We start from the raw sequence: 113434 nt of genomic DNA, 5'->3' as shown, positions 1-113434 counted from the left end.
CACCCACACCTTTTAGTTTGGTGGTCCTTTGCCCAGTTTGATTCCTTCAGTTAATCTGTTTAGTTCATGCAACTCATTATGTCATTGATCATTAGCATCCTGTTTGTTATCTTTGTTTAATCATGCACTGGGCTGTATACCTACAAAGTAATCAAATTCTTATTTGAAAAGTGGTCTATTATTTAATATATTACTATCTGTAATACAAAAAATTCTCTGTAACATTTAACTTTCTAGAAAATAAATGTTTGCAAGTCTAGAATTTACTTTTCTACTGACACATTAATGCAGAAGACAACAATTAAACATCTAAAACAAAATTTTTATACAAAATCTAGAGTACATAAGACTTGTGTTGTATATAGTGACATATACATACTTTGATAATAAATTTACTTTGAACTTTGAAGGAGTTTGAGGAGATATGGTATGTTCCCAAGGACTCTTGCAAACTTCTACAGATGTATGGTGGGAGCTTTCTGACTGGTTGCATCACAGCCTGGTATAGAGTTTCCAATGTGCAGGACGGCAAGATGCTGCAGAGGGTTTTAGACTCAGCTGGTTCCATCATGGATATATCTAAAAGGTGGTGCCTCAAGAATGTGGCATCCATCACTGAGGACAGTCATCATCCAGGATAAGTTCTCTTCTCACTAGTACCATAAGACAAGAGGTACAGGAGCCTGAAGATGCACACTCAATATTTTTGTTCCCTCCATGAACACTACCTCTACTTTTCTGCTCCTGTATCCATCATCTATCTATTTATTTGAACATTGTAATTTTTCTGTCTTTCATGTTTTTGTAAAACAACTTTCATGTCAATGATAATAAACCTGATACTGATTGTTTTTCTTCAGGTGATGTTTATTGGAGTTTAGCAGACCAACACAAGGTGCATTACTGCCACCTAATGAGCTGGAGTGTGGCGCAAAGACAGGAAGTCCACCCACCTTAATTCTCTCCCCCACCGAAAATAGCTCAAATAATATCAAAAAATCAAATACGTACTTATATACATTAGGATGACAGTGATATCATAACAAACTTTCCATGTTAAACTGTCCCTGTCCCAAAGATCTCAATTTAGCAATTAGATGTTTCCTTTGCATCTCATAGGGTCCGCATTCAAACAATACTGTATATGCTTCACTGTTTCTTAACAAGTGCACTCTTTACAAATATCATATCATAGATATTAGTTCTGTACAAAGAATTACTGTCCATACATAAACATGCAAGTATAACCTCTTCCCTCCTGTTATACACATCTCCCAGTTGAACTCCCACCATCCTCTGATTTTATATAAATGCCAAACTTTCCTTTCCTTATCCCAATTTTGTTGCCACAGAGACTGAATAGAACTTTTAACTAATGCTTTCACCTCCTCTTTATGCAAAGGCACCACGATATTTGCATATTTAGTGATTGCTTGGCTAGAAGGTCTACTACTTTGCTTCCTTCAACCCCAACCTAGCCGGGGACCCAAAAGGAAAGGATACATAAGCCTGGACACTGTGGCCTTAACCAATGTTGCACACTCTCTAGGTGAATGTCTGGCGTACAATTTGATATACCTGTTTTAATAGATGGCAAAATGAAGAATGAATGACAGCAGATAAGTACATAATCAGACATACTTCTTCAACACATACCAAGACTAAAATGATAGCAACCGTCTCAGATGTGAATACTGATTGTTTGCCTGATAGTCTTTTCTTAATAGTCACCTGAAACTTTGGAACATAAATACACGAATGAGCTGTCACTGGATTTTTTGAACCATCTATATAGATATGTAAGAAACTATAATATCTGCCTTGCAGAAATTGCTGACCTACCTGTATCACTGATGCACGATCAGTCTTCATCTTGATCTCCAGGACTAGGTGGATATACAGCGGAATTTTATAAGACCTTTACTGAAATGCTTACATCACATCTTTGTCAAACTTTCACTGATTCTATATCCTCTGGGAATATTCCAAAAATGTTTTTTGAGGCATCAATTTCATTGATTCCTAAAAAAGGAAAAGATCTATCTGAATGTGCCTCCTATAGACCAATTTCCTTACTGAATGAGGATTTTAAAATTCTCTTGAAGGTTCTGGCTAATAGGGTTGAGAATATTTTGCCTACTGTTATTTCAAATGATCAAACTGGATTTATTAAAAATAGGTATTCACATTATAATATTCAAAGATTGTTAAATATTATTTATTCTCCCTCGGTTAAAGAATCTGAATGTATTGTTTCTCTCGACGCAGAGAAAGCTTTTGATAAGGTGGAATGGCCTTATTTATTTCAGGTTTTGGAGAGATATAATTTTGGTCCGGGATTTATTTCCTGGATCAAACTGATCCATCAAGCCCTGATGGCTGTGGCTATAACTAACAATCAAAAATCTCCATATTTTAGACTATATAGAGGAACCTGTCAGGGATGTCTTCTTACTCCTTTATTATTTAATTTGGTTTTAGAACCACTTGCTATCGCTCTTAGGGATTCCAACTCTGTTCAGGGTATTAAGAGAGGGGATAAAGTGCATAAGGTTTCGTTATACGAAAATGATTTATTAGTTTACATTTCAGACCCTAGGAAATCTATTACCTCCATGTTATCCATATTCACTGAATTTAGTACTTTCTCTGGATATAAGTTAAATTTACATAAAAGTGAATTATTTCCTATGAATAATTATTCTGATTATTATGATCAAATACCTTTCAATATTGCTAAAAAATTATTTTACCTATCTTGGTACTAAAATTACAAAAAATTTTAAAGATCTATATAAATATAATTTTCTTCCTTTAATTGAATATACACAACAAATGTTTTCCAAATGGTCGCCTATGATGATGTCGTAAATTGGTCGAATAAATGCTATAAAAATGACAAATTTACCATAATTTTTATATGTTTCAAGCTTTTCCATCCTTTGTCCTGAAAACATTTTTTTGATAGAATAGATTCTATGATTCTGTCATGTATCTGGAATAATAAGAGTTCTAGAGTGAGTGAACCTTTATTGCAAAAATTAAAAAAAGATTGAGGCTTGGCTTTACCAAACTTTAGATTTTATTACTGGGCAATTAATATTCATTATATTACTTTTTGGATTTATGGTATAGATAATCAGGACTGTCCTTCGAGGAGAGCTCGGTAAGGGGGTTTTCTTTGGCTTCCTTACTGGGAGCTCCTCTTCCCTTTTTGTTTTCTAGGATTGGTGGACAAGATCTTAGTCCCATTGTTAGACATACATTAAAAATTTGGTTTCAGTTTCGCAGATTTTTTGACTCAAATAACTTTGTTCTTTCTAGTAATATTCATCTTAACTATTTTTTTAAACCATCAATTTTAGATAAGGCCTTTTTAACATGGAGAATTAAGGGAATAAAAACTTTTCTAGATTTGTTCTTAGAGGATTGTTTAATGTCTTTTTCACAGCCAGTGGACAAATATGATATAGCTAATGCACAATTTTTTAGATATTTATAAGTCAGGAATTTTTTACATGATTTGTTACCGAATTACCAATTACAAATTTGCTCATTTACTAAATATGATAGATGTTTTTTTTGGCTTAAACCATTTCAAAAAGGATTAGTAGCCAATATATATAAACAGCTATTGAATTATGAATGATGTCTAATGATAGGGTTAAACGTGCTTGGGAATTGGAACTTCAAGAGTCACTTTCAGATAATCAATGGAATGAAATTTGTCATTTAGTTAACAATTCATCTATCTGAGCCTGTCACTCCTTGATTCAGTTCAAGGTAGTGCACAGGGCGCATACATCAAAAGATAAACTAGCGTATATTTTTTCTAGTATAAATCCCACCTGTGACAAATGCAACACTGAGGTGGCTACCTTAACTCATATGCTTTGGTCCTGCATAAAGTTAAATAATTTTTGGAGAGATGTCTTTAGAATGTTATCAGAAGTCATAGGTTTGGATCTACAACCTAATTCATTTACGGCATTGTTCCAAAGGAAGCAGGAAATGTTTCTGCTTCCGTTCAATGCATGATAGCTTTCTCAACTTTATTGGCGAGGAGAGCTATTCTATTGTATTGGAAGGATCCTAATCCACCCACTGTTTTTTCCTGGCTCTCCTCCATTATGTGGTGTTTAAGTTTGGGGAAAATTGGGAGTCGGACATTCGATACATCTTTTAAATTTGAGCAAACCTGGAGACGTTTTATTCAATATTTTCATATGATCTAGTTCTTTTTACTTTTTCAGTTAATCTTTTTTTTCTTCTCCGCGAAGTTTTAGATTTGAGCAGAAGGATTTTTCCTTTTTTGTTAATTGCATCCTCAAAGTGGACTGCCCAGTCCCCTTTTTTTGTTGTTTTAGGTTAGTTTAGTGGGGGTTTTTTCTCAATAAAAGAAATTTCTGAGTCTTTCTTTCTATGAATTGTTAAGAGGAGATGTGGTTCTCTTTTTTCTCTTTACATTAGCTTAATACTATATATGATTTTGACAGTGTATATTCCTTTCTTTGTTTGTACTATTATTTTAATATGTATTTGAGATAACCTCCTCTTTCTTGTATCTATCCTTATTCTTTTAAATCAAAAAAAGATTGAAAATGAAAATGAATCTTCATCTTGATCTTTTCTTGAAGGCTTAAGTCAACCTCAGGCAAAGGGAAAAACCTTGGGAGCAGCAGAAAGGGGTACACTGGGACTATATTCCACGTTAAACAACCCAAGAATTTGTGCCCATTCATTTCCCATCTACCCAAACCTGAAGTCTTTACGAATAAAGTGCTCCCAACACTCTAGTAATGTTGCCAATATTGGATGATGAACTTTATGCTCTCTTATGTTAATCCAATGAACCACTGCTAACTGAAACCTAAATAGATATAAAGGTACTTCACCCATTTCTACCAGTAATGCCAAAATTAGGCTTGAACTTGGACTTAATATAGGGTCTTTAAGACTACCTGTGAGACTGACCCATAAGCAACATATCCATAATCAAAGACAGATCTGATTACAGCAATATACATTTGTTTAAGTGACCTCCTATTTGTATCCCAATCACACCCAACTAAGCATCTCAAGATCAAGATTTAAGATTCAAGCTTGTTTAATGTCATTTCCTGTACAGAAATGTAAAGGAAAACAAAATAATTTTTACTCCAAGTCAGATGCAGCACAAAAAACAGTAAGTTAAAGTACACAATAATAATAAAAAACACAATTTGTATGTCCATAAGGTGATGCTAGGCACAGGAGTCTGTACATAAGGTGACTCTGACAGAATATGCTGAAGTAGTACTGGTTGGGGGCATGGAGAAGTGGGTTAGTGGATGAAAGTGTTAATCAGTCTTTCTGCTTGGGGGAAGTAACTGTTTTTGAGCCTGGTGTCCCTGGGTTTGGATGCTATGTAGCTACCTCCCCAAAAGGAGTGGGACAAACAGTCCATGAACAAGGTGTGGGATCCTTCATGCTGTTACTGGCCCTATTCTAGCACCTTTCTTGATAGTGCGTAGGCTGGTGGCGATGATGTGTTGGGTAGTTTTGACTACCCACTGTAGATCCTTGATGTCTACCGCAGTGCATTATCTGTAACTTGCAGTGATGCACTTTGTTACGATGCTCTACTGTGCACCTGTAGAATTACATTGAGTATAGATGCGCATAGTCCAGCTTTCTTCAGCCTCCTTGGAAAGTAGAGGCATTGATGAGATTTCCTGATTGAATGGAATGGGTTCTGGGACCATATAACCATATAACAATTACAGCACAGAGACAGGCCATCTCGGCCCTTCTAGTCCATGCTGAATGCTTACTCTCACCTAGTCCCACCGACCTGCACTCAGCCCATAACCCTCCATTCCTTTCCTGTCCATATACCTATCCAATTTTACTTTAAATGTCAATATCCAACCTGCCTCTACCATGAAAGGTTGTGACCCTGAATGGTTGTGTGAAATGTGCACTCCCAGGAGTTTGAAACTGCTCAGTTTCCACTATTCTGACACTGATGTTCAAAACTTCAAGTAAATTTATTATCAAAGTCACCATATACAACCCTGAGATTCATTGTCTTGCAGGCATACTGTGGTGAACTACATATACCTGTCTGGACACGCCCCTCTGCTGACTGCTCCTGTGGCTCCTCCCACAGACCCCTGTATAAAGGTGATCGGAGGCACTGCTCCCCCCTCAGTCTCCAGAATGTTGTGTGGTGGTCTCTTGCAGCTAATAAAAGCCTATCGTTTGCCTCCTGTCTCTGAGAGTTATTGATGGTGCATCACATACTCAATAAATCTATGCAATAATAACTGTAACAGAATCAATGAAAGACTGCACCAACCTGGGCATTCAACCAGTATGCGAAAGACAACTAACTGTGCAAACACAAAAAGAAACAAATAATAATGATAAATGAATATCAAGAACATGAGATGAAGACCCTAAAAGTGAGTCCATTAGTTGAGAGAACAGTTCAGAGACAGCGAGCGAAGTTATCCACTTTGGTTCAAGGGCTTGGTGTCTGAGGAGTAATAACTGTTCCTGAACCTGATGGTGTGGGTCCTGAGGCTCCTGCACCTTCTCCCTAATGATTTGGGTGGTGGGGGTCCCTGATGATAGATACTGCTTTCCTGTGACATCACATCATGTAGATGTGCTCAGTGGTGGGGAGAGCTTTACCGGTGATGGACTATGCCATATTATCTACTCTTTGTGCGATTCTCCATTCAAGGGCACTGGTGTTTCCGTACCAGGCTGTGGTGCAGCCAGTCAATATACTGTCCACTACCACTTATAGATGTTTATATAAGCTTTAGGTGTCATGTTGAATCTTCGCAAACTCCAAAGTAGAACCACTGCTGTGCCTTCTTCATGATTGCACTTATGTGCTAGGCCCAGGACAGGTCCTCCAAAATAATAACACTGAGGGATTTAAAGTTTCTGACCACTCCACCTCTAATTCTCCCATGAAGGCTGGCTCACTAACCTCTGGTTTCCTTCTCCTGAACTCCTCGGTCTTGTGACATTGACTTAGACTGTGTTCTTACGGCATCACTTAGCCAGAGTTTCAGTCTCCTTCCTATATGTTGATTCATCACCAACTTTGATTCACCCTATGACAGTGATGTCATCAGTAAACTTGAATATGGTATTGGAACTGTGTTTAGCCACACAGTTGTGAGTGTAAAGCAGATAGAGCAGGGGGCTAAGCTCACAATCTAGTGGTGCTCCTGTAGCTATGGGGATAGCGGAGGAAATGTTTTTTTCCAATCCAAACTGACTGGAGTCTGCAGTTGTGGAAATCAATAATCCAATTAAGGAGGCATTGAAGCCAAGGTCTAGGAACTTATTGATTAGTTTTGAGGGGATGGTGGTATTGAATGTTGAGCTGTAGTCTGAGTCAACATTTAAGGAAATATCGTTAATCAGAATATTGAAAAGTAGTGGGGTACACACCCCCCTGCGGAGTTCCATTCCCCATCTCACACTCCCTACAAAATGTTCCCACCGTACGTTGTAACTTCCTGTCACATAAAAATTATTCAATCCATTTGAAAATTCTACCCACCTATTCCCTTTTTATAACATATCATAAGCTTTTTCTACATTAAAGAAAACTACTACACTGATTTTTAATTAATCTGCTTTACAATGACCAAACTTCACGCCACCTGATTCTGAACTTGGCTTTAACTTCGCCCAGCGCCCCGCCCCCCCACCACGCGACAGCTCTGACGTCAGACGCGCGGACGCCTCGACATGGATCGTTGCTGCACCGCGTCACCGCACCGATCCGATATCCGCATCCGCCAGCCCAGAGAAAACATAGTTCCATCATCCCTTTTCATTTTGTGGCAAAGCCTGTGGAAAATTGAACCGGCACCTCCCCGGGTCTCAGTGGCCACAAGACGGAGGATGTAGCTGGGCAGCCCGAGCCCCCCGGTTACGTCCCGTTGGCGACGGCATCGGTCCTTACGCTGATGGATACAAAAGAAGGCCCAGGGAGTGAGGCGGCATGGGAGGCGAGATGGCGTCTTTCAAGATTGCCGTGTTATTTGTGTAGGTTTGTGGGCAGCTCGGGCGTGGTGGCGCCGCTCCTGTACTTAGTTAATTTCACGTCCTCCTCGGCGACGGGGCCAAGGTGAGGGTGGGGCGGCCGCTCGGGCGGCGGGTGGCGGTGGGAGCGCGGGAGGCGAGGCCGAGGCGGCCTGACGGAGCGGGGCCTGAGGGCCCAGGCTCACGTCCCCCCCTCCATAGGAGCTCGGCTCAATGCCTGCGCGGAATTGCAGCCGGGCGGCTCAGGCAGTGCGGAGGGCAGCATCACGGGGGCCAGGTCTGGGGAGGGGGAGGGGGAGGGGGAGGGGGTGGATGAATGCCCATCGAGGGGGGGAGGGTGATAAATGAGAGGTACACATGGGAGTGGGAAATGTGTAGAGGGGGGTTGAAAAAGGACAGGGATCAGCTGGACACAGGGGAAGGGAACAGCACGTCGATATAAATTAGTTGCGAGGCCTGGTTTTGAGCTCAATGATTGCAAACTGAAATGTCTAAAGTGTATTTGGGGGGGGGGGGGGCTGAGTTTTGTGTAGAATAGCAGGCAGGCTGGAGGTTACTAGGGATGTGCAATCCATATTGTAGGCTTCTTCAAATGTATACATTAGCACAAGAGTTTCTGTAGATGCTGGAAATCTTGAGCCACAACCACCCAAAATGCTGGAAGAACTCATCTGGCCAGGCAGATCTATGCAGAGAAATAAGCAATCAACCTTCTGGGCTGGAGTACTAAGGCAGAAGGTGTCTGGGGCAGATGAGTGAGGAGCTGGGAGAGTTCAAGAGGGTGACGGTGGTGGGGTGGAGAGGGAGCAGGGGAATGAAAATGGGGAGAATAATGGTAAGAAGGAAATGAGGGCAAGTGGACACAGGAGGAAGAAAGGCAAGGGAGGGGGACTGATTGCAGCTTTTATCTGCAGAAGGCAGTATGATGTTGGTGGGGTTCCCTTGCTGAAATGAGCAGTTGGGTTATGGGGGGGGTAGTAAATACTGGATGTTGGGCCGCTGTACCCAAATAGGGAGAGATTCTGTCCTGTTGGTCGTTGGACTGACTAGATGTGGGGAAGTGGGAGCACCTGGATGGCTGACGAAGAAAGGTACACAACATGGATTGTGGTGTTGGTGTGTGGATTGGTGGCATTGTGGTGGTGGCAGCCACATTGCCATCCTAGATAGAGCAGTGTTGATTAATGTGGCCAATAGGGTGCTGAATGGCAAGTTGTAATGGTGGGACAGTTGATGGTGATCAGCAGTGTGGGGATTGACTACTATGTGATGGTCAAACTGGGGAGGAAAAACCAAATCACTCTCTAGGTATATTCGCATTGCAGAAATCTAGTTGCAAAAGAAAATTGCCGAAGTGGTTATATTTTCACAGTCTATTCATTTTTGTTTCTTGCAAATAAAATGATCAGCATTTTTCACCATCTTGAACTAAGCAACTGAAGTTGCATAATTGTTCTTTATTTAAATTGTGTTAACTGAACAAATGAACTGAAGTCTTAACTTTGCCATTTGGCAAAATTAAAGCAGAATTCCTGGCTGCAGCTTTATAGAACAGAACAAATTAAGTATTATGTGGATGGAAAATGGCTGGAAATATTCTCAAAGTAGGGGTGCAGCAATCTGGCCTTGCTATTGCACAAGCTGGAGCAACAGTTCAGTCACTTTCTGTTCCGTTGTTCAGAAATCCTGATAGATTGGGGTTTGGCTCACTAGGACCATGTTTCCTCACTACTTTTAAACTTGTCAGGTTCAGTGGAAAGATGTTCATGTAAAAATGTTTTAAAAACTGATTTAGAAGTGTATTCAAACATTAATGTGAATAATATCCAATTACCTGGAAAATCTGCAAAAGGCAACGTGTAGAGTGATAGTGAAGAGTCTGTGGCATTTTTGAATGTTTTGCCTAATGTAATGGTCTTTTACGGTAAAAATTGTGTTGGTTGTACCGTTGTGTATCAGCACAGCAGAGGTCAATTTCCCTATACAGTCGGCCCTGCTTATCTGCAGGGGATTGGTTCCGGGACCCCTTGCGGATGTTCAACCTTTCTCAATGTGGTGGACATTAGGACCCGGCGATAGAGATCTGAATCCGCAGTGTTTCTGTTTGCGACATAAATCACAAACACGATTGAAAATAAAGTGGAAATAATAAAGCGATCGGAAAGAGGTGAAATGCCATCGGTCATTGGAAAAGCGTTAGGCTACATCGGTCAACGATCAGAACAATTTTAAAGGATAAAGTGAGAAAGACTCTGCCCCGATGAAAGCTACAATTATTATTAAGCAACATAGTGGTTTACTTATCGGGTTTTGGGTTTTTGATCCTCCACATTAACCCGGCATGGTGGAGAGCGTGCTCGAAAGCGGTCTGTCACTTGATTGAACTCCAGAACTTCCCAAGGTCAGCACTGAAACATACGTTCATAAGTGTTTTATGTTCATAGAAAGGTAAAATATATACTATATACTAAGACAAACGTTTGACTAACTGGTGCTAAATAATACCACAAGTACCTGTTCCGACTTATTTAGTAAGAGAACTTCCAATTTTTTTTTCAATCCAGATCCACGATAACCCACGCACATCCTCCCGTATACTTTAACTCATCTCTAGATTACTTATAATACCTAATACAATGTAAATGCTATGTAAAATAGTTGTTATACTGTATTGTTTAGGGAATAATGACAAGAAAAAAAAGTCTGCTCGTGCTCGAACAACAAGTGCTGGAAGAGCACTTCCGGGTTTTGGTGATTTGCAGTTGGTTGAATTCACATATGCGGAATTCGCGGATAAGGAGGGCCGACTGTAGTTTCAGCGGTAGCACTGGTGGCTTTGAAGGAGTGTGACAAGATTGTGTTGTACAGTAGTGCAGGCATAAATGAAGCCATCATACAGAGTCTCCATACCGTCCGCATTGGCATTGTACCAGCATTGGTGATGTGTATAGAAACCCCACTTCACTTCTAGAATAGGTACTGTGCTCTGTGGTAAGATTTTATATATTGTTCCTGATGACCAGTTGGAGTAGATGAGTACGATTGCCTCATTCATTCCTTGTGGATAAACATGTTTACTGTGAACAGGACAGTCGAGGGCAGAATTAGTTTTATATTAATTCATATCTCAAGCTGGGGGCTTCACTGAAAAGTCAGCTCATACGACCCAACTCTAATCTTGGAGAAATGTTGGTGAGCAGCCAGCTGCCTTGAGCTGTAATACTCTGGATGTGCCTCCTGGGGTGGGAAATCCAGAGATGAGATGGACTGCGGATGTGTTTTCAAGTTGGGATGTTTAATTGCCTGGAGTGGTGTTCCCACACACCTACTGCTCCTGGTCTTGGTGGTGGAGGTAACAGTACAGGATTCAAGCTTTGACCTTCTGTTAATTTTGTGATATGTTGCTGATAGAGTTGGTGACACCCTAGGCCAGAGTATTGATTGAAAGCTCATAGATGATTTCATGAAATGGTTGGACTTTCCGTGTAGGTAGCACTTGAGTGACATAAATATTGCTTGTCACTTTTCAGTCCCATAGCTGACAGCTGTCTCAGCATTGCTACACGTGGGTTTGGGTGGCTTCATTTGCTGAGGAGTTCCGAGTGGCATTTCTGACCTTCTGAAAGGAAAATTGCTGATGAAGCAGCTGATGGTGGTGGGATCCGGGGCACTTTGGGGAGGAACTCGTGCAGTCATGTCATCAGACTGGAATGGCTGACATCCCAGAGCCACATCCTATTGTGCATTGTTTTTCCCTTAATACCCACTTACTCAGTGTAAACAGTTGAAACAGCAGGGGTATGGTAGCATAGCACTTACCATAACCCGGCTAACAGCACCAGCATTCAGTAGATCAGGGTTCAGTTCCTTTGCTGTTTGTGAGGAGTCTGTGCTTTCACCCCGTGGCCGGGTGGGTTTTCCTCGCTGTTCTGATTTTCTCCCACACTGCAAAGGTGTACTGGTTAGGGTTAGTCAGTTGTGGATGTACTATTCTGACAATGCTTGTAGGCTGCCGAGTGCAATCCTCACTGATTTGATGCAAAACGTGGCGTTTCACTATATGTTTTGATGTATGAGTGAAAAATAAAGCTAAACCTTAATCTCTGGTGGGAACGGATTCACTCGTCTTTTTGCTTCATAGTTTGAGGTCAAGAGCTGCATCAAACTGCTGAGTAGTTGGAGTTTAGAGACTTCATGTGGATGACACCTTCTGTCACTTTGCTATTGGTCTGAATAGACTGGTTAGGTGGCAACTTACCTTTAATGTGAACAGAATTACCTTCATTGTTCCCAGTGATATAACTATTGACTGGATGGGCAGCTGGTTCTGCACTGCCGGTCTTCAGTACTGTGGTCTGGATGCTGACAGGTTCCGTAGCCTTTACTCTCTCTGCTCCCTGTCTATCAAAATATTTTTTTAAATGGCTTTTGTGTATCAATTGTGATTTTTTTTAAATTAAAACCAGATTTAACATCAGCCATTACTGTCTCCTTTCACAATGTATTAAAGCTACAGCAAACTTTCAGGACAGTGGAAAGGGTCATTGCCTTCAGCCTGCCATCACTGCAGGACTTGTATGTGTCTGGGGCAAAGAAGCATCGGGTAAAATCATTGCAGACTGTCTGTTCCAAAAGCTCCCTTCTGGAATGCACTATAGGAATATTAAAACAAAGATGTTGCACCTTCGTGAACATTTCCCCCTTCAGGCAGTTATTCTGATCAACCATTCTAATTAGTCCCCACCCCACCCCCTCTATCTATAACCCAGACACTGAACTTCACTGTAAACAGTAAACTGCTTTTTATAGTGCTGTTTGCATTGTAAATACATGCTGATATTTATGCATACTGTATTTTATTCCATGTCTGTACCTAAAGCACTAAGCTTACTTTTTAATATATCTGTTTTTTGTAAGTGTTGTATTTATTTCTGTTGCATGCCATGCCAATGCACCACAGCAAATTCCTAATTAAATGTATAAGACGAATAAAGTTGATCTTTGATCATTGTGAAGGTGGGGTGTTCAGGAATAAGCCAAAATGGATTATCTATTCTCCACTTCCCTTTAGCACTCCCCACCTTGTGGTGGGCAGCATACACCATTCATGCCTTCATAGGTGGTAGCATTGAATTCATAGACTTCAAATGTTATTTTGCAGGTTTACCAGTCACTGGTTAAATCACACTTGAAGTGGTGGTTGAAGTTGTGGTCACCACATTAGAACAAAAATTTGATTGTGCTGGAAAAGGTTTTAAAGGTGGACACAGTTGGTACAGCGGAAATGGGCTTGGAAAAGAATGAGGGAGAAAGGGAGAAAAATATTTATACGCCCTAAAGCAGCTTGTACTGTTTTAATTTTTTGTGTCAATGACCTGCAAATATGGAAAACCAGTGACAATAGAGGTAGCTGAATTTGTCCCTGTCCATCCACCAACTTGGTAGTTGAACAGTAAGAGAAAAGCTTTACTTCAGATGTTGTCTTTTTATTTCTGTGAAAGAGTGATGTTTCTTTATAAAATAGCCTGTTTCTCTTCTTTCTTACAGACGTCAGTAGAAGGGGAGGACAATGGAGCTGGAGGAGAATGCAGTGCAGAGCAGCAGTGACGCTGCCCCCTTGGGCCAGGAGGAGCCCTCTGAGAGCGGCATGGTAGTGGACACATCTGAGGCTGTATCTGCAGACAGCAGTGATACCGTAACCACCCATGGCATGGGGTCTGAGGCAGACAACAGTTCGGCCATTGATTCGGGCGTGGGTCAGAGCTCAGAAGAATCCATGGTATGGCATCCTTACGGGAAACATGAACAAGAGCAATGAACAAAATCACTCAATATCTAAAGTCAGAAGATTTTCAAACTGAACTTGTTCTTTTGCCACTATATTCCATGTAATCAGCTTGGGATGGGAAAGACCATTTAACTGCTCTGAAATTTTTTTTGGATGGTTTAAAACACTTTATTCAGTCATTTATTAAATTTGTTAAATCCCAGGTTTCTTTCTTTGGGTTGAATCCAATTAACCATCTTTCCTTTATGATTCATACTAATTCCCAGTATTTTGTATTGATTTTAATAGCATCTAGTGAAAGAATATTTCAGGTGCAGGCCATGCATGTACTAGATCATCACTTAATTCATTTTGCTCGGGAAAATTGTTCTGGATTTGAAACAATCATGTAATGATATAACAACTGATTTTATTTATAACTACCACTTTAAAGCTGAGACTGATGCTTGTTTTACCACTTTATGTATTTGCTATGTTTATTGAATTAACCCACCTGGATTTAACTCGTATAACAGCTTGTATTTAAGTAATATTGATTACACTTGCAAGAAGCATCCTTGAAGGAAAAAGTGACCAAAACTGGTCAAAGGAAGGATGTTCCTGGCAGAACAATACTTGGATGGGGGAGAAATTTCAGAACTTGGCAAAGGATGAGAAGGCGGCTCACAGCATATTGGAATCAAGTCTCTCATGTCATTAACTCTCAAAATGATAAAGGGATAAGTTTTAGCAATAGGATTGAGATTGAAACTATGTTAGTAGTTTTTTTGTTTGTGCTGAGAATAATAACTCTGCAATAGGATTTGGGTTGTTTGGAGTTTAATGACATACCTGACCCAAAATGCTGATCAGGAAGTGGGGAAATTGTGGGTAATATTTTTAATGGGGGGGGGGGGGTGAAGACTTTTCAGCAAAGGCCAGGTGTTGGAAAAATGTCTCTCAACTTTAAATTATACTGTTAACTCAAATTGTAAAATGTGTCAGAATTTTACCCATGTGCAAGCTTAAAAGTTCAAATTGTATTTTACCTTTTGGAATGCAAAAGGTAGTTTGTTGGCAGTGATGTGTGCTAGACCTTGTGTAGATGATTGAGGGTAGGCAGTCTGATCTGCTTATGATGAAGAAGGATCCTGCTTAGAGCTTTGAATTATCTCAGATGTGATGAACATATGAATGATGAGAATCTTAACGCTTTTCCTTTTGCTGTGCTATTTCAGGAGGTGGTTCCTGAAACAAGTTCCAGCACAGATGTCATCACCGTTGCTCACCTTCCAGATTCCTCCTCTATTGCTCAATCCACCATAGTATCCAGTGTCTCCACGGTGACACAGTCCATCATGGTGTCTGAGTCTGGCCAAGTTCTGGTCCATTCCAGTGTTGCACCCGATGGAACCATGATCGTATCTGATTCCACTGCTTCTACATCCTCTGATCTTGGCTCAGCTATCGATAAAGTTATTGGACCTGAGGCCATGCAAAGTGAGTGGCTTACCAAGGTAGCTAAGGGGCATTTTACTGGTGGTTAGTTATCTTAGAAATATAATGACTCATTGTAGCACAGCAATTGTGATACTGGGCTATTCATCCAGATATGCAAGTTCCAATCCTACTGGGGAATTTAAGTTCAATAAAAAATAGAATGACAACCATAATTTTTAAAACCCCTACTCATCCATTAATGCCCTTCAGGGAAGGAATCCTCTCATCCTTGATAAGCCCAGCATTTATGATTGCAGACCCATCACTATGTTACCTCTCTGTTCCCTCCTCATTTGGGACAGTTAGGGTGAATGATAAGTGCTCACATTTTGAATGAATAAGTTAAAATAAATCCTAATTAAATTGACACCACAGTGGGACCACAGTGTATTTAAAGCTTGTTAGTTGGTATTGTGATTTTTAAATGATTTAAATTAATAACAAAAATCATCTATCTTGTAATATGTTCTGTATAAATCTTCAAGAAGTAACAATTTTGAAATCCCTTGAGTCGTAAGGTTACATCCAAGCCTCAGTTTAGCTTGCTCACTGGGATGTGTATTTTAGATCTGACTGTTCAATCAGATTTCTAAGGTGTGTTCAGTTGAAAAGTCATTGCCTTATGGATGACAGTGATGGTATCTACTTGCTAGGTTGTATCGCTGTAACGAGTGCGGGAGATGAAGGAGCTGAAGCCACTCAGTATCTTGTACTGCCAGGCCCCGACGATGGTGAGAACATAACCTCTCTTGAAATGAAGCCAGAGGTGTACATTTAATTGAAAACATAATTTCTTTGAATTTTCTGTAATGTGATTTATGCTTGATATATGGCTACTCATTGAACTTGCGTATAGTATGCTGCAGGCTTACAAGCCGTTAAATGGCATTATGATTTGTTGTGCAGCATTTAAGGTTTTCTGTTGTGTATAAACTCAGCAATACTGAACCTGCTGCTCACTGTTTGTGGCGTATGGGGGTGATCTGTAGGCTGCACTATTAGTCATAGAATACTACAGAACAGAAACAGGCCCTTCAGCCCACCTAGTCCGCACTGAACTACTAATCTACTTAGTCCCATTGATCTGCTACAGACCATAGTCTTCTATCCCCCTCCCATTCAAGTACCTAACCAAATTTCTCTTAAATATTGAAATTAAACTCACTTCCACCTCTTCTGTGTGCAGCTCATTCCATATTGGGATATGCCAGATAGTTTGCTGTTCACATGTAACTGATGCCTATTTACCCTTGACTTTGGTGTGTGTATTTTATTCCTCCAGGTGGTCCCATTGATTCCCAAATGTCTACCTCTGAAATGTCCAGCTGCAGGCTTTCCAACCTTTCAGGGGACGGGTTGGCGGAGGGGCCAACATCTACCTGTGCAGACCATCTAGAGCAGCACGACCTGTCCAACTTGGAGGACATGATGGAAGTGGTGGTGGTGCAGCAGTTCAAATGCAAAATGTGCCCGTACAAAAGCATTTCAAAGGATAACCTCATCAATCACATGAAGGAGCGGCACCTCAACATTGGTAGGTGTCAGAATTTGTGAAGGAGTTTCTGTTCCAGCCAGGATGCAACTCCTGCCTGGACTTCTCGTACATTGGCTCTGTGTTCCTGTGTTACTGATGGCGGCTTCACGTTAATGCCTTTGAGTGTCAGTCCAGACATTCAGACCAGACTGGGACATCAATCTATTTCCAGATCACTGGCCTGCATTTCCACAGTCAGAATTGGGTTTATTATTACTGACATGTCATGAAATTTGTTGTTTTGTAGCAGCATTAGAGAAATACTTGAAAAATACTATGCTACAGTGAGAAATAGTGCAAAAACAGAGCAAAGTAGTGAGATAGTGTTCACGGACTACTCAGAAATCTGACGGAGGAGGGGAATAAATGGTTCCTAAAACGTTGAGTGTTTGTCTTCAGACTCCTGTACTACCTCCCTGATGGTAGTAATCTGAAGAGGGCATGTACAGGGTGGACATGATTTTCTTTACTTTTTGAAGAGGACACGCCTCTTACTTCAGTATGGCCATTTTCAGACTGTGCTGTAGGATCAGGGAACCTTTTAAAAGGATGTCAAAGTTGTGAACATCTTTAGGCAGTGGTCACTCAATGAGATGTGAACAGTGTTTGAAGTAGTTCCTCTATATACAGTACTTGAAAATTTGTTCTAATCTAGTTCTGGATGTCTGAGCAAAGTGGCCAAAAATAATGCTGATGGTGTCAGAAAAGTGTATGATAAAACTGACTGCACACAGAACCGGACATTTTGCTTACTGATGAAGTTGCCAAGGTCGGCCAGTAGTCAATAAATGGCAGCCAATCTGTACAGATTCTTCACTTATTCTACAGGTAATTGTCCAATGGAAAAAGAAGGCAGTAGGCAGTGCAGTTAATTCTCTCATTGCATCAGGATAGACATAGAACAAGGTGATGCAGTCCCTCCCAGCAGGACAAGGGGAGACCTTTCAGTATAGTACAGTAAGGTAATTGACGCAGGCACAATCGTTCTCTGACCTCCGGGAGCAATTGCTTCTGTACAGTATTGTGATGTTTCAAAGCTTTTTCTGCCCCATTTCTATATTACATACACATGCTGTTTGCCAATCAGCAGCTTCATTGTAGGGTGCATGCGAGTGCAGATGTGGGTCCCACCACTCCAGCATGTTTAGGAGTATTGGTGAAGTTGCTCTTGGTTTAACTAGACATTAATCTGCAACTTCTGTAGTAAGCTGGCTCTTGGAATATAGTTGCAATAAGCAACAAATCTCTTGTGTTTTTTTTTCTATTTTAATGTTCATAATCTTTCTCCTTAATACCCTTCCAAAAGGAGAGAGTCCATTGTTACATTTTCTCACTCTTGGGTCTACTGAATACAGATTTTAAGTTTTTGAAAGTTGTTATAGAGCATTTTGCAGAGCAATAGTTGGTACTTTGTAAATTTTATCTTGACTTCCGTACTGAGTTTTTTAAATCTTTAGGAGGCTTCCTGTGTAAAAAGAGAGGACGGGGACGGCCAAGAAAGCAGAATGCCTCACCAAGACCAGAGGAAGTAAAAGGCCAAGAGGACAAGGAACAAGAGCAAGAAGATGAGGAGGATGATATTGTGGATGCTGGTGCTATTGATGACCGAGAAGGTAATGCACCACTGGAACTTGTCCAGCCCTCAGCCCTGTTCTTTAATTTCACCTGGCTCAAAAGAAAAGGACAGGAGATGCAGCAAATGTTGGCCACCGTTACAGTTAAATGGAAGCTAGCATTCTGGAAGTGGTAAATCAAAGATTTCAGATTTCCTTTTGACACCTTTTTGTTTTCTCTCCAAACCTTGGCTGTAAGATCAGAGTTCATGCACAGCCAATTTTGGAATCAAGCCTTACTCTTGACTAAGGTCAGCTTAGCTATACAGATTTTTTTTATATATATAGGGAGTAATGTCATAAAGCTGTATCTTGATTAGATGGGGAAACTTTTATCAAAATCAAATCTAAAATAAAAACTGGTGATGATGGGGGGTACACAAACACGAGGAAATCTGCAGATGCTGGTAATTCAAGTAACACACACAAAATGCTGGTGGAACACAGCAGGCCAGGCAGCATATATAGGAAGAAGTACAGTCGACATTTCGGGCCGAGACCCTTCGTCAGGACTAACTGAAAGAAAAGATGGTAAGAGATTTAAAAAAAGTACTATCTTTTCTATCAGTTAGTCCTGATGAAGGGATTCAGCCCGAAACATTGACTGTATTTCTTCCTATAGATTCTGCCTGGCCTGCTGCGTTCCACCAGCATTTTGTGTGTGATAATGGGGAGTACAGTGCCTATAAAAAGTATTCAACCCTCTCCCCTGGAGGCTTTCCTGTTTTATTGTTTTGCAACATTGAATCATAGTGGATTTAAGTTGGCTTTTTTTTTCAAAACGATCAACAGAAAAGACTTGTGTCAAAAGTGAAAACAAATTTTTACAAATTGGTCCAAATTTATTACTTTTGTTAAACACAAAATAATTGATTGCATAATTACTTGTGGCATTCAAGTCAGTATTTAGTAGATGCATCTTTGGCAGCAATTACAGCCTTGTATCTTTGTGGATAGGTCTGTATCAGCTTTGCAAATCAGGACTCTGCAATTTTTCCCTATTATTAACAAAACTGCTCAAGCTCTGTTAGATTGCATGGGGATCATGAATGAACTGCCGTTTTCAAGTCCAGCCACAAATTCTCAATTAGATTGAGGTCTGGACTCTGACTTGGCCATTCCAGGACATTAACCTTGTTGTTTTTAAGCCATCCCTGTGTAGGTTTGACTTTTTGCTTGGGGTCATTGTCTTTCTGGAAAATAAATCTTCTCTCAAGTTGTAATTCTTTTGCAGACTGCTCATTCATTTTATCCTCTACCTTCACAAGCCTTCTCAGGGCCTGCTGCAGGGTAGCATCCCCACAGCATGATGCAGCCACCGCCGTGCTTCATGGTAGGGATGGTGTGGTTTTGATGATGTGTGGTGTTTGGCTCATGCCAAACAGCATTTAGTCTGATGGCCAAAAAGCTCAATTTTGGTTTCATCAAATCATAGAACCTTCTTCCAACTGACTTCAGTCTCCCACATCATGCCTTCTGGCAAACTCAAGCTGAGATTTCATGTGAGTTTTTTCAACAGCTGGCTTTCTCTTTGCCACTCTCCAATAAAGCACCTGGGCAACAGTTATTGTTTGCGCAGTCTCTCCCATTTCAGCCACTGAAGCTTTAACTCCTCCAGAGCTGTCATTGGTGGCCTCCCTCACTAGTCCCCTTCTTGCAAAAGCACTCACTTTATGAAGACAGGCTGCTCTAGGCAGATTTACATTTGTCCCATATTCTTTCCATTTCTTAATGATTGACTTAATTGTACTTTATTCAGTGACTTGGAAATTTTCTAGTATCCACCTCCTGTCTTGTGCTTTTCAAAAACCTTTCTGTGGAGTTGCTTTGGAGTGTTCTTTTGTCTTTATAGCGTAGTTTCCATGCAATCAATTATTTTTTTTGTTTTATATTTGTAATTAAATTAAACCACTTTGAACAGATCTGTTTTCACTTTGACATGAAAGACTTTTTTTTTCTGTTGATCAGTGTCAAAAAAGGCCAAGTTAAATCCTCTGTGATTTAATGTAAAATAATGCCCAAGGGGGGTGGAGGGGTGAATACTTTTTATAAGCAAATTAAACCATGTCTGTGGTAGATAAACAATTAGCAGTTTAGGGTGAGGACACTTTGTCAGAACTGGGAAGGAGAGAAAAACTCATTAAGCTCCAAGAACTGTGGAGGATGGTGTATGTCTCAGAGTAACACTGGGATGACCTTGGGAATAAGTTGTGGTGAGTTTATCTAGTCAGTCAGTGAATTAGAGCATAGACAAAAGAATGTAAGAGTTACAAAATGGCACAATAGGAAGCCGTGCTCAGCAGGTCAGGCTGGAAGTGTACGGCACCTTCCAAAGGGAAAGAAGGGAAAATAAACATAGTAACACACACAAACTCAGCAGGCCAGGAAGCATCGATGGAAAAGAGCAAATTGTTGACGTTTCGGGCCAAGACCCTTCGTCAGGATGGGCCCTGATAGTGAAATAAGATTATCTTGTTTGTCAGCTAGTAACATATTTGGATTACTGATAGAGAGAAAAATAAAGTTTGCTGAATTTGTTGAATTTCCTTTCAAGTCCTGAAGGCTGGAAAGTACTCAGATTCAACCTAAGGTGTTCACTCTGTTTCTCTTAACCAAAATGCAGTCTGACCTGCCCAGTATTTCTGGTATCATTTGTTTTTATTTAATATTTGCATTAGCTAATGTTTGTCAGGCAACAGTCATTCTGCCGGTTTCACTAACAATTGCTCCTTCAGGTAGAGAAATTGCTTCCTCCTGTGTAGTTTTTTATTCTACAAACTAACCCCTCTCCCATTAGCCGACAGCGATTATAACCCAGCGGAAGACGAGACACGTGGAAGGCAGCTGAACTACAGCCGCAGTGTCACCACTTCAACCAGTGATCGGCCTCGCAGGCGGCCGGGGAGGCCTCGCAAGGTTTTGCACACAGAAGCGACATCTGCAATTGACGGTAAAATATGTTGCTGCACAGTCCTTGTGACTTGTGGGTTAAAATCTGGCTTCTCCTGTAATATATATGGTGTTTCTCAGCTTTTATATATGGTGTGCTTGCTTTTGAAGATCACTGACAGCACTAATTTTGCCACTTTATCCTTATTCTGAGAGAAAAGTTTTTGTTTCGTTAAAACAGTTGTTAAGTAGTGTTGCATAGTTTGAGATGATCAATAATATAATCATGAATGGATTGAGATTTAAAGGTAGAGTAGCAAATCTTACTCAAGTCAATGACCATTAAGTGGAACACTATACCGTGATAAGTATTGGAGGCATTGCTTATAACTCAAGACTGTCTTGGGTGGAATTAAACCACTCCCATTCTTTTTGATTGTTCTTGATTTGACTAGCCATGGAATGGTATTGTTACAACCAAACTGTTCTGGTCTGTTACTGGAGTCTCTGAAACCATTGCTGTGGTATTCCATTTACTAGGCATTGCCTCAGATAAGGTCTCTACCTCTTTTTATCATCTGGTCCTTATCTTGATTTTCATATCAGCCTAAAGTCCTTTACTCTCGTGCTTGTCACGTGATCTGATGTTTTAAATTTAGTCATTTCCTATTTCTTGCTACATGCTCTCAGTTGATCAATATAGGAGGTACTTCCACATAAGATTTCACTTTGCTTCATTGCGAGCCCTGTCTCTCTGACTGCAACAGTCTAACCCATCGCAACGAGGTGCAATGAATGTAAAAATCAAATTGTTTCACAGTGCTTCACCAGAATGTAAGCAAACAGAAGAGGCAGATGTCCAGAAGACATAAAGCTCAGTTATGGCCAGAAGAATTGAGCAATGTCTTTGAAGGTGTTTGAAATTAAAGGTTTAGAAAAGATTACACATCTTGGGCAGCTGTGGTGGTGTCAGAGTCCTGTAGGAGCATTAGAGTTGAAGTTCATTTGTATGAACAAAATTTGGAATTGATCTTGAATATATTAAAGTTACTGGTAAATGGAAGAAGGGAAATTAAAGAGGGCTTAGAAATACGGACGAAGGCACTGCAGATGGGCTGAGACAATGCAACAAGATGAGAAAATAAGATCTGGGGAATGAAAACTTCCCCTAGCATCAAATGACTTTGTGACTGCAAACATTAGTTTTCAATTTGTCCTCGACTAGGTGTTGTTGGCAGGATGGCCACAGTCAAACAACATGGTAGTGACGTATACGTGAGTGTCTCGATCAAATGTAGAGTTTGATGTGATAATTGGATCAAGTTTCAGCAACTGGAGAGGCAACAATAAAATTGTGAGTAGTTTCTACTCAGCTTCCCTTTATATTAATATATAGGGAATAGTCAACCATGTCAAAACCAAGCAAAAGGTGGAGGAGCAAAAAAAGGCTAAGTAACAGGATCTGGTTTGTGATCCACCAGAGACATCTAAATCATAGTGGTGATAGGGATAGAAAGCAAAGTTGAAGGTCAATAGAAAGCAAGTTTGGAAAAGAAGGACATTAGATATGGGAAGTACCAATTCGTCCATTAATTTTGATGAAGAATCTTGAAGATAGGATGCTAACTGTCTTAAAGGCATCAAATTGTGTCAAACCAGAAATTTGGCAATTCAACACTGATAAATTCAAAGCCATACTGATATATAAATCCAATGCACAAATCCACTCATCAGCACAATTTTACAATCCTCTTTTAGGTGTGAAATCTATTTGTTTGGCCCTGAATCGAACCTTAATTATTATGTGTAATTCACCAAGGTCATTTTTGTCTTCATTCCTAACGTGTCTCCATTCTTATTCATTATTCTCTTCTGAAACCCTCATTTACAGCTTTTGAATACCTCAAAGGAAACAATTTATGACTTGTATTTTTGTCGCACCACTCACAAATTTAGGATTCTTTAACTTCTGTGAGATACTTTTTGATATGTCTTCCATTTTGGAATGCTAGAAAACATGACAGCCTGTTTAGAAGCAGTAAGGCTCTGAAAATAACATTGAAGCCAATAACAATTTTAAACTGTTGTCGGATTTGTTTGAGAGATGAAAATTGGCTTTGTATGTTAGTGTTGGGATGAAATCCTTCCAGGAGGGAAAGATCAGCAAGTTAAATCTTTGAACAGAAAACGTAGTACTTAGAAATCTTTGCTTCTGTGCAATCCCTCTTTGACTTTGAAATTTGGAGCTTTGGTACAGCATTGCTGAATCTGTATAAATTATGTGCGAAGTGAGTTTTTACCCATGATCTCCGATGTAGATGTCAGATGGCAGTGTAGTGGCATCCACACCGGACTTCAAAGCGAATGCTCCCGGGGTCCGAATCTGGCCAGCTCCTTGCACACTTTCCATTTGTGCTGGATTGAGCATCAAGCTAGCAACTTTATCTCAAAAAAGACAAAAATGCTAAAGGAATAATAAGGTTGCCACCCAATGTGCAGAAAGGAACAACAATCTGATGTGGTTGCAAGTGCTATCATATAACCATATAACAATTACAGCATGGAAACAGGCCATCTCGGCCCTTCTAGTCAGTGCTGACGCTTACCCTTACCTAGTCCTACTGGCCCGCACTCAGCCCATAACCCTCCATTCCTTTCCTATCCATATACCTATCCAATTTTACTTTAAATGACAATACCGAACCTGCCTCTACCACTTCTACTGGAAGCTCATTCCACACAGCTACCACTCTCCGAATAAAGAAATTCCCTCTCGTGTTACCCTTAAACTTTTCCCCCTTAACTCTCAAATCTTGTCCTCTTGTTTGAATCTCCCCTACTCTCAATGGAAAAAGCCTATCCACGTCAACTCGATCTATCGCCCCTCATTATTTTAAATACCTCTATCAAGTCCCCCCCAGCCTTCTACGCTCCAAAGAATAAAGACCTAACTTGTTCAACCTTTCCCTGTAACTTAGGTGCTGAAACCCAGGTAACATTCTAGTAAATCTTCTCTGTACTCTCTATTTTGTTGATATCTTTTCTATAATTTGGTGACCAGAACTTTACACAATACTCCAAATTCAGCCTTACCAATGCCTTGTACAATTTTAACATTACATCCCAACTCCTGTACTCAATGCTCTGATTTATAAAGGCCAGCATACCAAAAGCTTTCTTTACCACCCTATCCACATGAGATTATACCTTCAGGGAACTATGCACCATTATTCCTAGATCACTCTGTTCCACTGCATTTTTCAATGCCCTACCATTTACCATGTATGTCCTATTTGGATTATTCCTACCAAAATGTAGCACCTCACACTTATCAGCATTAAACTCCATCTGCCATTGTTCAACCCACTCTTCTAACTGGCCTAAATCTCTCTGCAAGCTTTGAAAACTTACTTTATTATCCACAATGCCTCCTACCTTAGTATCATCTGCATACTTACTAATCCAATTTACCACCCCATCATCCAGATCATTAATGTATATGACAAACAACATTGGACGCAATACAGATACCTGAGGCACACCACTAGTCACCGGCCTCCAACCTGACAAACAGTTATCCACCACTACTCTCTGGCATCTCCCATCTAGCCACTGTTGAATCCATTTTACTACTTCAATATTAATACCTAATGATTGAACCTTCCTAACTAACCTTCCATGTGGAACCTTGTCAGAGGCCTTACTGAAGTCCATATAGCCAACATCCACTGCTTTACCCTCGTCAACTTTCCTTGTAACCTCTTCAAAAAATTCAATAAGATTTGTCAAACATGACCTTCCACGCACAAATCCATGCTGACTATTCCTAATCAGACCCTGTCTATCCAGATAAATATATATACCATCTCTAAGAATACTTTCCATTAATTTACCCACCATTGACTTCAAACTGACAGGCCTATAATTGCTAGGTTTACTCTAGAACCCTTTTTAAACAATGGAACCACATGAGCAATACGCCAATCCTCTGGCACCATCCCCGTTTCTAATGACATTTGAAATATTTCAGTCAGAGCCCCTGCTATTTCTACACTAACTTCCCTCAAGGTCCTAGGGAATATCCTGTCAGGACCCAGAGATTTATCCACTTTTATATTCCTTATAAGTGCCAGTACTTCCTCCTTTTTAATTGTCATAGTTTCCATAACTTCCCTACTTGTTTCCCTTACCTTACACAATTCAATATCCTTCTCCTTAGTGAATACCGAAGAAAAGAAATTGTTCAAAATCTCTTCCATCTCCTTCGGTTCCACACATAGCTGACCACTCAGATTTTCTAAGGGGCTAGTTTTATCCCTCACTATCCTTTTGCTATTAATATAACTGTAGAAACCCTTTGAATTTATTTTCACCTTACTTGACCAAGCAACCTCGTATCTTCTTTTAGCTTCTCTAATTTCTTTCTTAACATTCTTTTTACTTTCTTTATATTCCTCGAGCTCCTCATTTACTCCATGCTGCCTATATTTATTGTAGATCTCCCTCTTTTTCCAAAACAGGTTTCCAATATCCCTTGAAAACCATGACTCTCTCAAACTTTAACCTTTCCTTTCAACCTAACAGGAACATAAAGATTCTGTACCCTCAAAATTTCACCTTTAAATGATCTCCATTTCTCTATTACATCCTTCCCATAAAACAAATTGTCCCAATCCATTCCTTCTAAATCCTTTCACATCTCCTCAAAGTTAGCCTTTCTCCAATCAAAAATCTCAGCCCTGAGTCCAGTCCTATCCTTCTCCTTATTTATATTGAAACTAATGGTATTATGATCACTGGACCCGACGTGCTCCCCAACACATATATCCGTCACCTGACCTATCTCATTCCCTAACAGGAGATCCAACTGCCCCTTCTCTAGTCGGTACCTCTATGTATTGCTGCAAAAAACTATGCTGCACACATTTTACAGACTCCAAACCATCCAGCCCTTTTACAGAATGGGCTTCCCAGTCTATGTGTGGAAAATTAAAATCTCACACAATCACAACTTTGATCACAATCATGGAACCTCAGTTCACACTGGTTTAATGGTATTCATGTTGGCCTTCTCTAATTCCTGTTTTTTTTTTAAAAAAGCTTCAACTTGTGCAGTACTTTGCGGCATTCTAAATTGGTAATGTTCCAGTTGCCTATTCTCTCCTCCTTTTGTCAGCTTATTTACCTCTGTTGGCCTGCTAAATGTTAATTTGCAAAGTCCTCAACCCTGGTACAACATCAGAATCTTTCTGGCTCTCATCTATACTATGTTTTCATTGCTGCAGATGCACTATTAGCGACAGGGTCTGTACAACCACCTGTTCTATCCTGGAATTTCCTTTTGTAAATCCTTCCATCTTGTGTCATCTCTTCCTACCTTTTTAAAATCACCTTCTCAAATCAACATCTTGGACTCTCAGTCCTCCATTCTGGCTCCACTGAGTATCGGAATTCCACCTCAATTGTTTTTTTTTCTTTTGAATAGGAGCAGAAGTTGAGGCTCTTGTTACTTCTCAGTCCAACCCAATGGATCTGCAGACCTCTGAAGCAGCCAGTTCCACTGCACAAGAGAATGGGGATGTTCCAACACCCAGTGAGGTTGCAGAATCCGGGATCAGCCAGTCTGATTCTGAGAACAAAGATCCATCATCGAACACCAGCGAGCCATCTTACAAACACATGAGAAGGCGAGGCCGCCCACCTAAAAGGTTCGGCAGGAGGAAATACAGAGGGTACCTGGGCCGCAGGTAAGCCATCTGCTGCTTGAAATTGTTGATGCAGCGTTAAGAGGCCTGAAAATGCAGCATTCCTACACTCAAACTTCATCCTAGCAATAGGAGGGGGATATTTTGAAGTCGTTCAAATGGAAAAGTTTTTGAAGCACAGGACATCTTTGTATTTATACTTTAGTTCAACATCCATCAGGCTGTGAATGTGAATGCAGTTAGTTTAGAGAACCTAATGTTTCTACAAGAATTGCAGCTATCATGACTGAGTTCAAAGACACAGGTTCTCCAAAAAGTCCAATTGATAAACCCACTGAGATGTTTAATACATTTGGTGTTTGCCAGATCACTTATTCATGAAACTAATCTGCCAGATCCAGCATATCTGCTTCACATTGATTATTTGTCTTGCTTAAAATATATTTGATTAGATATCTTTTCAGTGAGATCATGTACTCAAAATAGTAACTTTTGGGCATCATTTGACATCTCTTCCCCCTTTGTCAGTAAATCCAGTTTTAGAAGCCATTAAGATGATTAAAGATACTCAGAAGTGTGTTGGCACTAATCCTGGGATTTTTCAATACCTTTACCACTGGTAATGCTAATTAAGTTATTTTTGAATGGAAGGTTAGTGAAACATATTTGTTTTCGCCTCCTCCACCTCCCGTATACAGGTTGAGCTCTCCTTTTCCGAAAACCTCCCAAATCCGAAATTTTTTGAGAGCTAAAATGATGTCACAAATGGAAAATTCCACAAGGTGCAGAGAAGGTTCCCAGCAGTGCACAGATTTCTGTGCACCACAGACAATTCACGTACCCTGTGTGGGGCCCTGTTGCTGACAGTTTGTTTTCAGCAATCATAGAGAAGTGACCTCATACCCTGAGTGGGACCCTGTTGCCAATTTTCTGCTGTCATCATAGCCGGATCTTCATGCATTACTTGCAATAATTACCATGTGTTTTGTGATTATTCTATGTTCTATGCTGTGAAGGTATTATTGGAAATGTCAGAAAAGGTACACAGTTATCCCTATGAGTAGTGAAAAGAAAAATAGGAAGCATTTGTTTATCTATAACACAAAGTCAAGTTGTTGGAAAAACTTCACAGCAGTGTAAATGTGAAGCTTCTGACAGATTATGCAGTGTTAGAATGACCACTGTCTACAACCTGAAGAATTAGACTGACAAACTGTTCTGTGTTGAAAGTAATGAACAGAAGTTAGTGAAAAATAGAAAAATACCACATAAAGCGAAAAATGAAGATCTTGGTTGTGTATTGAAAGAATGGATTTGTCAGCTTCATGTGCTGCTTAACGGTATGCTGATCATGAAACAAGCAAAGATTTATCACGCCAAACTGAGAGTTGAAGGTAATTGTGAATATTCAGCAGGCTGGCTGCAGGAATTTAAGAAAAGACACAGCATTAAATTTTTAAAGATTTGTGGTGATAAGGACTCTGCTGATTACAAAGCAGTAGAGAAATGCATTGAATTTGCCGATCGTCACTGATAAAAATCTAGCATGCTGGATGGCTGCACATGTGATGAACAATTGCAAGACGACGACTGCTTCAGAGTCAGGAATGACAGCGATGCCAAACAGCCACTGAATATCCACCTGGCCGGCCGACGTTGTGATAGCTTACCTATCTGATGGTTCAATGTGTACATTATTGTTTCATGCACAAAGTTATTAATTATGTAAAGCTACCTTAAGGGTATATGTATAAGCTATATATGTAATGTAAATTGACGTTCTATTTAGATTTGGGGTCCCATCCCCAAGCTATCTCGTTATATAAATGCAAATATTCCAAGATCCAAATCACTTCGGCCCAAGCAGTCTGTATAGGGGTACTCGACCTTCATAAACACATTAAAACTATAAAATGTATTCCATCAATAACCTCTTAATTCTACAATAATCACAAATCCCTGGTCTTGAAAATGGAGCTACGAGTTCTGAGGACAGTCGTATTGAAGTCTTTCTTGCAATCTATATTATTTGTAAAGTTTAGGAATAATAGCACAAAATGAGTGTGTGTGTGTACATGGAAAAAAATTAGAAACTTATTAAATTTTGAATACAAACTTCTTTTTTGTATGGGCACAAAGATACAATTACTATAGGTCAAGCAAGCCCCTGATGAGACCCCACCACTGCCGGATCTGTGGATCCCGCTTCCTAACACAAGAAGACTTGAGATTTCACATTGACTCTCATGAAGGGAATGATCCAGAACGTTTCAAGTGCTTGCAGTGCAGCTATCGTTGTAAGCGATGGTCATCACTCAAGGTGAGTGATAAGTTAAATGAACTTCTGGAGGTTTTGGAAACAACACTAAGTAGTGCTTCTCATCAGTTCAACTACACTTGCCTGTGTTAAATCCACTTCTTCACAGTTTTTTTTTTGTTTGTGATTTTTGTCAGCCAGCTTTTGTTAAGATGTGCTGTCAATTATTGCTGCAAAGGAGACAACTATTTACGCCAACACATTAATTGTGTAGTTACTCCCACTGCACTCATCATAACACCATACTTCTGTTTCCAGTATATACAACTCCTGCTTTGACAGTTGTTGTATTTTTCCTTTTAAATGATGCATTTTGGTATATAACATTTAATTCCTGAAAAACAAAAACTCTTCTCCAATCTAGTTTCTTTGCCCATATAACCCTTTCTTTGTGTCCTCTGATTTCTAGCTGTCCTAAGACTGGAAAATAGTTTCTATTACAACACGAGTGAATCTGCAGATGCTGGAAATAAATAAAAAAAACAAAATACTGGCAGGCGTTTCGACCCGAAACGTCATTATTACCTCCTCCCATAGATGCTGTCTGGCCTGCTGAGTTCTGCCAGCATTTTGTGTTTTTTATTAATAGTTTCTATTAGTTCACTCTCGTTAAGGTCACTCAATTTTGCAGTTATTTTTTCATAAGTCTCTTGGACTACACTGCTCTGAAGAGAACAGTCAAGTTTCTCCAATAAGTGAAATTCATTCTAGTACAATTCTCCACACACTGTCCAAGCTCTTACTAAAATTGTATTCCAGGAATTGTCCTTGGGAGCAGTGTTGGCCCTTTTGGCTCATTGACTCTACTCTGCCATTCTTTGGTCATGGCTGATTTTGTTATCCATCTCAAACCCATTCTCCTGCCTTCTCCCTGTAGCCTTTGATGTCCTTATTAATCAAGAACTAATCAAACTCCACTTTAAATATATGCAAATGACTTGTCCTCCACAGCTGTCCATGGCAATGAATTCCACACATTCACCACCGGCTGGCTAAAGGAATTTTTCCTTGCCTCTGTTCTGAAGGGACATCCTCCTATTCTGAAGCTGTGTGCTCTGGTCCTAGACACTACCACTATTGGAACCGTCTTCTCCACCTGCACTCTATCAGTATCTGTTAGATTTCAATGAGATGCCCCTCATTCTTATGAACTGTGGGCAGAGGAGGTGGGGTGGCCCTGAGGAATGAGATTCAGTCCTTTGCAAGGGGGGGACATAGGATCAGGAGAAGTGGAGTCTGTGTGGATAGAATTGAGGAACAGTAAGGGCAAAAGGACCCTAATGGGTGTTGTCTATTGGCCACCAAACAGTAGCATGGATATTCGGTGCAAGTTGAATAGGGGGTTAACATTGGCATGTGGCAAAGGTAATGTCGCAGTAGTTATGGGGGATTTCAACATGCAGGTGAACTGGGAGAATCAGGTTGGTGCTGGACCCCAGGATGGGGAGTTTGTAGAGTGCCTAAGGGATGCATTCTTGGAACAGCTTGTACGAGAGCTGACCAGGGACAAGGCTATTCTGAATTTAATGTTATATAATGAACAGGATTTGATAAGCGATCTTGAAGTAAAGGAGCCATTAGGGGGTAGTGATCATAATATGATAAGTTTTTATCTGCAATTTGAGAAGGATAAGGGCAGCTCGGAGGCGTCAGTATTGCAGTTGAACAAAGGAGACTATGGAGCCATGAGGGAGGAGCTGGCCAAAGTTAACTGGATGGATATCCTAGCAGAAAAGACAGTGGAACAGCAATGGCAGGTATTCTTGGGAATAATGCACAAGGTGCAAAATCAGTTTATCCCCCGGAGAAGGAAGGATTCAAAGGGAGGAAAGGGGCCACAGTGGATGACAAAAGAAGTCAGAGATTGCATAGCATTTTAAAAAAAAAGGAAGTATGACAGAGCTAAGGTGGGTGGGAAGGCAGATGATTGGGAAATTTTTAAGAAACAAACAGAACTTAACTAAAAAGGCAATACGGGGAGGAAAAAATGAGGTACGAACGCAAGCTAGCCAGGAATATAAAGGAGGATAGCAAAAGCTTTTTTGGGTATGTGAAGAGAAAGAAGATAGTTAAGAACAGTGTTGGGCTCTTGAAGAATGAATTGGGTGAAATTGTTATGGGAAACAGAGAAATGGCAGAAGAATTTAATAAGTACTTTAGATCTGTCTTCACTAAGGAAGACACAAGCAATCTCCCAGATGTATGGATGGGCCAAGGACAGGGTGACAGAGGAAATGAAACAGATTGACATTAGGAAGGAAACAGTGATGAGTAGACTGATGGGACTGAAGGCTGACAAATCCCCAGGTCCAGATGGTCTGCATCCTAGGGTACTAAAGGAGGTGGCCCCGGAAATTGAGGATGCATTGGTTATCATTTTCCAATGTTCCTTAGATTCAGGATCAGTTCCTGAGGATTGGAGAATGGCTAATGTTATCCCACTTTTTAAGAAAGGAGGGAGGGAGAAAACAGAGAACTATCAACCTGTCAGCCTAACATCAGTAGTGGGGAAGATGCTAGAGTCCATTATTAAAGATGAAATAGTGGCATATCTAGATAGCAGTGATAGGATTAGGCCGAGCCAGCATGGATTTACCAAGGGTAAATCATGCTTGACTAATCTATTGGAGTTTTTTGAGGATGTAACCAGGAAGTTAGACAAGGGAAATCCAGTGAATGTAGTGTACCTCAATTTTCAGAAGGCATTTGATAAGGTCCCACATAGGAGATTGGTGGGTAAAATCAAAGCTCATGGCATTGGGGGGAAGACATTGACATGGATAGAAAACTGGTTGGCAGATAGAAAGCAAAGGGTAGTGGTGAATGGGTGTTTCTCGGAATGGCAGGTGGTGACTAGTGGGGTGCCACAGGGCTCGGTATTGGGACCGCAGCTGTTTACGATTTACGTCAACGATTTAGATGAGGGCATTGAGAATAACATCAGCAAGTTTGCTGCTGATACTAAGCTGGGTGGCAGTGTGATGTGATGAGGATGTTAGGAGAATTCAGGGTGACTTGGATAGACTGAGTGAGTGGGCAGATACGTGGCAGATGACGTTTAATGTGAATAAGTGTGAGGTTATCCACTTTGGGAGTAAAAACAGGAAGGCAGATTATCTGAATGGTGTAAAGTTAGGTAAGGGAGAAATACAAAGAGATCTAGGAGTCCTTGTTCATCAGTCACTGAAGGTGAATGAGCAAGTGTAGCAGGCAGTGAAGAAGTCTAATGGAATGTTGGCCTTTATTACAAAGGGAATTGAGCAAGGAAACCTCTTGCATTTGTACAGGGCCCTGGTGAGACCACACCTGGAGTATTGTGTACAGTTTTGGTCTCCAGGCTTAAGGAAGGACATCCTGGCTGTAGAGGAAGTGCAGCATAGATTCACAAGGTTAATTCCTGGGATGTCAGTACTGTCTTACGCAGAGAGGTTAGAGAGACTGGGCTTGTACACGCTGGAATTAAGGAGATTGAGAGGGGATCTGATTGCAACATATAAGATTATTAAGGGATTGGACAAGATAGAGGCAGGAAATATGTTTCAGATGCTGGGAGAGTCCAGCATGGTTTGAGAATAAGGGGTAGGACATTTAGGACGGAGTTAAGGAAAAACTTCTCCCAGAGAGTTGTGGGGGTCTGGAATGCACTGCCTCGGAAGGCAGTGGAGGCCAATTCTCTGGATGCTTTCAAGAAGGAGCTGAGTAGGTATCTTATGGATAGGGGAATCAAGGGATATGGGGACAAGGCAGGAACCGGGTATTGATAGTAGATGATCAGCCATGATCTCAAAATGATGGTGCAGACTCGAAGGGCCAAATGGTCTACTTCTGCACCTATTAGCTATTGAACTGCTGTGGGTACAGTCCCAGAACCATCAAATGCTTCCCATACATTAATATTTTCATTCCCAGGGTCATTCTGAACCCTCTCCTATGTCGGCACATCCTTTCTTAGATAAGGGGCCCAGAGCTGCTCACGATACTCTAATGTGGTCTAAACAATGCCTTATGAAATAAATCTCTATGAACTGTCTGAAGATTATATTTTTTCTTCCTCTTCCATCTCAACCCCACCCCACATTCTAACCAACGCCACAATTGTGCAATGTTGCTGTGATCACTCATGAACTGTCGCTGATAGAGCAGGACACTGTGTTGGAGGGTTGGGCTCAGATGATAGGTCAGGATCCAAGCCCAACCCACTCCAGTGAAAATCCTCTGGTTACAAGGATCCTGTGTAGAAGACTCTGTTGCCCTATAGCGAATGCAGGTCTTTTGTGCAGAGTTTCCTGTTATCTGACTAATTGGCCATGTTATTTAGGACTAAAGATGACAGGAATAGGAAATGGGGGCATGTTGTTTCTAGAGGTGTGGGTGATTTAAACAATTCGAGATAGGGGTCTTCAGTTCTGGATAGATCAGAGGAGCTGGAATTTTTCTGAATAGATTGAGGGTACCCAAAATTGTCAAGGTAGAGGCATGTTAAAAAGGAACTAGATAAGTGCCTGAAAAGAGGGATTGTAAGACTTTGGAGAGATGGACTGGCTGGATTGCTCTCGCAGAGAGCCAGTATGGATCCAGAGAACCAAGTAGTCTCCTTCCATGCCATATCAACAGGGCTGCTGTGATACTCTGAGCTATAAGATGTAAAGTTGGTCATTTGTGGTTTGAACTAAATATGGTTAAAGAAGTGATATACACCCAGAGTTTGTCTGGATTGCTACCTAGTATTCACATCATGGCAAGAGAGTGGTTGCAAGTATTGAGGAAAGGGAAATTTTGAGTGATATAATTCAAGTTATGTTGAATTAAGTCTTATCTCACAAATGAGCCCAATGAAGACTTGGTGTCGGTTTGTGCTTTGCCTCTGCTAAGTAGTTCTAGTTCATTCAAGAGCAGCAGGAGAGATAATTACATATATTCACAGTTTGACTGCATGTTATGCAACCATTGGAAATGGATTAAAAGAGAATGAAAATACATTTAAAATGACGGACTTCTTCAATACATATCCTTCTGTTTTATTATGACTGTCCGACAGGAGCACATGTTTAATCATGTTGGAACAAAGCCATACAAATGTGAGGAATGTGATTATACGAGTGTTTACAAGAAGGATGTTCTCAGGCACTCTTCAATTCACACAAAGGAGCGGTGAGCTAAAGCACAAACTTGTCTCTTGCAAACTGTGGTTCCGCATTGGTTTGAGCTTTCCTATTCTTAATTCTAAATATAAGAGATTAAGGGAAGGGACTGTTTGGATTAAGGATAAAGTGTATGGGAGTTCTATCTCTAAATCCAAAGATTAATTCTACTCATTTTCTGACCATTTTCCAACATTATTATAAGTGTTACACTTGCTAAAATAACTAGCATTACTACAACACAAATTGGGCTAAAGGTGAAATTAAAACCAGAAACTGCTAGGGATATGGAGCACATTAGGCTGAATCTGTAGAAATACTAACAGAATGAATGCTGCAGCGGAATGACTTTGCATCAGAAAGGGCTTATCTCCAGACTGGTTTTAATGTTATAGATATATTTTGTATTTTCAAGCTCTGACCGGGCATTGTCAATCATGCAAGTGTTTGTGGAGATCCATTTGAGAAAACCACCTAATAAAAGATGTACAAGTGCCATCATGCTTTTAAGGCAGGAAGCCCTACAAGCAGACCGGATATGCTTGCTTTCTTTTTCCCAGAGAATATTTAATTTTGTCTGACCTTTTGTTTTCTTTTTCTTCCTTCCTAGAAAGAAGAAAGCTGATTTGGTAAGTGTTCATTAAGCATTAGCAAGGTCTAGGTAGAGCTTGGGTAATTTAACATTTGTTTTCATATTTTTTATATTCCCCTTTTTACTACTAGCATTCGAATGGCATTGTAATAGGAAAAACTGAGCATTTGGATGTGACTTCAGTTCATTGTTTGCTAATTGCTACCTCTATTAATTGGAACAAATTTGACGGGGATGGGAATCAGTGATGCGTCAGAGGATGGGGCTGTTGGTGTACAGGTAGATTCAATGTTTAGAGAGGCGGTGAGGAAGGATAGACAGTGGAAAGGGAAAAATTGCAGTTAGTGGAATGGATTGAAGTGCGCCTAGTATAATGCATAAAAACATCAAGAGCAAGGGTGATGAACTTTGAACATGGGTCAGTACATGAAACTACAATGTTGTAGACATAACAGAGACTTGGCTGTCACAAGGGCAACAGTGGCTGCTGGATTTTCTGTGGCTTGGATGTTTTAAAATGGACAGGGAGGAATGTAAGAGGGTCGAGGAAAGGCATTAATAATCAAGAATAATATCACAGCTGCAGAAAGGGAGGACACCACGGAGGGATTGTCCACTGAGTTGGTGTGTACGTGGAGGTCAGAAATAGAAAGGGAGCAATCAGACTTGAGAATGGCGACATGGGAGGGAAGGATTAGATTGAACTTAAAGTAGGTTAAAAGATCAGCATAACATTATGGGCCTGTACTGTGCTATGTTAAATTGATTCAAACAGTAGTGAGAGCGAGGGGGAGAAATGGATTCTGGCTTGTATCTGAAAACCTGATGCCGTGGAAATGATCTCTTAATGGCCGCATGTTGTGTTTATGCTTCATGTTAGACTTCTGTTCCAATTGAAGCTACAATGGGGAGAATTTCCCTTATTTACTGATCTTTAAGAAGGATCTCTATTTTTCTTGCCCTGTTTTACTGATGTAATCACATCCCAAACTTATATGCAAAAATTCTTTTCATGATCTCTTCTGAAGTGATTGATTATATCAAATCTGCACAAAGAATACCCAATAGATTACAATAATTCAAGAAGAATAAACCATTACCTCCATTTTGGGCTGGTAAATGCAAACTTTTTTTTAAAAAAAGTTGGAAAAACCCTCTCCAACCACAATGGGTCTTGGAAGAATATTTAGTGTTCTAAAAATCTAAGATGAAATCTTGCATGTTTGTTTGAGAATGTTAGTAGTGATAGTAGTTTCAGGTAATGAAATAAAAATGGCGCAAGAAGTCTACTTCGCCTTCTGTTTTGTTAATGTGATGTATGTTGAAGTGTAACTAAATGTATTTTGAAAGCCTGTGAAGGATAAAGGAAGAGCTTTATTCAGGGCAATACTAAATTAAGGTAGGCAACAACAGGCCACAATCAATCATGGAATTGGAGCCAGGTTCAAACTGTTATTACTTTACAAAAAAAATCTCACACTTCCTGTAAGTGTTAAGAAGTAACAATTACTTCTGTCATATTGAGTTGTGTTTAATCATGATTACATTAATTGTAATTGGGTCCAGATTTCTTTTAACTACCCTAATTAGCAATTTGGGACATGTGACTAAATCTGTGTTAGTCTTGAGAGAAGGCACAGCTCCAATTCAAGCATAAATTTGGAGAAATTGTACTTAGTAAATTTTGCAAAATGAAGTTTGGACTTTCTCCCACTGGCAGTGGACTTGCTCTTTCTTCAGTTCCTGTACTTGTCTTCTTCACAGAATGACAGCTCATGAAAGGCCATTTGATTCATTGAAGGTTTATTCTCTTTATGTTTCAGAATCTGTTTAGTCCCTAAACCTAATAATGCAATGCCATTTCTCTTCCTCCTGTTAAGATTGAAAAGGATTTTTTTTTTACTCAAACAACTTGGTATTGTGAGTGTGGAATGCTCTTCTGGGTAAGGCTGTAGAAAATAATCACCTAATTTTTGTGATTCCTTATCCCTTTTTTTAAAAACTGGTCATGCCTGGAAAAACTAATCTGGATATTCTGACTGAGCTGTACAGTTTGGGTTTTAATTGAAGGACTGTATCTTAATATGATTTAATGCAGTTAAATCTCCACTGCATAGTTTCCACTGTGTAGCAAATTCTGTGTTTTTAAAAAAAATCCTTGTTTAGTATAAGTTCATCCTTTATGTTTGAATTGTCCCTGCAGGTGCCCAAGGTGAATTCCTACCCTTGTCCTGTTTGCTATCGGGTCTATCCCATGCAGAAGAGACTAACACAGCACTTGAAAACACACAGTGCTGAGAAGCCCCATATGTGTGATAAGGTTTGAGCATGTCTTCTATTGTTCTAACTGCTCAAAAAATTCTTGTAAATTGCTCACACTTTTTTGTTGTTAGATTAAAGTCCACCTTGATATACTTTGTGTGTGATTATATACTTTTAAATTGATCATTACCTTGCTAAAGCACTTTTGGGGGGATAATAAAACTAAGATGTACATAGCAAGTGACGAGACCCCAAGGAATACGAAGTGACCAATTTGTCCAGTGATTCCTGAAAGTAGCAGCACTAGTAGTTAAAAGGTGAGTGAGAACATGTAGGATGCCTGCTATTATTAGCTTGGAGGTAGATTAGAGATTGGAGATTAAAGTTCAACTTAAGTATCTGGTAGAGTAGAGGGTACACTTCTGGTTGCCCACGAAGGAGAATATGATTACACTTTGAAGGATACAGAAGAAATTCAGCAGGATGTTGCCCAGACTAGATCCCATCACTTTTGAGGAAAGATTGGATACACACCATTCTTTTGTGTTGGAGTGGAGGAAGTCAGGGACCTGATTGAGATGTACAGTATTAGATAGGATAGATGCAGTAACTTTCCCACAGCAGAAGTGCCCAAAACCAGAAGGCAAATGTTTCAGTTAAGAGGTGTGATATTTGGAGGATAGCTGAGGAAGAACATGTGTTTAGAATCAGCTCTGAGGGGGTGGTCGATATACAGTAGGTGTTTAAGATACTTTCGGTATCAGGACTGTGCTGAGTGCTGGAATGTAAGATTGGTATGGATTCATTAGTTGAAAAGAATATGGTGGGCTAAAGTGGTTGCTTCTATACTGCACACTCATGATTCTGACATTCAGTGGAATGCAGGTTTAGACCGTGTGACCTGTTTTACACTCAAACCTTTTTATTACAGTGTGGAAAATCATTCAAAAAGAGATACACCTTCAAGATGCATCTACTAACCCACATTCAATCTGTTGGGAACAGCAGGTAAGCCTGATGTCCAGAGCTACATTGCAACACAGGATACCACTGAGCTGGACCATACTGCTGGTTAAATGTGCTAATGGATTATGAAGATGTTCTATACAATGGTAAAACCTAAGACCCCCCCCCCCCTTTCCGAAGTTCTAGGAGTAGCAAGGTGAAATATTTTATTCATATATAAAGGATAATAAACTTTAGGAATAGGTTACTTTAGGAATCGCTTCAATGCAGCAACAAAGTTGTGTATGCCTGAAGTATTCTCAGCAATTTTAGTGACATGTCTTTGGATGAAAGTATTAGCTTTAGAGAGAATGAAGCATGTAATTACCTGAATTCTAAGAGTTGCATTACACAGTAATAAACACAAGAGATTCTGCAGATGCTTGAAACCTAAACCAGTCTTTATTTTAGGTTTCCGGCATCTGAAGTCTTTTTTTTATTTTCTGTAGCATTCTGAATGATTACATCTTCCAGTCATTCACATGTTTGTGGTAGGCAGCATCAATAGAAATGAATAAACAGTTGATGTTTTGGTCTGAGACCCTTCTTCAGGGCTGTAAAGGAAGGGGGAAGAAGCTAGAGTAAAAAGGAGGGTGAAGGGGAAGGAGCACTAGCTAGAACACAATGATGCTATATAAATAAGGGTAGGATTCTCTGGAACTTGGAAGTTGCTAGATATTTAATTGACAGTTTCAAGTATTAGGTAGATGTTTCAGTTTTCAATTTTTATTGCTTTTAATTATTTTGATTGCTTTAAAGCTTTGATGGGTAAAATTTGAGACATGTAAAAACTGAAAGATTAGATTAGCTTTATTTGTCACATGTACATTGAAACATAAAGTGAAATACACTGTTTATGTCATTGACCTGCACAGACCAGGGATGTGCTGAGGGCAGCCTGCAAATGTCACTGTGCTTCCAGAGCCGCCATAGCAGCTCCCAGCTTACTACCTGTACGTCTTTGAAATAAACGTTGGAGTAAACAGGAGCACCCAGAGGATGTGTGATGAGAGAAATATGAGGCATTGAAGGGTAATTCAAATGTAAAAAGAAGTTTGTATAGAAAGACAGTGGAACACCAGTACTAGGAAATGAATCGAAAACTTAAAAAAAACATTTTTGCCATAACAATTAACCTGAGTTTACTTCAAATGATTTTGTATGATTATATATCTGGCAGCAGAAGGTGTCGATGCACTTGGTAAATATTGTTTTCTGTCTTATGGTTGTGCATTTACTTTAACTTTTGGGAACCTTGTGTCTCATGAGTTCTCAGTATTGTTTGTATAGTTGGTAGGGAAATGTGCTGCTGAACTTTAGCCAAGATAATCTGATAATCCAGTCAAAATTAGCAGTGGGTGAGGGGGTGGGGGCTTCACTGCCATTTTCCCCCAGACAGTAACTGGCTGCACAGATAGCCCAGTCAGTGGTAGATCATAGAGGTTGGGCATAGTTAGACTGGAAGGCTGAGGTTAGCAGTCAAAGAATAATAGAACTGACAGTGCTACTTTGAAAAATAATTAGTTTATAAAAGATAAATGTCAGGAGCTATAACGTAGTTGTGAAATTGATGAATTGCTATCCAGTGACATAGATAGCATGTGTTCAAACCCTGCCAGGACAGCTTGGAAATTTAAAACTGGTTGATTAAGTCAGTCTTGCATTTAAGACCATAAGACTTAGGAGCAGGATAAGGCCATTCAGCCAATCAATTGTGGCTGATTTATTATCCCTCTCAATTCCATTTTCTTACTTTCTCTCCTAACCTTTGATACCTTTACTAATCAAGAATCTTATCCACCTCCACTTTAAATTTACCCAATGACTTGGCTTCCAGCAGTGTGTGGCAATGAATTCCACAGATTCACCACCTTCCAGCTAAAGAAATTCCTCCTCGTCTCTGTTCTAACAGATGTCCTTCTATTCTTAGACTGTGCCCTTTGGTCCTAAACTCCCCCACTATAGGAAACATCTTCCCCACATATACTCTATCTAGGCTTTTAAGTATTCAGTAAGTTTCAATGAGATTTCCACCCTCCCCCATTCTTCTAAACTCCAGTGAGTACAGGGTAAAGGGTAGTATTGGAAATAGTTCCCCTAAAACTGCCAGACTGCTATGAAAGTCCATCTGATTCCCCAATGTTCTTTGGAGAGGGATCCTGCCATCCTTTACATGATCTGGTCCTCATATGACCATAGTCCCAAAGCAATGTGTATTGAGTCTGAAATAGGTGATTAAGACATTCAAGATCAATAAAGATGGTAATAAATGTTGATATTGCCAATGGTGAACAGAGAGTCTAATTATTTTTTTGTAAATTGAGACAGTGAGCAGCATTCATTTTAATACATTTAATCTTTGTTCTGCTTTATAGATTTAAGTGTGAGTTCTGTGATTACATCTGTGAAAATAAGAAGCTTCTTCTCAATCATCAGCTTTCACATACCACAGATAAACCATTTAAATGTGATTTCTGCAAGTATTCCACTATCAAAGAAGACTTCCTGGTTTCTCACGTTGCCATCAAACATACAGGTGCGTTTATGGGTGGGGATTTCTTACTGCAATTTCAGTACTTTTCCTCCTGCCAAGAAGTTCCAGGAAGCAGGAAGGTGCTTTAAATGAAAATTCTCTGGTCTGCCTTTGTTCTTCCTCACAAAGCAGTGGCAAAGTCTCAGGACTATTTAGAATTTAGAAAGATAATGCAAGGCAAATCTTTATTTTAGTTTTCATTTTTCAATATATTTGAGCAATTATGAGAATTTAGCTATCTTCTCAAACTGTAAAAAAAAAACAAGATTACGATGTATGACATCACTTCAATAGGTTTGAGCAATTCCATATTTTTTTTCTTGTAGCATGAAGAGGGTAATTGAAATTTTAACAAGTTGTAAACTTTCATCTGTCAAAATGAAAATACAGGAAATACTCAGCAGGTGAAGAAGAAGCATTTTGACTTTTCAATCTTAATGCCTCCAAAAGAACACTGAGTCACCCTAAAATCCTTTGTGAAAGTTGGATAAAGGTCCATCTTCAGCTGCAGAGTTCACAGGAGAGTATTGAGAGTTTCCCTTCAACACCAAGTTCTATCAGTTAGAAGAGGCATATTCTATTCATCTGTTCCAGGTTCTCATAGCTGCCATCATTTACCCTTGTAAGTTGGGTCTCTGCAGCCAGCTCTTAAAGGGGGATATCACAAGATGAGCAATATTCTCCCATTTGTAAGGGAATGCTGCTATTGAATGACTGTTCCACTGATTTGAGGGGATGGGGTGTTAGGGAATATTGGGGATCCAAGGGCTTTAGTTAGACTAGTGTCTAGAGGGTAGTGGAGGCAAAGATGCTGAGACCAGTTAAGGATTACCTAGACAAGTACATGAATTGCCAAGCATAAAAGGTTGCAACCAAGTGCTAGTAAATTGGATCAGTATATGCTGGTATTTGCAAATGTTACTCCATTCTTTAAAAAGGGAGTGAGGCAAAAGACAGGAAGTTATAGGAAAGAGCCTCATTTCAGTAGTTAGGAAGATGCTGGATTCCATTACTTTGAGGCCTTCCTAGGACGGGTTTGACCATGGATGTTGCACCCCAGCTGTCTAGGTGCACAAGCCTGGGCAGTTTGATATGGAGAGCAAGCTGTTGCCCATGTAGCAAGCTCCCCCTCCCCACATATCTGATGAATGCAAAGGAACGGCAGAGATTGATACAGCTTGACCCTAACGGTGTTGCGTGTTGAACTCAACATCGGACTATCTTAGGTATTCCAGCTGTGTATTTTTCCCTCCGGGTTTACTCCCAAAGCCTTCCTCATGAGTGGGTATAGCTGCAAGACAGCAGAGGTTTGAAATCAGTTTTCCTTCTCCTATGAGTTGCCAACCATGGCTGATGAACCCCATCTGCCCAAAGCAACTGGATTTAAGGCACCAGTAACCTGACTTTGCCCTTTCTCCTGTCAGTAGAAACTGTTCCATTGGGCTTAGTAGCTTGTAGAGATCAGGAGCTGAACTTGGTTGTCAGAAGCTACTTCAGGTGCACGCCATTGGGAGCATTTAATAGGTAATGGGAGCTTATCCTCATTCCAACCCTGGCTATAAGAACCAGATTTCATTATTCAGGATGAGGTTTTGTGGTACTCAGAGGCACATGATAAAATAGGTCAAAGTTGGCATGGTTTCCTTAAGGGGAAATCTTGCCTGACAAGTATGTTGGAATTCTCTGAGGAAGTAACAGGCAGGGTAGATAAAGGAGAGTCGATGGATGTTGTTAACTTGGGTTTTCAGAAAGCTTTTGACGAGGTGCCGCACATGAGGCTACTTAACATAAGAGCCTGTGGTATTATAGGAAAGGTACTAGCGTGGATAGAAGATTGGCTGACTAGCGGAAATAAAGAGGGAATTTTTTGGTTGGCTGCTGGTGACTCATGGTGTTCTGACACAGTCAGTTTTGGGACAGCTTCTTTTCGAGTTTTATGTCAATGAATTGGATGATGGCTTTCTAGCCAAGTTTGCAGATGATACAAAGATAGTTGGAGTGGCAGGTAGTGTTGAAGCTGACAGTTTGATTAGGACTTAGACAATTAGGTGAATGGGCAAAGTGGCTGAAGGAATATAGTGTAGGGAAATGTATGATCATGCACTTTGGTGGAGGGGGCCAAGGCATGGATTATTTTCTAAATGGAGAATGTTCAGACATCAGAGATGGAAAGGGACTTGGGAGTCATGCAGGATTTCCTAAAGGTTAACTTGCAGGTTGAGTTGGTAAGGAAGGCAAGTGCAATTTTAGCATTCATTTTAAGAGAATTGGAATATAAGAGCAAGGATATAATGCTGAGACTTTATAAGGCTTTGGTTAGACCACACTTGGAGCATTGTCAGCAGTTTTGGGCTCTTAAAGATGTGCTAGCACTGGAAAAGGTTCAAAGGATTTTCACGAGAATGATTCTCAGAAGGAAAGAGTTAACATGGGAGTGTTTGAAGGCTCTGGTCCAAGAAAAATAGTGGGGGGAGGGGGGGAGAGAGGGGGAAGAACCTTATTGAAACCCAGATAGTGGATGTGAAGATGATGTTTCCTATAGTATGTGAGTCTAGAACCATAGGTAAGACAGACTCAAAATAGGTCATCCCTTTAAAACAGAAATGAGTAGTAATCTCTTTAGCCAGAGGATGGTGAATATATTGAATTCATTTCTTCTTTGGAGGCTAAGTCATTGGGTGTATTTAAAATGGAGGTTGATAGCTTTGTGATTAGCAAGGGCATCAAAGGTTATGGCGAGAAGGTAGGATTATGGGGTTGAGAGGGGTAATAACTTTGGTCCAATGTTCTATAGATGACCTGTTCCTGAGCTCAATGACTGCATACTGAAAATGCTTATAAAGTGAATATTCTTGGTGATAGAGGGCTATGGAGATTGTGCAGAATGACAGGAAGTTGCTTAGGATATGCAGTCCATAGATGCCTGCATTTTTTTTTTTTTGAAGAGGCCTACAAATAGAGGCTAGTGCTGTCTCTGCACCACCTTTCTTGTGGGCTAAAATACATGAAGGCCCTACTTTATAATGGAGCTTAGTTAACTTCTCCAATGCAACTTTGAGCAGAAGGGTGAGATGCTGCAGAAATCAACAACTACGCATGATCCTGAGGCTAAGGCTGAGATTGACCTTGAACTCCATAGCCAAGGGTGGCACAATCGTATTGCAGTTAGCAGAATTACATTACAGCACCAGCAATCACCAACTGAGTTTCTATTCCCACCACTGTCTGTAAGAACTTGATATGTTTCCCCATGACTGTGTGTTTTTCCTGTGGTGATTTGGTTTCTTCCCACATTCCAAAGACGCCCACAACTTAATAATCCCAAGTGTATGTGCTGCATTCCTGCTGGAAACCTGGCAGCTCTTGCAGGCTGCTCCAGCACAATCCTCAGACTGTGGTCGTTAACACAAAATGTTCATGTGACCGATAAAGCTTATCTTTAACAGAACCCAACATTTCACTAAGGAGAAAGAATTAAGATTGCATACAGGCCTTTTTTAAATATGTTTCCCTCAAAACCACGTGTAATAAAATTTGATTGTATTTGAATTAAATAGGCACTTGTCTTTTCAAACTGGGGAGATTCAAAGTTAATCATAGTGAAGTGTTTTGGCCATTTCACTCTAGTATATTTTATTTAGTGGAGTTTTAGCCCGTGAGAAAAGGATCAAGAGGAGATGCAAACATGCAAAGTAATGTTCTATATTGCACGCCATGTTGTGTGGCTTTGTAACTGCAAAGCAATTTCTAGGCTATTCATCTGAAACAACTGCCTCTCATCAGGACAGCTGTTAAGTAATTACTTTCGAATATTAAGACAGACACAGTCTCTATTTGGTCTCTGTGGCACATAAGGTTTGCCCCATGATTTAATAAAATCATGGCTGAAATTCTGCAAACACATTTTCCTACCCAATCCTTATATTCTTTGATTTCTCCATTGTCCAAAAGTTTTCAGCACATAGAGAAACAATGCTGCATGCTCTCTGAATGAAGACATTTTTGCTCAACACATTCACAAAAACCAGATCACTTGAGTTTGACCCCTCAGTTTTAGCTCCCAATAATCTCTTGGCACCATCCTGTTGAACCTTGAAAGAATTGTTTCAATAAGATCATGTTTCGTTATTCAATACACCAGAGAATATAGACTTGACCTCTGAGACAGACCCCATTTCCCATGAATTAATCACTCTTCTGCTCCTTCTAAAGTAAGCATGTACCTCCTAAAGGACACCAAAACTGTACAGCACTTCCAAGTATGATTTTGCTGTAAATTACAACAACCTTGCTGATTCAATCCAATCTGGCAATAAAAGTTAAATGTGCCAGTTATCTCTCTCATTTCCAGCTACACCTGTACAATAATTTTGAGATTTGTGTACAAGACCTTGCAACTTTTTACAACTCATACTGAAATGGGTAATTTCATGTTACCTGTCTCCTTCTTGCCTAGTCACGCCTCTGTTTCTATGAACCTATATTCCTTTCTGACTTTGCCATGTGCTTTCCCACTTGCAATTTATTTAAAACCCTTTAGGATTTGTAAGCAAAATCAAAAGGAAGAGTTCATTCAGCTTGTGTGGTGAAATTGAAGAGATTGAGCATTGTCAGTTCAATGATGGGCTTAATGATACACTGAGAGATAGTTTAGTTTGTGGAATCTTACAAGAAAGAATGCAAAAACAACTCCTAACTGAAGCACAACTTACAATTAAAAGAGCAGCTGAAATTGCTGTATCAATGTAAACCCAGCCAGAAACACAATTGAGTTGCAGGCAGGAATGAAAGTGAGCATGAGCAAAATTGCAACATCAAACAGAAACCTGCTTGGCTGAATAAATTGTGTCACCACTGTGGCAGGGGCTCACATATACCAGACCAATGCAGTTTTAAAGGCAAAACTTTTAGAAAATACAAAGTAGGACACATACAAAGAGCATGTCAGGCAGACAAAAATAAATGGACTTCACAGGGAAGATTTAAAAAGTCAAATTGCAGTTCCAAAGAATGCACTAATCAGTAAGCTGTTGATGGAAAATCTGATAATGATGAGAGTGTCACAGGTCTGGATAGCCTTGAGATTTATAATGTGAAAACTAATAAGAAACAAGCAGTACAGCTTCCACCAGATGTGAATGGCAAATTAATTAAAATGGAATTGGACATTGGCTCGGCTGTTTCAGTCATTCCACAAAATGAGTTTGAACAGCATTTCAAGGATACTGAACTGAAGCCTGCAGATATCCAAATAGGAACTTGTACTGGTGAAAAGATAACTGCTGTGGGAATAACATTTGTGATAGCAAAATACAGCAACCAACAAATCACATTGTGCTTGTATGTGGTAAAAACAAGAGGGCCAGCATTGTGGGGCCATGATTAACTGAGACATCTTTCTTTTTCTATTATTATTATTATTATTATTAATAATAATAATAATATCAACAAGATTAATGCATAGTGGGATTACAAACTTACAAATTTAAACTGAATATAAAAGGATACACAAGCAATAGTTACAATATAGCTAAGTCTTCCCAAATCATGAATGATACCGATATCATATAAACAAAGCAAAACTACATATATCATATGTAAAAAAAAAGAGAAAAAGAAAAAAAAATTTAACCCTAAGAAAAACTGATCTAACAACCTAATAACTAATAAAGAGAAAAAGAAGAAAAAAAAGAAAAAAAATAACGAATAATGGGCTGTTTATAGTATCTATTAAAAAAGTACAAAATCATCAGTGTCGCCAACTCCAATCCTCTCAACATATGTATAATCAAAACCGGAAAAACGAATAAGTTTGGAACAGGGTCAAATTGTATCATATGAAAATATTGAATAAATGGTCTCCATGTCTTTTCAAATTTAATAGAAGGGTCAAATACAACACTTACAATTTTCTCCAAATTTAGACATAACATAGTTTGAGAAAGCCAATGAAATACGGTTTCTTTCCAATTCAACAAAATAGATCTTCTAGCCATTAATGTAAGAAATGCAATCATTCGACAAGCAGAAGAAGATAAATGGAGTGAGTCCATCATTGGTAAACCAAAAATTGCAGTAATAGGATGAGGTTGTAAATCAATGTTCAATACCGTGGAAATAATATCAAAAATGTCTTTCCAATATTTTTTCAAAAGCGGACATGAGCAAAATATATGAGTTAATGACGCTATCTCAGAATGACATATGTCACATATAGGATTTATATAGGAATAAAAATGAGTCAATTTATCCTTGGACATATGAGCCCTGTGCACAACTTTAAACTGTATTAATGAATATTTAGCACATATAGATGATAAATTCACTAATTGAAGAATTTTATCCCAATTCTCAATAGGGATAGTAAGGTTAAGTTCTCTTTCCCAATCATTTTTAATCTTATAGAAGGGCTCTGAATGTATTTTCATAATTATATTGTAGAGTTTTGATATTACACCTTTCTGAGAAGGATTTAGTTCTAACAAATTCTCCGAAGACTCAAGATTTGGAAAGGTAGGAAGTACAGCGTTTAAGAAATTCCTAATCTGTAAATATCTAAAAAAAAATGAAATCTAGGCAAATTATATTTATTAGATAACTGTTCAAAAGACATAAAACAATTATCCAAGAATAAACTGGAAAATTGTAGTAATCCTTTAGTCTTCCAAGCTGAATAGGCTTGGTCTATAATAGAAGGATGAAAAAAGAAATTGGATACAATAGGAATAGTTAAAACAAATTGATTCAACCCAAAAAATTTCTGAAATTGAAACCATATACGTAAAGTATGTTTAACTATTAGATTGTCAATTCGTTTCTGCAATTTAGAAAGAGCAAAGGGAAGAGAAGACCCTAAAATAGAACCCAATGAAAATCCTTGTACAGATTTAGTTTCCAGGTTTACCCAATGAGGGCTAAAAGATAAATCCCAATCCTTTAACCAACATATCAAATATCGGATATTAATTGCCCAATAATAAAATCTAAAATTAGGCAATGCCAATCCACCTTCCTTCCTTGCCTTCTGTAAATATTTTTTACCTGATCTAGGATTTTTATTCTGCCATATATATGAGGAAATTTTTGAATCAACATTAGCAAAAAAGATTTCGGAATAAAAATTAGTACTGCTTGAAATATATATAAAAACTTGGGTAAAATAATCATCTTAATAGCATTAATCCGACCTATCAGAGAATTGGTCTATAGGATGCACAGTCAGTAGGGTCTTTATCTTTTTTCAATATTAAAGAAATGGAAGCTCTATAAAAAGATTGTGGCAGTTTACCCAATCTAATTGCTTCTTCAAAAACCCTGCATAACCAAGGAGAAAGAGTAGAGGAAAAACACTTTAAAAATTCCACTGTATACCCATCTGGACCTGGTGCTTTCCCAGAATTCATAGAGGAAAAACCCCTTTAATTTCTGCAATCGTAATAGGAGTTTCTAATATTGAAAGATCATCTGATGATAATTTTGGAAAATTCAATTTCCCAAGAAAATCATGCATGGTATTATGATCATGAGGGAATTCAGAATGATACAGGGACGTATAAAAATCTTGCAAAGGTTTGTTTATCTCATCATGGTTAACTGTCAATTCACCATTCTGTTGACGAATCTTAATAATTTGACGTTTAACCAAAGCATTCTTCGATTGATTAGCTAACAGTTTACCAGATTTATCACTATGTATATAAAAATCAGATCTGGTTTTCATTAATTGATTTTCAATCAAAGATTTAAGTAATAAACTGTGTTCCATTTGAAGTTCAACCCTTTGTTTGTAAAGCTCCTTACTAGGAGCAGTCGAATTTTTCTTGTCAATTTCTTTAATTTTATCAACCAATAAAAGAGTTTCCTTCTTAATATGTTTTCTCAAACCAATGGAATAGGAGATAATCTGTCCACGTATATATGCTTTAAAAATGTCCCAAAGTGTTACGCAAGAAATGTCATCCATGGAATTAGTTGAAAAGAAGAAATCAATCTGTTCCTTCATAAATTTAATGAAATCTGGATCTTGCAGTAAGGTAGAATCAAATCACCATTTCCTAATACTAGAAGCTGTATCCATTAATTTAATAGAAAGTTTCAATGGAGCATGATCAGAGATGGCTATAGTGTCATAATTACAACCAATTACAGATGGAATAAAACAAGAGTCAATGAAAAAAGTCAATTCTTGAGTAAGAATGATAAACATGTGAGGAAAATTAAAACTCTTTGTCCTTAGAATGCCGAAATCTCCAAATATCAAAAATTCCATTATCAGTCAAAAAAGAATTAATGTAAGTGGCCGACTTATTAGGTAAAGTCTGAGTGGATATAGATCTGTCCAGCAAAGGATTTAAACAACAATTAAAGTCACCACCTATTATTAACATATATTCATTTAGATTAGGTAGAGAAATAAATAAGGACTTGAAAAAATTGGGATAATCCACATTTGGAGCATAAACATTAACCATAGCAACCTTTTTGTTAAAAAGTAACCCAGTAATTAACAAAAATCTGCCATTTGGATCCGAAATAATATTGTGTTGGACAAATGTAATAGAGGGGTCAATAAAAATTAAAACTCCTTTTACTTTGGCATTCGAATTCGAATGGTACTGTTGACCCCCCCCCCCCCCCCCCAAACCTAAAAAAAGTTGTTTGTCCTCTTTCTTCACATGAGTTTCTTGTACAAAAATAATATGTGCATTCAATCTTTGGAATAGTTTGAAAATCTTTTTCTGTTTAATCAGATGGTTTAAGCCATTAGTATTCCAAAAGACAAAATTAATGGTCTGAGCCATATTTCTAAAATCAACCCTTTGGTATATAAAGAGTTAACCAAATTATGAACTCATGCACCCGGAAGAGGAACAAAAATAAGGGGTGGACCCGGAAGTGAGGACACTGCGGATATTTTAGTAGTTTAAAATCAGCGCAAATGAAAATACTAAAAAAAAACTAGTAAAAAGAGCAATAGAGTTAGAAAGGAATCCCCCACCCCCCACCCATGGAGAAAAAAGCCCTTCCTGAGCCTGGAGGAGGCCAGGGAAAAAGGAATGATACTAAATCTACCCCCATATCACCAGAAGGCAACTTCAAATATATAAAGGAGGGAAAAAAGAGATCCACCAAACTCCAAAAAAGTAATTAACACTATACTAAAACAAACTTATTAATATAATTGCTAATTTAAAAAATATATAAACACTAGTAACTTATAAATCGGGTTAAAACCCAAACAAAAAAAGTTAAAATGTGATAAGAAATGCATTATAGGAAGAAGATGAGAGAAAAAAAATGGCAAAATCAAAAAGAAGCAAGAAATATTTTAGAGAAGAAACCACCATTTTAGTCACACACAAAATGAAAAGGATATATATCAAACCATTAAAAAAAATTCACCTTCAAAGGATTAATAATAATGACCAAAATTAAAGTACAATGGTTAAAGTAAGTAAATTAAAAAGATCAGTACGTTGAAAAAAAACTTTAAATGAAATATAAAATGTAGAATAAACCTACACCAATAGCCAGAAACCAAATCTGGTTTTGGAAACAAAAACTATCTTGTAACGATCAAAATCACTCATTTATTAGAAACGGGAGTCCAAAGCAGTAGGATAATTCTCATTCAGAAAGCTTCGAGCTTCAGATGTGGAGAGAAAAACACGTCGTGGTGCATTCGGAGGCAAGATTCTAAGTTTTGCAGGGTATAAAAGCGCTGGTTTTAGATTTTTCTCATAACATTCGGACATCAGAGGTTTAAAAAGGAGCCTTGTCTTTGTTACTTCTGGGCTAAAATCCTCCACTAATCGGAATTGGAAATCTTTAAATTTAACCATCCCTAAATGACGAGCCACACGAATAAGTTGCTCTTTTTCATGCACATAATGAAATCGAACAATTACAACAGGTGGTTTAGATGAAGAACTTGGTGATCAGCGCATAATTCTGTGCGCGCGATCAAGTAACGGAGGACTGTCTGGGAATGCAGAAGGAAACGCATCCTTTAAAAGTTGAGCAAAATACTTTGAGGGGTCCCCTTGTTCGATACCTTCCAGGAGACCAAGTATGCGTATGTTCTGTCTTCTGGACCGATTTTCAAAGCCGACATTCTTGGCTTTAAGTGTTTCCACCTGTTTAATCGTCGAAGATAATTTTTGCTCCAGTTTTTCGATTATCAAGTGTCGCTTCCGAGCGTCCTCTTGCAAAGTTGCGATTAGAGTTTGCTGCTGTTTAACTACTAAATCAGTCTTATCCATAGAATCCTGGAAAGCCTTTAGATCTTGTTCGAAAGTTTGTCATCGTTCTTCAAATTTTTCATTTAAGAGCTCCAATAACATATCATAAGTCAATTCAGTACGCTTAGGATCGGTCTGTTTTTTTTTCTTTCCATTGCCGTTAGGATCTTTCCCAGGGTCTCACCTTTAGATCTTAAAGCCATTTCTGTACTCATTTTTTTAAAATTCACAGTATACTCTTAACGATAAGTCCAAAAAAATAGCAAGAATCTTTTGGTGTAGGTAAAAGTAAGTTAAATAAGGGTGATCATAGGTTAAAAAAAGTAAAGGTTATGGAGCGAATCTGAAACAGTGCTCACTCCATGAGCGTCTCCTGGTAGCTCCGACTGAGACATCTCCAACTTGATTGAAGATCCATCCACCATTTTCATGCCACATCCCCTGAATAGAGTTAGATAGACAGACATACTTTATTGATCCCGATGGAAATTGGGTTTTATTACAGCCACGCCAACCAAGAATAGTGAAGAAATATAGCAATATAAAACCATAAATAATTAAATAATAGTAAGTTAATCATGCGAAGTGGAAATAAGTCCAGGACCAGCCTATTGGCTCAGGGTGTCTGACACTCTGAGGGAGGAGTTGTAAAGTTTGATGGCCACAGGTAGGAATGGCTTCCTATGACGCTCAGTGTTACATCTCAGTGGAACGAGTCTCTGGCTGAATGTACTTCTGTGCCCAACTATTACATTATGTGGATGGGAGTCATTGTCCAAGATGGCATGCAACTTGGACAGCATCCTCTTTTCAGACACCACCGTCAGAGAGTCCAGTTCCACCCCCACAACATCACTGGCCTTATGAATGAGTTTATTGATTCTGTTGGTGTCTGCTACCCTCAGGCTGCTGCCCCAGCACACAACAGCAAACATGATAGCACTGGCCACCACAGCCTCATGGAACATCCTCAACATCGTCCGGCAGATGTTAAAGGACCTCATTCTCCTCAGGAAATAGAGACAGCTCTGACCTTTCTTGTAGACAGCCTTGTAGCTGAAAGCGAATTAAGAAAGCTACTTGATGCCACAGCAGTGTTCAATGATGGTACTGGAAAACTCAAGGACATGCTACACCCAAGTTTTACAAAGCCCATCCAGTTCATTATCCCATCTGTGATAAAGTGATAAAGTAGCCAGTGAGCTAGATCACTCACATGGAGGCTGAGGAATTCTTTCCAAGGCTGAGTGGAGCCTATAGGCAAAATCAGTAGTACCAGCTGCCAAGAAGAATGGGTCCGTTGGGGATCTGTGATGACCTACACAATAGCAGAAAGCTTTGGACCGAGTGTTGCAAGGGTGCCCAGGCACTGTCACCTGGATGGCATCTTTATTACCAGTAAGGGCAAAATCTCAAGGTTGTGTTAAAAAGATTAAAAGATTATGAACTCGGAGCATGATACAACAGGTGTGAATTCTTTAAACCAAGCTTCGCTTACTGTGGTCACACCATTGATCAACAAGGGTGCTGAGAACATTTAAACAGTGGTGAATGTCCCAAGGCCAAAGGACATGTCACAGTTGTGGTCATTTTTAGGATATGTCAATTACTATAAAAGGTTCCTGACAAGCCTGGCTACTGAGTTCCACAGATCAGGAAGAAATGGCAATGGACAAAGCAGTGTCAGGTGGCGTTCTAAAAGGTAAAGGGAATGGTGACATTGGATACTGTATTCTCACATTATGATCAACACAATGAAGTTTGCCTGTAATGCCTTGCCTTATGGGATAGTTGTAGTCATGTCCACATGTACTTGTATGGGAGAGAGTTTACCCTTCATTATTGATCACCAACCACTAGTGTCCATTTTCAGTCCACTGAAGGCTGTTCCTCTAACAGCAGCAGCACAAATGCAGAGATGGGCTTTGTTTCTTGGAGGACACAATTACAAGATCGAATTCAAGAGTAATCATAGAAATACTGATGACTCATCCCATTTACTCTTGAGAAAGGAAATACCTGAAATTTACAAAGGAGGACCCTCCTCTTGACATTCTCCCTAACACAATTGAAGAAAACCCCAAAAACACCAAACATTGTTTCAGGTCTGCATGGAAATCCGAAATGGCTGGAACGTGCAGCTGATATTCCAAGTCCCTATTTGCCCCAGTGCTGGGATGCACATGCACTTCCTGGAGGTTGTGTCATGTGGGAATTGGGAGTTGTACCATCCAAGCTGAAAGCCGAAGCATTGGAGGAGCTATATTCCTCTGATTTAGGTGTGGTTAAAATGAAAGTATTGGCTGGAAACTTTGTCTGGTGGCCTGGGATAGATCAGCAGATTGAGCAGCTTGCTATTGCACTGTTCAGGATGCCACCACGTCCAGAAGAAAAGTGTCCAAAGCTGTCAGAACCACTTCCTGTAGCTCCAGGGTCAGCTCCCACAACAACTGTTCTGATCTGAAGACAGAAATGGGTGAATTTATTATGGGGAACAAGGAAATGACAGATGAGTTGAACAGGTACTTTGGATCTGTCTTCACTAGGGAAGACACAATCAATCTCCCAGATGTAATAGTGGCCAAAGGAACTAGGGTAAAGGATGAACTGAAGGAAATTTATATTAGGCAAGAAACGGTGTTGGATAGACTGTTGTGTCTGAAGGCTAATAAGTCCCGGGACCTGATGGTCTGCATCCCAGGGTACTTAGAAGTGGCTCTAGAAATCATGGATGCATTGGTAATCATTTTCCAATGTTCTATAGATTCAGGAACAGTTCCTGCTGATTGGAGGGTGGCTAATATTGTCCCACTTTTCAAGAAAGGAGGGAGAGAGAAAACAGGGAATTATAGACCGGTTAACCTGACGTCAGTGGTGGGAAAGATGCTGGAGTCAATTATAAAAGAGGAAATTACGACACATTTGGATAGCAGTAGAAGGATCAGTCCAAGTCAGCATAGATTTATGAAGGGAAAATCATGCTTGACTAATCTTCTGGAGTTTTTTTTGAGGATGTGACTATGAAAATGGACAAGGGAGAGCCAGTGGATGTACTGTACCTGGACTTCCAGAAAGCTTTTGATAAAGTCCCACATAGGAAATTAGTGGACAAAATTAGGACACATGGTATTGGGGGCAGAGTACTGACATGGATTGAAAATTGGCTGGCTGACAGGAAACAGAGTAACGATTAACGGGTCCCTTTCGGAATGGCAGGCTGTGACCAGTGGGGTACCACAAGGTTCGGTGCTGGGACCGCAGCTGTTTACAATATACATTAATGATTTAGATGAAGGGATTAAAAGTAACATTAGCAAATTTGCTGATGACACAAAGCTGGGTGGCAGTGTGAAATGTCAGGAGGATGTTATGAGAATGCAGGGTGAGTTGGACAGGTTGGGTGAGTGGGCAAATGTATGGCAGATGCAGTTTAATGTGGATGAATGTGAGGTTATCCACTTTGGTGGCAAGAACAGGAAGGCAGATTACTATCTAAATGAAGTCAAGTTAGGAAAAGGGGAAGTACAACGAGATCTAGGTGTTCTTGTACATCAGTCAATGAAAGCAAGCATGCAGGTACAGCAGGCAGTGAAGAAAGCTAATGGCATGCTGGCTTTTATAACAAGAGGAATTGAGTATAGGAGTAAAGAGGTCCTTCTGCAGCTGTATAGGGCCCTGGTGAGACCCCACCTGGAGTATTGTGTGCAGTTTTGGTCTCCAAGTTTGAGGAAGGACATTCTTGCTGTTGAGGGAGTGAAGCGTAGCTTCACAAGGTTAATTCCCAGAATGGCGGGACTGTCATATGTTGAAAGATTGGAGTGACTGGGCTTGTATACACTGGAATTTAGAAGGATGAGAGGGGATCTGATTGAAACATATAAGATTGTTAAGGGATTGGACACACTGGAGGCAGGAAGCATGTTCCCGCTGATGGGTGAGTCCAGAACTAGAGGCCACAGTTTAAGAATAAGGGGTAGGCGATTTAGAACAGAGATGCGGAAAAACTTTTTCACCCAGAGAGTGGTGGATGTGTGGAATGCTCTGCCCCAGAAGGCAGTGGAGGCCAAGTCTCTGGATGCATTCAAGAGAGAGTTAGATAGAGCTCTTATAGATAGCGGGGTCAAGGGATATGGGGAGAGGGCAGGAACGGGGTACTGATTGTGTATGATCAGCCATGATCACAGTGAATGGCGGTGCTGGCTAGAAGGACCGAATGGCCTACTCCTGCACCTATTGTCTATTGACTGCTGTGTTTGTTTTATAGCCAAGCAAAATGACTTTCTCCACCCACTCCCATAGGAAAGACATTATCCCACAAGAGTAAGAAATTTTCCACACCAATTTAAATCTTTAGACCTGAATGAGACAATTTAAAATTTACTATGTGTGGGTGTCAGTGTATAGTAGTTGAATTATGTATATACGAAAGTTTGTTTTCACTTTTGTGAGGTGCATGCATATGATATGGTCGTGTAATGACACATACCATTAACATAGTTTTACGTACAACTTGTAATGATTTGTGTAAGTAACAAAGAATGCTTAATAAAACATTAAATTTACAATATTATTGAAATATTACTGAAATATTAAATACAAAAGTGTTGATTTAGAGATTTTCTGTGAATTGAATCAATTATATATTTTGGCTAAACAATATAAAACTACAAATAAATCCTGCATCAATGTTTTAAACCAGGATATCTGAAGTGAAAATACTTCTCTAGCCCTATGTTTCATAAATACAGTCGGCCCTCTTTATCCGCAGGGCATTGATTTCAGGACCCCCCGTGGATACCAAAAAACGCGGATGCTCCAGTCCTTTATATAAAATGGCGTAGTGTTTACATATAACCTGCGCACATCCTCCTGTATACTTTAAATCATCTTTAGATTACTTATAATACCTAATACACTTAACTGCTTTCTCGGAGCCATTTTTTCAGAAACAAAGTAGCAACCAAACAAGACGCAAGGCAAACAATGCTCAAACGATGAGTGTTGGAGAGAGAACTTCCAGGTTTTCCCGATCCGCGGTTGGTTGAATCTGCGCATGCGGAACTCACGGATAAGGAGGGCCGACTGTGATAAATTAGAGTTTGCAGTTTAGTAAGAGTTAAGTTCCTGTTTATAAGCGAAGCGAACTGTAGACTATTTTAATTATTTGTTGGAATGCTACAAAAGCTGGTCTGGTGAGGAATACATTTTAACTGTTTTGCTAGGTGAAAAGCCGTTTTCCTGTGACCTATGCCATTTCAATACCAAACACAAGAAGAACCTGCGACTTCACGTTCAGTGTCGGCACCCAGAATACTATGAAGACTGGTCAAAAATCCATCCTGAAGAGCCTCCACGCAGACGCCGGCCATTCTTCACTCTGCAGCAAATTGAAGAGCTGAAACAACAGCACGAGCAGATGCAGTCTACACAGGAGAGCATCCGGGACACCATTGTAAGTGCACTTCTCTGGACGTCAGTGTGGAATTGTTCATGCGTTTCTATACATGCCTGTCGGAGTGGTGACTGCTGTATGCATACGAATGGGGTTAGCGTTCCACTTCCATATTATTCTTTTATTTCACATTATAGTTGGCTGGAAAATTTATAGAAAACTTTGGATTAACTGTTCTGCACTTCACAATTTTTCCTGATACACTATTCAAGAAATGTAGCAAATTAAAAATTGGATGTAAATTACTACACCAGTTTCTCATCCTAGGTTATCATAATCCCTTTAAAAAGAACAAAAAAAAATCATACAGCGGATTTTGGTTAATTAGCCATCTGTTAATCGGAGCAGGTTCTTATTTGGGACAACTCTTAAAGAACAAAAACTAATCGAGAGAATAGCCGGGATTTCCCTTTGTTTATATGGGACACTATGTGCTTAATTGGGACAGGAGGCTGTTGTCGATTAGTTTCTAACGTTAGACAGTACACCATACTTAGAGCAAAATGTTTCTCAATAGTTTTTAAACAGTTTTTAAATTCTTTTCCTCTAGTTTTATTTCAATGGCTTCCTTCACCAGGTGGTCCTAAAAGCCGCCGGTGTGGCACAGAAGCTTTGTATCTTAAAAGTCAGTCCTAAGGCTGTTGCAAACACAATGTTCTACATTTGCCGATTTCTCCAGATAACCTAAACGGATACACCTCCTGTGCTCCTTGATGCAGGTTTACTGTGCATCCCATCTGGCTGATATCCTGTAGATGCCAGTCATCCTGAATCCCAGGTCATCTTTTGACCTGCATAAGCTGTGATTCGACCTTCCTTACCGGTTTGTGGATGGTATTAATCCAGTATTTCTCCAGCATCCTGGTGATCCTTCCAGAAACTGTGGAAGTATAGAGAAGGTAGTCGGTGGTAATGTGTTCCACCTCCTTGTTAGTTCCTGGTTTTTCTATTAACCTGTTTCAGGGCCTAATTTATTTCTTACACCTTTTACATATTATGTAGGAACATAGTGTGTAATTGTCTTATTTCCTTGTGGAGACTCCGAAAGTCTCTAATAGCTTTTGCACAGTTAATCAAAGTAGAAAAAACTACTCTATGTTGGGATGCATAATGATTGCTGTTACTGTTGAGATATAAGTCTATGTGAGTGGGTTTCCGATAGACACTATGTCAGAGGCTACCGTCCAGTTTCCGTCATATTAGAATGTCCAGGAACGGGAGGCAGCCATTCTTCTCCAACTCCATCGTAAATTGAATGTTTAGATGTATGCTGTTTAGATGATCATGGAATTGTTGGAGTGCCTGGAGTCCATGAAGCCACACTACAAAGTTGTCATTGACATTATCTGAAGAAACATTTGGGGTGTAAGGGCGATGAACTCCGAGCTCCCTCCTCAGAGTCCCCCATGTAGAAACACAATCAATAGCTGACAACAAGGGCGATCCCATGGCCACTCCGGAGAAATTGGCGGTAGCAGGACATTGCATTTTTAACAAAGGTGAAGGGCTCGCTCTAAGTAAGAACTGGAATTTGATTGTAAGCAAGGTAGGACAGCAGAAACCTGATTGCATGAGGACTAACCAATCTGGAGAAACAGGCGACGGGGGAATAAATTCCACCGGACTAGAGATGCCCAGGCATCATCCCTGATAAAAATGGCAGAGTTGTCATTGAAACATCAATTAAAATTGATACTTGTACCCAGCTGGAAGCCCAAGAAGAGTTTATTCGTCATATATGCCAGGAAAGCACGAAATTCTTTTTCAGTTTTAAAATTGCAAGGAATTTGGGGTATCGACAATCATATTGAATGTTACAATGAAAATTAAGATTCAGTGAATGCAAGCTACGAAAACACTGAACAAAAGCAGTCCATTATCTGCACTGGGTTTCTGCGCAGGTTTTGTTCATTTAGTCAATCTAAAGAAGACTGCAGCATACACCGGATGAATTATTAGGAACTAATAATGCTCCATTTTATATTACTGTAGAGGTATTATTACTATTCTGATTTGTTCTTTATTTCAATTACGTGCTTAATTTCTTGCTCAGTTAAACAGTAATTTGTCTTTATTTTTTTTATACCCTTTTAACTCTCTCCATGAAACTTCAACTAATTGAAGCAGCCACTTAAATGGGTCTAAATGAACTGGGTCTGATGTGTCCCAATTACCAGAATCCACTGTAAAAAGGCTTTGAGGTTCTTTACCTGTCCCACCCCATTACTTATAATGTTAGTTCCAACAATTGGCCCAATACTAATAGGAATCTCTCAATAAACAAAATGGTAAATTTGTGTTCCTGTGCCCTACCATCACAGTTAAATAAAACGTGACAGTTTAGCAGAAGAGTATTTCCAAAGAATAATAAACACAAAGTACACTGCAGATGCTGTGGTCAAATCAACACGTACGAACAAGCTGGATGAACTCTGCAGGTCGAGCAATGTTCATTGAAATGAGCAGTCAACGTTTTGAGCCGAGACCCTTCATCAGGACTGAAGAAGGAGGGAGCAAGGGCCCTATAAAGAAGGAGAAGGCCCTTCTTTATAGGGCCCCTGCCCCCTCCTCCTTCAGTCCTGACGAAGGGTCTCAGCTTAAAACATTGACTGCTCCTTTCAACGAATGCTGCCCAACCTGCTGAGTTTGTTTGTACATGTTGATATTTCCAAAGAGGATGTTCAATTCAGATAGTGGGTTATCTGTGCTTTTCTCTGTACTCTTTTGGAATTTGTGCAACATGTTTGAGGTTCATATGCTGCAGGATTCTGTTCAGTGAAGTCTTCACAGAACTGCCTTTCCTCTAGTACAAATATTCTCGTTTCAAAGCTCCCAGTGCCTCGTTCATAGCGACATTCCACAGAAGTTTACCGAGTAAACTTCCAGGATTTTCTGATGTAAATAATCTTCATTATACTTCACTTGATGAACAATTCCTGTAATCATCTGCTGCTCTTCACGAACAGTTGAGCAGGCACTGGGGGGCCAAATGTCTCTTGCTTCTATTTATGTTTATTGACACAAATGTAAGTAATCTTTTATCCCTAAACTATATATCTTTTCTATAATTCTGTACATTTATATTGACAGATGCCCCTGACGTACCACACTGTTCCAGCATCAATAGTCAATCAGGATTCCTTAGGAACGGCTACTATAATTTATGAGCAAGGTAAATAAGTCTGACAGAATTCTGTTGTACATGTAAAAAGTAGATGTTGACACTGAAGACCTTTTTGATATGAGCCATGTGTAGAGCAACAATTTCAATTGGCATAGTGCTGTAAATGTGTAACCATTTGCCGGAGCATCTTGCAGCAGAGTAATCCAACACTGGAATCAAGCTCAAAAAAAAAGAATGGGTTTCACAGTGCATTTTGGGAGTGTAGGTGGAACCTGAATTTACTGGAGTGCAAACCTAAACACGTAGGAACAGAATGAACCACTCAGCCATAATTTCTCCTCCTCCATTCTATCATGGCTGATTTATTATCCCTTTCATTCCCATTCTCCTGTCTTTTCCACGTAACCTTTGACACCCTGACTAATCATGAACCTATCAACCTCTGCTTTAAATATACTAAGTGACTTGGCCTCCACAGCCATTCTTGGCAGTTAATTCCACAGATACACCACCCTCTGGCTGCAGAAGTTCCTCCTCATCTGTGCCAAATGGATGTTCCTCTGTTCTGAGTCTGTGGCCTCTGGTCCTAGACTCTCCTGCTATGGGAAATGGCTTCTCTGCATCCACTCTGTCTAGGCCTTTGGAGTGGATAGGTTTCAATAAGAAGCATGGCCAGTGTGCATGGAGTTCTTGCAGGAGCTGAAGGGGATGGAGTAAGGATGCTGGGAATGGAAAAGGATGATAATTTAAACTCTGCTCTTTAATCGACCTACAACCAAGGAATGTCAGCAACTATATTACAATAAGAGTGACCACAATTCGTTTGGGCTCATTTAAATGGAAAATGCAAAATAGTCAACAGATCAGACACATTCTTTAAAGCACAGACATTTTGTATGTGAATGGATAAGACTCAATCAATGGGTGTTGACTGCTCAATTCCTGTTTTTCCCCCATTGGTTGTTGAGATTTATTTAACTTCGAAAACCTTTTCCCTTAGAATCTACATGCAGATTCAGTGTCTTTGTAGTGTGTAGATTCGTACTTGCAATTTATCTGGTAGCCATCCAATCCTTGTCTCCATTGATGGAAAGCATAACTGTGTAGTAGATGAATTTGGATGTGATCTTTCATCTGTCAGGGACAAGTGAATCGTCGGAGATTGCAGCACAAAATGCCTTGGACCTCTTGCTGAACATGAGCACCCCAAGAGAGCTTGTTACAAATTCATTACAGGTACAGAACTCCTGAGATTGTTGTTTCAATGAATTGTGTGTCGTTTTAAAATTGTTTGATCTAAAGACCAGTCAACCATTTAAAACATCCAGAGATGTTGCCTGACCTGCTTAGTTTTTTCAGAATTTGTTTTTTTTTTAATTTTTGAGCATTGCTCATTGAAAATTTTCACATATCCTGAGACATCAGCCATCTTTGCATAGGCTTGAACTTTTATCGCTTTTTTAAAAATTTAAAATTAACTTTAAATGGATGAAGAGAACAAGTCCATGGGGATCTGCAGCAGATGCTGCTTGAACACAGGTCATGGCTCGATCTACTACGTTTGGGTTGCCTATGTAAAGATGCCTGATGTTGAAAGACCCAAAGCACCCAAGTTGCATCACTGTTGATGTGTTCAGAGCATCCTGAGATGTATTCTTCAAAAATAACATGCCTTTTATGATTTTTTTTTTTATTGAGTCATTACTCATGGAGATGAGTGCCGATTCCTATTAGTGTTTAAATAATACAATAATGTTGGAAAATAGACTATCTCTGAAATGGTCTGATTTCAACATTTTTTGTAAAATATTGAGATTTTTCCATAGTAATTGAACCTTTTGCTTAAGGTATTTGCATAAGGTTGAGAGGAGTACCATGACACCATCTGTAGAGCCCCATTGTGGACCCACCATGAAACTGATGGGAGAAGCGTCATTAATAATCGATTTGAAATGCTTTTCCCTAGAGTGTGATTGATTATTATGTCACTCTGTTGTTGCCAAGCAGTGCTGAGTATATTCACATAACCTTTAGTTTGTTTCTTGTTCATGTGTTTTGCTCAGGTAGCAGTACTCAAATCAGACAATGCAGTCCAAGACCAGCCCTCACAAGAATCTCAAGACCACGAGGAGGAGCAGTTGACCATGTCACCTCAACACAAAATCGTTGCACTTCATGTGGGTGAACACGGTGAGACTGTGGTCCAGGAGATGTATGAAGCTACAACCATTGACAGCTCTGGAATCCCACAGGTCACCATTAGCCCTTACACCAATGGCACAGAATACAATATTGTCACACCAGGAAATGAGGAGATGCAACACACCACCGTGTACAGGTAACATCAACATAATGTCAAAACCCATTTTCTTGCATAATTAGTTTCTTTTTCTATCACTTCAAAGTAGATCTAATTACACGTACAAAATTGTACAAACAACAATATTGTTTTATCTACCTTCTAATACAGAGAGAAAATATACTTATTGCTTTGAATACTTTTGCAAAAATTTATTCAGCACAACAGATTTAGACTTCATGAGCAACACACTCAAAATGCTGGAGGAAGTCAACAGGCCAGACAGCATCTATGGAAAGAAGTTGATGTTTCGGGCTGAGACCCTTCATCAGGAGATCCATCCTCATTCCTCCAGCATATTGTGTGTGTTTGGAGTTCCAGCATCTGCAGATCTCCTCGTGTTTGTGGCTAGACTTCACAGACCTGGGTTAGCATAATTATCTGCTCCTGACCTGTCTCTAACCTGCATTAAATAAAGTAAGAAAATTCCAAGGGATCTTAGTAATACTCCCATTGTAGTCTTCTGCACACCACTCTGTATATGTGATATTTTTTTTTGAGCTACTGTCAACTTCCTGTCAGCTTGAGCTAGTCAGGCCATTCTCCTCTGACCTCTCTATTAACAAAATGGTTTTGCCCACGAACTGCCATTCACTCGATTTTTTTTTCCCACACCATTCTCTGTAAATTCTAGAAATTCTTGTGCGTGAAATCCCCTGATGATCAGATGCTTCTGAGTTACTTAAACCACCCTGTCTGCACCAAAAAATCATTCCACAGTCATTTTTTTTTTACTTTTCTTTGCCTTTCTAATGTTTGGTCTGATCAACAACTGAACCATTTGACCATGTCTGCATGTTTTTATGCACAGAGTTTTGCCACATGATTGGCTAATTAGCTATTTGCACTAATGAACAAGTGTACCTAATGAAGTGGTCACTGAGTGTATATTCCCTTAGCAGATTTCAATCATTAGTTTATTTTGATTTAGTATAATGTACTTTCTGTTACAGAAACAATCAATGTATCATTTAAAATTAAATGTTTCCGGGCCACTGAGTACAGCACATTGTATTTTTAATTTCATCTAATGAAATCTTTTTGAGTCAATTGAAAAATAACATCTTGCACTTTCCCTGTTATCTCAAAGATATCTCTGTTTTCTATTATTGTGTACAGTTCTGGTCACCGAATTATAGGAAAGATGTCAACAAAATAGAGAGAGTATAGAGAAGATTTGCTAGAATGTTACTAGAATGTTTCAGCACCTGAGTTACAGGGAAAGATTGAACAAGTTAGGTCTTTATTCTTTGAAGCGTAGAAGGTTGAGGGGGGACTTGATAGAGGTATTTAAAATTATGAGGGGGATAGAGATGACGTGGATAGGCTTTTACCATTGAGAGTAGGGGAGATTCAAACAAGAGGACATGAGTTGAGAGTTGGGCAAAAGTTTAAGGGTAACACGAGGGGGAATTTCTTTACACAGAGAGTGGTAGCTGTGTGGAACGAGCTTCCAGTAGAAGTGGTAGAGGCAGGTTCGGTTTTGTCATTTAAAGTAAAATTGGATAGGTATATGGACAGGAAAGGAATGGAGGGTTATGAGCTGAGTGCGGGTCAGTGGGACTAGGTGAGAGTAAGCGTTCGCCACGGACAAGAAGGGCCGAGATGGCCTGTTTCCGTGCTGTAATTGTTATATGCTTATAAGATGAGTTTATTATTTTATTCATAAGTACTTGTATGCATAGGTACAGTGAAAATTTTACTTCAACTTCACAGGCACATAGTTTATCTTGTGAATGTTGCTTATATAATGCCAGGTGCATTCTTTATAAGAAAATGTAATTTGAACAAGTCCATTTTAATGCAGTGATTGGAGTGTACTGTAGTGTTTACTGTAGTGATTAGGGCTGGTTGCTTCAAGACCTTTTTCAGGTGGCAATGAATAATCTTGATTCCCATTTTATACTATACGAGTAAAATTCCTTCTAAGGATGCTATGATGGATTTCTATTTTGTAAAGTAGCACCTTTCTTAATTTTCATGATTTATCCTGGACATGATTCACTTTAAAACTAGGTTGGTGGTGTTGAAATTACAAAATATCAACTGTGAATTTAATGGTGCAATATTTCTGTGGTACATTTCCTTTGTGAATCCAATTTAGATGCTATAATTAATTTTGTACTTCCTCCTCAGTGGCTCTACTGGCAATGGAGATGTGGCTCACACTGTGTTAGTCAGTGGTGATGAGTTAAAGCAACACCAGGGTCGCTTTATCATGACAACAAACCTGCAGGGCAACCAGTTTCAGCAGATTGAGGTATGTGGTTCAAAGGTCTGTTCTCCTGTTTCTCTGTGCTCGACAGGATATGGTAGTGTATTGCTCACATTACTGGATGAATGAACACAAGAATGATTTTTTCAAAACCTGAAGTTGGGAGTTATCAACCAGAAAGGGCCTTGCAGCTGTCAATGTATTGTAACTATCTAAAATTGTTCATTAATGTCTGAAGGAAATCTGCTGTCCTCCTTGATCTAGCCACCAACATTCTTGAGAGTATCCAAACAAGTCTCTTAACAAAAGTCTCAACAGAATGCGCAGATACTGGAGCTGTTCTGACCAAAGTGTCAACAAATGCTTTCTCTGTAATATCCTTACCCCGTGAACATAATTTTAACAAACTACCTAATATCATGAGTAGTGTTTGGTGGAGAATATCTGTTAATTTCTTTTAAACAAATAATGCTTGGAAAAAATCATTGTCATGGGATAGGAAAAGCATCACTTTTCTGAAAAGGTGAAGACCTGCTGCACTTCGTAGTCTTACTTCAGCGAACCTCAACCACAGTGCCTGTGTCTCATCTGGTTCCATTTCTTGCACTGACTGGTGATTTCAGACCTGTCTGAGGGGGTACCAAGTTTAAAAGTTCTAGTTTTCTTCCTTAATTTCCCAGTTTGCAGGTAACATCACATCTCCACAAGTTGATTCAAACCTGCAGTCATCAATGAAGAAGTTCTCCTGTAAAATATGCACAGCATCATTTCATGGCCGAGCGGAGATGGAGAGCCACAAGAGAGCACATGCAGGCGAACATGGCTTCAAATGTCTTGATTGTAACTTTGCAGCCAGCACATGGCCTGAAGTTCGTGTAAGGTTATTTTTAAATTCCTGTCCTGTTCGGGTTGTTTTTATTATCTAAGCACTTGGGCTTTCATCAGTAGTCTGTAAACTGGGACAATCAGCATTTTACCTTATACTTCAGCCTCATATACATCTCAGTTTTGTTAATTCAGAATTAAACAGAATCATTGACTCAAAGCAACAAAGGATGTTAACTGTTACAAACCCCGTAACTGGGTGTCTTACCAGTAAAGATAGAAGTGTCCGTTGGAGTCTGGTGATACTATTTTCAACAATATTTATTAGCAAAAATATACAAAATAATATCAATGCAAATATACAGAGAATATACGTTAGCAATACTAAACCTAAAAGTGTGGGTATAATAATAATAATCACTGATGAAACATGCTCTATCGTTGTCTAGGGAGTAATGAATTGTCAGATGGAAATATAAAGTTCAGTTCTGTTCATACAGGCTGCGGTAGTTGTTTGTCGATGTGTTGCAATTGTTGGAGAGAGAGAGAGAAAACGTGTGAACAATAACAGCTATTATCTTGCCAACCTTCCTTTACGATTTTGATCCGTCAATGCGTCGTTGTTGTGGCCATTTATGTATGACCCCTCCGTCCTTTAGCTAGACCTTTTTTCCGTGGTGGACTTGTCACCCAGGTAAGGGTGGACACACACACAAGCCCCCACCAGTCTCGCTACAAAACACTGTGAGTTAAAATTTACCGACCCTTCGTTTGGTCTCCGTTCTCCCACCCTGTCTCGTGGGGGTTCTGATGCTCACTAGCATTTCTCCTGGTGCGTCTCAGGGGTCTTACCCCAGACCTTACTTTTATCCCCACTCACGAGGTCTCAGGTGTCAATCAGGTTAGGGTGATGTAACCCATCAAACCAGCCCACTCTGGTTGCCCCCTGAGGGGTTTCAATGAATAGAACAGTACCAAGTAAACAATCCTCCAAAAGACAACAGCAGTAATCAATGGTTCCGTTCCTCTTTTGTTAGTAGGAGACATTCCACCTTAGCTGTGCCTCTCTCTCATTAACTTTCATGAGCTGTTATCAATAACAACTGCTCTGGCAGATTTCCTTTTGTCTCTCTTACTTCCTTGTTAGCAGCATCGAAATAGTAGCGAGTAGCGATTTGCGATTTTCCAAAAGGGAAAATGGGCCATGGGCCACTGCACCCTTCTGCCCATCAGAGTTGTTCATCCTTCGTAACAACTGCCACTTTCTAAGAACAATCTTGTTGATCTCATTTCCTGACACTCCCCAAAAATCCTGCAGGTTTTTTCTCTGCATTTCGAGTATTTTTTCTAATCCTTTCATGAAAACCATATCTGCATTTCTGTTCATCATCCATTCAGACCATATGTTCTGCATTATACCAGTTTGTGTGAAAACCATTTCTCATGGTTCTTTACATAATTACATCTCTACCCTCTGCTTCTCAATCATTCTACCATTGAAAAGGTTTTCTCATTTTGACATTAGTGATTTTGATCACCTTTTAACAAATTTCATCTCAATCTGTTCTGAAGAGTACAACTAGCCTATTGAATCTAATCCACATTAGCCAAATGAATTGATTCTGACTGTTAGTAAATGATTTTGGCACCTTGCTTGGCCCCTTTAAAATTAGAAACCTGTGGGACAATGAACGCCCATCGCTGAAGGCTTGTAGACCTTCAGCTTTGAAAGGTGATGCCTCAAAAAGGTGGTGTCTGTCCTTAAGGAACCCCATCACCCCCAGGACATGCCCTCTTCTCATTGCTACCATGAGGGAGCAGATACAGGAGCCTGAAGGCACATACTCAGCGTATTAGGGACAGTTTTACCTGCATCATCAATGACAGTGAACCAACCCATAAACACTACCTAACTTTTTCTCTCTTTTTGGGCTACCTACTTAAAATGTGTATATAGTGTTTATGTATTGCGCTGTACTACTGCTGCAAAACAACAAATTTCACAACATGTCCAGTGATATTAAATCTGATTCTGACCTTTAAATAGATTGACCTGATCAGAGGTGGCACTACCCATGGATGAACCAATGTAGAGAGACGTGAAGATCAAATGTGGCACATGCACCTTTTGTGGTTTCGACCTTTTAGCGGCTCATTCACTTAAACACTTGCCCAAGGTTTGCATATGATGTTATAACAGTGTAAACTGAACAGGAATCAAATTTATTATCACTGACATATAATCTGGTTTTTTTGGAAGTTAAAAAATGAAATATTATAATAATAAAGTACAAAAAGAGAGCGAAACTGTGAGGTACTGTTAATGTGTTCATGGACCATTCAGAAATTGTAAAAAGCTGTTCCTAAAATGTTGAGTGTGCATCTTCAGACTCCTGTAACTCCTTCCAGATGGTAGTAATGAGAAGAGGGCATATCCTGAATAGTGAGAGAACTTAATGATGGATGCAGCTTTATTGAGGTGCGAGTTTTTGAAGATGTCCTTGATGTTGAGGAAGCTTGTACCCATGGAGGTGCTGGCTGAGTCTACAGCTTAACGCACTTTTCTCAAGCCTGTGTATTGGAGCCTACATGCCAAGTGGTGATGCAACCACTCAGAACCCTTGTCACTGTAGATCTGTAGAACTGTGCAAGTCTCTGGTGATGTGCCGTATCTCAAACTCCTAATGAAGTATAACTGTTGGCATATCTTCATAACTGTGTCAATGTGTTGAGCCCAGGATAGGTTCTTTGAGCTGATGACATCTAGGAATTTGAAGCTGCTTGAGCTTTTTACTGCTACCCCCCTCGATGTGGTTTAATGCGTATGCATTTGTACTGATTGTATTGTGAATGTATCCCCCAGTAAAAAAGGAACCCTTCTTGCCTGCAGGATCATATGTTGCAGCATTCCAATTTAAGACCTCACAAATGTAACCAGTGTAGCTTTGCATCCAAAAACAAGAAAGATCTTCGGCGGCATCTACTCACACATACAAATGAGAAGCCTTTTGCCTGTGATATTTGTGGACAGAGGTAAGTCTTTCATCTTGTACTTTGCACCTTTCAAAGCAAAGAATTATTTCTTTAAAATTACAGTGGAAGATGTAAGTTTTGTCTAAATTTCATAGGTTAGGCAGGCAGCTGACTTTTATTATAATGTACATTTTGTTTATTGTTATTGATTAACAGAATATTAGAAAATTTTTGCCAAAAAGCTCCTAAAAGTCCAGTATTTCTCTGCTTCATGAATGTGAACTTCAAGCTTGTTCCCTTTTTCCATCAACTGTCTTACACTCATTTAAGCTATCTTTTAACAGCAAAGTTACATAATTATAGGCATTATGTTTATCCCATATATTTATGAAATATTTGTTCAAATAGCCTTCCTGTCAGTATTCCCCATTAACCTATTCCCTCACTGCAGCTTTCTTGGAATTGTACATTGTCTATTTTTAGGACTTTCTCCAATTTTGGACCAACTAGTTCAAGCTTTATGGCCAGTTGTGTGTGTGTGGTAGGTTTCTGTGGACTTAAACATAGCCCCGTGGATGACTTGGAAAATTTGCCCCATTCTTTCACTGTCTTTTTTTCTGAACTTGCTAAATGCAGACTTAAATTAGTGTGATATACTTAATAAATATTTTTTCTTTCCAATATTAATGATTTTTATCCCCCAGCTTTCACAATTTTAATTTTGTATCGAAGCCTACATCGAAGTCTTTACATTTTACCCCTTCCAGTATTGCTTCACTGTCAGCTAAGATTTCTACTCTCTATCCTGAGAAATCTGGCACAAGTGGTGGGGTGACTTGGCATTTCTTGCTTTGCCCTATTCACTAATGCTCAGGGATGTTTGTGTCAAGAAATCAGTTGATCAGCGATTGCATCAATGTTCATGTTGCTGGTTGTTAATGTTCTATAAAACCAATATAATACTACTGAATATCATCTGTATCACAGTCAGGTTTATTATATATAACCATATAACAATTACAGCATGGAAACAGGCGATCTCAGCCCTTCTAGTCCATGCTGACGCTTACACTCACCTAGTCCCACTGGCCTGCACTCAGCCCATAACCCTGCATTCCTTTCCTGTCCATATACCTATCCAATTTTACTTTAAATGACTGTTATCACTGACATATATTATGAAATTTGTTATTTTGTGGCTGCAATACTGTATAAGACATTAAAAATTACGAAGTTACAAATAACAATGCAGAAGAGGAATTGCAAGATAGTGCTGATGGTCCATTCCAAGAACTTGTGTATAATTTACCTCAAAATTTGTGTTCAATTTAATAATTTCTATCGTGTAATTTCTTTGTATTTCGCAACAACAAACATTGAAGGTTTAACCGAAATGGGCACTTGAAGTTCCACATCGAGCGACTGCACAGCTCGGACTCACAGAAGAAGCCTCGGCAGCAACACGTCATTCTGAATAGTGATGATGAAGCAATCGGTGAGTAACAGGCCACTAGGAAGTCTAAAGAACTGAAAGAATTTTTACTTGGAGTCACAGAAAAGTCACAGAAAAGGATGTGATTTGAGGCTCTGAACATGGTGCTCATGACTGGTTACTTACTTTTAATCTACTGTTGGACGTGAGCTAGAATCTGTGTTGGTAGATTGACCATAAGACATGGAGCAGAGTAAGGTCATTTGACCTATCAAGTCTGCTCCACCATTCCATCATGGCTGATTTACTATATTCCACCCCCCCTTCTCTCACCCCCCCCCCCCCCTTCTTCTGGCCTTACTAATAACGGGCCTACTAGTTTAATGCATTGACATGCTTATCATTCCGTTATTCTGGCTGGAACAGTTCTGATGCCATGGTGTTGCTTGTGCAGAAGGAATGAGGGAAGTGGTTAAAGGATGTGGTCATATTGTGTGTGAAAGGCAGAGAGAGGAGGAACTTTTAAACCACTAGAATCTCGTACATGAGAGGAGGGAAATTGGATTCTGAGAACAGTTAAATGTGAATGTACTGTCGCCCTCCATTATCATTGATCATCTGGTTTGTCATTGGGCACATGGTGGCCAGGCCCAAGAGTATCATAACCACATCTACACCCACCTGGTTACCCCACCCTTGTGCCTGCTGCTCCAGTTTGGGTTTCCCTGCAACATCCTCCATGATAAAGGAAAAGTACTGTAGGGTGTATGTGCAGACTCGGTTTCATGGTGAAACACTATTCCATGGTGCATAGGTTAATGTCCTCTCTAGATGATAAACTAACGAGTGACAAACTGTCTGCATTAGGCAGTTAGCAGAAGGGGCTAAATGCTGGCAAACCTCTGATAATCTGTACATAGTTTACTGAATCAAGCAGGTACCCACTGGTGCTGGTGGAACTGATGTATGTCTGTCTAAAGCAATCATTTCTCTTTCATTTTGTTCCACACTATTTCTTCTTTGCCTTTTATAAATATGTAAGGAGAAGGTGCCTTCTAGTCTATAAGATGGCCACTCATCAAACTCAACCTCCCTTTCACACCACCTCTGATTACTTTGTATGGCTCATGCAATGGCCAAAAAGGATTACCCTCTGGTGTCTTATACAACATTGAATTTTTGATAACATTTTATCACATGTTTCTAATCTCGGGAGCAGAGTCAAATTCTGTACAATCTACTAGAGAAGTAGCTGAGACCAGCTTTCTCACACACATATCTACATGTAATGTTGTTGTTACTTCTCACTGTGAGCCGTCCTGCTCTGCTCTCTTCCAGATATTGTTCTGGGTTTTCAGTTTTGATTTTTAGAAGCTTGGATAGTGTTTAAGAGGGCTGAGCTGACTCAGTGAATCCTCTGCTAACTGAGGAAAATTGTTCGTATCCACTGTGCAGCTCTGCAGACAGATGATGCTGTCATTTCATCAGATCGATTCCAGGCCTTGGCCCAGGACCATATCATTGTGGCTCAGGAGCAGTCTATTTCTGACCAGGTAGGTGCAGAGTTTATAATCCTGACACTAGCATGAGTGGGCTGAGGTAAACTAATATCAAACTGCTCTGTGGATTCTCTACAATGTTTGTTATTGTTTTCTTCTTTCCTCCTCTGACAACCGCAAACTTAGGATGAGACAACGTATATACAACACATAACGTCTGATGGGCAAACCGTTCAACATTTAGTGACAGGAGATAACCAGGTAATTGTGAATTTTCATAGTAGTACCTATTGAATAGTTTACCCACTTCTGCCTAATGAACTGTTAATTTTTAATCTGTTTACTCTTGGGTTAAATCATATTTAAATGGTCTCTTAGTATTGGTCAACCTTGTAATAATGTAGTAATAAGATTCTTAATTTTACAAATAAAAGCCAAATGACTGTAATCTGAATTTAATGCTTGTATGTCAATGGAACTTAAGGAAGAATAAGATTAGCTTTATTTGTCACATGTACATTGAAGCAGTGAAATGCATCACTTGCATCAAATCAGTGAGGATTAGGCTGGGCACCAACATAGCCCACAATTATAACTCTAACTCTAACAGTACGTCTTTGAAAGATGGGAGATAACCGGAGCACCCAAAGGATACACATGCAGTTATGAGAAGAATGTACAAACTCCTACAGACAGTGGTGGGAATTGAACCCCTGCCAGAGATTGCTGGCCTTGTAAAGCTATGCCATCCTGCAGCCCCGTACACAAACTTACAAATATACCTGATGCTCCATGAATGTGAGTGTGGGAGACCCAGCAAAGTGAGAATTCGTCCCATTTAATGTCCTAGTAATTATACTAGTTGCTGTCCATAAAACAGTAGAGCACAGTACAGACCCTTTGGCCCATAATGTGCTGACCGTTATAACCTACTCCATGATCCTAGCCCTTCCTTCCTACACAGCCCATAACCCTCCATTTTTCTTAAATCCATATGCATTGAGTCTCTTAAAAGTACCTATTGAATCAGCCAAAGGGTAAGATTAAGATAAAGGGTAAGGGTAAGATCCAAAATATATTATTCATCATTGAGGATTATTAGGTTGTGCAGAAGGAACCAAAAGTGTTATTAATAAATTTGCCAATGACACAAACGTAGATGGGACTGTGTGTTCTAAAAAGGACAAAAGGGGGTTTACGAAGGTCTACAGATGACGAGTTAAGCAAAGGGGCAAGGAATTTTTAAATGTATGATAATGGAAGAAAATGGCAAACTGGTAATTTTTAGCAGAAAAAGATGGAACAAAAAGTGTATGACCCAAATAGTGGGAGACTGTAGGGGCCAGAGTGATATGGGTACCCTGGTGCATGGATCAAGTGAGACAATGTAGCCAGAGCAAGTAATGAGGGCAGCCAACAGAATACTACTCTTTATTGCTGGGGGAACCAAAGACTTCAGTTGCACAGGAGATTTGGTCAGGACTATATAGAGTAGTAGTCTTTGTTAAGGAAGGATGTAAGTGCTTTGGTAGCAGGTCAGAGGCAGTTTAATGAAGTACTATCTCATATGAGTTGGGGAGAAGTGGAGTTCAGAAGAGCAAAGGGGAACTTTAATGAGATATGTAATGTCCAAAGGAGACTTAACATAGTTGTTATAGAGAAAATGCTTTCTACTGCTGAAAAATCTAGAGATGAGGGTTGTTCATTAAAATGAATGGATGGCTTATTTAAGGCAGATGAGTTTTTTAAAAACTGATGTACATCAGACTGATTCAGACAGAGGAGAGTGCAGAATTGTAACAATCAGATGAGCTATGTTATTAAATAGCAAATGTGAGGAACTGAGCAGCTTTGTAATCTCTAGGTTGGGCTGATCATTTCAGTTCATCCCCACAGACTCTTTCCATGGATCAGGCAGATTTTAGATTTGGCAAGTGTGCTGTGGGGCAAATATTGACATATTGGCTGGTCCACTCTATGAAGTAAAGTTTTGTGTTAATGGACGTTGTTAATCACCTATATTGTTCATCTGGCCATGAAGGATAGTATTAGAGACTTATTGTTTAGAAGGTTGTGCTATTTCAATATTTGATTTAGGAGTGAGATTAGTTAACCTGTGGCTGTATGTACAGGTGTGGGAAGAGAACTTAAGAGAAGATTGCAAGATACGATTTTGAGTTTAAAATATTGGCATTATCATTGGAATACAAAATTGATATTGGTGCATTACTTAACTTCATGGGTGTTCAGTAAGACGTTGGATGGCCCTCAAAAGTATTCACTTACAACAAAGCTCTGAAATTTATATTCTAAATTTGGCATTAAATAAATTGTATAAATGAATATGACCTTCAACTATTTTAGAAACGTAGAAAACATACAGTACAATACAGGCCCTTTGGCCCACAAAGCTTTGCCGAACATATCCTTACCTTAGAACTACCTAGGCTTACCCACAGCACTCTATTTTTCTAAGCTTCATGTATCATCCAGGAGTCCCCTAAAAGACCCTATCGTTTCCACTTCCACCACCACTGCAGGCAGCCCATTCCGCACACTCACCACTCACTGGATTTATTTTTTTTAAAAATCCTTGCCCCTGACATCTCCTCTGTACCTACTTCCAAGCAAATTGAAACTTTGCCCTCTCATGCTAGCCATTTTAGCCCTGGGAAAAGCCTCTGACTATCCACACGATCAATGCCTCTCATTATCTTGTATGCCTCTATCAGGTCACCTCTCATCCTCCTCCGCTCAAAGGAGAAAAGGTCAAGTTCACTCAACCTATTCTCATACAGCACGCTCCCCAATCCAGGCAACATCTTTGTAAATCTCCTCTGCACCCTTTCTAGGGTTTCCACGTCCTTCCTGTAGTGAGGTGACCAGAATTGAGCACAGTACTCCAAGTGGGGTCTGACCAGGGTCCTATATAGCTACAACGTAACCTCTTGGCTCTTAAACTCAGTCCCACAGTTGATGAATGCCAATGCACCATATGCCTTCTTAACCACAGTCACCTGCATAGCAGCTTTGAGAGCCTTATGGACTCGGACCCTAAGATCCCTGTGATCCTCCACACTGCCAAGGGTCTTAACATTAATAGTATATTCTGCCATCATATTTGACTTACCAAAATGAACCACCTCACTCTTATCTGGGTTGAACTCCATCTGCCTCTTCTCAGCCCAGTTTTGCATCCTATCAATGTCCCACTGTAACCTCTGACAGCCGTCTGCACTATCCTCAACACCCCCAACCTTTGTGTCATCAGCAAATTTACTAACCCATCCTTCCACTTCCTCATCCAGGTCATTCATAAAAATTACTGCGAAGGGGTCCCAGAACAGATTCCTGAGGCACACCACTGGTCACCAGCCTCTATGCAGAATATGACCCATCTACAACCACTCTTTGCCTTCTGTAGGCAAGGCAGTTCTGGATCCACAAAGCAATGTCCCCTTGTATCCCATGCTTCCTTACTTTTTCAATAATCCTTGCATGGGGTACTTATCAAATGCCTTGCTAAAATCCATATACACTAAACCTATGGCTCTACCTTCATCAATATGTTAAGTCACATCCTTAAAAAATTCAATCAGGCTCATAAAGCACGACCTGCCTTTGACAAAGCCATGTTGGCTATTCCTAATCATGTTAAGCCTCTCCAAATGTTCATAGATCCTGCCTCTCAGGATGTTCTCCATCGACTTACCATGGGGTCTTACTTCAGTGGTTGGTCTATAATTTCCTGGGCTATCCCTACTCCCTTCCTTGAATAAGGGAACAACATCTGCAAACCCTCCAATCCTCTGGAACCTGTCCCGTCCTCATTGATGATGCAAAGATCATCACCAGAGGCTCAGCAATCTCCTCCCTCGCCTGAGGTACATCCCATCCGGTCCCGTTGACTTATCCAACTTGATGCTTTCCAAAAGCTCCTGCACATCCTCTTTCTTAATATCTACATGCTCAAGCTTTTCAGTCTGCTGCAAGTCATCGCTACAATCTCCAAGATCCTTTTCCGTAGTGAATACTGAAGCAAAGTATTCATTAACTTACCTTGCCATTTCCCCCGGTTCCATGCACACTTTTCCACTGTCACATTTTGTTGGTCCTTTTCTGTCACGTTTTATCCTCTTGCTCTTTACACACTTGTAGAATGCCTTGGGGTTTTCCTTAATCCTGTCCACCAAGGCCTTCCCATGGCCTCTTCTGGCTCTCCTAATTTCATTGTTAAACTCCATCCTGCTAGCCTTTTGATCTTCTAGATTCATATAATTACTTAGTTTTTTGAAACTTTCATAAGCTCTTCTTCTTGACTAGATTTACAACAGCCTTTGTACACCACCATTCCTGTACCCTACCATCCTTTCCTTGTCTCATTGGAATGTATCTACACAGAACCTCACGTAAATATCCCATTAACATTTGCCACATTTCTTCTGTACGTTTCCCTGAGACCATCCGTTTCCAATTTATCCTTCCAAGTTCCTGCCTGATAGTCTCATATTTCCCCTTACTTCAATTAAACGTTTCCCTAACTTGTCTGTTCCTATCCCTCTCCAATGCCATGGTAAAGGAGATAGAATTGTGAATCACTATCTCCAAAATGCTCTCCCACTGAGAGACCTGACACCTGATCAGGTTCATTTCCCAATACCAGATCAAGTACAGTGCTGCAAGTTTCCATACAAACTTTAAAAGTAAGGTTCAGAGTTCAAATTTGTATTCATTCAAATTCAGATGATGTTCTATCTGAATGAGGTAAATGGTTATAGTTTTAATTGATTTCTGTTCTATTCCTAAACGTGTTGATATTCTTTTCCTTTCTGAAGGTGCAATACATAATTTCACAGGAAGGTGTACAGCATCTTGTTCCACAGGAGTACGTGGTTGTCCCTGACGGCCACCATATTCAGGTGGGTGCCGATGTATTCTGATGCAAACTTACTAGAAACTGGCATACAGGAGCAGCATCAAAATGTATGCAAGAATGGGACACAGATTTATCTGCCATGCCACAGTAGAAATCCATTGGCTGTGAAGCACTTTGTTGAAATTGTGAATACCGTCTCTTCCTCCCTCAAAGGAATGAAAAGCATCTGTTTGACTTTCCAAAATATATATGTATTTATCCTCATACTTACTAGGATTTAATTCTCTTTCCACCTATTTATATCATGCTTTTGCTTTGGACAACCTCCCTTGTTATCCACATCACCACCCACTTTCATGGTGTCCACAAACTTAACTATGTTCACATCCAAGTTATTAATGTATCAGATTATCAGAATTGGGTTTAATATCATCGGTGTATATTATGAAATTTGTTAACTTTATAGCAGCAATACAATGAAATATATGATAAATATAGAGGGAGCAGACTGAATTACAGTAAAAATATATGTGTGTGTGTATATATATAAAATGTATATGTATGTTGTATGTGTATGTATATATTATATATAAAATGTGTGTGCGTGTATATATGTCTTTTAAATAACCATGTTAAAATAAGTAGTGGCAGAGAGTAAGATGTTATTCTTAAATCGCTGTGTGCGCGCCTTCAGGCTTCTGTACCTCCTTTCCGACAGTAACAATGAGAAGAGGGCATGTCCTGGGTGGTGGTACGCCGCCTTCCTAACGTATCCTTGAAGATGTCTTGGATACTACGGAGGCTAGTACCTATGATGAAGCTGACTAATCTTAAAGTTTCTGTAACTTTCTTCAATCTTGCGGAGTAGCCAATTCTCCACAACCCCCCTCCAAATCCCCAAATACTAGAGGGTGATTCGTCCTGTCGGAATGTTCTCCGTGATACATTTGTAGAAGTCTGAGTGTTTTAGTTGACAAACCAACTGTCCTCAATCTCCTAATGAAATATAGCCACTGTCTTGCCTCCTCTGCAGCTGCATCAGTATGTTGCGTCCAGGTTAGATAATCAGAGATATTGACAGACAGTAACTTGAAATTGCTCACTAGTGCTCACTTTCTCCATTTCTGATCCCTCTGAGGATTGGTTTGTGTTCCTCTTCTTACCCTTTCTGAAGTTCACAATCAGCACTTTGGTTTTGCTAATTGTTAAGTGCAGGCTGTAAGAAAGTAAGAGCATAAGAAATAGGAGCAGGGGTAGGCCATCTGGGCCATCGAGCCTGCTCTGCTAATCAATAAGATCTGGCCATGTATTCGTCTCCACCTACTGGCCTTTTCCCCATAGTCCTTAATTTCCCTACTATGCAAAGTCTATCCAACCTTATTTTAATTATATTTACTGAGGTAGCCTCCACTGCTTCATTGGGCAGAGAATTCCACAGATTCACCACTGTCTGCGAAAAGCAGTTCCTTATCATCTCTGTCCTAACTCTACTCCCCCCGAATCTTGAGGCTATGTCTCCTAGTTCTAGTCTCACCTACTAGTGGAAGCAACTTTCCTGCCTTTATCTTATCTATCCCTTTCATTATTTTATATGTTTCTATAAAATCTCCCCTTATTATTCTGAATTCCAGTGAGTCCAGTTCCAGGAGAATCAATCTTTTCTCACAGTCCAACCCCCTCATCTCTGGACTCAACCTGGTGAACCTCCTCTGCACCGCCTCCAAAGCCAGTATATCCTTTCTCAAGTAAGGAGACCAGAACTGCACACAATACTCCAGGTGTGGCCTCACCAGTACCCTGTACAGTTGCAGCATAATCTCCCTGCTCTTGAGTTCATTCCTTCTAGCAATGAAGGCCAACATTCCATTTGCCTTATTGACAGCCTGCTGCACCTGCAAACCAACCCTTTGTGATTTGTGCACAAGCACTCCCAAGTCACTCAACTAATTAGTATATCTTGCTCTTTTAAGCTCTTTCATCACCACCTGAAATTCTGCCAACAATGTTTGTATCATCAACAAATTTATAGATGGCATTTGATATATGGCAAGCCACACAGTCTTGAGTGTAGAGAGAGTAGAGCAGTGGACTAAGCACATATCCCTGTGGTGTGCCAGTGTTGACTCTCAGTGAGGTGGTGATGTTATTACTAATCCACATAGATTGTGGCCTGTTGGTTAGGAAGTAGAGGATTCATTTGCAGGAGGAGGTACAGAGGCCTATGTTCTGTACCCTTTTGATCAGGACTAAAGGAATGATGGTGTCAAATGCTGAGCTATAGTCGATAAACATCAAACTGACATGGGTATTTGCATTGTCCAGGTGATTCAAGACTGTGTGGAGAGCCTTTGAGATCACGTCTGCTGTAGACCTATTGCGGCAATAGGCAAATTGCAGAGGGTCTAGGTCCTTTCTGAGACGGGAGTTGATTCTAGCCATAACCAACTCTTAGCCTTTCATCATAATATATATCACTAAATGCAAGGGTCCTAGTACCAATCCTTCAAATATTCCCACTGGTCACAGACTCCCAATCAAAAAAAGTATCCTCTCACCATGACACTCTGCCTCCCATCACCAAACCAGTTTTGAATCCAATTAGTCAGTTTGCCTTGGATCCTATATGCCTTAACACTTTGGACCAGCCATTTGACATGAAACTTAATCACTCTTTAACTAAATTCTATGTATAAAACATGTACAGCTCCTCCTTCTGCTTCAGTAACATTCTGCTTCCTTACCATTTTGTTTCCTGCTTTACCACCAAAGCAAATCCTTGCTATTGAGGATGCTACAGGCTGTATAGCATTGTACACCAGTGCTTTTACACATATAACTTATTGCATTTTTCTTAACTCAGCTGGAATCACATTTCAACACCAACTCCCCAGCACAAAACTATTGAACTCCCCTAGTTTTGGGTGGTTACACATTTTTAATTTTCCACCATTGATAGTTGTGTCTGCAGTGATCAAGATCTTTGATTTAAGGTATTTTGTAACTTTTGCCTTTCAAGGTATTACACTAAATTACATTTGATCCAGCATCCAGTCACCTATTATCTCGTCATTTCTTCAAGCCCGTGACTTGCAGAATTGACTAAGCTAGGAGTGTTGTAAGTATGAATGTTTTCCAGTCTGTAGGTAAATAGTAGCTCACTAATGTATTGGTGTTTTCTGCAGGTTCAAGATGGTCAAATCCACCACATACAATATGAATCAGATCCACAGATACAACAGGTCTTGGAGGGACAGCAGGTACAGTTCTCATTTAGAAATTAAGCTATTAATAAAGTAGATGGTACTATGATTTTAAATCAAAGGGTTATATAATCTCTTCATAATTTGTTATTGTTGACAGCAAGAAGGTGCATTGCGTGTTGACAAAATTCATGCTGCAGAACAGAGCATTGGTAATTCAATGAGTAATGATGCCAGGTTGATTTATAGTGAGTGCTTAACGTGCACTGAAAATGTTAATCTTTGGAACACAATTTAGTTGACATCTCCACTGGAAAGGTAAAAGTACATATTGGTGTTTCAGCCCCTGTAGCCAAAGGACCAGACCATGCTGACCAGAAGTGAAACCATTGACGCTCAACCCTTCACACTGAAAAAGGTCCCACAACACTTCCGGTGCTACTCCACATTGCTGTCTCTACGTGGAGTCAGGGAGTGAAGTCCTTGCTTGCTGGGTGTGTGTCTCTCCGAACCTACAGAGATCCCATTCGCTTGTCCCACAAAGCAGCGATACTTTAATGTCATTATTAGAATTATTTTTGAAATATGTACACCAACTTGATGTATTCAAAATCAAGTTTATTTTCATGTGCATAAGAATGTGTGCGCAAAGGTTGAATGGAAAAACTTACTTGCTCCAGCATCACAGGCACAGAGCTTCAGAGTAGCAGCATTCACAAGAAATATATCAATTATATATATTTTCTTTTACTAGAAAGAAAAGAATTAACAAAGTTCATTTTAATGCAAAGTGATTAAAAATGTCTAAATTAAAAAAATGTTAAAGGTTTTTAATTACTTGGGACTTCTGACAGGGAGCAAGGCTCTCCTTCCAGATTTGCAGTCAGTAAAAATTCTGTTGAACTTGCTCAGGTAGAGCATCTTGCAGTGCTTCCTATGCATAGAAACTACATTTTAAAGTCTCAACCCTCCATTGGATAAAGTATGGAACTTTAGCTCTCTCAACGATTATTTTAAAATATTCTTGGGAGTCAGGGATGTACAACATCAAAACAGGCCTTTAGGCCCACAACATTCACTACATTAATCCCATTTCACAATCCTTGGCCAGTACTATTCTATGCCTAGCTGACTTAAGTGCTCCTTCGGATAACTTATCAGTGACTCTGCTTCCACTACACTTTCTGGGAGTGTATTCCAAGTTGAATCCCATCTTATGAGGAGGTTGCTGGAACTAATGGCCGACTTCTGCTCCTTTGTCTTATGGTCTAATGGGCCTGATTTATAGGGAGAGTTTGGCCAGGTTAGCTCTTCATTCCTCAGAATGAAGAATAAGAGGTGATCTTATAGAATTTTTTACAATTGAGAGTGAGAGGCATAGAAAAAGTGGATGTTAACAGTCTTTTCTCCAGGGAAATGGAATCTAAAACTAGGGAGGCAAAGATTAGAATTGAGAGGGGATGGATATAAGAGACCTCTGGGCAACTTTTTCCACCCAGTATTTGGGTTGAACTGCCAGAAAATGGTACTGTAGTACCATTTAAGGGGCACTTGGATAGGTACATGGAGGTGACACTTAAAGGGATAGGAGACAAGCTGAGTGGACAACACGGTCAGCATGAACTGGTTGGGCTGAAGGGCTTATATCTGTACAGTTTTGCTCTGAGTCTGACTCTGATACACCAGTGTTCCAAATGAGAGGGAAATGACCACAACAAATTCCTACACTGATTGTCAGTGACCATCAAGAACCTCTCTCTTTCTGTACCTATGGGGTGATTAGCTGACTAAACTACTGCCTAACAGATCATCTGCATCTCAGATACTGCATAGAGAGTCCATCTGCAGCGAGGTCAGACTTCATAGAGTGGATAGAGCTGCAGCTGAACATCGGCGAGGATGTCAAGAACATTTAAGTGTCTCTGATCTCCTACTTGCTGCAGGAGGAGCATTCCCTAGCTTCCATATATTTCATCCCAGTCTCTTCATGTTGAAGCAGCCAGTTTCTGCTTGCTTGATCACTTCAGCGTCTTTACATGGTGTTGTGTTGTTAAGATTGCAGTGAGCCATGATGGACAGATCCAGTACGTGCCGATCACCGACCGGCAGGTAGTGACACAGGCGGAGCTGGAGGCCGCTGCACACTCGGCAGTGACAGGTAAACCAGCCTCTTTCCCCCAGTTCTGGTGTGAAGGGAGAATTGTGGCTATGTTTATCTGAAGGCCATTAACCTGTTCTTCCCTCCACACTGCCATTGTCTGAGTATTTCTAGCGCTTGTACCTGGTAGCCATGCCTAATGCCACAAATGAGCACACCCCACCCCAACCTCTGCTTCAATCCCCTTGAGGAGCCTTGCAATGAATTCTGCACCTGAAACAATGTTTAATGGTCTTTCGACTGGGTTCACTCCTAAGTTTGAGGAGAATGTCAGGTAACCCCACATCCCCCTCAAATGCTCTCCTCCCACACACACTGAGTCCACATGGCATCACATATATTCTTACACAGGACAGCACTGGACTGGGCATTCGATTCGCAATGTTGTACTAATTTATGCTAAATATCCTCTTCCTATGTAGCATCCATATCCTTGCATTCCCTATATATTCCTATGTCTATCTAAAAACCTCTTAAACTCCAGCAAATTGACTGCTGCCACTACTACCCATGGGAGTCCATTCCAAGTACTTACACTCTGATTTTAAAAAAATCTTGTCCCTTATTTTTCCTTTAAGCAACCTCTCAGCCATCTTTTAAAAACATGTCCTCTTGTATTTGACATTTCCTCTCAGGGAAACAGATAAACAGATTCTGAGTTCACCTCCATGCCTCCTTCTCCCCCCCCCCCTCCCCCCCCCCCGGTCGGGTTTCAGCCCCAATCCATGGGGAACACCACAAATCACTAACCTCCAATCAGAGAAGCAGCCTTCTGGCCCTACGCTTTCTTCGGGCGAGCCAGTTCTGAATCAAAACATGCAATTCATCAAGAATCCCATCTTTACCTTCTGAATCAGCCCAACATGAGAGACCTTATCAAATGCTTTACTAAAGTCTATGTAGAAAATGTTCACTGCCTTGCCCTTCCTTTGGCACTTCCTCAAAAATCTCAGTTGAGCACCAGCAAGTAGGATTTCCCAGTGGCCAACCATTTTAATTCCAAACCCCATTCCCATTCCAACATGTCAGTCCACGACCTCCCTTACTGCCACGATGAGGCCACACCCAGGATGGAGGCACATCACCTCATTCTGTCTGGATAGCTTCCGACCTGAGGGCATGAACATCGATATCTCTAACTTCTGGTAACTTTTCATTCCTCCCCACTCTCTTCATCCATTCCCCTTTCTGCTCCCCACTTGCCCCTTTTCCTCACCTACCTATCACCTCCCTCTGATGTCCTGCTCCCATCCTTTTCTCCATGCACAACTCTTCTCTCCTACTCAATTCCTCCTTCAGCCCTTTATCTTTTCCACCTATCACATCCCAGTTTTGCACAGGCACACTCACTGGCAATCGTTCTTCTCCCCCCACCCCACCCCCCACTGAGTCCTGATGCATCATCTCGGTCCAGGGCATCAACTTACACCTTCTGCCTCCACAACTGCTGCCTGACCCATTGTGTTCTTCCAGTGATCAGTTTTGTTCACTTTACAAATGCAGCAGGGGTTTCAGCACTTTTTCATTTATACTCGCGTATCCAGTTTCCAACTGAATTGCTTTCATGATTTTTCTTGTGCTCCATTGCCTGTATTTTTTTCTTTATGAACACTTTAATTGTTTCTTGAATATTTTCCTTATCTGCTCTTCTTGTAGTTTATCAATGGATCCATTTCCTTCTATGGTAATATTTAGTATTTGCTACTAACTCTGTAACATTTATTCTTTTTAACCCTGGTACTTAAAACACCTAATATGGGCCTAGATTTTATGACAAGAGCTCCATTCCAGCATGTAATCAAAGCCTATGAGGAAGTATGCATTTCTGATTTTCAGGTTCATTTTGCTGGGTTCAGTGCAATCATGCCAGCAAATATTGCAGTGAACCTTTGTTAAATAAAACATTAAATCAAGGTTCCATCTGCTGCTCCAAGTGGAAAAAAATTCTGTGTGGTATGCTTTCTTTTAAATACATTAGTGAATTCTCCTAGTCTTTTGACCAGTATTTATCCCACCAACATTATCACCAAAGTCAGACAATTTAATGTCACCGCCACTTATGAAACCTTGTCGTTCAGGAATTGCTGCTTGTCTTCTACTTTAGCGATGACTACAATTAACGTTAACTAATGGAAGCAGCCAACATAACATCTTCCTTTCTCACATCTTTAGGCCATTTTCCCCAGCCCTCGCTGATGGAACCTTCTTTGTTCCTCTTGGATATAAAGTGAAACACGGTCGTTAACATTATCTCTTCATGGGTTCTGTTTAAGGCATTGATGCTTTCTTCCTTCAGATTGTGTATGTTATATTTAAATGGCTCCGTGTTCAGGATGTACATAACTTGCCTTTTAGAAAAAGTTTGCAGGGATGTTGCCAGGACCCGTGAACTTGAGTTATTGGGAAAGGTTGAATATGTTAGGACTCCTTAGAGGGTAGGAGAATGAGGAGATTTGTTAGAGGCATACAAAATTATAAGGGGTATAGAAAGGATAAATGTAGGCTTTTTCCACTGAGACAGGAGGGACTAGCACTAGAGGTTAAAGGGTGAAAGGTGAAATGTTTAAGGGGAATCTGAGGGGAGCTTCTTCACTCAGAGAGTGTTGAGTGCGCAGACCAACCTGCCAGCACAAGTGCTGCATGTAGGTTTGGTTTTTCTTAACTGTTGAAACTTGGATAGGTGCATGGGTGGAAGAGGTATGAGGGGCTACAGTCCTAGTTCAGATGCAGGTCAATGGGACCAAGCAGATGAATAGTTTGGACTAGATGGGCTGAAGGGTCTATTTCTGTGCTGGAGTGCTCTGACTCTACAGCTTTAAATTTATTAAAAACAAAATTATCAGAATTAGTAACAGTGAGCAGATTTTATAGTATTTCCAAATGTCTCCTGTTGTAGCTATATTCATCTGGCCATTGTCATTTGACTTTCTGAATATTAAATATTAACAAATTTGCAAAGCAGCATTTTTCATGAAGAAAGATATGTTGATTTTAACACTTAAAATTGGCTTTTGAAGTTGTCTTCTGCAAATCCTTGTAAAATGTGGAAGGTAAGCTGTTGTATCCCTTTCCTCCTCAGCTGTAGCAGATGCTGCCATGGCTCAGGTCCAAGGGATCTACACTACCGAAGCTACAGAGGAACAAATCCAGCAACTTCAGCAACAGGCAATCCAGTACGAGATGGCTCATGCAGAGGTCATTACGTATTCTGAAGACTAATACACTGCAGAAGGAGCAGATGAAGACTGGAGCACTTTTGTTTTTGAGCAAAAGATGGGAGAAAGTGAGGCCAGGAGATGGGGGAGAAAACAAAATGTACTTTCACTGCCTTTAACAATAACTTGGTTTGCTCCCCAAATTGTCCTCACCAGCTTTTGCATGCAGTGAACAAATGAAAAGTTGATTTGTACATCTCACTTCCAACCATCGACCTCATCCTTCCCTTGTCTACAGGGCCTTTGCAGATTGGTCAGTGATTAGACCAATGCATAAAACTTGGTACTGAGTCTTTGCAAAAAGCCTGAAATGCAAATTTTTATGTTTATTAAAAGGTTTAGCACAGTGTTTAAAATGGACTGATGAACCTGTGTGTTTATAAAAGAAAATCTAAGAATTACAAGCTTCCACCCTCTGAGAAATCAGACAGATCTATACATATATTTAATGTATGTGTATAAAGAATATATACAAAAATATTATGTACAGATTATTGAATGCCTGCAGGTGAATGACAATGTGAAGATCTAGTTGAGGAATTCAGGTGCTTGATCATTGTATTATTTGTCATTGTTTTCCATTTTAATATATAACAGATGCTCAATTTAAAAAGAACTTGCCATTGTAGCACTCTATTGTGATGTGAATATTGTTTCCAAGTTGGAAGGACAAATGTGTTCATGCTGTTTAGTCTCTTGTTTTATTTGCAGGAACTTGTAATTGTTAAAATGCACTCGCACAATCCAGTGGTTTTTTTTGGGGGTGATGATTACTGAAAACCTGCAACATCGGTTAGCCCATTAACACCTTAAAAGTCCAGCTTCAAACACAGCTGAATGCTGCAAGAGATTTAATAAGTGCTGTAAATCTTGAGGAACACATACAAAATGGAGGAATTCAGCAGGTCAAGCACCACCTATGGAGAGAAAAGTTGTCTCTTTGATTTCCTCCATAGATACTACCTAACCTGCTGAGATTCTCCAGTATTTTGTCTGCATAGCACAATACTGGCTTGGTTGATTCCTCTTCTGGGGGGAGAAAAGTGAAATAAAATTTGGTACCAATAATAAACTCAATATAGAAATCTCACATGAGACAACTTTTAATAAATAAGTGTGCAGAGACTCTGAAGCCTTACATGCTGGTGCTGGAAAACCAGAGCTCTGACCAACAGCCAGTATGGACATCAAAGGTTTTGAGAGGAAGGACTTGAATTAGGTCCACTGCTCGAGTACAAAAGGCAGCAGCAGGTTGCTACAAAGCAAGAGCTTTGACCAGCGACCAGGGATTGATTGGCAAGAGTAAATTGAAGGAAGGCAGTGGCAAGTGTAGTGGCTGTAGTCAGAGTGGTGATCTTGAGGCTTTGGCGAAGAGAATCTTCAGTCAAAAAGTAAAGGAAAGAAAAGCCCAAGGTTAAGTTTTTTCCTTCTCTTTATATCTGCTGAACTAGGACAATAGAGATGCCAGGCAGCATGGTTGAATGCTTCCCTTGCAGGAAGTGGGAAGGTAGGGAGATCTCCAATGACCCTGCAGACAACAACTGCAAGAAGTGTATCCAGCTGCAGCTTCTAACAATCTGTGTTACAGAGCTGGAGCTGGAACATGGATGATCTCTGGATCATTTGGGAGGCTGAGGGGGTGATAAATAAGACATACAGAGAGGCAGTTACACAAGATGCAGGACACAGAGGAACCTGGGTGCCAGTCAGGAAAGGAGCCAGTGTGGAGTTCTCCCTGGACAACAGGAATGTCACTTTGAATTGGGGAGGGGGGGTGCCTAGCAGAGGAAAGTCACAGCAGTTGGGCACTGAATCAGGAAGTTCTGTGTGCAAGAACAAGATTTCTGGATCATATGTTGCCTCCCGGGTGCCAGGGGCTGGGATATCTTGGATCGAATCCTCAGCATTCTTAACTCGGAGGGTGAACAGCGAAAAGTTGTGGTCCACGTAGGTATCAATGACATGGATAGGATGAGTGACAAGGTTCTGCATAGGGAGTTAGGTGCTACAGTAGAGGGCAGGACTGCCGGGGATGTGATCTCAGGATTGTTGCCGATGCCACGTGTTAGCAAAGCCAAACCTAGGAAGATTATATAGTTTAATATGTATCTTAGGAGGAAGGGTATAAGGTTTTTGGATCGTTGGACTCTCTTCCAGGGAAGGTGGGACCTATACAGAAAGGATGGTTTGCGCCTGACCTGGAGATGGACTAATATCCTAGCGTGAAGGTTTGTGAATGCTGTATAGAGTTACAAGGGGATGGGAACCAGAGTGCCAGAACAGTTAGAGAGGTTGTGGAAGCAGATGTTTGTAAGACCTCAGGCAAAGTTGGGAATCAAAGGTTGAGCATGGTGTAACTAGTGTCCTGAGCTGCCTATGTTTCAATACAAGAAGCATAATAGTAAAGTTACATTACTATGTGCTGAGAATGAGGTAGCTGGTTTACAAATGAGGCAAATGTAGTGAGGAAAGGCTGTTGATAGTTGAAAATTGCAATCTACAGGATGAATCACAATGTAAAAAGCAGACAACATCCAAAAGGCTAAAAGTGTTATGTATGAATATGCAATGTAGAACTTGTAGCACAGTTGCAGATTGGCAGGTATGATATTGTTTGCATCACTGAATCGTGACTGAAAGAAAATTATAGCTGGGAGCGTAATGTTCAAGGATACACATTTTATTAAAAGGACAGCGGGAAGCTAAAGCAGGTGGCTTTGCTCTGTTAGTAAAAAAAATGAAATCAAATATTAGAAAGAATTGACAGGGATGGAAGGTGTTGAAACATTGTGGATAGAGCTAAAGAACTACAAGGATAAAAAGCCACTCCAAACAGTAGTAAGGAGGTGTCCTACAAATCACAACAGGAGATAGAAAATGCTTGCCAAAGTGGCAATGTTACAATAGTCCTGAGGGACTTCAATATGCAGGTAGTTTGAGAAAATCAGGAGGGTGAATATCTAGAGTGCCTACGAGATGGCTTTTTAGAGCAGCTCATGGTTCTGCCCACTAGGGGAGAAGCTATTCTGGGTTGGGTGTTGTGTAATAAACCAAAATTGATTAGAGAGCTTAAGGTAGAAGAACTCTTAGGGGAAATTTATCATGCTGTCATTGAACTCACCCTGAATTTTGAGAAGGAAAAGCAAAAGTCAGAGGTATCATTATTACAGTGGAGTAAAGGGAATTACAGAGGCATGAGAGAGGAGTTGGCCAGAATTTATTGGAAAAGAATACTGGCAAGGATGACAGCAGATCAACAATGTCTGGAAGTAATTCTGAAGCACTGGATATATGAGGAAGAAGTATTCTGAATGAAAGATGGCATAACTATGGCTAACAAGAAAAGTTAGAGCCAACATAGAAGCCAAAGAGAGGGCATGTAATGGAGCAAAAATTAGTGCAAAGTTAGAGGATTGGGAAGCTTTTAAATACCACAGAAAGCAACTAAAAAGTCATTAAGAAGGTAAAGATGGAATATGAATGTAAGCTAGCCAATAATATTAGAGGATACCAAAAGTTTCTTCAGATACATAAACAGTAAAAGAGAGGTGAGAATGGATATCAGACCATTGGAAAATGATGCTGGAAAGGTAGTAATGGGGGTCAACAAAATGGTGGAGAACTGAGAAGTATTTTGCATCAGTCTTCACTGTGGAAGATACCAGCAGTATGGTGGAAGTTCCAGGTGTCGGGGATCATGAAGTGTGTAAAGTTACCATAACTAGAGAGAAGGTTCTTGGGAAACTGAAAGGTCTAAAGGTAGATAAGTCACCTGGACCAGATGATGTACACTCTGGGGTTCTGAAAGAGGCAGCTGAAGAGATCATACAGGCATGAGAAATGATATTTGAAGAATCACTAGATTATGAAATGGTTCTGGAAGACTGGAAAATTGCAAATGTCATCCACTTTTCAAAAAGATAGAGAGAAAGAAGAAAGAAAACAATAGGTCAGCTAGTCTGACCTCATGATTGGAAAGAATTTGGAGTTGCTTATTAAGAATGATATCTCAGGATATTTAGAGGCACATGATAAAATATGCCATCGTCAGGATTGTTTCTTCAAGGGAAAATACTGCCTGACAAATCTGTTGGAATTCTTTGAAGAAATGACAAGCAGGATAAACAAAGGGGAATTGGTTGATATTGTGTACTTGGATTTTCAGATGGCCTTTGACAAGGTGCCACATATGAGGCTGCTTAACAAGTTACTAGTCTATGGTATTACAGGAAAGATTCTAGCATGGATAAAGCAGTGGCTGGCTGGCAGGAGGCAAAGACTGGGAATAAAGGAAGTCTTTTCTGGTTGGCTGCTGGTGACTAGTGGTGTTCCACAAGTGTCTGTGTTGGAACCAATTCTTTTTACTTTATATGTCAATGATTTGGATGATGGAATTGATGGCTTTGTTGCAAAGTTTACAGACAATATGAAGATAGGTTAATGGGCAGGTAGTTTTGAGGAAGTAAGGAGACAACAGAAAGACAGATTACGAGAATAGGCAAACAAATGGTCGATGGAATATATTGTTGGGAAGTGTATGGTCATTAGCAAATTTGCAGATGACACAAAGCTGGGTTGTAGTGTGAAATATGAGGAGGATGTTAGGAGAATACAGGGTGACTTGGACAGGTTAGGTGAATGAACAGATGCAGTTTAATGTGGTTAAATGTGATGTTATCCACTTAGGTGGCAAGAACAGGAAGGTAGGTTACTATCTGAATGGTGTCAAGTTAGGAAAAGGGGAAGTACAACGAGATCTAGGTGTCCTTGTTCATCAGTCACTGAAAGTAAGCAGGCAGTGAAGAAAGCTAATGGCATGTTGGCCTTCGTAACGAGAGGAGTTGAATATAGGAACAAAGAGATCCTTCTGCAATTGTACAGAGCTCTGGTGAGACCACACCTGGAGTATTGTGTTCAGTTTCGTCTCCAAATTAGAGGAAGGACATTCTTGCTATTGAGGGAGTGCAGCGTAGATTCATGAGGTTAATTCCCGGGATGGTGGGACTGTCATATATTGAAAGATTGAAGTGACTGGGCTTGTATATGCTGGAATTTAGGAGGATGGGAGGGGATCTGATTGAAATATATGTTTATTAAGGGATTGGACATGCTAGAGGCAGGAAAAATGTTCCCGATGTTGGGGGAGTCCAGAACCAGAGGCCACAGTTTAAGAATAAGGGGTAGGCCATTTAGAACAGAGTTGAGGAAAAACTTTATCACCCAGAGAGTTGTGGATCTATCGAATGCTCTGCCTCAGAAGGCAGTGGAGGCCAATTCTCTGGATGCTTTCAAGAAAGAGTTAGATAGAGCTCTTAAAGATAGTGGAGTCAAGGGCTATGGGGAGAAGGCAGGAACAGGGTACTGATTGTGGATGATCAGCCATGATCACATTGAATGGCGGTGCTGGCTTGAAGGGATGAATGGCCTACTCCTGCACCTATTACCTATTGTCTATTGTCTTGCACTTAGTCAGAAGAAATGAAGGGGTTGTCTATTTTCTAAGTAGAGAGAAAATTCAAAAAACTGAGGAGCAAAGAGATTTGGGGGTCTTTATGCAGGACTCCTAAAGATTGATTTGCAGATTGGGTCTGTGGTGAGGAAGGCAAATGCAATGTTAGCATTCATTTCAAGAGAGCTAGAATATAAATGCAAAGATGTAACGTTGAGATTTTATGAAGCACTGGTAAAACCTTGCTTTGAGTATTGAGAGCAGCTTTGGGTCCCTCATCTTAGAAAGTAGATGCTGAAACTGGAGAGGGTTCAAAGGAGGTTCATGAAAATGATCCTGGAGTTCAATGGCTTGTCATATCAAAGCGTTTGATGGCCCTGGTCCTGTATTTACCAGAATTGAGAAAAATGAGGGGTGACCTAATTGAAGCCTATCAAATGGTGAAAGCCTTGATAGAGTGGATGTGGAGAGGATGTTTCCTATGGTGGAGGAGTCTAAAACAAGATGACTCAGCCTCAGAATAGAGGGGTGTCCTTTCAGTGTGGAGATGAGGAGGAATTTCTTTAGCCAGAGGGTGGTGCATCTGTGGAATCCTTTGCCACTGGCAGCTGTGGAGGCCAATTCTTAATGTATAGTTAAGGCAGAGGTTGATAGATTCTTGATGGTCATGGCATGAAGGGATATGGGGAGAAGGCAGGAAACTGGTGCTGAGAGAAAAATTGGAGCAGCCATGATGAAATTGTGGAGCAGACTCGATGGGTCAAAGGACCTAATGCTGCTCCTATATCTAGTGGTCTTAAAACCCACGCAAAATCCTGCGGGACCTTGCAGATCAGGCAGCATCTATGGAAAGCAAAAAAAAAACAGTTGTTGTCTTGGGCCAAAATCTTTCACATCTTTTGTGTATAGTTGATGGCCTTTTGGAGAGCGTGGGCTATAAAACACAAGAACACTTCTAATACAGCCTTCTCAGAAATAAAGACATTTTTTCTCCTGTATAAAGATTAAGTGCTGAAGAATTTCAGTTGAAACATCACCCATAATTTATGCCATCGGGATGAAACCACAGTGTAGAGTAAAGAATAACAAATCATTATTGCTGATTACATTCAGGGTTATACATGCATCTCAGGAAAAGCTAATTGTTATTTCATAATATCACATTCCACTCTGTTTATTAGACCATTTACTTATGTATTTTCATTATGCTTGGGGTCAACATCTCAACATATGACATTGTTGGCCCCAACTACTGTGAAAGCAATTTGATTAATCGTTGTTTTCCTAAGGATGCATGTGCTAATTCTGCAAAGCTAAACTGTTTCTATGGTAATGTAAGTAGCATAGGATGTAATTTTACTTGGAAATAGAATCAGGTTTAGGAGCAGAGTTCAGCCATTTGGCCCATTAAGACTACTTTGTCATTCCATCATGGCTGATCCATTTTCTCTCAGCCCCATTCTTCCCATAACCTCTCTTGCCTTGACTAATCAAGAACCTATCAACCTCCTCCTTAAGTATTCCCTGACCCGGCCTCCACAGCCACCTGTAGCAACAGATTCCACAGATTCATCACCCTCTGGCTGAAGAAATTCCTCTTCATCTCTGTTCTAAATGGATGTCCCTCGATTCTGAAGCTGTGCCCTCTGGTCTTTGACTCCTCCATCATAGGAAACATCTTCTCCACATCCATTCTTCTGGGACTTACAAAATTCAATAGATTCTGCTCATTCTTCTAAATGCCAGTGAACAAAGGCCCAGAGACATCAAGGGCTCCTCATACAATAAACTTTTCATTCCCAGAATCATTCTTGTGAACCTTCTCTGAACCCTCTCCAATGTCAGCAGATCCTTTCTTAGATAAGGGGCCCAAAACTACTCCAATAATCCAAATGAGGCCTCACCAGTGCCATATAAAGCCTCAGTATTACATCTTTGCTTTTATATTATAGTCCTATTCAAATGAAAGTTAACATCATACTTGCCTTCCTCACCACCAACTCAATTTGCAAATTAACCTTTAGAGAATCCTAAAGGAACTACCAAGTCCCTTTGTTTCTCCATGTTTAGAAAATAGTCTATGCTCTTATTCCTACCAAAGTGCATGACCACACACTGCCTGACACCATTTACTACTTCCCACTTCTTTGCCCAGTCTCCTAATCTGTCCAAGTCCATCTGTAGCTTCTCTGCTTGCCTGCCCCTCCAACTATTTTCATACCATTTGTCAGCTTGGCCACAAAGCCATAAATTCCATCATCCAAATCATTGGTATACAATGTAAAAAGAGGTCTCTGCACTGACACCTACAGAACACCGCAAGTCACCGGCAGTCAACCAGAAAAGGCTCCCTGTCTTCCCATCCTGTGCCTCCTGTCAATCAGCCAATGCCCTATCCATGCTAGCATCCTTCCTGTAATATAATGAGCTCTTACCTTGTTAAGCAGCTGCACTTACGGTACCTTATCAAGGTCCTTCTGAAAATCCATATACGCATCATCCACCAATTCTCCTTTCTCTATCCTGCTTGTTAGTTCTTCGAAGTATTCCAGAAAATCTATCAAGCCAGATTTTCCCTTAAGGAAACCATGCTGACTTCGGCTTATTGGATCACATTTCTCCAAGTACCTGAAATCACATCCTTAACAATCGACTCCAACATCTTCCCATCCACTGAAGTCAGAATAAATAGCCTATAATTTAGTTTCTTTTACTTTTATCCTTTCTTGAAGAGTGGAATGACAATTTGTAATTCTTCAGTCCTCTGGAAGTAATTCTAGTAATCTAGTGATTCTTGAAAGATCATTACTAGTGCCACCTCAATCTCTTCAGCTACCTCTTTCAGACCCCTGGCATGTAGTCCATCTGGTCCAGGTGACTTGTCTACCTTCAGACATTTCAATTTCCCAAGCACCTTCTCCCTCATAATGGCAATTGCACTCATGTTTTCCCCCTGATACTTGAACTTTAGGCATACAGTACTTGCTATGTCTTTGATAGTGAAGACTAAAGCAAAATACTTATTCTGTTTGTTAGCCATTTCCTTGCCCCCCTTTACTACCTCTCCACTGTTATTTCCAGCAGTTCAAAATTTACTTTTGCCTCTCTTGTACTCTTTACATATGTGAAAAAACATTTGGTATCTTCTTTGATATTGTTATCTAGCATACCTTCATATTTCATTTTGTCTCCCATTATGGCTTTTTTTAGTTGCCTTCTTTTGGTTTTGAAAAATTTCACAATCCTTTTATGTTGGCTTCGGCTTTCCCTTGTCAGCCATGGTTGTGTCATTCTGCCTTTAGAATACTTCGCTGGGATGTATCTATCCTGTGAATTCTGAATTGTTCCCAGAAACTCTAGTCATTGCTGCTCTGCAGTCATCCCTGCTAGTGTCCCCTTCAAATAAACTTTGGCCAGCTCCTCTCTCATGACTCTGTAAATTCCTTTACTCCACTGTAATACTGATATATCTGCCCTTAGTTTCTCCCTTTCAAATTGCAGGGTGAATTCTATCATATTGTGATCACAGCCTCCTAAGCACCCCTTTACCTTAAGCTCCCTAATCAAACCTGGTTCATAATGCAACATGCAATCCAGAATCACTGATGCCCTAGTTGGCACAACCATAAGCTACTCTAAAAAGCAATTTGTAGGCATTCTACAAATTCTCCCTCTTGAGATACAACATCAACCTGACTTCCCCAATCCATCTGCATACTGAAATACCCCACAATTATCATAACACTGCCCTTCAAACATGCCTTATCTATCTCCCATTGTAATTTGTAGCCCACATCCTGATTACCGTTTAGAGGCCTGTGTATAAATCCCATCAGGTTTTTTCGCTCTTGCATTTTCTTAACTCTACCCCCAAAGATTCTATATCAAGTCAAGTCACTTTTCTTCTGATCCTATGTCACCTTTTTCTAAAGATTTGATTTATTTTTTTTAACAACAGAGCAATGTCACCCACTCTGTCCACTATTTCAATACAATGTGTATCTTTGAACATTAAGCTCCCAACTGTAATCTTTTGGACACAACCCAGTGATGCCTACAATGTCATACCTGCCAACCTCCAATTATCACTGACATAAACTCAGTGGCCACTTTATTAGGTGCCTGGTATGGTCTTCTGTTACTGTAACTCATCCACTTCAATGTTCAATGTGTTTTGCATTCAGAGATGCTGTTCTGTACACCACTGTTGTAACATGTGGCTACTTGAGTTACTGATGCTGTCCTATGTTACATACCCTATGGGTATCTTGTGACAGTCTTATGACCATGATGTAATTGAGTATCTGGTGAGCATGATGTAATGGTCTTGTGATGGTGGGGAGATGTAATTTCCTGCCAGTGTGAGGTCATGTGATGGCATGTTCCAACAGGTATAAAACGGGAGAGCCTGCTGTGATGCAGGAGTTTTTGTGTTGAGTCGTTTAATTCATCAGTTAGGACATTATGCTGCGTATTTATCTCATGACACAGTTTCGGTTTAAAATGGAGTTTTACTTTCTACTGAAGGTACAGAATCGTTGTGCTGGCAGTTTCACCAATTGCTGCCAGTTTGTTTGATGTATCTTTGATTTAATTTTAAGGTCTAAGTATTGGGGAGTGAAGACTTTACCGAAGTAGGGAACCCGAAGGATCGAGTAAAGTTGCTGTCATATGGCAGTTCAATACAGGATCAACCTTATTGAATCTTCATTCAGGAAATTGTGACCTGCATCTGAGATAACCCCTGCCTGGAAGAGCAGAAAGAGTTGTATAGTGTTATTCACCAAGAAAAAGGTTAGTTCCTTTAAGCCGTTTTCATTTCCTTCGTCGTGAATCCTTTGGACAAGGCATATTTCGGTTAGGATCAGCAGTAACGTCACGTCGTTGAGGAATTCGTTACTTCAGGAAAGTCTCTCCTAATTGACTATATAAACTCTTGGACTTTTGTAGTTACCACTTTAAGACTGTGTTCTCATTTACCACTTTAAAAATTGTTCTAGAGTTGCCGTATAGCAGTTAACTTCCAGTTAAGTTAGTCATTTGTTTACTTTTCATTTTTGTTGAGCAGAGTGTAATACATGTTTGTTTATAAAACCTGTCTCAATTCTATATTCACTGTTGCCAGTCTCATATCATAACACCTGTCTTGAACCAACCTGTCCATTCTCTGATCTCTCTCTGTTTGGTCTGAGCAACAACTGAACCTCTTGACTGTGTCTGCATGCTTTTGTGATTTGCGTTGCTGTCACATGAATGGCTGATTAGATATTTACATTAATGAGTTGGTGTATGTTAGGGAATTTTGGTGTTTTGTAGCAGAAGTAAGTGCAAGACAAAAAGTACCAAAAGTTAGAAAAATAAAAAATGCAAACCAGAAGAAAGAATTCTAAACTTTACAACTAATTTATTCACCTTGCATCCTGGTCTCACTGGCAGTCAGAATTTATTACCCTAAGACCATAAGACAAAGGAGCGGAATTAGGCCATTCAGCCCATTGAGTTTGGTCTGTCATTCCATTATGATTTATTAACCCTCTCAACAACCCCCCCCCCACCAAAAAGAAAGGTGAAAAGCTGGTGTTGAACTTCCTTGAGCTGCTGCAGTCCCTCTGTAAAGGCACTCTTCACAGTGCTATCAGATGGGGAATTCCAGTGGTGAAGGACTGGGAAACATTTCCAAAACCAAATAGTGCTTAAATTAAAGCAAAACCTGTGTGGTGGTGTTCTTGTGCACCTACTGCCCTTGCATTAATTATGTTTTGGTTGTAAAGTCCTTGGATTTGGGAAGTGCTTACTGAGAACCATAATTAACAGCAATGCATTTTGTAAATGGTGTACACTGCAGTGACTGTGTGCTGATGTTGGAGGGAATAATTGGGTGGTTGATGACCTCGCTGTCCTTCAAGCTGTTTATCCATGGCTGGTGCTGAGCTTCTCGGGAATTGCTGCAGCTGAAATTAATCCAACAAATGGAAACTGCACTATCCCACTGCCAGTATGCACCACGGCCTTGGGCATTGGCAAGTGATTTGCTCATCAGATACCCCATCTGTAACCTTCTCTTGTAGCTACTGTACTTAGCTAGCTGATCCAGTTGAATTGCTGGTCACTCTTGAACAGAGAAAGCATTGAATGTGAAGAGTAGGTGGTTCTCATGTTGGAGATAGTCACTGCCTGCCACTTTCCTCATGCAGATGTCATGCATCACTTTACAGCCTATCCTTGAATATTGTCTTGATGTTGCTGCGTGCAGATATGGACTGTTTTGCCAGTATTCCCTCAGTTTTGATCTTGCTGCCTCTCTGATCTGTTGACTGCTTTCTCAAAGCCAATTCATGTCAATACTCTGTATTCATGTTCAATACATGACAGCATTGTCCCCTTTTACTTTTTCTCTAGAAAATGATTCCACATATCCATTTTCACTACCATTCCACTGATGTTTGTACCTTGACTCCAAGAGTTGTCATTCCAAACAAAGCTGAAGCAGGAGACCACAAAACTGTTCTTACAGTCTTAATCCGATATGGACATTACAGCTACTCTGTTCTGGTCTAGTAGAAATTACATTTTAAAAATACAAGAGTAAACTTTTATTCTAGTAAGGACTTTATAACTCTCTGCTTCCTTGATATTTTTTGCTTGTTTTTTTTTTTGCTAACAGTACTGGTATAATTTTACAGCTGAGTATCTTGCATATGCCTTCTATTGTTTTTCTCTCAATTCCATCAAGGTGTATATTTCCCAGTGTAAAATGTAATTAAGACGATTATTACACAATGGTAAGACAAGCTAAATGGATTTATTTCAGAACCTTTTTTCAACAGTAAAGCATATAGTTTATCTATTAATAATATAGCATATTAATCTTCAATTAATGTTACATAAGTTTTTGCTAATATAGACCAAACATGCCAATTATTAAGACTATACTAAGTCTTAGCTATTTTGAAATCAATTGACATTGATAGTACGTTGGACAGCACCTGAAATAGGAGGCAAGAAAACCTTTGCTGCCTCAAACCAAACATTTTTCTCTCCGTTCCTTGATGAAAATGATGCATATTTTACATGCCAATTTTATTTTTAAAAAGTTAATTTATGCAACCCAACCTCATTCACCAGTCACTCACCCTGGCAAATAAATCTCCAAATCCTTTTCTTCCACCATCCTATAAGTAATGGTTTTGACATTGGTTAGATGCTTTTTTTGATTGTTGAATGTTAACATTCCTTTTCTAAGGTATTCAAATGTTCTTTTAATATTTTCTGTAATAAAAGCAGAAGATGGTGAAAATACATATAAGGAGCTTAGAAAAATAAAGGGCTGTGCGGTAGGGTAATTCTAGGCAGTTTCTAGAGTAGGTTACATACATGGTTGGCACAACATTGTGGGCTGAAGACCCTGTGATGTGCTGTAGATTTCTCTGTTCTATGTTTTAATACTCGAGACAGGTCACATCTGTAGAAAGAACAGAGTTAATGAGTCATTTACCATTTTATGCTGTTTTCTACTTTGAGTATTCTTTTAACATCCTTCTATGATTTGAACAGTTGAGGATGCAGTTCATTGCCAGTTCGTCATAGAACTTCTATCATCGAGATCTGGCCCACCATTGCATCACTTAGCAACCCAAAAGCACATTGAAGTATTAGATCATGGAGATCATAAACTAAATCCAGTGGCAAGTCCTAACTGGGAACTGGAACAGTTGAATTGGATTTCTCTTACAGGCAATACCCTATCCTTTCATGTCCATTTCCCTTTCTGGATTTTAAAATGGCATGGTTTGTTATTGCATTTACTCACAACATTTTCTTGCACTTGGTGTATGGTCCTTGTCTAAGAAAAGGTGGGCTGGCATTGGAGAGGATCCGCAGGAGGTTCACAAGAATTATCCTGGAAATGAAAGGGTTAACATTTGAGGGGTGCTTGTGTCTCTGGGACTGAGTTTGCTGGGGTTTAAAAGAATGACATGCATCGAGTGTTGAAAGGGCTAGACAGAGTGGACATAGGATACGATGTTTCTTATCGTGGGAGAGTCTAGAACCAGATGGTACAGCCTCTGAATGTATCCCTTCATAAAAGAGATGTGGAGGAATTTTTTTTTTAGCCAGATGTAGTGATTCTGTGGAACTCATTGCCTAGATGGCTGTGGAGGCCAAGTCATTGGGTATATTCATTGCAAAGGTTTATAGGGTCTTGATTAGCAGGGGCATCAAAGGTTATGGGGAGAAGGGTGAATGGGCTTGACAGGGATAATAAATCAGTATGCTGGAATGGCAGAACAGACTTGATGGGCTGAATGGCCTAATTCAGCTTCTCTGTCTATGGGCTCTCAACAAATACAACCCTTCACAGATCCCTGAACCGAAACAACTGGGTTGGGTTGAGCCAAGTAGAGCTGGAGGGTTCACACACACTGCTTTAGTTCATTTCTGGCTTACAAGCAGTCCTCAGGAATGGAACTCCATTGTAACCTTGGAACCACTCAATGCAAAAAATGACTAGCAACATCTGCATCTGGATAGATCTATTGACATCTAGAACTGCACTGCCCAAAAGTAATATGTATTGTGGCAGTAAATGGCATATTTAGAAAAATCTGTACGACAGGTTTTTAGAAAGAACTGCCTCTCCCTTATTCCTCAGGTTCTGCACTAGGGATATTGATAGGTGAGGTGAATCAGATGAAAAGTAGAGCAAAAGCAATTATTTTCATGCAACTTTTAGTTCTAATTATAGTTTTATCTATACAGAACAAGTTCACCTATGTAATTCTGAAAAGGGAACCAAGTTAGGCAACATGTTTTCCTAGGTGATATTGTTAAGCTTGATTTTAAAATATGGCAGTCATTTTGAGCCTTTTAAATCCAAATCCATCAAAGAATCAGTACTAGTGAAACAGAAAATGGCAGTAATATTCAGCAAGACTGATGAAGTATTGACTTTCCCTCTCCATAGGCACTGCCTGACCTGCTGTGCATTTCCAGCATTTTTTTTTAAGTTTTAATTTTATTTCGAGACAGAGCACAGCAGCAAGTCCCTCCAGCCCAACGAGACCACAATGCCCAATTACACCCATGTGACCAATTAACCTACTAACCCACGTGTCTTTTGGAATGTGGCAGGGAACCAGAGCACTCTGAGGAAACCCACACAGTCATGGGGGAACAAACGAACTTGTTTCAGACAGTGGTTTGACAGTTAATTTGTTCCCAGGTCTATAGTTATCTAGGATTATGGTTATAGATAACCATATTATTATGGTGATAGATATTCTGGTCCCGGCATAAGCAAAGGAAAACTTCTTAAAAGTCCAAGCTGAAGTCTTTGATAAGCTAAGGGTGAAGGGTTAGGGAGGGCAGTAACTTGGATTGATTTTACAATCAGATCAGCTGTGATCTTACTAAATGATGAGTGGGCTGAAGGGACCGAGGGATCTCCTAAGTGATCTCTGAACCATTGTTACTTCTAACACAGAGACACTGGTGGGTCAGCATTTGTCAACGTGCTTGGTGCAGTCTAACTTGTAGAACAAATGGGGGAGCTGAAGAGTACAGCAGAAGCTCAGAGTACCAGGGTTAGTGGGAGACAAATTCTGAGGTGGAAGCAAACTGGATGGATGGGCAAGGGAGGATGTAAGAGTGCTTCAACTACTGGTCATGGAAGGTTATGGAAGGAGAGCTGTGAGAGATTGTATAACCCCTGGGAGTCAGGAACTACAGACTAAAGATGGCTGGTCGATGTCAATAGGACGATGTGGACACAACCCCAAGAAGATGGTGGTCATGCAGCATAGACTTGAGTTTGCTGCTAAAACATCTACACCTTTATCTCTGATTATCCCACTGCACTATTGGCCAATCTGAAGTCCTTTGCTGGCAGAGGAGGGGTTAGGAGATAGGGAAGTGGCACCCATTCTACAGAAGAATGTGACAATCAGATTAAAGCATCTAGAGATGCTTTCAGGTGACTCCTTCACCTCTTCAGATAAACAGATCTCAGAGACTGAACACACCTTGTCTTCACCGAGGGGTGAGCAGTGGAAGGGGTGACCAGATTTTAGTTCCTGGGCATCAACATCTCAGAGGATCTATCCTGGGCCCAGCACCTTGATGCAATTACAAAGAGGGCAGGCCTTCATTCGGGGTTTGAGGAGATTTGGAACGTCACCAAATACCTTTACCAATTGCTGCAGATGTGTGGTGGAGAGCATTCTGATTGGTTGCATCACAGCCTGGTAGGGAAACTCCAAAGCACTGGATGAAAAGGGGCTGCGGAGGGTTGTACACTAAGCCAGCTCCGTCATGGGCACAACCCTCTCTGCCAAATCATGGGCACAACCCTCACCACCATCAAGAATATCTTCAAGAAAAAGTACCTCAAGAAGGCAGCATCCATCATTAAGGGCACTCGCCATCCAGTAATGCCCTCGTCCCATTACTGCCAACGGGGAGGAGGTACAGGAGCCTGTTTTAGGAACAGCTTCTTCCCCTCTGCCATCAGATGACTGAAATGTCCACGTACTTATGAACACTACCTCGCCATTCCTCTTTTGTGTTTGTTTATTTATTCCTGTAAAGTATGTTTTATGCCCTGCACAGTACAGCTGCCACAAAACAACAAACTACATGACGTGTAAACCTTATTTCCAATCCCTCCACAATACATCTACTGCCTCAATCCTCCCACTCCTCCAGCTAAATGCTCTCCTGGAATCCTGACTTCCCAGTTAGAATGCCTCCTCTAAATAATAACGATCGACTTTATTCACCAGAAACATTTACACATATTAGGAATTTGCTGTGGTTTGTTGGTCAGAGCACGACATGCAACGAAAAACAACATTCAACAATTATAAAGATTGAAGAATTATAAAAATAAGTTAGAGGTTAAGTGACCAATATGGAATAAAGTACTCATAAATACATAAATATCAGCATGTATTTATGATGTAAACAGCATTATAAAAACGTGGTTTAACGTGTCCACAGTGCAGTAAATGGGGTGATAGTTAGAAGGGGATGGGGATTAACTAAAATGGTTGCTCCCTGGGGGAAGAACCTTTTAAAATGGCATGAAGTATTTTGTTTTAATAGCCCTATAGTGCTTTCCAGAGGGAGCTTTTGGAAAATGCACCTAAACACCACGGCCATCAGCGACTGGCCACAACGTACAGAATCATCTTCCTAGTCTTCACTGCCTCAGAGCTGGATCAGGCAGAATTTTGTGTGTTGTTCAAGTGAGTTTCAACGTAAGTTAAAAGGTATTTGGCTAGCATGACTTAGGTGCTGACCCATTTCAGGCAAAACCTCGCTGAAACTCGACTCTGTGCCACAAGGTGGTGCAATAGGTCACCACATTATTAACTGTTGCCACAAAGAATTGGCATACTGAAGAACAGTGAAAAGCTTGCCTTGTACATTGTTCATACAAATCAGGCCATTACACAGTACACTGAGGTAGAATAACAGAATACAGAATAAAGTGTAGCAGCTACAGAGAAAATGCAGTGCAGGTAAACAATAATGAAATCAAGGATCCATCTTATCATAATAGGGATGCATTTAATAATCTTAAAACTGTGTTAAATAAGCTGTCCTTGAGTCTGGTGGGATATTCTTTCAGGCTTTTGTAATGTTGCCCAATGGAAGACAAGGAAAGAGTGAATGGACGGGTAAAGAGTGAATAGCCAGTGTGGGTGGAATCTTTGATTATGTTGGCTGATTACTACAGCACTGAGAAGAGTAGACAGAGTCCTTAAAACCACAAAGCATAGGAGCAGAATGAGGCCATTTGGCCCATCGAGTCACCTCTGCCACTCCATCATGGTTGATTTATTATCCTTCTTCTGCCTTCTTCCCACAACCTTTGACACCTTTACTAATCAAAAACCTACCAACCTCTGCTTTAAATATACCCATTTACTTGGCCTCTGTGGCAATGAATTCCACAGATTCACCACATTCAGGCACTAACTGTAAAGAGTTTGTTTGTTCTTCCCAGGACCATGTGGGTTTCATCCGGGTGCTCCAAAGACGTACCGGTTTGAAGGTTAATTGGTCATTGTAAATTGTTGAGTTGGCGGGCAGCACAGCTCGTTGGGCCGGAAGGGCCTGTTTCACGCTGTATCTATAATAAAATGAATAAACAACCAGCTTTACTCATCTGGTTCCCCTGAAACCATGTAGGTTAGACTGGGGTGATGCTCTTGGTGGACACTGCCCTGCCGCTGCCCATTGACGTGGTTAGGGTTGTTCGTTAGGACCGCTCTTTCTTTGCAGAGGGGTACGTTGTTGCAGCTCGCTGCTACTGTGGGCAGCCGGGTTCATCTTGTCGCAAGGGGTGAGGGCCCCATGTCAGTGAATGCTGCAACTTGCGTTGACACAGGCACTGGAAATCCAGAGCAACATACACAATGCTGGAGAAACTCCACAGGTCAGGTAGCATCGGAGAGTTTGCAATGATGGGAGCTCTCAACCTGAAATGTCTGCTGTCCATTTCCACTATCCAGCAGAATTCCTCCTGCATTTTCTATATTGAACTAATTTGTATCGTACAGTTATAGTTGAATAGCAGCACTCAGGTTATCCATGTTGGAGTGGTACAGTTGGAGCACAGTGCCGTTATAGAGCCAGAGATTCAAGTTCAATTCCCGCTGCTGTGTGAAAGGAATTTGTAAGTTTTGCCCCGTTCCAAAGACATATGGTTTAGTAGGTTAATTGGTCACAACAGTGTAAACTCTGCCCAGTTATCTCTAGCACATAATCTGGTGCACAAAAGGTCCCAACACACTAGACCACTATTACACTTTGATAAGGAATGCCTATTGTTCCTTTCCAAGACCATAATTTGTCAAGTCGGATCATTTGCCTGAACTGCTACTACCTGCTTGCTGAAAAAGCAAGGCTCCAGAGATGAGGACAACTAAGAGGTGCTGCACGAGGCACAGGAACGGTTACAAGATTGCCTTGAGTCAGTGGACTGGGCCGTGTTCAAGAACCCATCTGAGGACCTGAATGACTACGCCAGGGTCATTACAGACCTTATTAAAATAGCTGTGAATGAGTGTGACCCCACAAAATCGTTCAGGGTTTCCCCCAATCAGAAGCCCTGGGATGAATAATGAAATCTGGAATCTACTGAGAGCCAGATCAGAGGCATTCAAGTCTAAGAGTGAGAATGCTACAAGAGGTGCAGGTATGATCTCTGGAAAGCTATTTCACCGGCAAGGTGGAGATTCCGGACTAAAGTGGAATGAACAAGGGATGCTCGACAGCTGGGACGGGGTTTGAATGCCATTATCTCCGACAAAGTTAAATCCTGTGACAGGGGACTGGTACTTACACAGATATCTTCGATTTTTTCACTCTGGCAGTGCGTGATACCTACTTGCTTCGAGCAGACTTCAATCACACGGTGTCCAAGAAGGGTGTGGTAACCCCTCTAAATGACTATCGCCCAGCGGCACTTGCATCCACAGTGAGGAAGTGTTTTGAGAGGCTGGTGTTGAAGCATATCAGCTCCTGTCTGAATGGCAACCTGGATCCACTCAAATTTGCCTACCGAAGCAACAGGGCTACAGCAGAAGTAATCTCATTGGGTCTTCACACAACTGTGGAACATCTGGACAGCAGAGAAGCATACATCAGGATCAGGATGCTCTTTATTGATTACAGCTCTGCATTTAACACCTAGACCTGGGCCTCAATACCCCTTTGTGCAATTGGATCCTGGATTTCCTCACTTGTAGACCCCAATCAGTTCAGATTGGCAAAAACATCTCTTCCACAATCTCCCTCAGCACAGGAGCACTGCAGGAATGTGTACTTAGCCCGCTGCTCTACTCACTTTACACCTATGACTACGTGGCTAAGTTTGCTGATGACACCACTGTTGTGGACTGTATCAAAGGTGGTGATGAATCATCATGTAAGGGGGAGATTGAAAATCTGGCTGAGTGGTTTAATAACACAACCTCTCACTCACTAAGAACAAGGAACTGATTGTAGATTATAGGAGAGGGAAACCAGAGATCCATGAGCCAGTAATCATCGAAGGATCAGAGATGGTGAGGGTAAGAAACTTGAAGTTCCTGGGTGTCACTATCTCAGAGGATGGTCCTGAAACCACCATATAAATATCATTACACAGAAAGCACGACTATGCCTCTACTTCCTCAGGAGTCTGTGGAGATTCAGCATGTCATCAACAATCTTGGCAAACTTCTATAGATGTGGGGATCTGACGCAGTTGTTTATTTTGTTCTAATTGTGTTCTTCCTTTAAAAAATGTGCATAACATGTTTAATTTATGTTTTTCTTGAAGAATACTGCTCATCTGTTGTCTGTGATGCTGCTGCGAGTAGGTTTTACATTGGCCCTGTGCGCATGTGTACATGTGCACGTGACAATAATCCTAACTGATGAGGCCACTGTGGAAAGCGGAGTCTACAATAGCTGGTGCAGAATCTGTCTGACAGGACAGGTAGGTGGGAAGTCTGTGAGCTGGCACATCACATCTGCTCCTTGCATCCAACTTCTCACCTATAGGAGGTCCACACTGCTGTCCTCGTGGACACAGTCAGTGGAAGCACCACATTCATTGGCCACCAACCACCCCACCCACCCAAACACTGGCATAGAGGAAGTACTGCAAAAAGCAGTCAAACACCTTTGTTCTGACGGCCAAAGAAGGCATGAATTCTCAGTTATCATCCATTCCAGTTCCACTCCCCATTCCCATTCAAACATGTTGGTTCATGGCCTCTTCTACTGCTGCAAGGAGGCCACATTCAGGTTGGAGGAGCAACATCTCATATCCTGTCTGGGTAGTCTCCAATCTAATGACATGAACAATGGTTTCTCTAATGTCCAGTAATTTCTCCTGCCCCGTCTTTTTCCATTCTCCCATTCAGGGTCCCCTCTTACCCCTTCTTTTCTGCTTTCTTATCACCTCCCTCTGGTGCACTCCTCTTTCCCTTTTTCCCACAGGCCCCTCTCCTCCCATATTAGATTCTTTCCTTTTGAATCCTTTACCTCTTCCACCTTCCCCCCACACCTGGTCTCACCTATCATCTGCCAGCTTGAACCTATTCCCCCCTCACCTTTTGTATTCTGGATTTCTCCCTCTTCCTTTCAAGTCCTGATGAAAGGTCTCAACCTGAAACATTGACTGTTTATTCTCCTCCATAAACGCTGCTTGACCTGCTGAGTTCCTCCAGCATTTTGCTTGCATTTTCTTCCCCCAATGAGACAGTGAGGACTCAACATTGAAGATAGTGTTAGTTGTATGCTCAGATCAGAGGAACTTCACAAATTTGCCTCTGGATCAAGCTGGCATGGGCTGGTGGCACGGTGCGTTCCCTGGCCCTGTTTTACCACTCCTAACCAATCAAACATCAAGGAATGTTTAGCAATTGGCCCATTGTACATGGCGGATGAGGTATCATGATAGTGTGCTCAATTTGCTTGACCTCCATCGCACTGTGACCCAGGGTTTATATCCACATGCCAGTAGAAACACAGGGAAGTTAGAATGCTAGTGAGAACACACTCCAGCTTGTTAACACAATGTATCAGCGTAACTAGCAGTCCTTCTCATTGCGAAGAACAAAAATAATAGCTTGACCAATTGGAAAAGTTAGTCAATTCTCAGCGATGACATTGAAGGACAGGGCTAAAGCATGAATTGGAAGGAACCACATGCCAAGATGTAGGAGTCCTCATGTAAGATTCCCAAAAGGTTAACTTGCAGGTTAAGTTGGTGGTAAGGAAGACAAGTGCAATGTTGGCATTCATTTCGAGAGGACTTGAATATAAAGGCAAGAACGTGCAATGTCCTGGTTCACATCTTTACTGCTATGCTGTAGGTATTTCATTTAGCAATCTAAGAGCAGTCTGTTTTGCGCTCAGTCTGTTTGGGTTACTGTTGACGATAAGGGATGATGAGGAATGCATGTTATCCAATTAGGATGGTGGAACTGGGGGGGAGGTTTTTTTGGTGAGGGACACTAAGGTAGGTCTCGGGTCTTTTGTTCGGTGGGAGATGAAGAGTGAAGACACTGGGGAGATCTGGTCATAGGATATGACCCAGTGGGAGACCCGTCTGTTCGAGATGGATTGCCAGCGACATTCGGAAGGTGGTGTGTGCTTTCATGCAGACAAAGGGCCCAGCACGTGAGGGACAGAGAAGCTCAAGATGAGCTCCAACTTGTGCACATTTGACTGTTTAATTATAATGGGCCCTTTTCTTTTTTCTTTCTTTTCTTTACTAACCCTTTAGTTATGCAAGATTCAAAACATCATTCCTTTAGTCGTACGCAGTGTGCTGTCTGTTGTTTCTCGGCACTGAGTTGTAGCCGGGTAGCAAATTACAAACCGGGGTTGGTGTGGGAGACCAATCTCAATCTCACAAGTTTGGCGGGACTGAAGTGCGTCTTCCCAAAACTCACACAGCCAAGGAATGCAGCGGTGTTTCAAATGTCATACTGAGGCTTTATAAGGCATTGGTCAAAGTGCACTTGGAGTATTGTGAGTGGTTTTGGGCCCCTTATCTAAGAAAGTATTGGAAAGGGTCAAGAGGAGTTTCGTGAGAATGAAAGGGTTAAGGTATGAGGAGTGTTTGTTAGCTCCAGGCTATACTCACTGGAGCTCAGAAGAAGAAGAATGGGCGAATCTCATTCAAACCTACAGAATATTGAAAAGCTTAGATAGAATGGATATGGAGAGGACGATTCCTATAGAGGGGAGAATAGGACCAGAGGGCACAGCCTCAGAATAGAAAGTTCCTTTGAGGTGGAATTTGTTTAGCCAGAGGGTGGTGAATCTGTGAAATTCATTGCCAGAGACGGCTATGAGGGCCAAGTCGCTGGATATATTTAAAACAGAGCTTGATAGTTTCCTGATTGGCAAGGGCATTAAAGGTTATAGGGAGAAGCAAGAGAATGAGGATGAAAGGGATAATGCATCAGTCATGAGTGATGGGCCAAATAGCTCAATTGCACTCCTAAGTCTTATGGTCTTATGGACAAAGCAGTCCCCCAATCTGCATTGAGACTCACTGATGTAACGAAGGTCACACCAGGAGCACCAGATACAATAGGTGATCCAGACAGACTCACAAATGAAATGTTGCTTCACCTGGAAAGACTGTTTGGGGCCTTTACATGGTGGTGAGGGAGGAGATGTAGGGGTATGTGTAACAGTTGTCAGGGGTTGCTCCTGCACTGCACTGTGTTTGACCGGACAATCAGATTACCCATGAATCTAGCCTGCCACCACCATCCGTTTGATTACAGGGATGGACTTTAAAGTGCTTTTGGAAATCCTGTGGTAACTTGGTAAATTGGTTTATTATTTTCACAGGGACCAAAGTACAGTGAAAAACACATCTTGCATTATGCCTAACAGATCATCTCCTTCCAACAGTGCATTGCAGTAGTACAAGGGAGAACATTAACAGAATGCAGAATTAGGTGTCACAGAGGAAATGCAGTGCAGGTAGACAATAAGGTGAAAGGTCATAACAAGATAGATTATGAGGTCAAGAGGTCATTCACTTTCCAGATGAAAATTCTTCTCAGTGACTCTGTGGATACCAGGTGAAATACAAGTGAAACTTCATTGTAACATTTTCCTACTGGAGTACCCCGTTAACATGTAGCCTAACCATACCAATACAGATCACAGTAAGTGATCTGGTGTTTGTAACTTCAAACCCCAGGCATCAGTGGACTTATTCAGGAGAGAGGTGAAGCAAGAGGTGGAGTTGAGAGGAGGAAAATTATTTCCTCTAGGTTAGTCAAACAGTTTTCACCATTTAGAATGCTGAAAACCATAAGAGCTATCCGCATCCTTCCTGTTTGCAAAGCTAGGTACAGAGTTTAAAACGGATGTAGCTTCATTAAGCAGAAGGTATTAATGCAGTAAACAGCCATTATAAATCATCAAGTTCCCCAGTAATCACTCATGCTAGCCGTGACTGCCTACAGATTGTGTGACAATGTAGTAGCATGTACTGCTGAGAAAAAAAAACATGACACACAAGGCATTACTAATGTGCAGATGGGGAGGAACCCGTTCCCATGCAAAGACTTTCAAAAATCAGCTTAAACTAGCTTCTTTCATTTATAATCCTCCCCATGCCAGAAACTAAAGTCTAAACAACATTTACTCTGCAATAAATAACCTTTACACAGATTTATCGACAAAAAAAAGAGTCTTTATGTCTCCTTTTTGGCATATCCTCAGTGTTTTTATGAACTCTGACCTCGTCCATGGAAACTGTAGCAGAAATGTCAACACTGATGGGCAGGATAAAGAGAGGCTGTGTTTTAATGTGCATATGAGACAGGTTGGAAACAATGCTGTTGCCTGGTATTGAATTCATAAGATATCAGTCTGATAAAAGAGCATACAGGCTTTTTATTAAAGTGATTAGAGCCGGGGGAAAGGACTGCGGTTTAGCTTTCTCTAGCCATGACAAAAACAAGAGCAAAGCTCACAGACTTGGACCCTGGGAATGGCACATGGCTAAATCCACGTTTGCTCTTCTTTTCCGACCCTGTTTGCATATATCGACTGTGGGATTTCATTAATCTGTTCAAATACCCCATTTTCACAGGTCAGTGCATTTTTATAAGACATTTGTTGAGGTTTGACGGATCGAAACAGATAACTCATTTATGCCATGTTAGTTCTAGCACTCCGGCCCAATACTTTATTAACCCTCTGAGGTTTATCCCAGTACAATTTATTCACATGGTGCTGGCACCTATCATTAATTTTGTGTTATCATGTTGGGTCTAAATATTCCATGTTGACATTCAACATTTTGGAGGGGTTAGACTGAGATTCTGCAGACGCTGAAAATCCAGAGTAACACATTCAGAATGCTGGAGGAACTCAGCAGGTCAGGCAGCATCTATGGAGAGGAATAATTAATTCATCTCCAAGTATTGTGGAAAGGGTCATCTGCAGTGGCAGGGTGGTAGAACGGGAAGAGGGGGGAGGAACCATGGGTGTCTGGCAGACGGGGTTAATGAAGGTGAGGGTGTGGCGAATGTGGGTAATGGGGGCTGGAATATGGTGTGGATGGGGCGTGACGGACCGGCATAATGGGCTGAATCTGTGGAATTCATTGTCACGGGCAGCTGTGGAGGCCAAGTAATTGAGTAAATCTAAAGCGAAAGTTGATAGGTTCCTGATTAGTAGGGGCAACAAAGGTTAAGGGGCAAAGGCAAGAGAATAAGTTTGAGAGTGAAAATGTATCAGCCATGATCGAGGGCAGAGCTGACTTGATGGGCCAATAGCCTAATCCTGCTCCTATGTCTTATGATCTTAAGAAATAAAGAGCCGACTTTTCAGACAGAGACACTTCATCAGCATTGATGACGGAACACGTTTTGTTAATTCACAAATTAATAGCCTCAACCCACTCCACCTAGCCTTCACCTCAACGGCTAATTATTATCACCAAGAATGTTCTTCATGAACCCTGATGAGCAAGCCCCAGGAATTATTTTCAAAAGTGATACATATAATCTGGACTAAGTTCAAAATTGTAATTTTTCTTTAAGCATCTGGCAGCACGTTCCTACAATATTCTCTAACCATGACGAGGCCACCTACTTTTGGAGATACATAAGGATAGTTGAATGGGAAGAGTATCATGGACATGAGAAAGAATAGTTTGAACTTGACTGCTTGACAAACAACATGGCAAGAAACTGACTATTTAACAATAGGCTGAATTGCAAATACACGTTTTAAACATAGCACATAGAACATGGGACAGTGCAATAGCAAAATGGTTGGCACACCGCTTTGCCGTGCCAACGGCCCAGGTTCAATTTCTGTCGCTGTCATCGTACGTTCTCCCTGTGACCGCGTGGGTTTCTTCCAGGTACTCTGGTTTCCTCCCACAGTCCAAGGATGTACCAGCTGTAAATTTGATGGTGAGTAGGCTCAGGTTAAATCAGGGGATTGCTGGAGGGCGCGGTTCAAATGTTTAAATGGCCGGAAGGGCCTACTCCCACACTACATCTCAATAAATAAACATAGGGTATAAACAAATAAACACAGCACAGTACAGGTTCCGTGCACAATGTCATGCCAACCTTTTAACCAACGCTAAGATCAAGCTAACACTTCACCCCTACATAGCCCTCCATTTTTCTTTCATCCATGTGCCTATCGATGGACTGAATGGCCTGTTTCTTTACTGTGTCTCTACTGCTTCCTATCTGAGTGTAAAGATAAAGAATAAAGTTGAGCTTTATTTGTCACATGTGCATTGAAACACGGTGAAATGCATTGATAGAGTCAGATCAAATCAGCGAGAATTGCACTGGGCTTCCAACACCAAAATAGCACACCCACAACTATATATCTTGGAATGTGGGAGGAGGCCAGGGCACCCGGAGGAATCCCACACAGTCACATTATCAACTTGGCAGGAACAGAAACCCAGTCTTTCAGGTGGTGCTGTAAAACGATGCACTAACAGCCATGCCATCGTGCTGCTCCAGTGTAGAGTTCTCTTCCTTCAGCATTGGAATATCGGTACCGCAAAGTGTGAATTAGCATTGATTAGTTACAACAATCTGCAGTGATTTGGAGGTAAGGAAGTCAGAATGGACTGTGCCCCTGAGCTCTCCAAACAATGGTTTTGTGGCTCTTGGTCCCACACAGAAGACATTGAGATCTGATAAACTGACAAGGAAAAAAAATGAGCCTCTGTGCTCCCTCACCATCCTTGAGGAAATAGAACCTTTAAGACATGATCAGTTCATCCTCTCCTGATGCTGGTTTTGCAAAATCAAAGTAAATTTATTATCAAAATATGTGTATGTTACCATGTACTGCACTGCCACTTTTTCTTGTAAGCATTTACAGGAAAGTAAAGCAATAGAATTGATGAAAAGATATACATAAAGACTGAAAAACATCCAATTTTGAAAAGACAAATTGTGCAAATAAAAAATAAATACTACTGAGAACATGAATTGTAGAGTCCTTGAAAGTGAGTCTGTAGGTTGTGTAACCAGTTCAGCAGGTTCAGCTCATCCTGTCATTCAGAAACCCTTCTAGTACCTCTCCACCACTGATGTAAGGTATACTTAAATTGTCCTTGCATACCTTCTGCTCTTCTTAAATAAAGGTAGAGCATTAGCCATCGTCCAATCTTTTAACACCTCAGCCGTGGCTAACAAGGATACCAAACTCTCAGTCAAGGCCCTAGCAAGCTCCTCCCTTGCCTTCAACAACACTGAAGGGTACACCTCATTAGGACATTGGAATTTGTCTACTTCTTATAAGCTTCAAATCCCCCAACGCCACCCTCTTCATAATCTCGATATGCTTCGGAGTATCACAAATACTGGTATTATCAATCCTCCAATATTGTCAAGGACAAATGCATCTACAACAGTTAGATTTATGAGGATGACTTCTTAGGGGTTTATTTCACCTGTTGCTTTCCTTAGAATCTGACACAGATACATTCTGAGAAACATGTCCTTCAGGACTGTGCCAGCCCGTTGATCGATGTCACTACTCAATAACCTACTTGCAGGATACTGGACAGTCTTCTGATGTTCTTTCACTTAGTGTTCAATAAAGCAGAGTCCTGATTCAACTGAAGGTGGCTGGATAGATAGTAATAGGTAGCAAGAGGTTTGCCTGCCTGTATTTGACTGGATGTCTGAACAGCAAATTTCAAGGACAACCCTCTGATTATCCTATAGTTTTGCCACCATGGTTAGTCTGTCCGGCTGATAGGACAGGATGTACTTGGGGGAGTCATAATGAAAAAGTCCTACTCATCAATTGGAAGGAATAATTCTGTGCATACTGTTACAGGCTGGACCGATAATGGATCTGCCTGTGACAGGAATTTACAGTATGTTCTTGTGTCCAAGTGTGGAGAGACACTGAAGAGAATCAACAGTTCAATGAGAACTGTGCAGAATTAAAGAATAAAAAACAATAAACATCAGGCCAACTGGGCCATTAACTAAAATTCTGAAACTGAAATTTAACATCAAAATTGCAGCAGGAAGTTGTGTCTAAATGCAAAATGAATACAGATAGACAGACAGACATACTGTTCTTTATAGTGCCAATCGAAATGGTAGTCTTCTCTCCCAGATAAAGGTAAGCAGGGAGTGTAGACGCTGCCAAGACTGGAACAAGAGGAAGGGAGTTAAATACCTCCGCAATGAAACATTAGTTAGCTGGAACGTGACCAATTGCCGAAGCTGTTCTACAGCCCACCTGTGTGGGCACACAGACGGTTGAGTCCATGGTTGTGACAGAGGCCTCCTCCCTGGGTGCAGCTCCTGAAGTGCTGGACACCTTTGCCTGTTGGAGTCCCGGATAAGAGACTTGCCCAGGATGTCATGGCTGGAAACCAAGAACATTCCTCAGGGTCATATCCCTCCCTATCTATGATGTACTGGTCTTTGCCTCATACCTGGCAAAATGCAAAATAGACCAGGGAACTATCCACCAAGCATGAAGAGAGCGGGAGGGTGTCACTGGAGCCAGCAGGGAGGTAGCCACTGGAAACATGGAACACAGGTTGAACCTTCATTGATGATAGTAGGCAGAATCTATTCAAGCCCTTGCTTATAGCCTTCTCCACAACATAGAGTCCCATGCAATGTAGGGCCAATTTGCAGCTCTTGACCTTCAAGGAAAGATCCTTAGATGCCAGCCAGACCTTTTCCCCTGGCTTGAGAAGCATCGCCTGTCAGTGGAGTTTATAGTTAAGCAGAGAAGAATGTTATTTTTTTGTAATTCAAATTTTTATTATTATTTATTCTTATTTTACAAAGCAGCACAGCATATCATAGAGCAGATACAGTACAGCATATTTACACAGCCATCTCATGACAGGAAAATATATAAAACTAAGAAAAAGAAAAAAACTTCTAATTTAAGTTTAAATTAACGTACAACCACAATTGATCCCACGCTTCTTGCACTTTTCCCTCACTGTTAATTCTTCCCAACATGTGTTCATGTGATGAAATCTTAACCATTTCCTCAGTTCATTCCCTCTCGGTGGGACATCTGGGTGTTTTCCAGTTTTGCAATATAATTCTTGCAGCTGTGGGTTATATGTATGAAGTACATGAATGGCATACCTCATTATGCCACCACATCATATGTGCACACCTCACTAAAGTAAGATGAAGTAGACGTGCTTACCTCCAGATCCTGTGCTTTTCTTTCGATTAGATCTTGGAGTTACGAAACATAACAATCTAGTCCTTTGATTTTTTTTCAAATATTAAAAATCACCATGCTGGTGATAATAAACCTGCTTCTGATTCGGACCATACATGCCAACCTTTAACTGTACTACAAGTTCATCTACCTTATTCCATATCTTGTTCGAAGGTTTTAAAGGTACATTTAACATCAGAGAAATGTATACAATATGCACCCTGAAATGCTTTTTTTTCACAACCATCTACAAAAACAGAGAAGT

General features: G+C 40.4%; 1 protein-coding gene across 4 annotated transcripts; it reads left to right on the top strand.

Annotated features, from left to right (window-relative positions):
* Positions 1 to 7778: 7778 nt before the first annotated feature.
* znf335 (zinc finger protein 335) lies at positions 7779 to 85587 on the top strand. Of its 4 annotated transcripts, none has more exons than XM_059980450.1 (28): positions 7779 to 8058; positions 13603 to 13834; positions 15061 to 15322; positions 15976 to 16053; positions 16605 to 16856; positions 18314 to 18469; positions 21267 to 21419; positions 26844 to 27105; positions 29203 to 29383; positions 34419 to 34531; positions 35132 to 35150; positions 37317 to 37433; positions 38307 to 38383; positions 40756 to 40916; positions 56377 to 56606; positions 59697 to 59778; positions 60872 to 60966; positions 61794 to 62068; positions 64226 to 64349; positions 64985 to 65179; positions 68020 to 68162; positions 69485 to 69597; positions 70990 to 71087; positions 71220 to 71294; positions 75869 to 75952; positions 79092 to 79166; positions 81165 to 81267; positions 84347 to 85587. In XM_059980450.1, the coding sequence occupies exons 2-28, from the start codon at positions 13625 to 13627 to the stop codon at positions 84484 to 84486; spliced, it is 3873 nt and encodes a 1290-aa protein (XP_059836433.1). In that variant the 5' UTR covers positions 7779 to 8058; positions 13603 to 13624; the 3' UTR covers positions 84487 to 85587. The 4 variants fall into 4 exon arrangements, with proteins under 4 accessions (XP_059836433.1, XP_059836434.1, XP_059836435.1 ...); XM_059980451.1 differs by having other exon boundaries at positions 7779 to 8140; XM_059980452.1 differs by lacking the exon at positions 7779 to 8058 and adding an exon at positions 8432 to 9146.
* Positions 85588 to 113434: the final 27847 nt, after the last annotated feature.

This window comes from Hypanus sabinus, chromosome 9 (genome assembly GCF_030144855.1).
Source record: "Hypanus sabinus isolate sHypSab1 chromosome 9, sHypSab1.hap1, whole genome shotgun sequence".
In the NCBI taxonomy this organism is placed as follows: Eukaryota; Metazoa; Chordata; class Chondrichthyes; order Myliobatiformes; family Dasyatidae; genus Hypanus; species Hypanus sabinus.
This window is presented reverse-complemented; position numbering and strand designations above follow the sequence as displayed.

Coding starts and splice junctions, on each gene's coding strand:
- znf335 (XM_059980450.1), top strand. CDS start 13,625: ATGGAGCTGGAGGAGAATGCAGTGCAGAGCAGCAGTGACGCTGCCCCC. Junction 56,607..59,696: donor AGAGCATCCGGGACACCATT/GTAAGTGCACTT, acceptor TTATATTGACAG/ATGCCCCTGACGTACCACAC. Junction 81,268..84,346: donor TGCACACTCGGCAGTGACAG/GTAAACCAGCCT, acceptor TTTCCTCCTCAG/CTGTAGCAGATGCTGCCATG.